Raw genomic sequence first — 144179 nt, 5'->3', positions numbered from 1 at the left:
AAATGAGGGCCAGTGAAACATGCCCAGGGCTAGGGAATATAAATGCCAACTCAGGAAAGGTAAGGACACCGTGAGGCGGAGTCTGATCCTGTGCAGGGAAGAGCCCTGCTCCAAGAACACAGCCTGTCTCGGGTGAGTAGAGCAGTGCCATCAGCCTGTCCCGCAGTCAGGCAGTGCCCAGCCTCCAGATATGAGCTACAGACAACTCAGAGTCCTGGCAGCAAAGCTGAGAGAGAGCATCTCTCTCAACCCCTGTCCTGCGCTGCTCTCCAGATCCCCTCAGACACTGACGTTCCTCCTCTCCCATCTCAGCCAAATCCCAGGGGAATCTGTGCTCGGGGCCAGAATCTGTCCTGCAGCTTTTGAGTCATGGGCACAAATCCACTTTCTGCTTAAAAAAGAATTCCAACTTTTCAGGGGCTGGGGCTGAGTCCCAAAGAGCTGAGCAGAAGGGCTGTGAGTTGCAGGCAGGTGGAGATGCTGAAGGGCTGCGAGCCCCAGACCCGGCGCAGACGCTGAAGGGCTGCGAGCCCTGGGCCCAGCCTAGAGGCTGAAGGGTTGCGAGCCCTAGGCCCAGCCTAGAGGGTGAAGGGCTGCGTGTCCCGGGCCCAGCCTAGAGGCTGAAGGGCTGCGAGCCCCGGACCTGGTGCAGCTGTTGAAGGGCTGTGATCCTCGGGCCTGTTGCAGCCAGACATCCTGGGCCCTTTCCAGTGTATCAGCTGGGGGAGAGAAGAGGGGGTGCCACCTCAGTTTGGAAGGGAATTTGTTATTCAAAAGTATCTGCTCAAGATGAAGCAGTCATTGGATTAGGGTTGTTGGCTTGAGCTGCACAGCCTCAATTCTCCCTTCCTTTCTCCATCATCCCCAGGGCTACTGGCTCCGGCTTTGTCTCAAAATTAGGCAAATCATAGATTCCAGTGACAGAAGGGATCATCTAGTCTGGTCTTCTGGATAGCACAGGCCAGAGAGCTTCCCAAAAATAATCCCTAGAGCAGATCTTGCCGGAAAACACCCAATCTGGATTTTAAAATGGTCAGTGATGGAGAATCCTTGGTAAATTTACAATCCTTGGTAAATTATTCCAATGGTTAATTACCCTCTCTGTCAATCATTTACACCTTTTTTCCAGTCTGAATTTGTTTAGCTTCAACTTCCATGTTATACCAATCGCCGGTAGATTGAAGAGCCCATTATTAAATATTTGTTCCCCATGTAGGTACTTGGAGACTGTAATCAAATCACCCCTTAACCTTCTCTTTGTTAAGATAAATAGATTGAGCTCCTTGCCTGTATCGCTATAAGTCATGTTTTCCAGTCCTTTAATCATGCTTGTGGCTCTTTTCTGAACCCTCCAATTTATAAACATCCTTTTTGAATTGTGGATACCACAACTGGACACAGTAGGGATCACACTGGTGCCACTACTGAGGTACAGTAACCTCTTTACTCCTACTCGAGATTCCCCTATTTAGGCATCCCAGGATCACTCTAGCTATTTTGGTCACTGTATCACACTGGGAGCTCATGTTCAGCTACTTATTCACTTCTACCCCCAAATCTTTTTCAGAGTCACTGCTTCCCAGGATAGAGTCCCCCATCCTCTAACTAAGGCCTACAGGTTTTGTTCCTGGATGTATATGTTTACAATAGCCATATTAAAATTAGGGCTGTCAAGCAATTAAAACAATTAATTGCGATTAACTGCGCGATTCAAAAAATTAACCGCGCGATTCAAAAAAGAATTACGCCATTAATTGTGCTGTTAAACAACAATAGAATACCATTTCTTTTAAATATTTTTGGATGTTTACTACATTTTCAAATCTATTAATTTCAATTACAACACAGAATAAAGAGTGTACAGTGCTCACTGTATATTTATTTTTGATTACAAATAATTGCACTGTAAAAAACAAAAAAAACCCTATTTTTCAATTCACCTCATACAAGTACTGTAGTGCGGTCTCTTTACCATGAAAGTTGAGCTTACAAATGTAGAATTATATATATATATAAAAAAAAACTGCGTTCAAAAATAAAACAATGTAAAACTTTAGCGTTTACAAGTCCACTCAGTCCTACTTCTTGATCAGCCAATCGCTCAGACAAACAAGGTTGGTTACAATTTGCAGAAAATAATGCTGCCTGCTTCTTGTTTACAATGACACCCGAAAGTGAGAACAGGTGTTCGCATGGCACTGTTGTCGCTGGCGTTGAAAGATATTTTCGTGCCAGATACGCTAAAGATTCATATGTCCCTTCATGTTGCAATCACCATTCCAGAGGACATGCTTCCATGCTGATGATGGGCTCTGCTTTTGATAACAATCCAAAGCAGCGTGGACTGATACATGTTCATTTTCATCATCTGAGTCAGATGCCACCAGGAGGTTGATTTTCTTTTTTGGTGGTTTGGGTTCTGTAGTTTCTGTATCAGAGTGTTGCTCTTTTAAGGCTTCTAAAAGCATACTCCATACCTTGTCCCTCTCAGATTTTGGAAGGCACTTCAGAATTTTAAACCTTGGGTCGAGTGCTGTAGCTATTTTAGAAATCTCACATCAGTACCTTCTTTGCGTTTTGTCAAATCTGCAGTGAAATCTTAAAACGAACATGTGCTGGGTCATCATCCGAGACTGCTATAACATGAAATATGTGCAGAATGTGGGTAAAACAGAGTAGGAAACATACAATTCTCTCCCCATGGAGTCCAGTCACAAATGTAATTGATGCATTATTTTTTTAATGAGCATCATCAGCATGGAAGCATGTCCTCTGGAATGGTGGCTGAAGCATGAAGGGGAATATGAATGTTTAGCATATATAGCATGTAAATACCTTGCAACGCTGGCTACAAAAGTTTCATGCGTTCTCACTTTCAGGTGACATTGTAAATAAGAAGCAGGCAGCAGTATCTCCCGTCAATGTAAACAAACTTGTGGGTATGAGTGGGGGGGCTGGGGGTGGGAGTCAGCACTCCTGGGTTCTATTCCTGGATCTGTGAGGGAGGGTTGTCTACTGTTTAGATCAGGAGATGGAGAGTCAGGACTCCTCCTGGCTTTTCAGCTGACTCCTTGTGTGACTGAGGGCAATTCCCCGCACCCCCCCGTGCCTCAGTCATACGGGGATAATGACACCGACCCAGCTCCTGGGGGTTGGGGCTGGATTCATTCCAGTCTATACAGCACTTCTGAGGGAGGTGCTAGGAAAGGGCAGGACATAAGTAACCAACAGACACTAATGGGATGCACCATGTGATTCTCTTTCTGTCCCTAGCGCATGTGACTGTGGACCCCAACACAGCCAATGGCTACCTGCTCTTGTCCCGGGATCAGCGGAGCGTGAGGGTGGGCAACAAGAGGCGGGACGTCCCCAGTAACCCCAAGCGGTTTGACACGTGCACCTGCATCCTGGGCCGGCAGCGGTTCACAGCCGGGATGCACTACTGGGAGGTGGAAGTGGGGGACAAGCCATGTTGGACACTGGGGGTCTGTGAAGAGTGTGTGAGCAGGCAGGGAATATTCACGCCCTCACCAGCGACTGGTTTCGGGACGGTGTGGCTGCACAATGGGGATGAGTATGCAGCGCTCACTTCCCCCCTGCCCGAGCTTATGCTGAGAGCGAAGCCTCGGCAGATTGGCATCCTCCTGGACTTTGAGGCCGGAGAGGTGTCCTTCTACAACGTGACTGGCAGCTGTCACATCTACACCTTCAGTGGCATCTTCTTGGAGCCCCTGCGGCCATATTCATACCTTGGGCTTTCAGGACTTACCAATGAAAGGCTTTCTTAACAACACATAATTCACCAGCGGAACTTACTGCCACAGGATATTGAGGGGGCCAAATGTCTAGTGGGATTCAAAAAAGGATGAGACATATATATGGATGATCCAAATATCACCAGCTAGAGAGGGCAGGAGACACCAGGACTATAAAACCATCTCCACAGGGCAGGAGCCAGCCACTGACTACAGGGGGGCACATTCCCCAAAGAGAAGGTTATTCCATAATTACACACTGCAGGGTCTCTGGTACCTTCCTCGAAGCCTCTGACTATGGAGACAGGATACTGGCTTTTGGGCGCTGCAGGGAGCTAGCACAGCAAATCCTGTGCTCTCTGGGTGCTGTGAGAGCAAGAAATTGGTCACTGAAGCTGATAATCAGGCACAGAGCAGGAGCACTGACCCACGATAAATGTCCCCACACTGCTAGACCTTCCTGCACAGCCCCCGTAGGGGAGTCTCCATCCAGCATTGCCATTCCCCAGCACTGGAATGCAGAGTCAGCAGCATCTGCAGGGAGGCCCAGGGAGCAGGAGGGGATGGGTGAGAAGACCTGAGGGCCTTGCTCAGTTTGCAAAGAATCCAGCTGCATCATCTTTCGTAGGTGGTGTGGCTGGTGGAGACCTTGGGTCTCTGGCATGTCATGCTCCTGGCCTAGCCGCTTGGTTCAAGGTAGAGCATTGCTGCCTGTGTCCTGTAACCTCCAGCAGCCAAGCTCCTTGGGGCAGCCATGGAAACATTGCCTTTGGCTACCCTTGTTTTAAAGGGCTCGGGGAGCATGGACACGAGGATGGAGTCGCGTGTCTGTAAAGGGCGGGGCTTGCCAACACGAGCGAGCCAGCTCCAATCGGCAATTCACCTCTGACCTATTCCCCCTTCTAGTGAAATACCGAAGCCTTCCTTCCGCTGGATGCTTCTTAGCCCAGTCCAGCCCATGGGCCAGAGCTGTCCACAGCCCTGTGCGTGTGCTGTCCCTGGTCTCACTGACGGTGTGCGTCAGCACGCAAACCCAGTGCAGACTGCAAAGCCTGTTGGCCCATCAACCTCAGCTCTCTAGGTCATTTTCTCCCACCAATAAACCATGCATTCCAATAGCCTTGTATAAGCTGGCAAAGCATCCCTTGTGATCTGAGAGCTGCGCACCCCCACCTTCTGGGGGAAGGGGGAGAGCTAGGAGATCCAGTCCAGCTGGAGCCGTGGTGCTCTCAGGACTCAGCACTCTCATGGGCCCTTCCTGTTGCATGTGTGATTCAGGGACTACTATGACTGTCTGAGGGAGCTGCCCATTCCCTAGCCCTGTGTGCACCTCTCTGTGATGGGACTTCACCCCAAGAAGCCAATGTGCTGCATGCAGCTAAATAGTCCAGCCCCCCTCCAGCCCCGGTAATGAAGGCAGAGTGAGAGGAATTTCACACACAGAGACCCCCCTAGACTGTTCCGAAGCTAGGCAGAGAGGGTGGGACAAGGGGGTCTCTGAGGCCCTCAGGCTGGGCCTAGCTCACTGCCATGCCCCTCTCAAGGAGTGGTTTTGTCTTCTTGACATATATTCACCCTAACCCAAATCATGACAGGTTTCAGAGTAGCAGCCGTGTTAGTCTGTATTCGCAAAAAAAAAAGGCGTACTTATGGCACCGTAGAGACTAACCAATTTATTTGAGCATAAGCATCCGATGAAGTGAGCTTTAGCTTATGCTCAAATAAATTGGTTAGTCTCTAAGGTGCCACAAGTCCTCCTTTTCTTTTTCCTAACCCAAATGTATCCCATTGGCTACAGGGAGTTCCAAGCTAGGACAAGTTCACCTTGATGTCTTTCTCCAGCGGGCGGATGGTTGCAGAATCTCTCCTGGGTTGCAGAATTGCTCCTAGCCAGGGCTGGCTTTGATGCAGCAGCCTGGGGATGGTGCCCCATCCTAGCTGGGCAGGGCTCACGCCCTCCTTGCCTGGCCAATCCCATCGGGCTCCCCTTGAATATGTCCAGGACGCGATGGCTGCAGCCCTGCAGCCGCTGTACAGCCATGGGCACAGTAGGCCTGTGTGTGGGTGTTCGTCTGGCTCCAGGGCTAGGGAGGGAGGAGGAGACCCGGGAAAGAGCAGCAGCAAGCTGTTCGCTGAGTAGACAGGACTGGGCTGGCAGCTCCAGGTGCATTCCCAGCTCCGCGGAGAGGGACGTCAAGGCTGGCTGGACTGATCCCTAGATCTAGATCCCTAGAGGGCAGGTGCGTGCAGGGGTCTGGACACAGAGAATGGCCGACACCCTGTTTCCTGGCAACTGAGGGCCTGGGCCCTTCCCCCCTGCAAGGTGAGACCTAAGGGTTGGAGAACAAGGGAATCAGGTGCCCTCCTGGCCGGGGAAAGGGACAAAGCCCAGAGGAGGAGGGGCTGGAGGGAATTTCAGTTTGGGGCTGGCTGGGACATGGAGTGAAGGGCAGATGTGGTTGTCTGGCTCACTGCCCCCCAAAATGGACCCAGCTGAAGGGTCCGGTTCTCGACACCTACAAGCTCTGTATTAGACCATGTTCCTGTCGTCTAATAAACCTTCTGTTTTACTGCGGGAAGCAGCGCGGGGTGAGGGATGTGCTGGCCACGGCTTCCTGCAGCCCCCGTTGGCCTGCAGTGGGGAACTGCGGCCAGTGGGATCCGCGATCGGCCAAAGCTGTGGACGCGACAGGTAAACAAACTGGCCTGGCCCGCCAGGGGGCTTACCCTGGGGGGCTGCATGCCAAACGTTGCCGACCCCGGTGCTACAGCAATCTCCCGCACAGCAATGGCTGTTACAAGACAGCATAATTTAGAACATCCCAGAGTCTAAACCTCAGGTGTATTTGAGGATCTGGGCCAGTACTTGGCTGTTTCTATAGTAATGACCCCTGAGCAAGCAGTGTAATGTACATGCTTATCACTGAGCTTGTCCAGAGGCTGCATGTCCATCAGAATGACTAGATGTCCTGATGTGTAATAAAAACACTTGGAGTCATAAAAAATCAACCCAGCCTACTTTACAGGGCCTGAGCCTTCTCTCCCTTACAGCATCTGAGCAGTAGGAGAATGGCTAATACGGGCCACTGTTCTGGTTGTTGTATTCTATTTATAAAAGCATAATACTGGCCAGCATTATAGTTGCTGTATTCTGTTATAAAACAAGAACAAAACATAGAAAAATAAAAAATACAATTTAATGTTTTGAATTAATTTGGGGAAAAGAATTTACAGCACAATACAAGAATTTAAAACATTTAAAACATTCCTTTCTTTCTCTCCAGTATTTTCGTGTCTTTTGTTCCAATTTTGGGTAGCGGGAGCGAGTAGTATAAGAGCCCTACCATCAATCAAACATTAACCCCACCCCTTGACTCCGTAAGCCCTGCACACAGGTCACTGGAAGTCCCACCTCTTGGGAGTATTACTTCCAGGGTAAAGGTGGACACATGTCCGGAAGCAAGGTGTGTCATGTGACCCCTGTAAGAACTCCTCCCACTGTCCTCTGCTGATCAGGATGGATTCTGCCCCCACAGGAACGCTTCGAGAGAAGATTTGACCAATCAGGGGGAGTTCCGGGGTTTGTGTGACCCCTCTAAGAACTCCTCCCACTGCCCTCTACCAATCAGCAGGGGTTTCAGCCGCTGGGGACCACCCCGAGAGGAGATTTGCCCAATTGGGGGGAATTCTGGGGCAGGGTGACCCGTCAGGAGGTGGCTCGTGTGACCCCTCTAAGAACTCCTCCCACCACCCTCTACCAATCGCGATTGGTTTTGGCCACAGAGGACAGCCCCAAAAGGAGATTCGACCAAAATAGGGTGGGTTCTGGGACGGGCTCAACCACCCAGAAGAGGGTCATGTGACCCCTCGAAGGACTCCTTCCAATGTCCTCTGCCAATCAGAGTGCAGAACCATCACCTCATAAGTCCCAGCGCTGGGAAGAGGAGGCCATCTCTTACCAAGAAGACGTGTTTTAGAAATTGTGGAAAGGCTGAGAGGAAACGTGGACTCCTTTACCACCCCTGTGAGAACTTCAGACTTTGTTTTAGCCCCGAGGACCTTTGGAGTTGTGTGGAGAAAGCGCTACAGCAGCGACAGTTCTGAAGAGGATGAGAGAGAAGCCAAGGGGATTCCTTTGGCCCAGCCATTGATGGAGATGCCAGAATCCGAACCTGAAGCCCAACTGCTCATGAGACACCCCCATGAGCATGGTGGCCTCTCGTCATCCGCCACCCTGGAGGAGGAAGGCGATCATGGCTTGGGGGAGGCACTGGCAGACAAGCTGAATGGAAAAGACATAGCTCAGGTACATGAATGATTAAGAAGCGACGGTCGATGATTGGGTGTAATGAGGTTAGGAACCAGGGGTTGTGAAAATCTAAAAACAAGGAGTGGGAACTTACGCTTGTTTCTTGTCTGAAAATCTCTCGACAGCTTGACGATGCCTTTCCAGAGGACCCGGAGGTCCTGGACGGCGTTGCATCAAGCAGCAAAGGTGAACCAGGCCCGCCTTGTTTTTGCTCAACGCCGCTAGAAATTGTTGAAGATGACTCCGAGGAGGACGGCTACGAGGAGTTTAGGAGGAGGCTTGGCATGGAACTCGCTGAGCCAGTGCCACATCACGAGCGTAAAAATGTTATGCGGACTATTGTACGCGTTGCTGTTTATGCTGTTCTTCATCACTGTCTTAGGGAAAAGCTTTTTGAAAATGGTGAGGGCTGTGTCATAGATGCCCCAGCCCAATGGCACCATGACTGTGTGACTTGGACTTCAATGGATAGAAACTGCAAGCTCTGGGACCTGTGTGCTGAGCTATGTTTGGAAAGCTTATTGAACACTATTATTGCCATAGGTTATGTTATGCAACGTCTGTGCCTAACCCAAGAACATTTAGCGCAAGGGGTGACCTTGAGAAATGCCGTGCAATTCAGTGGAGACCCTGACCGTGTTTTAAAGAAAATGTCCAAACTGGAAGATGCCTGCTTACAGCGTTACATTGACCGTCTGGTCCACACAAAAAGTGACAGAACCCTGCTTAAGAAAAAGTCTATTTGTAAGAAATCTAAAAGGATTAATTGAGAGAATGATGAAGGGACAAACATGCAATATAAAACTTGGTCGCTGTACATTTTAAAAAATCGAATGAAAAGGGCTTTGTGATTATCTGTGTTTCTGTTAGAAGGTCTCTGGCCCTTAAGTGAGCTAAAAGTTTGAATGGAGCATCTGGGTTTGTTTTCAAGAAGCTGTATGACTTTTAAATGAAAAAAAATGGTTTGTGAGAACCTAGGTCTTGTGTCTTTGTGTAAAAGAGACCCATTTACAGCAAAAAGCTGGGAAGTGGGAGGGGAACAAATCCTAAAAATGTGTTTACAGTGTAACCCTTCTGCCCATCAGAGTTGGCCACAACAGGGGCTGGATTCAGTATCTAGGAGTTCCCTCCCAGTAACACAATGCAAAACCGGGTCAAGCCCCCACCAGCGGGGCACTGAAGCTCCCCTATGACAAGTTGAAATCACTGAATACTGTGTTAAGTAGTAGGGGGGCCTCAGAGCTGGGGCACCATGAACCCAAAGTGACGTCAGCTCTGCAGTCTGTAACCAAACTCCTAATAGAATCAAAATTACCTCTGACATTACACCATGGAGAGAAAGTGCAATTGGTGTTTGGGGCCCTCAGAAGGGGGCTCACATCACTAGGCACAAACCTCCAAACTCTCTCAATTCACTGGGTTTTGGAATCCTTGTCCCTTGCCTAGCGAGTGCTACTTAGTTGATGGCGAGTCCCTCCGTCATAAAAGGCCAAGGACAGTTCCACTGTCCTTGATTCACATAATCAGGATAACAGCACTTTATTCTTCCTGCCCCAATAACAGAGAAACTGGGGATCCCACAGCCGCCAAAGTGACCATTTGGGCTCCTGTGGGCTCATGCTAGGTGGGGTGAGTGTCCTGTGCAAACGAGATCAGCTCCTGAAGTCCTTTTCCACAACTCACCACCAGATGTCAGGGTAGAGCTCATCCTGCCTCTGCTTACAACACGAAAACAAAACAGGGATGGTTCAGACATGTGTTTGAGTACAATAGAGTTGACTCATCCTGTTGAACTGAATGGTTTTAACCACACCCCCACTGACTAGCGAAGGTAACTGTGATTACTTACCCTTGTTGCTAGAGGGATAAATTTGATGGGTGTGCACCCATAGTAAGGGAGGTGGGTGGGTGAGTTCGGATTAATATGAAATGAAATAAAACCTCAGGAATTCGCAGATGCTATTGGGCAGTTTAAATATAATCCCTGGAGTTGGTAGAGCACTATTGGACAGTGAAAATGACCCAGGAACTGGCAGAACTCTACTGGACAGTTTAAATATGACCCAGGAGTTGTTTGAATGCTATGGGTTACTCTTTCTAGCAATTCAAAGCCATTAAAAGTTTAAAATACTCTATTTACCCAAAAAACCCAAAACAACCAACCAAAAAATCCCACCACACACACACGGGTCTAACCCAAAACTGAAATGTTTGAAGGGTTCACAAATCTTCACCATGCTTTAGAACAATCATTTGCTCGAAAGACAAATTTTTAAAAGCTGTGGGTGCTTATTATGGTTGTGATACAACCATTTTATTTCAACCCCCCACCCCAAACTTTAAGCATGAAAGAAACATGTTTAAAAAACAAGCCCCAAAGACATTTACTGAGATCTGCAAAGGGTCCCCACTTGGAAATGGGTACAGTTACATTACGGATTGGTGATTTACTGTTTAATACTTTAAGAAGGCCCTACAGAAAAAATGTATTTTAACTAAAAGGAAAAAAAATGTGGCCAAAAGCAGCTCGGTTGTGCAGACAGCTTAATTTGTTGGATCATACTAAAGAAGGTCTGTATTAAAATCACAAATGAGTTTGATTCCCCATAGTTTAAATTCCAGGGTCTTGCTAATTAAGAGGTCTCTTGGGTTTTGGTACTGTTTCTCTCCCTCTCCGTGTGAAAGTTGCAAGCTGCTAATTGTGTTAGTACATCCTAGACAGAGTCTGTTCTCAAAGCAACACTTTGTAACAACAGAAACAGCACACAGAGACTCCCCGCCCTTTTGTTGTATTTATCTGGCTTTGTTAACAATTGTGCTTTAAAATAGAGATAGAGGATGTATGTGGATGGATGCTTGGTGTGGATAATAACTGAATGATCAGGGAGGTGCCAGCCTAAGAATCCAGTGTCCGTCGGCCAAAGAAGGCGTCAACCAGAGGACCCCCGGAGGGCAGACTGGAATCCACCCAACAGCCTCAAGGATGGGAGAACCGAAGAACAAGACGGAGCCGTCAGGAATGTGCCATCTGCTGATTGATTCAGCAACAGCATGATGAAGCAATTCCCATAGGCTGGCATAGGAATAAATTCCTATAAAAATGGACTCTAGAAATGGAAAACTTTAGGGTCTGATTCTGCAAACCAACTTCCAGGCATGTCAGATGTGCATCTGACAAGGCTCTGCTCCCTCCTCGTGTCCAGGCCACCTGGCCAGTGGCTTGGCATGAGCAACTCTAAGGCTGGTAACTATGATAACAACCTTGCAGAACCTTTCTCTGTGTGTGTGTATGTGTGTGTGTATGAATAAATATGAAATTGAATGGAATGTTATAGCTATAACTAACTGCTTACTATGATTCTTTCTGTATGCACAATAAATGTGGCATTTTGCCTTTTCCCTTTTAATAAGATCCTGCTGGTTTTTATTTTATTGGTATAACAAATTCCCCCACCCCAGATCACAAAAGGGAATGTTAGGGAGGGGTGCCTAATAGATAAAAGATAAAACTGTGTATAGATCCATTCTGGTACATAACACTAGCATCTGCCTGCATGGCTATGTACAGGTTTATGTTTTTGGAGCCTAACACGGTAGCTCTTCTCCCTCCAGACAATGATCACAGGCAGAAAAAGATATTCGACCCCATCTATTCAGTGGCTGTTGTATACCTCTCACCAAGAAACTATACAAATAGGGCATGCTTTACAGGGTGGGGAACTACAGGTAGGCTCCTACTCTTTAGAGGGTTATGCCAGTGTTGACAGGGTATACACAGCCTTAGAGTTTAATGGGTGTTCTTTTCCACGGTTGTGCCACCTGTCATTGTGAAAAAGCACAAAACCCTATGACGGGGACAACTTTTGGGTTTCCTTATTACAAGACGCAGCTCAAGACCGACTATCTGAAATAACTTGGTTTTGTAGTGAGGACTCTTTGGGAGCAAGAGTGGGAAGTGATGAAAGAAACAGACAGGGAGCTTGCAGGTATTGAAAATGAGCCCAGTTGCCCTAGCCTCTCGTGCCTAGGGATGCTCTTTTTGGGGGGAGGACAAACGCGATCTGTCTATATTACAAACTTAACTCCGGGGAAGAAATCCACTATTATGATTTTACCAGCTTCTACCCTTTTGTAAAGAAAACCAAAGAATACCCTATCGGACACCCCGATATAGTTTATGACAAATTTGGACCCCTTGCAAATTATTTTGGAATTGCAAAACTTAAAGTGTACCCCACACAAGGCTTCTTTTTCCCATTCTTACCTGTCAGAGTGGGTGGCAAGCTTATGTTCCCGCTATGCCGAACCTGTGCGGAAACCGAGCAGCGGGAGATGTGCATCCATACTGACAAGGAGAGGGCAATCCTGGGGACTTGGTGCACGGTGGAATTGAACGCGGCCATAACGAAGGGGTACGCGGTGGCAAAAATATATGAAATCTGGCTTTTTAATGAAAAATCTGATGAACTCTTTTCAGAGTACATCAAATGACACCTCCGCCAGAAACAAGAGGCTTCAGGGTATCCCAGCTGGTGCACAGACGAAGAAAAACAAAATAAGTACATGAACGATTTCCACCAGAAAGAAGGCATGCGTTTGTGCCAACATGAGATCAGGTTTAACCCCGCTAAACGCCAAATCGCTAAACTCTTTCTAAATTCCCTCACGAGCGAGATCCCGCCAGATCAACACATCACCGAGTTTGTGTCGGCAGGCCCGAAAACATACGGGTATAAGCTGTCGGGAGGAAAGGCCTGTATGAAAGTCAAAGGTATTACCCTGAACTTGGCAAACTGTCAAAAGATCAACTTTGACAGTTTGAAAGATCTCGTCCTGGACTATTGCACGGGCCTGCGAGAAAACACCTCAAAAGAGAGAGAGGTGCAGCAGCCCTCTATCGTAAGGAGCAAAAATCAGTGGTAAATAGAGACCAAAACCCTTAAGAAAACACAGAAAGTCATTTACAACAAGAGGGTCCTAGGAGAAGGGTTTAAAACCCTGCCCCACGGATTTTAAAATGGATACGAGGTGGAAACACCCCTTTTCTGCAATTCTCGCGGGGCCTAGCAACTGTGGGAAAAGTTACTTTATAAAAAATGTGTTGGATAATGCCAAACAAAACATTGTCTGTTATGCCTGAGAATATTGGATAACATGGCTATAAAAAGCATTGCAAGATACACATGTCTGGGCTTGTTGAAACACATTTTGAGCAAGGCTAGGCAGGGAATAGTCATCGGTGCATTCCTGGTCGGGAGACAGGTCAAAGGCAAACAAGGTGTAACCCTGTGGAAACTCCTCACGGTCGATTAACAGAGAACGATCTGTCATGTGTTTACCAGTGTCTGTACCAGATTCATGTATTCTCTCACGCAGCATCCTGCCTCCAAGTCTGGTTGCAGAGGCTTGGTTGGTATCTGTTCACCATCCACATACAAGGCCACAAAATTAATATCATAATGTTTAAAATGAAAGGGATTTTTAGTGTAACTTCCACTCAAGTCATAAGACAAACCCTAGGACAAGCATTTTGGGTAACTGTCCCAAAAAACAGGTTCTCCTGGTTATTGACCCTGCTGCCCACGGGGATGCTAAACACTTTCATTCCCACACGGTCCACGGGATATTTACCATTTGTGGCAAGCAGGGACTCCGCGTGCCCCAGACGAACGCTCAGGGCCACTCTTTCTATGTACTTTCTTCATAAAATGGGATGCTGATACAATGCGCAATTTAAAGCCTTCGGCTGCACTGCCCATTAAACAGAAAGCATCTTATCTGCGCGTCAGTTTAAATTTTCACATCCACTCCGTTCAACAAATGAGATGTATCTGTTCTGATCTGTCTTTATTTCAATGGTAATGGTATCGATGTGGTGTTTTCTGACAGGAAGGTGATGAGGTTTATCGTAGGTGATGGTGACAAACTCATTGTTCCTTCCTCAGACAGGGACACAGTGTAACAGGGGAACAGAAAAGTCCCTCACAAACTACAATATCTGTGTGCAGATACAGGGAATTAACTCCCCCTGTGATGTCTGCCCAGAAGGGGAATTTTTGGACGCTGCGCTTGGGGCCCAACCTAGAATGTTAGCTAGCTCCCTGCTGGTAGAAAACATAAAAGTAAAATCAGCGGATTTAAGGCTAACTTTTCTACCCACAGGGTCATCGTTCATGACCACCTCAGGTGGTGGGGGATGACGAGCCACGGTACTGTTCATATGATCCAATCATTTGGGTATGGACGAGTAATAACCTCGTCGTAGGATAAAACTCTATGCCATATCTTCAAAGGTGATTTCAAAAGGGGTGTCCTCGTTGATAGCGTTCCAGCTGTGCGGGTGTTGTATTTCCACTAACCCCACCTCCCAGGCACCCGGGAGATCCAAGGGCTTAATTAGCTGTATTGTAAAGTTCGAGCTGGTGTTTTGAGGAAAAACTGCAGAGCTGGCATTGCTGGGCAAAGTCATGTAAAACCCGCTGTCGCTCATTTTTCGCTCCCTCAGTCTTTGCAGGAGGAATCTTTTTGTTTGTTTGTGTCTAAACGTCAGAATTGAGAAGCTTGCACCCAGCTGGTAAATTTCTCCCCCCCCCCGCAAACCATTTCACCAGTAGCTGCTTTTTTCTCCCTTTTCCTTTCTCTGCTAGAACTTTTTCGATCCTGCAAATCTTGTCTTGTTTGGGGTTTACTTTTTGTAAATCTTCAGGGTAAAAATATCCAGTAACTGTCTCACTCTCGTAATCTTTTAATCGGTATACAGGTCTCAGGCTCCTGGTTCAGGCTTCATCCACTATAAATATCTCATTGGTAAACGTCTGTTCACAACCTTTTTCAAAAGCTCCTTTGGTTTTAGATAGTCTCACGTGGTCGCCTTTTCTAAAAGGGGCAACAACCGGTTTTATTTTAAAACCGTCTCTATCAACCGGTTTCCATATCTTCAGAGAATTGGAAGGGTTAACATCGGCGGGTCTGGTACGTAGAGTTCTGTAAAAGCTCTGGTTGTAACTCTTCATAAAGTCAGGTAACAGGTCAATGTGGCGAAAGGCGTTATGGGCTGTAAAATATTGCCACATCCTCCACATCTTTTTCAAGTTCTGTTAAAATCGCTCCACAACCCCTGCTTTGACTTCATTATCAGTAACAAAAAGTGTTAACGCTGTGCCGTTTCAACAATCTGCTAAAAGGTTTGTTTCAAAATTCTTTCCACCGATTAGTTTGTCATTTTTGAGGCACGCGACCTTGGCTAAAAATAGCTTCCAAGGCCTTGGATTCCTCACCGCTCATCTTGTCTTTTAGGCCTAAGGCCCAGGCATATTTGGATAGAATGTCTATCACTGTTAAGATGTATTTAAAACCGCTGTTGTGTTTGGAGAAGCGGTGCATACGGACCAAATCTGCCTGCCATTGCACGTCCACATCTGAAACAACGGTCCTGGTTCTTTTAAAACGTATTTGAGCTGGTTTGTGTAAAGCGTAAGCATCCTGGTGTGAAAGCCAAGCTCTGACCTGTCTTCAATTTAAAGTTTTATGATGCTTTTTGGCCACTTGAAAAAGAAGATTGACCCCGTCAAAGCCCCCAACTTTCCTGGGGGTTTAACAGATTTTCTTTAACAGAGCCGTCTGTGGAGACATGGCTGTTCCTGGGACCGTCTTTTACGAACACAAGTATGGAGGAGGACACGTTCATTCTGGCACATTTAAATAAGTTTTATTAATCGCCTGGTTTAACACAATCTTTTACAGCCGCCTGAAACAAAGGACGTCATGATCCCTACCATGAGGGAGTCTGAGCTGGTTCATTCTTCCATTTTTGTCCTTTTCTGGATTTTCCTCTTGAGATCTGGGTCTCAGACAGGAGCAAAAACAGCTGATGCGCGATGGATTTACTCCCACAGGGCTACCAATGTGTAACTTCTCAAAGGCCTCTAGAAAGGCATCGTCGAGCTGTTGAGAGATTTTCAGACAAAAAACAGTGTAAGCACCCCACTGCCTGTTTTTAGATTTATGTAATGCCAGGTCGATTCCTAACCCCATTACACCCCCATGATCGACCGTCGCTTCTTAATCATTCATTTACCTGAGCGCCGTCTTTCCCGTTCACCTTGTGACTCCCCCAAGCCACAATCGCCTTCCAACTTTAGGGCCTGGACAATGAGAGGCTGTCACACTCATCGGGGTGCCTCACAAAGGTTTGGATTTTGGGGTCGGGTTCCGACGTATCCATCAACGGTTGAGTCAAAGGGCCCTCCTCGGAACTGTCACTGCCGTAGCGCTTTCTCCACACAACTCCAAAGGTCCTCGGAGCTAAAACAAAATCTGAAGGTCTCACGGGGGTGGTAAAGGAGTCCATGTTTCCTCTCAGCCTTTCCACAATTTCTAAAACATGTCTTCTTGGTGAGAGATGGCTTCCTCTGCCCAGCGCTGGGACTTATGGGGTGATGGTGCTGCACTCTGATTGGCAGAGGGCGTTGGGAGGAGTTCTTAGAGGGGTCACAGGACCCTCTTCTGGACGGTTCACCCAATCCGAGAACCTGCCCCATTTTGGTCAAATCTCTTCTCAGGGCGGTCCTCTGCAGCCGAAACCCATCGCGATTGGTAGAAGGTGGTGGGAGGAGTTCTTAGAGGGGTCACACGAAGCACTTCCGGACGGGTCACCCCACCCTGGAACTCCCCCCAGTTGGTCAAATCTCCTCTCGGGGTGGTCCCCAATGGCTGAAACCCCTCCTGATTGGTAGAGGGCGGTGGGAGGAATTCTTAGAGGGGTCACACAAACCACTTCCACACAGATCACCCCACCCCGGAACTCCCCATGATTGGTCAAACCTCCTCTCGGGGTGGTCCCCAGTGGCTCAAACCCCTACTGATTGGTAGATGGTGGTGGGAGGTATTCTTAGAGGGGTCACACAAACCACTTCCAGACAGGTCATCCTGCCCCGGAACTCCCCATGATTCGTCAAACCTCCTCTCGGGGTGGTCCCCAGTGGCTCAAACCCCTACTGATTGGTAGACGGTGGTGAGGGGTATTCTTAGAGGGGTCACACGAACCACTTCCAGACAGGTCATCCTGCCCCGGAACTCCCCCTGATTGGTCAAATCTTCTCTTGGGGCGTTCCTATCAGGGCGAAACCCATCCCGATTGGTAGAGGACAAAGGGAGGAGTTCTTAGAGGGGTCACATGACACACATTGCTTCCGGTCATTTGTCTGCCTTGACCCTGGAAGTAATACCTCATGGCTTGGGACTTCCAGTGACCGGTGGGCAAGGCTTACGAGGGCCAAGGGTGGGGTTAACGTTTGATTGATGGTACGGCCGTTATACTACTGGAGCGCCTTCTTCTGTTTCTCTCCCGCTTCATTCCCCAAGCACTCGGCCAGGACAGATGTCATTTAGGACCTCAGTTGCCACCAGCTGGACAGAGGGACTTGGGTCTTTCTTGAGGAACTGGAGAGCTGAAATGACAGAGGACAACATGCTAGTGTACAGACTGTCAAATCACAGCTAAGCGTGATCACAGAATCTTGAACTACCAGAGCTGAATGATCACATTGTAAAATGTGAAACTGGGCTCAGTCCTTCTATTGGGATGGAAAATACATGAGAGATGAATCTGCCTCACTTTTCATATTGTCACCTGTGCCTGAACTAGCTGGAGACTTACTATCTCTGAATAGCACGCTACAGAAGCTCTCCAATACAAAGAAAGCTTTAGGTTCCTCCATTGGCTCCCTTCCATGCTCCCAACAAGTGGGGAGGCCCTGACTCGACCAGAAAGTCATCCACTCTGCTGTAAATGGAAGAAGGTCCATTGTTTCAATAGCTTCCACTTTTAAGTTTATTTTCCATCTCTATTCAGGAGCCACGGTCTGAGCTCCAATAACCCTGGAATTGAACAGAGACCAGGTCCAAGCTGGTTTGTGCAGGATGCAGGGCACCTACTGGAAGAAAAATTGCTGGTGGGAAATTTGGGGGAGCAGAAAGTGGCTACAATTTCTCCTCACCTGGGCAGTCCACAGAGAGCCAATAACGCCCAAAGAGTGGATAGCACTGGCTGCGGAGGGGGCCTTGCCAGGACAACCAGGAGATGCACGGTCTCACATCACACCTCCTGCAGCTGCCTCCTTCAGGGGAAATTAAAGCTGACTTTCTACTGGGCAAGACTGAATTTGTCCTTGGATGTGTGGCTGATGCACTTTGCACCAGTGGTATCGGTTACTGCTGCTTGTCAGCTAAATTCCTTTAGAACTCACGGATGAGCAGAACTTCAGCTGTATTTATTACTTACACATCAGCAGATGGTCCAGGTTCGGCCATTTCATACGCTGCCTGTCTGTGTGTTCCAGGATGATGCCTAAATACACAATGGAAAACAAACAACAACAATAAAACCTTCCCTTGTTGAGTGCAAAGTGATATTAGCAGCCCCTAGACAGGTCTTTGGCCTCTCCTACTGTGGACCTAAGGGTGAGCTGTGGGCAAGAGGATGCTAGTGCAGTTTAGAGTCCACACTGAAGAGAATGAGAAAGACTTTTTTTTAAAGAATGTTTACACAAAACCCATTTGCTTTAAAGAGTCTGTGTTCCTCTTGCCACTGCTGTCAGTTATTGGAGACATACTATGCTAGTGTCTTGGTCTAGTGGTCTGAGCAAAGGCCTGGGGCCAGGAATAAGCGAGTTCTAAGCAGGGATCCCACAAGGTGACTGACAGGTGGGACTTAGGCCACAATGCCTGCCTGTCTCACCTGGGTATGCTTGGGAGAAGAGGGCACAGGGCCAAAGCGGAGGAACCTTTTGCCTCCTTGACAAGGTGGTGTAGCCAGGAACCTGAAAGAGCAGGTGCTGAGGGCAGGTGGGCTGCATGCCTCCCAATGATGAAGTCGTAGTGAAGAGCACTGAGCAACACTGTGGGTGGGTCTGCACTTTGAGCAAGGGGGATCACTCCCAGTTCAATGGGACAGGCCCACACTACCTCGGACAGCGCTCGCATGCTAAAATTAGAATGTAGCAAAAGCAGCACGAGCAGTGGGAGGAGCTAGCCACCTTGAGAATCGACTTTGGGGTTTGGATGGGATCATACTTGGGGTGGTTAAACTTCCTCCTGCTCCTGCCATCGCAGCTACTCTCTATTTTTAGCACTCAGGGCTAGTGCGGGTATGTTTCATCAAGCTGGGAATTAGCCCCCCAGCTCCAAGTGTAAACATGCCCTATGAGACAGTGTCCCAGCCTCTACTACTAAATGACTGCACCGTGCTTTCCCTGCAACAATCCCAAAGCACTTTATAGCGAGTCATGATTTCCTCCGACCACCACACTGGAGAGGTAGGGATATTAACATCCCCATTTATGTATGGGAAGCTGAGGCATAGAGAGATTAATGGCAGCTCAGTGCTGCACAGTGGGATTTTTTTCTCTCTCCCTCAATGGGAATACCAAAAGGGACACTGGGCATCATCTCTCACCAGCTAACTTGACTGCAACTGCCCGGATCTCTTCCCATCTGCTAAAGAAGTACATGATGGTGCTTTTGTACAAGTTCTCCAGCAGCTCGGCATTCTCTTTGGCCTAGAGGAAATCAAGGACACATGAGCTCTCTCTGGCTAGAAGTGCCCTTTGACTGCCAGCACATGCTTTTACGAGCCACAGATAAATCAGAGAAAGAACAGGTGACTGGGTGGACGTGGGAAAAATGGGGATCTGTGGCAGATTTACATTTCCCATCACCCTCAGTCATATATCCCACTCTGACCGCTATTTCCATTACCCATCACACATCCCCCCCACACCTCTACACCACCACATACCACTCCAGTCAAGAATCTCAGACACTTCAACAGCTCACTCACAAGGTGTCTGCAAATGTCCACCTGGAGCTCTTCAGGCTTCAGCTCGGCTGTGCCATCAAGGTGTTCATTCACGGCAGTTTGGAGCCTCTTCAGTCCCAAAAACGGGACACAGAGGTGAAACGTAGCTCTGCATTCCTGAAAAAAAGGAAGCGTGTCACACCATTTAATTGTTCCCTACTGAGTGCTTTGGTCATTCAAAGGGAACTCATCTGCTTGACTGCTCATCTATTCCGGGATAAAAAGGGATTCATCTGGATGTAATTGGCAGAAAACATGCAGGAATGACTAATAGAGGGGAGAGCTTCCACTGCAACCTGGAGGTAGCATCAATGTCTTTTTGGAACAGATCTACCTACGAAAGCTGCTTCACCAGGTCTCTCTTCTGTTCTGGGGAGGCAGGGGCCTGGGGTGCAGAGACAGACAGGAAGAGAGAGCTGTCGGGCTCAGACCCATGACCTATCCTGGATTCTGGTGAGGCAGCCATGGACCAACCTGGTGGGAACTGACTCAGCAGGAGGGCAATGAACTGAGGGGGGAATTTGGGCCTCCAGAGGAGGCAGGAATAGCAGAGCTCCCCTGTCATTGGGAGGAAGATTCCTTTGGCTTAGTAAATAAGTCACTCTCGGTCTTACCACTGAAACCCTGGGGTTCGGGTCTTGCAGGTGCAGCAGAAGTGTGACCCAGCTCTGTCGAACCTGCTCGGCGAAATAGCCCTTCCATTTTCTTTTGGTCAGGCGGGCCAGGATGCCAAATAGGACAAAGGACCATAAACGAAGAGCATCATCCTCCTACAGCCAAGAAAGCCCCACAAGTTAGTAACTAAGGGACAATCGCATCACGAACCTCGCACAGCCATCTCTTCTACGCTAAAGTCGAGGGATTCCAACTACAGCTAGTCGGGAACACTTTCATGAACTAATTTTTGTTTCGAATTTGCTGATTCATCAAACTATTTTAGCGACAGTTCCATTTTGATGAAATTCCTCCAGAAGCTAGGCAGGGGTCCTTAGAAACCTGCCTGCTGTCTTGCCAGTGCACCCATTCAGCTCCCTGGAAGCCGATCTAGCAGGCTGACTGGGATCGTGGGCTTCCAAACCCCCAGCGTCTGGGACCCTGGCTCTCAAATTTGCAACTCCCTGGCACTTCTAGCTCCCACAGTTTCCTGGGTTCCCAGCACCGGGATAGTCTGAGAACAGACTGCCCGGACCCAAGGCTTTCAATAGAGCTCAGCTGAGAATAGGAATTCTGTTTCACAAAGAGTTTTGAAGTTTGGGGAGAGGGATTGCCACAAATAGGAACAAAACCAAAATTTGACATCTCAAAATTCTCTGCAAAACGGAATCATTCCAACCCTCTCACGTAGAAATGGTATAGAGCAGGCCCAACGCTCTCTATTGTACCTTGGAACCCCCTTTTCATGGTTATCTAGCTACCTAATCTAGTATTCAGACTTTCTTTGAGCTTCTCAGTGGCAAGAAAGAAGAACAGAAGGGGGAGACTGTGGGAGCAGGGATGTCATCCCCATCCTCCTAATGTTCTCCTCCTCCGAAAAACACCTCTCTTCCCTGGGGCCGAAACATCTCTTCACTCTGACATGAGCAATGCCCAGGGAGTAAATGGAGTCTAATCAAGATCGCTTGAACTGGGGCTGGAGAGTTCTGGTCACATACGTTGTCAAAGTAGGTCCTGATCTCTTGGGTGAGGTCTCTGAAGGAAGAACCTATGTCCTTCTCTTTCAGCTCCTTCAGGACTTTGGCCACTGCTTTCATGCTCTCGCCAATGACTTCAGAACTGAAAGGGTCACTTAAGGCCCTGATCAGGATGACCATAAGAAACTTCTTGTGCTTTTTCAGCTGGACAAACATACGACATTAAAGAACACTGATCACTGATCACACTTCTAATACATTTTCTTTAGCAGTTATGAAGCTGTGGGAATTTCATCTCCCCCTCCCACCCCCCCATCCCTCTCCCTGGAGACCTATAGCTATATTTCAGACCAGGTTCGAGCTACAATGAGCCAAACTTGGTGCCATAATACACCTGTGTCATCCTATTATTAGATTCCTAGTTACTTAGATTCCAAGGCCAAAAGAAACCCTTGTGATTATCCAGTCTGACCTCCTGCATAACATTGAACTTCCCCGAAATAGTCTCTGTTGGAACTAGAGTGTATCTTTTAGAAAAACGTTCAATCTTGATTTTAAAATTGCTAGTGACAGAGAATCCACTACAACCCTTGGTAAATTGTTCCAATGGTTAATTAAAATTACCATTAAAAATCAATGCCTTATTACCAGTCTGAATTAGTCTAGCTTCATTTTCCCCCATTGAATCTTCTTATACCTTTGTTTGCTAATGGGAAGAACCCATTCTCAAAATGTGTTCCTCATGTGAGTAGTTCTAGACTGTCCTCAAGTCACTCCTTAACCTTCTCTTTGTACAGCTAAATAGATTGAGCTCCTTGAGTCTATCACTAGAGGTATCTTTGCCAATCCTTTGAGAATTCTTGGGACTCTTCTCTGAATCCTCTCTAATTTATCAGCATCCTTCTTGAATTGTGGACACCTGATCTGGACACAGCATTCCAGCAGTGCTCACATGAGTGTCATATTCAGAGGGAAAAGAACTTCTTTACTCTTAGTCAAGATTCCTCTCTTTATGCCTCTAAGGATCATTTCAGCCCTTTTGGCCACAACTTCGCATTGGGACACCTTATGTTCAACTGATTCTCTGCCATGACTCAAGTGGTTTTCAGCATCATTGCTTTTTGGGATAGAGTCTCTCATCCTGTAAGTATGGCCTGCATTTTTTTTTGTTCCTAGATGGAGACATTTACACATGGTCATATTAAAGTGCACAGATTGTTTGCTTATGCCCAGTTTAGCAAAGGATCTAGCTTGCTCTGTATTGACTGCAAAGAGGTTACTCGGGTATGTGAGAGAGCAGAATTTGGCCTAGTGCATTGTGTGCAGCCTCTGTAAACTCCGAACAACTATTTTCCTTGGTTTCTCTCGTTATGCTGCATTCTAGTCAGTATTCTCTCTTACCTTCTCAGGCGCCCCATAGACTAAATTTCCCAGGCCTCTTACAGCCATCTGCCGGACAATGCTGTTCCTATCATGTGACTTTTCTTCTAAGATGTGTAAGACTGGCTTAAGGAACTTCTTCTCCCTGAGCATGGGATCACTCATTAGCTGAAAGAAAATCAACCTGTCCATTAGCCCCAATATGATCATTAAGATTGGGAATAGAATCTGAGCAGACATGTCATACACTAAAAACAACAAGGAGTCCTCCTACAGCCCCAGTCTTGAGGATACAGACAAATATGGCTACCCCTCTGATACTTGGCACATAATACACTGTAACACAAATGAGAAATTCCACACAAATGAGAAAGGTCTACAAAACATGGAGCTTTCCTTTTGGGCACTAGAATAGGGATCCACTCACCTCTTGAGAGCCTCTTAGTGGCTGGGTATGGTATCACAGTCCTTTTCTCACCCCTGGTGCATCCTGCCAGCCGTCCTCAGTGAGTCTTCTGTGGCTCAGGCCTCTGGCTGAGTCCCAAAGTCCAAAGGAACCCCTTCTGGGGTAGTCAAGAACAGTCCCATTGTCCTCACTAGGGGCTCCAGCCCCAACTCTGGGTCCTTTACATTCTGCCCTTTGTTCAAGCTCTCCATTAGCATTGTCCCCTCCATGGGGCTTATGCCACTGTTGGTGGTAGGGGAACCTGGGCCTGCCCCTAACTCTGGGTTCCAAACCATGGATCCTATAAACAGGAGCTAGGCACTGCTTGATTTCAGGTCATTGTCGCTTCTTCCTACCGGCCACTTTTAGCTTCACCCTCACCTCAGAGTTAAAGTTCTTCGGGACTCTCTTCCTGAAAACCCAGCTTAAGTAAAGGCTGCCAGAATCAAACTCTGGCTGTCCCCTGAATTTCTGTGGCCAGAGAGCAGCGCCCTTTCTTGCCCCTCCAGTTCCTGCCAGGAACTGACCTGCTAAAGCCCTTCAGCTCCTTTTAGCCAAGCCTGATGGGCTCGGATTGGCTGCTTTCATGAGGCCTCTCTAGACAGACCCAGACTGGGGGCTCTTTTCCTGGGGCAGGGTGTAGTAGGACCATGGGGCCTCTTGTAAGGAGCCTTAAAGCCCAGGTACAGCCCATCACAGGCACAGAGAGGTTGTTTTTCTTAGAACCGGATAAGCCCCGAAGATAGTTGCTTAGCATAAGTGGGAAATGTGATGCAGATGTTGGAGGAAGACTGTGGAAAGGGAGGATGCTCCAGCAGGTATCCCCACACTAGCCTAGGACTTAGGAGACCCAGGTTTCATTTCCTGCTCCCTCAAAGACTTCCTGTGTGACCTTGGGCAAGTCACTTAGCCCTTCTGTGCATCAGTTCCCTGCCTGTAAAATAGGAAACATAGTGCTTCCCTACCTCGCAGGAGTGTGGTGGGGATACAGACATTAAAGAGTTTAGAGGTACTCCGATACTAGAGTAATGAGAACCTAAGATAGACATTAATGTAGTTGTAGGTTGCTTGGTTGGTAGTATTAGGACACTCAGTTCATTCAGAAGATGTGCTGAGCTAAAACAAATTCAGGAGCTGTTGGTTAGGATCAGCACTAGGACTTGGCAGAAGAGGTCCAGTCATCCAAACTCTGTCCGTATCTCTCTCAGCCAGCACCTGTGGTTGTGTAGCTAGTATAGGCAATGACGGCAATAAAAACCACAGAGAGAGAGAGAGAAGGACTCAGAAAGGTATCGTGAAGTTCCTGGTGAGGTTTCCATATAAAGGAGGACCTATTCTACTGTCTAAAATGACAATTACTCCTATGAACTGAACTGTACAACTCCCGAAAGAAAGGCAGACAAGAGTCTAATGGTGAAACTGCTCTTCAGAGCCCTGTGTCTTACCTGGGCAAGGAAAGCTGTGCTGGTGACTCGGTGGTTTTCTGAGGGGGAATTCACCCAGGGGAGGAGGCTCTGTATGATCTCAGGTGTTATAAGTCCAGATCTTAGCAGAAGCCTGGAAGACAAAAGAAACCGCTCATGGGCTAGATTGCACACTTCAAAAACTCAGCTGCTCTGAGCATACAGCTCTGATATCTAGGAGTGGGAGCTGTGTGTTTCCACCCAGGACACCCCCGCACTCCCCGCCCACAAAGCTATAAACGGGAGGTTCCCTCTCAGCCACTCTATTGGCTACTCATTCCCAAGGATAAAATGATGCCTCCTGGATCTCTTACCTCACCAGCAGACACACTCCCTCATGGTGTGTCTTGGGGTTTTCCACAAGAGTCCAAGTCCTCTGCTTCCTGAGCGCTCTCACCAGTCTCTCATTCCCACCCTTGAAAAGCACAGATTCTAATGCTTTGATAGAAAGCCTGGGGAAAGAGAGGCACAGAACTGCAGCAATCAGGAGGAAGGTGCAGCTTGAACAGAGAGTCAGGAAGCCCCGGTTACTTCTCAGGTCTGCTGTTCAATCGGCAGTTCACCCATTGGCAATGTCCTGGACACCAGTGTCCCTGGAAGGACTTGATGCTGGGAGGTAAGTTTCAGTCTCATACATCTCATAGGACTAGTTTTGCTAGGGACAAAATTTTGCAGTTCTTTTTCATAGAATCATAGAATCATAGAATATCAGGGTTGGAAGGGAGCTCAGAAGGTCATCTAGTCCAACCCCCTGCTCAAAATCAGGACCCATCCCCAATTAAATCATCCCAGCCAGGGCTTTTTCTCTTTCTGCAAGGAGTATGGGCACTAGCAGAGTACAGTGATATGGAAAAGATACATGATCAGGACCCAGAAACAGGGGGCATAGAGTGTGGTGATCACTAATGGACATTTTGGGGTCATATCTCCAGATATGAGGTGACAGAGTGCTGAGGGTTTGCACTTGAGTCAGCACTCTGGTCACTATTCGTACTAATTCGGTTCCTCACAGAAGGCCTAATTGGATAGAGGTGTACCTGATTAGGAGGTCAGATTGGGGCTAGTGAATCAAGGAACCAATCATTCCATTAACAGGGAAACTGTATAAAAGGACATGGGCAGGAGCCCTTTGAGGGGAACAGACAGAGAAAGAAACTTGGGTGACCAGATGTCCCAATATTTGGGGCTTTATCTTATACAGGTGCCTATCCCCCCACCCGCCCCTGTCCTGATTTTTCACACTTGCTGTCTGGTCACCCTAAGAGAAACAGAAAAACAAAAAGCTAGGAGAGCCTGACAAAGTGAGGTCTCTGAGTGGAAACACCTTACCCCCCACCTGACTTTTGGAGAAGAGCTTAGAAAGTTGAGATACAATATAAAGGTGCTATGTATTGGTAGGGGGATTAAATAGACTATACATTGGTGTTTACAAGCAAAAAAGTCTCAACGCGGTCTGTGTTTGTGGAAGATGTGGGGGTGCAACACCCCTCTCTGTCACAGCTGGGGGCTCATCAGGGATTTCCCTGTTATCTATGCAAATGGAGAGCCTCTTGGAGAAGCCGGTGTAGAGGTTTGGCAGTCCAGGTGATGGAGGGAACACTGAAATGGGTGATGAAGCAGCAAAGAGAAGTGTAGAACAGGGGTTCTCAACCTTTCTGTTTCTGAGCCTCCCCCCACCCTCAACATGCTAGAAATACTCCATGGCCCAGTTCCAGGCCTCTGCCCTGCCAGGCATCAGAGTTTGGGGCTCCTGGCTCCAGATTTTAACCCCACAGGGTGCAGGGGCTTGAGGCTTTAGTGCAGGTGCTGGGCTCAAGGCTTCAGCTTTCTGCCCTGAGCCCCAGCTAGTCTAAAGCCAACCCTGCTTGGCAGACCCCCTAAAACCGGCCCGGTTGAGAACTGCTGGTGTAGAACAGTGGCCTCCAAACGTTTTGGCTCACGCACCCCCAGGGTGACCTGCCGCAGACGCGCCACCGATGGGAGACCTGCCACAGGCGGGCCGCCAGAGGGGAGCACCAGCCGTGGACATGCAGAGCTGCCGCCGAAGGAAAAAAACGGCGGAGTGCCGTCCGGCGGCGCTACTGCTGCCACGCCCCCCCCGGGATCATCCCGCGCACCCCAGTTTGGAGACCGCTGGTGTAGAAGACCCGACAGACCTTCCAACAATCCCAGCAGGCAGAAAAACAGCCTTTCCTCGCCCGGTAGGTTTAACAGCAAAGGAGTCGGCAGGAATTTATATGGGAACAAGCCCAGGTCTAGCAACAACTCCCCCAAAGTTTGGTGAGTCCCGTGACAGGAAATGGAAACCAGGCACAGGAGATCAGACTGTAAAATGGGACCCGTGAACAACCCCGATGTGTTTTTGGTTACTCTTCAAGGAGCAGCAGTGAGACCTCCTAGGGACAGAACAATGTGGGCCCTTCAACTGACACCCTATTTAACCGGGGAAGCACATCTAGGGCTTTTAGTGATGAGCAGGCAAGAGATTATGACATGATTAAGGCAGCCATGCTGGACGAGGTGGGGCCTGTCTACAGAAAAGTACTGCCAGAAATGTAGAGTTGAAAGATGGATTGAGGGATTATGCCTCTGTGCATTTGGACAGAAATTAAAAGATTGGGCCACTCATTGGTAAGGCCAGATACTCAGACTGTGGGGGAGATCATGGACTGCATGGTTCTGGAAGTTTCTTCAGAGTCTCCCTGAGCATACCCGAGTATGGGTTCTGTGGCGCCAGCCAGTTCATCTGGACCCCACAGTTAAAGTGAGAGGAATTTGCAGAGGCGGACATTCCCAGAGTGAGTCAGTGGCTTAAGGGACTAGATTTGAGAAGGACCAGAATGCCTACAGCTGGGAAGGGCAGCAAGAAGAAGAGGGAGGAGCCTCAAGGAACTGTAGTGGGAGCTTGGCCTACGGCGTGCTTCCGACATGGACCTGAAGGACATCTAAAAAGAGACTGTCCGAAAATGGACTGTGGGTTTGCCCAGTTTTGTGGTTGGGACAAGACTCCCAGGCAGGGAAGAAAAAAGAAAGTACCTACCGTATCGGTCTGGGTAGGGAGGAGCCACCAAAGGGACTAATGGACACAGCTTCATCCTGTTTGCTAATCAGGCAGGAGTTAGGGAAACCCCACTGGATACTTCCCAGAGGTAGGATCAAAACTGAATACCAGGTCCATGGGGACAATAAATTCTGCCCAATGGCAGAGGTGACTCTGAAAATTAAGGGGAAGTTTAGGCAGAAACATGTAGGGGTAGTGGATGGATTGCCCCACTGCCTTCTACTGGGCATGGACTGGAATCCCTTTCTAACAGGGACACCAAGGCAGGTATGGAGGCCCAGGAGGGTGTAAATAAAACCTGAAGGGCCAGGTAAAGAGGAAATATATGTAAAGGGGCTGGAGGAACCTAGACACGAAAGTAGAGACAAGAGGGAGGAGAAAGAAAACAAAGGTCAAGTGTAAAGGTGACTTAAGATCATCCAGTGGGGTCAAACAGTCATCAGAGCCCTTACCACCAGGATCTCAGGAGCAGGCATCCCTAGAACACTTTGGAGGGACTCAGAGCAGTCTGTGTCCATGGAAGAGGCCGGGGCACAGCCTACCACCCTGTCACATAGGTACCTAAAATGGGCCTGCACATGGGCCAACAGCATGAGCAGAATATACACTCGTGTCTGCAGCGCCAGCAATCACATAACTAGGTACCCATCCATCTGAACAAATTCAAGTTTTGTGGACAAAACTGAGGCACCCATCTTGCAAACCTGACCCACTGTGGCCACTACATAAGATCAGCCTTACTGGGTCAGTCCAATGGTCCATCTAGTCCAGTACACTGTCTTCCAACAGTGGTCAATGCCAGCTTCTTCAGCAGGAATGAACAGAACAGGGCAATCATGAAATGATCCAATCCCTGTTGTCCAGTCTCAGTTTCTGGCGGTCAGAGGCCTAGGGACACCCAGAGCTTGGGGTTGCATCCCTGACCATCTTGCCTAATACCCATTGATGGACCTGTTCTCCATGAACTTATCTAATTCTTTTTTTTTTTAAACCCAGTTATACTTTTGGCCTTCACAACACCCCTTGGCAATGAGTTCCACAGGTTGACCGTGTGTTGTGTGAAGTAGTACTTCCTTATGTTTATTTGATACCTGCTGCCCATCCGTGAACAGAGCTGAGATCCTGGTTTCCTAGGAAAATTCAGAGACATTATAAAACCATGAAGTCTGTAATTTGAGCACCTTGTTGGCATGGAATAAAGAAACACAACAAGAAGAGAAACTAATAATGTTGCGAGATTGGTGGGAAATGTACATTAATGTGCTACCAGAGCTGAAGTCAACTGAGGACTCAGGAATCTTAGTGTTAACTGGCGAGGGGCACAGAGTGGGTGCCGAGGGGCCTGGTACATACATTCTAGCTCACTAAAAGATTGCCCCATGAGTCTCAAATAAAAGCCCATGTCACCAATATCATTGTGAAACGCATGTACAGATGCTGTGTCAAGAGTCATGGATATGCATTGAAAATTACATTCTTAGGATCTGTGTCTCGGAACTAGTCACCAGGAAAGGTGACAAAATGGTTTTCTTTCAGGCAAGAAATGTTTATCCATCTGTTTGTTTACATGTGAACCCTACATGCTTAATGTACATTCAGTTGAGAAGGACTGTGAGAACTTCAAAGAAAGAAAAGTAGCAGGAAGTAGACAGGGGGTGGGGACCCAATTTTGGGGTACACATCAAAGGTTTGCTCTAGTCTATTTGGGGGACATCTTTCACTTAGGAAGTAGATGGACCGCGAGTTTGCTTCATGAAAGAGGGGTCGCGATCAGGCTTGGTTGAGAACTTTGGGTGAGAAACATCTTGAGACAGGAGGTTAACCTGTTGGTTAAGTTTAGTTTCTAGGAGCAGGTTATGATTTCATTTGAAATGTAACCATTTTTTGCTTGCATTCTTACTCACGGTCACTGGAATCTCTGTTCTTTGATAATCTCGGTTCTTCTTTTCACTAGAAATATATCTAAGTGCTGTGTGTTTTGCAGTACAGAGTATAAGTATCGAGTACAGAGTCTAAAGAAGAAGTAATAAACTGGTGTGTACTGTTCCATTGGGAACAGCAGGCCTGACAATTCTGTGGGAGTTCAGTGGATAAAGGGCTGGACACTATACGGAATGGTCAGAAGACTCGGGGGTGGGTGGGTGCCTGTCATTAACCTGTACAAAGAGACTGAGGTCTGAGGAGGCCTGGGTGGCAGGGTTTGTTTTGCCAGAGCCTGGTAGTTTCAGGGAACTGACCCACAGCAGGCACAGACAAGACTTCCTCACTCGAAGGGCATGTGATGGTAAGGTGCCTCGTAACCCTGGGAACTCCTGGGGAGCGTCACACAACTCTCCTGGAATTCTCTTTGTTTCTCTCCCTTCCTTCTAATTACCGGCAAGGGTTGCCCTCAGGAAGTTGTAGCCCTTTTCGGATTTCGCTCGGGCTGCTTCTCGTTGGCAAAGGCAGCTTTTGTCCGAGGGTTTGGCTGACCTGCTGCAGGAGAAGAGGAAACAACTCTGGGAGCAGTTCCCGCACAGCTTTGCTCGACTGCAGGGCTGACACCACCTCAAAGATGGCACATGTTGCCTGAAAGGAGAGCATGGTAAAAAAGGAGATCTCTTCCCAACACCATCACTCCCTCTCTCCCCTTCTGATATCTGCTGTACTAAATTCTCCCTTCGGCCAGTAACTTGAATGACAGCGAGCAACTTGCTTAACTCGTGGCTCACTTTCCCACATCCGTATAAATGTGTATGACCTCCCAAGGCTTGCTGTGAGTCCAAAGGAAGATTTGCAAAGCACTGTGAGAAACCTGCTCCAAAGACTTTCTAATGGCCAGACAGTTTTAAGGAAATCAGTAACGTAGCTAAAACTGCCGTATTTGTTCCACAGACAGCAGAGCCGGACTCAGGGAAACAGTCCATCAGAGGAGAAGTGCCCACACAGCAATATTATACCACACTTCCTGCTTTCCATCAGCAGGATTGTCACAGGGCACAGGAAAGCCTGAAAGATGTGTCTGTCATCTAACTTACTGAGAGAGGTTCAGCAGCTGCCAAATGCCTGTCAATTTCTGTCTCTGAGGTGATGTTGCCTTCTGTTCTTGCTGGAGTCTTTATCTTCTCTATTAGGGCTCGTAGGACTTGAGTGGCAAGCAAGGGGTCTCCCCCCAGAGATCTCCACAGCTCAGCGGTGTCACTGCAGTTTAACAGAAGTTACAGGTGAGCCCTGGACACTTTTGTGGCTCACCCTGAATGCGTCATATTTTAGTAAAGACCAAATGTTCTCCTTGCCTATGATGAGAGAGTTAGGAGTCCTGTCCTCCTTTAACTCTCCTTGTGTTTAAATATGGAGTTTCCAGGTACAGAACTAAGTTAAGTGACCTAGTCTTCCTGCAGCCTAACCATTAATACTAGACTTCAGAAGGACAGGACACAGAGCGCCAACCTCACTTCCTGTTTTCTCCACTTCCCAGTCAATTTGGAATCATGAGCATGTGGCTCCCAAAGATCTAGGGTTTGGAAGGCAAGTGGATGAAAGAACAGCCAGATTCCTACTCGATGGACATACAACTATGAGAATGAATATTCATGGCCATCCTATGTCCCCTTCACAAATGGTGTCCCTACCCTCTGTTTGCCAAAAGCTGGGACTGGGCAACAGGGGATGGATCACTTGACAACGACCTGTTGTGTTCATTTCCTCTGGGGCATGTGGCACTGGTCATGGTCGCAAGACAGACTCCTGGGCTAGATGGCCTTTTGGTCTGACCCAGTATGGCTGTTCTTATGGTCTTAGATTCCAGCACTGATCACTGATAACTCAGTTAGGGATCTTTAAATGAAATGGTGGATCTGCTTCCAGTCCACTTTTAAGTACCAAGGATGGCAACACTGCTCTAGCAGCCCCACCCTCACTGATACCAAGCAGAGGTCTGATGATAATATTGGCCCTAGTCTTTGCAATCAGCCAGGGATTTGCACCTGAAGCTGTCATGCTACCAGGAAACCAACAGCCACTGCTCATTTCCAGAGTGAGCTCAATTCAGGCGTCTAGAGAGGTAGATGTTTCCAACAGTACACTCCAGTTATACCAGTAAAGATAGGTCTTTAGGATGTCAAAGCAGCTATTCATGAATGGAAACAGAATGACACTTAATTTCTCTCCGCACCCCACCTTAACGTGTTCTTGGACCTTCCTGCAGAAAGAGCCAGGCTCTTAACCCTTAGGAATGATCCCAAACTGTCTGCTGCTTAAATGAAGCCCTACATCTCCTAGTAAAGCTGTGGGATCCATGTTTTACCAAGATGAATGCAACAGGTAGCGGTATATACCTGTCCATCAGCAGACGTTTGCTGAGGAGGCTGGAGATCACTGCCTCTTGGTGATGGTGAGCTAGAATGGACACTGCCTCCACCAGGAACTGCCTCAAGCTGCCCTCCTGGATCGTAGGCATGTGGCGATATAGTATAGCCAGGATATCTGGCACCTGGAAGGAACAAAACCAGAAAGAAATGTCCCTTTTTCTTTCTCTCCATTCACTCTACAGAATCAAAACCTTTATTTAACCATCTGCTGCTTTTTTAGAAATGCCTCACTTCAAGAAGCAAATGTTCAAATACGTCTGCGTAACTTGAACCCACACAAATTGCCCACACACGGCTGTAAAAATTAACACTGACACACACACAGACACACCAGGTAATTTAATGTGGTGGTGCCCAGCTATGCATTACATAAACAGTTCACATGCACAAAAGGCGGCTTTGCTTGCCCAGATTTTGCAGGTGTGATTTAAGCAGCCAAATCTGACCATTTGCCTCGAAGAATGCAGAGCTCATCAACAACCACAAGCACAAAATATGCAAGTGCTTTAAAGACAGTGTGCAAATGCCTGGGACTATGAACAGGGGACTACCTCTCATATTCATTCCTAGCCCTTCACATCTTCAAAACACTGTGCAAACATGGCAGTTCTGCTGCGAGGGTTCCCTGTTCCCGAGGCCTTTCACCGGCCTTGTTAGAAGATTTGTGAAGTGCTCCTTTCATCTAGCCCTAATGCACTGGGCGCCAGAATAAGGCATATAAATAGTGGATCCCAAAGACACTAGTGTTTTCTCCCTCCCTCCTTCTCTTCTTAAAGGGTAGGTCTACACAGCAAAAAAATCCCACAGCACTGAGTTTCAGAGCTCAGGTCAACCTGGGCCTGTGGGGCTTGCACCATGGGGCTAAAAGTGGAGCTGTTCCTGCTCGGGCTGGAGCCCAGGCTCAGAAACCTGGCAAGAGGCTGGCAATAGTCCAGTGCTCTTTTTAATCCATGTAGCCCTTAACCATAGGCCTCCTAATACCTGGAGGCCTCCAAGTGCCAGTCATTCTGTCTTCTTGTCTTTTCCCCAGAGTCTGTTTTCTCAAGCCTTTCTTGGCTGAATACTTTGGCAACAAGCTAGACCAATAAACAACCAACCATCTTCCTTTTCCCTTGGATTATCTCGGTCTACTGCTATTGATTCTGCCATTGCCTATCTTAGGGTAGAAACAGAGATGGAATCGACTCTATGTCCGAGGGGGAGAAACAGCAAGATTTTTCTTCCTTACACATGAGGGCAAAGATCAAAAAGTCTAGAGTTCAGGCAGAAAAGCTCTCCAGTTCCCAGTTTTACCTCGTCCAGCATGGCACCTCCACACTCCTTCAGGATGATCTTCATCCACAGTCCAGCTGCCGTGGCACAGGTGGGGCTAGCAGACAGCAGACCACCCAATGTGGCCTCAATAAAGTCTGTGGCCTGTTCCGAAGGAAAGTACTCACTAACAACCTGGGAACAAATCAAAAACAGGAGAGACCGCCATGATGTTTGGCTCCAGCACTTTTCAAAATGGAAAAAAAGATACATGCATCAGCAAATGGTGAATTAGCCTCCTGTCTAGCTCGCCATTTGGGATTACAATTCTCTCTCTAGTCTCTAGACTACATTTTTGTCTTCTACACTAATGATATCAGGTTAGAGGCAAAGACTCTGTTGCACAGTTAGCACAACATTGTACTGGATACGCAGGAGGTAAGTTTCCCGTTTGTAGTCTCTGACATACACTGCATCTTTTTACAGCACACAGAAGTCAGTCAAGAGAGGCGTGCACACAAATATCGGCGAAGGCAAACCCACAAGGTGACAGAATGAATCCTGGGTGGTTTCTCAGCTTGATGTTCCACTAACATAGTTTTTCTCCTGGATGGCTGGATGGCAGGGCCGGCTCCAGGCACCCGCCGAGGAAGCTCATGCTTGGGGCGGCAGATTGCAAGGGGCGGTGTTCCAGCCAAGCTTGGGGCGGCATGGGGGTCTTTTATTTCATTATTTTTTGTGCTTCACCGCTCCGGATCAGTGAAAAAGCAAGAGCCGGCCCTGCTGGATAGGTACATGCGTGTGCATCCGCGTGCGCATTTTCATGGGCGTGCAACATTCTGTGGAATCTGGTTTTTACGTGGCATTCAGAGCACACATCTATGAAAAGCATCTTGCTGGTTACTAGCAACCAACGCCCCACTCCCACAGCTCCCTCCGAGTACGGAAAGGCATCATGAAAGAGCAAATGTCAAATGAACGGTGCCCGGTCACTCGCACATCCGCACAAGCTTTTTGAGTCAGTTACCCTGGCCATTTTGGAAGATGCCTGAAACAGAGCCTCGGGGTCTGGAGCTCTTAGTGCTTCACGGAGACATCTCAGCTCCTCCTCTGCTGAGCCCAGGTTTATGGACTGGCCTGGAGTGGAGAAAAGGAGAAAAAGTACTGTAACGATTAAGGAAACTGAACCCCTACTGCATGGATCTTCATATGGGAGGATCCATGTGCTATCATAGAATCATAGAATCTCAGGGTTGGAAGGGACCTCAAGAGGTCATCTAGTCCAACCCCCTGCTCAAAGCAGGACCAATCCCCAACTAAATCATCCCAGCCAGGGCTTTGTCAAGCCTGACCTTAAAAACTTCTACGGAAGGAGATTCTACCACCTCCCTTGGTAACGCATTCCAGTGTTTCACCACCCTCCTAGTGAAAAAGTTTTTCCTAATATCCAACCTAAACCTCCCCCACTGCAACTTGAGACCATTACTCCTTGTCCTGTCCTCTTCCACCACTGAGAATAGTCTAGAACCATCCTCTCTGGAACTACCTCTCAGGTAGTTGAAAGCAGCTATCAAATCCCCCCTCATTCTTCTCTTCTGCAGACTAAACAATCCCAGTTCCCTCAGCCTCTCCTCATAACTCATGTGTTCCAGACCCTTAATCATTTTTGTTGCCCTTCGCTGGACTCTCTCCAATTTATCCACATCTTTCTTGTAGTGTGGGGCCCAAAACTGGACACAGTATTCCAGATGAGGCCTCACCAATGTCGAATAGAGGGGGACGATCACGTCCCTCGATCTGCTCGCTATGCCCCTACTTATACATCCCAAAATGCCATTGGCCTTCTTGGCAACAAGGGCACACTGCTGGGTCATATCCAGCTTCTCGTCCACTGTCACCCCAAGGTCCTTTTCCGCAGAACTGCTGCCTAGCCATTCGGTCCCTAGTCTTTCTGTGTGTGTCTGGTTTCAGTAGTCTCTCTGCTCTCACTATTTACATCTAAGCTCCTATTCAAGTACAACTCATGCAGGTAGATCAGAGGTTCCAGTTTAGAGGTGAATCCGTCCACCAAACTCTCCTTGTAAAAGAGACGGGGATAGACAAAAAACTTCGGCAAGAAACCCAGGCTCATCAGTCACTTCTAAACAATGCTGGGATTACTATGTCGTACATTCAAAGGCTGGAGTCCCTTATTCTGTTTCTGAATCACCCACACTGTTTTTAGGACTGATTAATAATAATTGGAAATAGGGTGACCAGGGGTCCCAATTTTATAGGGACAGTCCCCATTTTGGGGTCTTTTTCTTATATAGACTCCTACTCCCCGCCACCCCCTGTCCCGAGGTTTCACATTTGCTGTCTGGTCACCCTCATTGGAAATGGCCTTAAACGATAACCAAGCTCTATCCCTTATCATCTAACCCTTAGGTGAAAAGAATATCCTACTCTTTCACAAAGGGGAAAAATGGCCTCTACTTACTCCACTAGCTCTGAAGGCTCATGCCAGAGGGCTGCTGGAAGAACTTTTTGTTTACAGAATTATTCCAGGAAACCCCTCCAGTACAGCCAGTGGCAGGGTAAAGAGAATGAAAATGTTGAGTACGAAGGGCTTGTCTCCATGGCGATATTCAAGAAAGCTAATCCCCATTCATTTTCAAAAAGCATGAGTTAAACTTCATTAAACACCTATGGGGACACACTTATTTAGAATTAAAGTGGCCTTCATTCAGGTTAGTTTCATCCACGGAATTCACTACAATTAATAAGGCCCATTTTAATTCAGAATCCGAGCATCCACACATGTGTTTAATGCCATTTACCTCATGCACTTTAAATGTACACCTTTAGTTCATTTGGATTAACTTTCCTTAGTGTCCCTGTGTAGAAAAGCCCTAAGGAATTTAGTGCTTATCTACCTGTATGCAGGTATCCATTTATTAGTTGTACAGTTCCCAAAAGTGTGCTAGGCTCTTTACACGTCAGAATCTTCTCTTCTAATGAGGTATTTACAAGATGCCCACCATTCTGTTATCTAAGCGACAACAGACAGGACAGAAAGAACTAGATAGGCAGACAAATGGACATTACAACAGTGAAAGAAGGTGAAGAATTCCTTATGCCTGCTAATGGTCTCCTCACCTTGTATACAGAGAAGGCAGCTGATACAGTCAACCACCCACTGACGGGACGTGGCCAGCGAATCACAGCTGTATGGTGCTATTCGTCCAATCAGAGATCCAAACCGATCAAAAGTTCCCTGAGTCCAATGAAAAAAGAAGAAAGAACAAAGAATGAATGGTTTCCAGTTGGACTAGACTTCACTTGCCATCCTTATTGTTGAGACCAGTCAGCTCTGTTTTTGGGGAACCAGGGCGCAGTATCTAGCCTGTCTGACTCATGAAAGACACCCCCCGCCCCCACCAGTCTCTGTTTGAACCAAAACCCATCAGAGAAAAGGCTTGCAGAGAACAATGAAGGGTGTTGGGAGTCACACCTAGACCCCTCCTGAGAAGGGTGACAAGATTAAGACATCTCCATTTGCATACAAAATGAAGAACAGAGACAACTCCCCTAGCGTCATCTGCATGAAAGATGGGATAGGAATTAGCATGAAGAATGAGGAACAGAGAACCGCACTGAACTCTGGGACCAGAAAAGCAGGCACACACTGCATCATGGGAATCCCTGCTCCAGATGCTAATGAACCTACACCTGCACACACCTAGCTCAGCAATTATCACACCAATTCTAGTAATAAATCTTTATTATCCTAAAATACTGAAGCAGCCTAGTTGCCTTGTGAGCTGCCTGGAAAAAACCACCACCCATAGCCAAGAGTGATCAGCTCCTATTGTCTAGCCTAAAGAAAACCCTTGAAAACCCATCAGTTTACCCATAAACAAATCTAGTGTTCTCCCTTGAACCATTGTATTTTCTCTACAAAACCCCCTACCTATGCCCAAGTAAGGGTTCTGATGTATAGACCCAACCTCTGCTTCAGTTCCACTGGGATTCCATCTCCTGACTGATCGTGCGGGGGGCTCTGCCTGTCTCCAGCACTCAGGACCCTGAGCTACCACCACCACCTGGGAACCCCAACCAGTTCAAGCCTCATGGAGTGGGTGAGATATCCCCCCCCCACCCCCGCCCCTCCATTTTCTTTTCTTCCTCAGGTATTAGCCTTTCAAATGTAACCATTATGTTTGTTTAGCCCTCCTTGTGTAGTTATCACTATTATTCAGCAAATAACTTTTATGGTTCAGCTGGCTGCTTCTCTCTCTCTCTCTCCCTCTCCCTCCAAATTATACTCTGTATTTTCCGCTTCCCCCATTTACTCTGCAGCAACCCTTCTTTTACCTAAGCTAAAGATCCCAGTAGTGCCCAAAAATACTGTGGGGTTTGCTCATGAAGTGGGTTACTACCAGTACAATTGTAACGTGAAAGTGGGACAGGGATGTGTTAAACTTGGGGCACGTCAGAGGGGAGCAGCTGAAAGTGCTGCTTAACCCAGCCCATTGAGTACAGGGCCATATGAGAGGATCAGCTGGAGAGGGCTGATGGACCTGGTCCGCTCAGACTCGCTCTGCTAGTGCGTGCGTGCGTGCGTGTTCATCTCGTTCTAGGCTGGAGGGACCCAGCCCTGGGGAACCGAGGTCCTGCAGGGTAGCTACACTGGGAGGGGACTTGCAGAAGGAAGGAGGAGAGCTCCACACAAGTGACATAAGCAGCACATTAATAGAATGACAGACCCTCCCCCCCTCCCCCAAGAAGAGTAACCCTAATCAATGAGCCTACCCCAAAGTAACAGACACATCTGGTAACATTGTGCCCCTGATTCCTGTACTGTACTGGGTAATGCACTTTGGAAAAGATAATCCCAATTGTACATACAAATGGATGGGGTCTAAATTAGCTGTTATCACTCAAGAAAGAGACCTCAGAGTCATTGTGTACAGTTCTCTGAAAGCATCCGCTCAACATGCAGTCAAAAAAGTTAACAACATGTTAGGAACCCTTAGGAAAAGGATCGATAAGAAGACAGCAACTATCATTATGCCACAATATGAATCTACAGGACCCCCACACCTTGAATACTGCATGCAGTTTTGGTCATCTCATCTCAAAAAAGATGTGTTAGAATGGGAAGAAATACGGAGAAGTGCAACACAAATTAGGCCTATGGGATAACTTCTCACCCAAGGGAGATTAAAAAAAGAGCGACGTTTCAGCTTGGAAAAGAGACGACGAAGAGGGAATATGCTAGAGGTCTATAAAATCATGACTGGTGTAGAGAAAGTCAATAAGGAAGTGTTATTTAGCCCTTCACCTAACACAAGACCAAGGGGTCCCCCAATGAAATTAATAGGCAGCAGGTTTAAAACAAACCAAAGGAAGCATTTCTTCACACAATGCAGTCAGAAGCCAGGATACTGGACCAGATGAACCATTCTTTTGCGGGAGGCAGGTTAGCCAGTCTTATGTTTTATGTTCTTAGCTGGTTAAATAGAAATTTTCCTTTACCACCCTGGGAGCATAAGAACCAAGAATGCATTTGTGACACTGGCAGACCAGGCAACCTGTGTATGACCCATAATAACTTAACGAGAGGCACTTCCACTGTATCAAGACAAAAAGAAAAGGAGTACTTGTGGCACCTTAGAGACTAACCAATTTATTTGAGCGTAAGCTTTCGTGAGCTACAGCTCACTTCATCAGATGCATACTGTGGAAACTGCAGAAGACATTATATACACAGAGACCATGAAACAATACCTCCTCCCATCCCACTCTCCTGCTGGTAATAGCTTATCTAAAGTGATCACTCTCCTTACAATGTGTATGGTAGTCAAGTTGGGCCATTATGCTTTTGATTTTGTCTCCTTGGATTAGAAACATGGATACATTTAACACCGGCAGGAGAATGACATGCCTTCTCTATTCTGCAGTCTCCCATCTGGATCTGAATGAAAGCTCCACCCAGATATCCATTCATCCCATAACACTGAAAAAATTGAAATAGTTCACTGTTGCACACACAATCTTACCGTAGCATTCTGATCACTGAGAGTGGATTTCACAATCAGAAGCTTTTTAACTCTTGTCTCAGGCACTGAAAGATAAGGAGAGGTGTACAGTACTTCTTTGTTCCACACACACTCACTTTCCACACTGGAATTAATCCTGGATTTCAAAGGGCCCTAGTTAAGAATAGTACCAAGCTTCTCTCCTCTACAGAATCAGTGGGGAAAACATAGGACCAGATTCTGGTCTCAGTTGCACCAGTGTAAATCTAAAGTAATTCCATTTCTCTAAATAGTGCCATCCTACTACCATGATGGAAATATTATAAAGGAGTTTGATAGACTGAGGTGACTGAAGTTAATCTGCAAAAAGAAAAGGAGTACTTGTGGCACCTTAGAGACTAACCAATTTATTTGAGCATGAGCTTTCGTGCTCCTTTTCTTTTTGCGAATACAGACTAACACGGCTGTTACTCTGAAACCTGAAGTTAATCTGTGTTTACACCGGCATAACAGGACTCAGAATCTAGTCTAGAGTGTATAATACTTAGGATTCTCGAGTCAGGAGTATTATTCTATTTTTATCTGATTATTGTTAACGTGCATTAGCCCCAAGTTAACTTCTGTATTTGAAGTTGAAAAAGACCTTGACAAATATCTTGGGCTACATTCAGCACTTAGTTGAACCTGTTGATTTCCATATGGGGCCATATGGGGGTAACTTAGGGCAGCATTTGGTCCCTTAGTGGATCTCCAAACCACTGGTGACTGTGTGTTCTAGAGCCTCTGTGCCCCAGTTGCAGAGGTGATGAGTCTGTTGCAGCCCTGCCGGGCCTACACAGCCTTGGTTCTTTAGCTCAATCTCTAGTAGCTCAAGCTTTTAGCTCTGGATGTCCTCAACTCAACCCTCAGCATGTCGGCCAAGAGGGCAGCTGGCACAGTTGCTCCTGTGTTACTTACAGTCAGCCCCAACAATAGCCCTCAGGAGCTCTAAAGACATCACACGAACGGCCTCATGCTCAATCTCCTGCTGCTTGTGTAGAAATGCTAGCATGTCATCAGGAGAAGAACGGGCTGCAAGGGAAGAAATCACATCCTCACTGCCTGCAGAACTCTTCTTCTTACCGTACCTCACAAAGGTAAGGAAGTTACAAAGAAACCACAGTGTCACTCAGAGTGTCTTCCCCTTACCTAGCAGAAGTACACAATGGAACAGCTCTTTGTGGTTTTCAATGCTGAGCTGCTTAGCTGGAGAACAGATCTGTGGGAAGAAGGGAAATGGTCAAAGAAAAGCTAATCAGAAGCAATGGAAAAGAAAAATGTTCAATGAATTTCTAAGCTTCTGCTTCCTGCTTGTCCAACTAGAGGTCTGAACCCTAGGGAGATGGTCCTGCATGCACAGCAAGACTCAAAGACAATGACCAATACATTAGATAAGAGAAGCTAAAGTGTTTTGAGCAGCAGAGCTGACCTAATCAAGACACAGCCACAGTTTTTACTTTACAACTCTGACTCCCCCTGGTAATCGGCTTATGGTGAAATTGCTTTACAAACTGAGCTGGATAGTAGCTAAGAAAATGAGAGCGCTCCCTGCTTACTCTTGAGCCTGCAGAAATCAGTAAGGCATGAGGAGGTCCCCAGGCTCTCCACGATCATTCCATCGATTTTTCAGTGTTAATATGCTTCAGATCTGCTGTGCCTAAGCTCAAGGGATCCAAGCAAAACCACCCCTCACCTGGTTGTGCAGAGCTCTGCAGATGGCTTGAAACTTCGCTTTAGGTAGAGGGATCTTATATTCACCAGAGACCTCCAAGAGCTGGCTCAGACTCTGCAACAGAGGGCGAAAGTCAGATGGTGGGCACACAAAGGAGCCATATGTAGTGACTGAAGCAGATTCAGGGGATTCCTAGATTCCAAGGCCGGACCGGATTCTTGCCATCATCTAGTCTGACCTCCGGTCGGTATGACACAGGCCATAGACCTTGCCCAGAATCATTCCCAGAGCAGAGCTTTTAGAAAAACATACCAATCCTGATTGAAAAATCGTCAGAATCCGCCTCGGCCCTTGATAAATGGCTCTAATGGTTAATTATCTCACCATTAAAAATGTATGCCGTATTTCCAGTCTGAAAGTGTCTAGCTTCAGTTTCTAGCCATTGGATCAAGTGACACCTTTCTCTGCTAGACAGAAGAGCCCATTAGATAATAGGAGTCCCTCATGTAAGATATTATAGACTGTAATTAAGTCACCCTGTCACAGGATAGGTCCACCCCATCAGGGTGGTATCAGGTTGAGGAGGAATTGAAGTAGATCTGGAGTGGCCCAACTGGCCTAGTCTCCCTAGCCACCACAGCAGTCCAGGCTCCTAGGGCAGCATCACCTAATGGTCGGGATCAGTGCAGCAGCCCTTGGGTGAGGGACCGCGGCCCAACAGCCTGAGTCACTTGGGCTGCCCTTCTAGGGATGGCAGTGCGGCCTAGTGGCCAAAGTCAGTAGACCCACCCTTGGCTGCAGGGCAATGTGGCCTAGTGGCCAGAGTCGATAGAACCACCTTTTGTGGCAGGGAAGTGTTACCTAGTGGTGAGCCCTTCTCCACTGGGTCCTACCTATTCCACAGGGTCCCAGCCCAGGGCGCAGGGGTATCTGCCAGCAACTCAGCGGGGATCCTTCCAAAGCATGCTGAGTCAAGCCCGCTACCTCAACTGGATCAATGCTTCGTCCACCTAGGCTGCTTCCCACCCGTTCTTCCGCAGCTGGGACTCTCAGGGATTCTGGGGTCTCTCCTCCATCTCTGGCATTGGGTGGCTGGGGGTCAGCTGCAGCCACAGTCCAGCTGGCCTCTGAATCCTGGAGCACTGGCAGTCTCTCTGCAGGAGCCTGCAATGCGCCTCTGCTCCCTTCGGCAGCCATCCCAGCCTGAGCTGAGCGGCTCTCTTTTGTATCCTGGGTCCAGCTGAAGCATGCCGAGCAGAGATGAGGGGGCATGGCCTCCTCGGCCCACAAAGCAGGATTAACCCCTGCTGAACCAATGCGGGGTAGGTAAACCCCATCACACAGCCTTTTACTTTCTGTGTATTAAACTAAAGAGATTGACTTCCTTGATTCTCCCTCTGTAAGGCACATTTTCTAATCCTTTCGTCACTGTGGCTCTTCTGTCAATTTATCAACACCCTTTTTGAATTGTGGGCACTAGAACTGGACACAGGATTCCAACAGTCGTCAGACAAGTGCCAGATTTAGAGGTAAAATAACCACTGTGCTCCTCCTTGAGATTCCCCTTTTGATGCACCCCAGCTTTAGCTTTTTTGGCCACAGCATGAGTTCATGTTCAGCTGATTATGCCCCATGACCCCCAAAATCTTTTTCAGAGTCACTGCTTCCCAGGACAGCATCCCCCATCAGGTATGTGTGGCCTAAATCCCTTGTGCCTAGACACATACATTTACATTCAGCCGTATTTAAAGGCATATTGTTTCTTTGCGCCCAGTTTGCTAAGTGATCTAGATCACTCTGAATCCATGAGCTCTCCTCTCCATTATTTACCACTCCCCCATTTTTATCTCATCTGCCAACTTTATCAGTGATGATTTTATGTCCTCTGCCAGGTTATTGATTTAAAAAAAGATGAAAATCGAATTCCTTCCTGCATCTAACACACTTTTCTCCTTTGCTGCTTGAAGCTTCCAGAATGTCTCGGATGCCATCTACATATTTTACTATGTTTACACAGTTGTGTAGTGCCCTGATGCTATCAAACAGGTCCATGATGCATTGGTTCCCTCCAAATCATGGGTATTTCAACCCCCAAAGTGACCACATACTTCGTACTAGAAAGCTTCAACCAACATAGACGGTGAGTAAATATCACTACCAAGAAGTTAGAGCTGTCTCATGACTTCATTTACAACTGTGTAGCCCCACTGAAGACAGAATATGGCCCCTTACTTCTTGCTCATGTGGTACTGAGGGGGGATGAAATAGAGAGACAAGGTGAGTGAGACAATATCTTCAATTAGATTATCACACCCACCTTGTCGCTCCAATATCTTGGACCAACATGGCTACAACAGCACTGCATAGAATGGTAGATGAAACAGACAGGCAATGATTTTATATCTATTGAGTTATGCAATGCAAAGCAATGACCCTCAAGCCTCCTTATTATTAATTTTCAACCGTTGACAGTTGGCTTGGTATCGACCAGAGACAACATATGGTAGCCCCTGCTCTGAGGAGCTTATGATCTAAAAGAGAGACACAGAGTTGACAGGATGTTTTGGGAAATCACAAGGAGGGAGTATCTTGTTGTGCAGGTGTTTTGTTTTTTATCTCCTTCTCCTCCTCCCCAGGAAACAGAGGATGCTTTTCAGAAGAGGCAGTTACCTACAAATCTTGTTGCCTGGGTCACCATGTGTATAAACCCAGAACTTGTGTGCATATTTATTATCTAACAAGTCACTATCTAGACCAGGAAACCCCACTGGCAGCAAATTCCTCCTGCAGGTCATACAGGCACACACAGAGACAGTTACCTTCATGAGTGGTACCTCACCTTGGTGACGTGAAAAACATCAATTTCCTCCTTATATTGCTCAAGGAGCCATGAGATCTCTTTAAATATTGGATTTTGCGGCTCCTTTTTGTGTAGCAGGATGCCCATCATGGGACCAAGGGCTTTGATGACGGCCTTCTTGAGCTGCATAGATGAGACACAGAATTTATGTTCCTATGAATTCATTCAATATCTTCCAATAGGCACACCTTTCCTACTTCTAATGAGTGCAGTTTCCCTTGTTCCACTGTCGGAACGGTCCTATCCCAATATTTCCTGGTAAAGAACCAGGACTCGTAGGGTTGGTGTCAGGATTATATTCTAATGCACCTCACAACTAGACCAGGTAAAATATTTCCCCAGATTAGTATGCATTCTAGGCCAACTCATCCCTGCTGTAACTCCACTGGGGCTGAATGGACTTAGACCAGGAATTAATTTAGCCCACTATCCCAGGTTCATCTGCACATTAGGTGCACAAAACTAGACTCCATGTACACTGGGTACAGACCGAATTTCCATGATGTGGTGACATTAGAAACGTATGGGTTTTCGATGTTTTACATGACAATCTGTTCCATCCAAAAGGACCTACCATTAAATGCCATCATCACAAAGAGTGCCAGACACACAGAATGTAACATCACAATTTCCGCTAAAGGTTTAGAAAGCCAGCAATTCTCACCTCCAGCTCCTCACAGCTCAGCCACTTGCTGGTCACATGACTATATAAGGGAAGAATGTTCTTGCAGAATTGTGATTCACCCATTCTGGGGAATGGGCACTTTTCCCAGTTCATAAAATATACATTCACTGCCCTTGAGCATTTTTCCAGAACTGCACAGAAGGAGAGAAGACAGGCCATGTGAAAAGGACATAGTAATAATGAGGAGAAGTTGCTTTCTCAGAGAAGACACCCAGGCCTATCGTTTACTCCAGTACCATGGCAGCTACTATCAGGACTAGATGCTGAAATCCCATCTCAATTGGGAGCTATTTCTCTTTTCCCCATTCCATTTCTTGTTTCTTAAAAGGCTTTTTTCTTTGTACATCTCTCCATCTTTTTTCAATTACCATCATTTGAAGACTCTCGTCCCCTGCAGTTATTGTTTATTGAACCCGAACACTGTATGATTTCATCCTGAGTTACAGTTTGTCTGAAAGATGTTCAGTGCTCCTCACTGCCATTGGCTTTAGTGGGATTTGAAGGTAGTGGGGAGCACTTTGCCCTAAAAGTAGGTGCATCTAGTGTCCTTGCTAAGACGAATTAGGGCCCAATCCTGTTCTCTATGAAGTGGATGGCAAAATTCCCATTTCCCTCAAGGGCGCAGGATTAACCCCTTACTGAGCATCACCTGAAAAGCAAAGGAAGAGAGAAGTGGAGTAGACAGAGAAAGAGGGTGAAAGGAGATGATGATGATGATGATGATGATGAAGAAACTGAGGAGAGAGAATGGGTGGAGGAGTGGGAAACAGGGGATTTTTAAATGTACAGTAATGAAATCTGCTCCCTTCACCTCCTCCCCCAGGAGCCTCCTGGCAGAGGGGCAGCTTCAGCCTTTGTGTCTGTTTATTTTAAACGATATGCATGAGTCATAAAGGGCCTGAACTTACAAATGCTCAGCACCTCCTGCAAAGGAAGGAGCACTCTCAACTTCACTGAGTGCTACGGGAGCCAAGGAATGCAGCACCTGGTGCAATCCAGGGAAGGGAGCACAGTTCAGGGCCTGTTTGCAAACTTGGTCAGTCACTTAAATCTGTACCAAGACCCCCTAAATATCCATTTGGGGCACTTACAGGAAGTGCTGGCACTTACCACCGCAAAATGCTTGTCTCATCCTGCTGTCCTTGACTAACGCCAACATGGAGATCATGTCCTTCAGGATCATTCCCACAAAAGGGATACACTTAAGTGCTGCAGAGAAAGGCCAGAAGAGAAGGAAGACAGACAATCAGCTGCTCTCTGCCTTCTTACAACACACGTAGAAACACTGTGGGGCAGGATGCTATGGGTTCCGAGGCCATTGGCGCTGCGTAAGCAGAGCAGAATGGCTTTAAAGCAGCCATTGAAAGCTAGTGGGGGATTCACCCTGAAGAGGGGAATCCTCCGCAGGTGTACAGCTGTGCCCAATGCCCAACTCACTCCCAGAGCAAGGGGAGAGAGCACTGGGGCGGGATGGCAAGTGGGGTGGAGAAGAGCTCCACTAGACCTGATCTTCCACTCATTCCCATCCTTAAGGTACTTCACTCAGGGGCATAGGTTAGAGCTTGCACCTCCAGCTGGATTGCTCATGATCTGGAGGCCAGAACTAGCAACAGCAGTTAATCTTGTGTTTCTACACACACACACTCAAACAGAGCTCTGTTTAGCGGTAACATTTTTAGGTAGAGAGATAATCCCCTGTCCTTAAATGAAAAACAATCACTTTGAAAGAAAAGAGGGAAGTGACCATACCATAGGCGGATGACAGGTTGCCCAATGTCATGAAAATAAACTCTTCAGGCAGCTCCAGATGATACACCAGCTCTAACATGACATCACTGAAATAGCAGCGTGCCAGAGTCACTAAGGTGTTGCTAGCTGCCACTTTTACTTCATTTCTTGCTTCCTAAAACCAAAAACCAAAAGAGAGAGACTGAGGTGACTGAAGCCGGTTGCACTAGCCAGAGTTGTTTACATGAGTCAAGTCCTTATTTCTGTGCACGAGTTGTGAATGAACCAACCCAACTTTCTGAGGGTAGAGTCATTCGTCATAAATATTCCTTGAGTCACTTGAGTCACTTGGCTAAACAGTTTTCAGCCTTTGAGTTGCTGGCAAGCTGCTTCGTCAGCACATGTGTAACTTTCAGCATGTGGGTTGTCCCATCTTATGCATGTGCACAAGTGCTGTCTAGGACCTGGGCTTTGGTCTGGAGGAAGGTGTGGACCTCTAACAGAAGAATACATTTTCATTTCAGTATATAGTTTATCCCCCCAAAAGAGAGTTTGAATGAGTTAAAGCTTTGGATCCTTTGATTGGTATCTCGGGAGAACTAACTTACCTGAGTCTCTGTCATGTGGTTTGAGGCTAGGGTTATTATTTTCTTCAGAAGCCGTCTCTCTAGGCCCTGGGTGTCCTGCTGTAAGAGTTTCTCCAGGACATAGTAAATGTCTATTCTGTTTTGCTGGGGACAAAACATAAAGGAGAAGAATTGGGAAAAGTTTTTCTTGCCGACCAGACAGTACTGTAGCTAATAAGCCCCTGCCCTAATTGGTGGCTTAATTGGCGTAAAACATGCCCTGCCCTCCACAAGCACCGCATTCAGCAGCGCTTCAGAAGCAGCCGAGCAACTGACATTGTTTAATCTTCCTGGAGAGAAAAGAGCCAGAGGAAGCGCCCTTCACTGCCCCCTTCTCTAGTTTCATTTATTCAGAACAAACAATAAAAATGAGCACCTTGCCCTTGCTCTAGCCACTCCAGGCAGAATTTGTAAATGTGGAATATAAAATACCCAACTCCTGCAGTGAGTCCTCAACCGCTCCCGGGGGCAATGAGCTCAGCCCTTAGATCTACACGGACAGTAGCACGCGTGAAGGTGTCTTTTATGTGGCCCATCAGTGTAGAACTTCACAGATGAGACTAACTATGGAGGAGTTGTAGGATCAGTTGGGACCGAGAAAAAATAAAGCGGGACACTGAGAAATTAAAAGCCTGAGGAGAGACCAAGATTCATTTCAGAAAACTGCAAACTAGCACCCCTGGAAAGGAGGTAGAAGTAACTGACAGAATGGGAGGGAGAAAAGTGGGAAGCAACAAGTGCCCTGGGGGTGACAGTGGAAAACAAAGTCAAGAGGTATATGCAAGGTGTGATGGCTACCACAAAGAGCCATGTGGGTCGGGTCTTTTACACACAGGGATCATGGCACAAAGCAGGAAGATAACAGTTCTTCTCTGTTCAGCTGAGCTGTGACTGCATCTGGAGGAGTGCCTTTTCTAGCACCACATTCCCAGAGAGATCAACAAATGGAAGTCATTCCTGGGAGAGCAAAAAAGAATGCAGGGGGCTGGCAGAAGTGACTTCTGGATAGAGCCCTGCAACCTGACCCAAATCCTAGGGGACCTGACCACAGGCGTCCGGGTCAGGTTGGGTGAGAAAACAACTGGACCCTCTTGGGGTGGGGTCAGGTCGGCTCTCCTCCTTTAGCCCCTGGGATCGGCACAACCGGGACTGCGTGTTCCTGCCAGCCACCACCTCCTTCCTGCGCTGCACGCGCTGTGGAGCAAGGAGGAGTCACAGCATCTCCCTCTCTCTGCAGCACAGACCCAGCGCAGCAGGGGCCGTGTCAGAGGATGGAGCCATTGCTGCACACAGTGGCCGCTGCACCAGCCCCATGAGCAGGATGCAGCGGCAGGATCCGGTTTGGGGGGAAAGGTTGGGACCAGGATGGAAAATGATTCAGCCCTCTCAGGGTGAGGTGAGTGGGCCGGGGGCCAGTTCAGGTCGGGCTTAAAAATTGGGCCCGAGCAGACCCCTGCTTCTGCAGACAGACGGAAAGAGCTGTCTGTGTCTGATGCGGCCAAGGGATGACTCTGAAGGAGAGAGGATAATACCATACAACTACCTGGAGGGTGTGAACACCAAGGAGGGAGAGGAATTTTTTAGGATAATACATTTTGGTAAAAGTAGGAGTAATGGGATTAAGCTAAAAAAGGACATTCAATTTAGACTTTGATAACAGGAAAAATGCCCCAACTGTAAGACAGGGCTATTAGGTTATGACATAGTCTTCCTAGGAAAGAGGCGGAAGTTCGGTCCTTAGGGGCTTTTCAAATTAGTTTGGCCAAAACAGTGGAAAATGGCTGCTGGGAATGCTCCTGCATTAGCAGGGAAATGGACTGGATGATCCAATAGGTCTTTTCCGTCTCGGTCTCCTGTGAGTCTAGACATCTGTGTGACCTGCATGCCAAGGTCATAACCCACTTTGGAAGGTTCAAAGCCAATCAGATCTCTGAATGGGAGAGCTTAGGGGTCAGACAGGGTCTGCATCAGATCTCTTGACTGGCTATACGTTCCAGTGGTTCTGCTTTAAAAGGCATGCTTCTGCAAACTGCAATCATAACAGACAGCTCCACTGGGGAGAAGCCCTTCCATTCATTTTTAAATGTAAGGAGGATTTTTTTAATTGAAAATTGTCACTGACAACTTATCAATACATAAGCACTACATAATTCAAGTAATTCAAGTAATTAATCACATGAATTAACATAATTAATCACTCTCCTTACAGTGAGTATGATAACACCCATTTTTTCATGTTCTGTGTGTATCTAAATCTCCTCACTGTATTTTCCACTGAATGAATCCGATGAAGTGAGCTGTAGCTCATGAAAGCTTACGCTCAAAGAAATTGGTTAGTGTCTAAGGTGCCACAAGTGGTTTGAGCATTGGCCTGCTAAACCCAGGGTTGTGAGTTCAATCCTTGAGGGGGCCATTTAGGGATCTGGGGCAAAAATTGGGGATTGGTCCTGCTTTGAGCAGGGGGTTGGACTAGATGACCTCTGAGGTCCCTTCCAACCCTGATATTCTATGAAAACAAGATCTTACAAGTACTCCTTTTCTTTTTATAATTAATCAAGTAATTCAAATAATTAAAGGAGTCGGAGGCCAAGACAAGCGGTTCAGTTGGCCTCCTAGTACTTTAATGGAAACTAAAATGCCTTCTGTGTTGGCCCTTAATAGGGAAATGGACTTTGTTGGATGCAAGTATTAATCAATGGAAAAAAAGGGGTCTGAATATTCCTCCTGGGGCAATTCTGCACTACTGCACACGTGCATAATTAATGAGCCCCACATAGTTTTATTTTTTTGCACAGTAAAAAGCTTCTGCTGAAATGCTGCTGCCGTTCCATCTCTTGCCCACCAAAGGGTGCTGTGGCAATAGAACAAAGCAGCAACTCCCTATCAGCGAAGGAAGAGAGAGAGCCTGTCTTCTTCACAGCAGGCCAGGTCAGGAGACAGGGGCTATGGGGAGACAGACAGTGTGGGATGCTGGGGTGGGGTCAATCAGGGGCTCATAAGGGCTAGTGGGGGAGGACAGACTGGGGCAGGGGCTGAATGGGAGTGGAGGCACAGAGTTAGAGGAGGAGGGAGGTTCAGGGCTCCATAGTGATGGGGGAGGAGGTGCAGAGCTACATAAGGACAGGGGCCGGTTGGCTGGGGGCACAGAGACACATGGGGACAGGGGGAGGGGGGACAGGGACACATTGTTAGGATATAGATGTTCAGGCCTGTCTGTAAAGGCCTATCAGCTAAGAATTTAGGTGTATTCTTATCACTTGGCTAGTTCTAGAGGTATAAAAGAAAGAATGAAAATCACTGTCTGCCAGTGTAAGGTCCTTCTCTTACTGTGACAGTCTGAGGCCCTGTTCTTAGGCTAAGGCCTCTGGCTAAGCAGCAGAGGCAGCCATAAGCTGGGAAGCGACCAGTCACCTCTTCACATTCCCAACTAGTCACATTGAAATAAGGTGCTATTGGGCTGTTCGGAACACAATCCTGTCCTGATAATGCCTATTGCCTCCAGAGAAAGGGAAGGGCCTAGAAGATGTAAAAGGAAACTTAGTTTGATAGCATCCTGTCTGGCAAGAACTCACTTATCACTAGCAGGGATGTGAAATCCTCATTTCTGGGTTTGTTCTATCACTGTAGTCCCCATTTCCCCATTGTTTGTCTGTATAATCTCTGTCTGGTTCTGTGATTGTTTCTCTCTGCTGTATCATTAATTTTGCTGGCTGTAAACTAATTAAGGTGGTGGGATATAATTGGTTACATAATCATGTTACAATATGTTAGGATTGGTTAGTTAAATTTCAGGAAAAGGATTGGTTAAGGTACAGCTAAGCAGAAGTCAAGTTTTACTATATAGTCTGCAGTCAATCAGGAAGTGAGGGGGTGGGTGTGCGGGTGGGGGAAATGGGAACAGGGAATGGGGCTGGGGAAATTGGAATCATGTTTGGCTAAGGGCAGGAATGGGAACAGGGACACAGCTATAAGGCTCTGTGGTGTCAGAGCTGGGAAGGGGGACACTAAGGAAGGAAACTGAAATCATGCTTGCTGGAAGTTCACCCAATAAACATGGAATTGTTTGCACCTTTGGACTTCGGGTATTGTTGCTCTCTGTTCATGCGAGAAGGACCAGGGAAGTGAGTGGGTGAAGGAATAAGCCCCCTAACACACATGGGGATGGGGGGAGTGGGTTTCTGAGTGGGGGTGGAGGGACACATGTGGACGGGGGTGCAAGGACCCATGGGTGTGCAGGAACACATGGAGACAGGGGCAGATGTGCCTTACTGAATGGGAGAGGTTAGGGGTCAGACAGGGTCTGCATGGGGGGAGCTGCCTAACAATTCCTCCCTGCCCCTCCCAAAAAAACTGTTCCATACTTTTCCCACCCATACCCAGCAACGCTCCAAGTTCACACCCAGGCTCCTTCCCAGCAATTTACTTCCCTCCATTACCCCTGACTCTACCAAGCCTTTGCACTGTGCCTAAGGGGTGCAAGAAATATGGTTCTGTATTGAGTTTAAATGAATTATTACTCAGAGTTCTGTATTAACATGCAGACTAAGGAATTGGTTTGTCAAAAAACATTTCCTGAATCCTTTTTGTTGACTGTATTCATACAGACATACTTGCTGACAGGTATTTTGAAATAAATAACCAAAAATCATTTTAACGGGTGTAATTATATTGTATTATTTTGACAAACAAAATATGCAGAATTTTGCAGAACTTCTAAAATATTGTATGCATCATTTTTATTTTTTTCTTGCAGAATTCCCCCAGTAGAAAATATATAGATAAGGGTCCCTTCAATGCTATAATCTCAATAATATGTCATCATAACAAAGGAGTGTTGGCTAGGATTTAGAGCAGGGAGTCAGTTCACTTGGGTTTTATTCACATTCTTTGACTAACTTGCTAAGTGGTGTTGAGCAAGTTACTTAATTCCCTGTGACACAAGTCATCCATAAATGGGGATAATGCTTCCCATTCTCACAAGGGTGCTGTGAGTCTTAATTCATTAGTATTAGGGAAGTGCTTTGAGATTTTTGGATGAAGATGTGAAAGAAGGGCAAAGTATTATTAGAAGAGATTACTGCTAGTCCGATCGTGTACTTTTACTGTCTACAGCCCATGTACTCCACTGTGTGTAAAAGGACAATGCTCTCTTTATAGAGCATTATATCATCCTGATCTGTAAGAACAGCATTTTGCATGATGAGTTTACGCCTGAGGACAGAAGGGCGAATACTGATTCTCCTGATGGTGCGCCAGGCCAAGTTCTACACTGAATTACCCCCGTGCAGTCCCTTGTACCCCCATGAAGTCAGGCAGAATTTGGTGTGGACACCTGGAAAGCGGATGTAATTTCATGAAACTGCCCTACCTCATCCTTTTGCAGTTTCTCGAGCAGAACTGTCAGAACGATAGCCAACTTGGTCTCGGCTATAAAGGCAATCCTGAGGGCAATTTTGCCCTTATCTTGGTCATCCATATGTGCCAGGAGGGAAACAACCTCATTATAAACACCTGAAATTAAATAAAAGGATTCAGCTGGTTACCACTGATAGCAGAAATTGGTGCTGGCCTCTTTAATTCACTATCCAGTCAAGATTCTGCAGGAGCCCAAACACTGTGAGAAGTAGACCTGGGAATCCTGGAAATCCTCTTCCTTCCTCCTCATGACCAGGTTTGTTTGCTGAACTGCCCAGTGTGCTTGGGGGGAAATCATAATGAAGCAAATTTGCTCCTTTCAAGTAGGTCCCCACGTAAAATAATCTTCCTTTCCCTCTTTACTGTCAATTGATGAGTTTTGATAGCATACAGAATAATAATTTAACTCTAAGCCAAGAAATAGAGCTAAAGTTAAGCACATGCTGAAGAGTTTTGCTTAGTCAGGGCCCCATTTTCAAAAATCCTGAGCACCCAGATGTACCTGTTAGCTATGCTGGGAACTTTTGGGGCTTGGTATCTCTTGAAAATCAGGCCACTGTTGGAGACCTCAGTATGAATTTAGAAGCTTAACTTTAGGCCCCTTGTTTTGAAGAAAGCCTTTAATCTTCTTTTATTGTCGTTTAAATACTTGCAGAGAAGACTCATGGAACGGAGTTCATCCAGTTCATAGAATATCAGGATTGGAAGGGACCTCAGGAGGTCATCTAGTCTGACCCCCTGCTCAAAGCAGGACCAATCCCCAACTTTTGCCCCAGATCCCTAAATGGCCCCCTCAAGGATTGAACTCACAACCCTGGGTTTAGCAGGCCAATGCTCAAACCACTGAGCTATCCCTCCCCCCTGTACAGTTGCCTGTAGAGGTCATAAAGGAATTCCCCCGCCCCCAAGCCCCACCCCCACCCCCATGCACAATTGGCGGGGTGTACGCTGTGAGTGGGGTGGGGTGGGTCCCTCCAACCTTCATCTGAAGCATCAGGGATTGACCATAGCAGGAGATGGGACACCTGGTAGGGTGGACCAGTGCTCTAAAATGGTTCAGAGAATCTGTTTCCTTAGCTGTCCTGCTCACATGCTCAGGGTCCAACTGATCTCCAGAGTTGTGGGTGGGAAGGAATTTCCCCCTGGTCGGATTGGCAGGGACCTTTGAGTGGCAGGATGGGGCACTGATCACCTGCTAGGATAATCTGAGTATATCTGACCCAATCAATTCTCGACCATTGCAAGGGCCTCAGGCGTTGGTGGAACCTCAGTCTCTCCTGTCCTCTGCCGACGGCACACAACAGTTTTGTCTCCTACAGACTGAAATGTTTTTGTCCAAGACAAGTTTTGGGGTTCAGTGTAGGGTTGCTAGGTGAAATTTAGTGGCCTGTGAAATACAGGAAGTCAGACTAGATGATCTAATGGTCCCTTCTGGCCTTAAACTCTAGGAAACAATGAAATAGCTGGTGTATGAAAAAAATCAGGATTTGATCTCCCATGTATCTCTTCGCTCTGGGCAGAAATTCTCCAGGAGACTTAATATTTCACAAGAAATCTGAAATGCCGTATTTATCTGTCTCCATTGTAACAGCATTCCAAGCATGAAGGAGGAACTAACAAGATTTCCCCTTCCCAGGAAAGACTACTTGAGGTTAGGTGATTGCCCATCCGTTATGCAAATTGCATCCTTCAGTTGTAACACCCAGATGCAAACGGAATCATAACTGTAACCTACTCTGCCCATCTGTGTGGGATGAGGAGCACTAGTGTTGCTAAGAAATGTGACCCCATGCTTTGTTCTCTTGCATTTAAGATATTAGCAGAGCTTCATTTAGACAGCTAGAGGAGAAGTCCTTCTGCCTTTTTTGTTCTAATTTCCCCTATCGCTGATGGAGTTGGCTCCATGGATGCAGAAAACACAAAATGAGGACCCATAACAAACATAAAACAACTGGGAGAAAAGAAGGAAGACCTCCCCCATAACATTCCCTAGAAACTCAGATTCTCAGGAAAGTTTCCAGGTCCAGAGGCTGTAGGCCAACTCCTCAACTGGTGTAAATCAACACAGCTACAAGGAAGTCAACAGAGGGACACTGGTTTACAGCAGCTGAGGTTCTGCTCATACAAATGGAGAACATTACAGCTCATCTGTATGCCTATGCTTTCTAAATGTGTGTGTGAATATAGAATGGATATACAGAATACAATGCTGACCCTTACCTCTGTCGGTTACCTCCTGATCACTCACAAATTTATTCATCTTTTAATCTTTCCTCAACACTTCCTCCAGTCCTTTCTCCAAAGAGCTCCAGTACTGATAGGCAGCTGGCCTCTCAGGCTGTCCTGTCCGGAATAGCCAGTTAAGATTATGCAAGCACTATTATGACATCACTGTGACTGTGACATAACACATAAACTGCTGCTGATCAGGTAGGTGCTGTGATGACATGGACAAGAGCCTCAAAGGTATTTAGGCTCCTAACTCGCACTGAAATCAATAGATGTGAGGAACCTAAATACATTTCAATATCTGGGCCCATCCATGTACGCAGTCCAATAGGTGGCTAAATTTGCTCCAGTGTAGAATTTCTCATTCGCTCTAAATCATTTTGAATTTTGGTTCCGTCCCTCTCTCAGTTTGCCACACTTTCCAATATTGGTTTTATTGGAAAATCTGCTCCTGGTTGAATGGATAGAAAATAAAAGCACCGAACAAAGAAAGAGAAGAAACTGCCTTGGAGAATGCACAGTGACACTTGAGTGTGGGTGGTTGGTTTCTTTTGCTTTTTAATTCGGTTGATTAAAAAGCTTGATGAAATCTTATTGGACTGTATTACAAATCTTGATTTTTATATTGTTTTACAATGAATTGAAATTTATTCTTCATTTCCATGTCCTGCCAAACAAATCAACTAAATTATTTTTTGTTGTGTTTAATACAGTGTGGTGTCATCTGTATGGCCATATGTAGAGCCCACACTTGATTTTGGAGATGATGTTGCCTTTAAAGCATTCAGAGTGATGACACTCTTTGCAGTAAACCATATGGAAAAAGAATTACAATGACATGTTTCCTTTGCTATGTATAACTGATTTGGTGCCTTACCCTTTCTGATTTTGCCCTTACACGGACAAACTATTCTTTTGTACTCCTCCTTAGTAATTCATCCATGTTTCCCCATTTTGTAGGATTTCTTTTTGATTTTCAGGTCATTACAAAACTTCTGATGGAGCCATTGGCCTCTTACTATTCTTCCTCTCTTTCCTTTGCATTGGCAGTTGTGCCTTTAATATCGTCTCCTGGAGAAACTGCCAGCTTTCCTGAACTCCTTTATGCCTTAGACGTTTTCTCCATGGGTCGCTACCTACCAATTCTCTGAGGATGTTAAAGTCTGCTTTTGGCAGTCCTTCTCCTGTCATTCTCATTCCTTCCTTTCCTTAGAATCATGAAATCTATCCTTCATGATCCCTTTCACCCAAATCACCTTCCACCTTCACATTCACAACCAGCTCCTCCCTACTGGTCAGAATCAAGTCTACAGTGGCTGTCCCCCCGGTTTCTTCCTCCATTTTCTGAAACAAAGCATTGTCCCCAGTACATTCCAGGAACTTATTGGGTAATTTGGGGTTTTACCATATTCCTTTTTCAGCTGATGTCTGGGTAGGTAAAGTCCCCCATTACAATCAGGATTTCTGTTTTGCATATTTCTGTTGTTTGTTCTAGAAATGCCTCCTCTCCCTCCTCTTCCTGATTTGGTGGTCTGTAATAGACCCCTACCAGGACCTCACCCCTGTTTATTCCCTCTTTTATCTTTACTCAGAGACTTTCAACTGGTCTGCTTCTCACCTCCTTCTGGACCTCAGAACAGGTTTACAATGCAATATGTCCTCTCTTTTTTTTTCTGCCTGTCCTTCCTCAACAAGCTATAGCCCTCTATACCAATAGTCCAGTCATGAGATTTATCCCATCAAGTATCTGTGATGCAGTTAAGCTCAGTTAAGATTTATGTTCTAAAACTCCCAGTTCTTACTGTTTATTCCCCATTAGTATTCCTCCTTGCTTGTGTGTACAGACATCTAAGATGTTAAGCAGATGCCCCCATGGATTTCCCTCTTGTTTCTCCTATAATTCTACTGCAATTTTCCACATCTACTTCTCCCCACACAGCTAGTCCTCTATTAAGGCCACCTTTTTTTACCTGGTGGCTTTTTTCACCTGCCCCCTCTGAACTTAGTTTTAAGCTCTTCTCCTAAGGTTGGTGAGTCAGTGCATGAAGATGTTCTTCTCCTTCTTGGTCAGACGGACCCCATCTCTTCCCAGCAAACCTCCTTCCTGCAATAGCATCCCATGGTAGAGGAAGTCAAAGCCTCCCAGAGACCCATCTTCATAACCCTATTTTGTGGGCATGCCTACCATTGAGTGTGTATTGAGCAGAAAGAACACTCAGTGCAGGAGACAAGGGGACTGAGTTAAACTGCAGATGTCAGGTTCACAAACTTCCATTTTCCGTGACTAATCTCTTAAGCTAGTGGGGATGGCCACGGTATAAAAATATTTCTGGAGATCAGCATGTAATTATTTGTATTGCAGTACTGCCTCACAGTCCCAGTCACAAACCAGGATCCCATTGCGCTCGGACCTGTACAAACAGAGAACAAGATGGTCCGTAACTGTCATTAATTAATTAACACATCTTAACAGCACAACAAACAGACAAGAGGATAATAAAGCAAGCAAAAAAGCCCCCTTTGACCAGGTACCAGCAGATAACTAATATAGTGCTACCTATTTCGGGAACTTTCTTCCTGATTCAGGGTCTGATGTGACTCAGCCCCTGTTCCATGCCATTGTGTAAACTGGGGACTCGTACATTTGCACAAGATGGAAAGTATCCAGTGGCACACCGTTGAGGCCTACTCCAGTTTTAGTACATAAACAGCAGGCCACTCTGCAAGAAGCTAAGGGCATGGTCAGCACAGAGAGTTTGCCTGTCTCTGTGCTGGTGTTCTGCACCCCTCACTGTCTACACCTGGCTCCATAAAGTCGGGCCTTTCAAAAATGCAGCATCAGGTAGGAGCACAGGTAATTGTAAGAATGCTTGCTCATTGCAGCTGTTACCATCCGGGCAAGGCATCCACATATAAGTCCACTACGGATGGACCAGTGATGGGAAGAGTGTTCATGCATGTGACAAGTAACACCATGAACAATGTAATGCCACAGAATAGATTAAGATCAAGAACAGAACAAGAGTATGTGTGGCAAAGCCATGACAAACACTGTGCAGGCATCAAGGAGCTCATAAATTAGCACCTCATCACCCCAACACTGCCTCAGCTTGACTTAGAGCTTGGGCAACAGTAGACCCTCAAAAGGAGGAGGCCACAGCTTTACACCCGTGGTCACTGTGATGTTAACTGGCTGCATTTGACAAGAGCTGGATCAGAGGTTGACTTTGAGTGTATTTACAGGGGGCAAGGTTTTCACAACACAAGCCTTGTGCACACACACAAATAGTGTTCTGCAGCAGTGCAAGTTGAGCTGCAGCAATGAGCAGCGGGATCCTGCTTGGGCTCGTAATTCATACACTTCTCTCACTAATGAGGATCAACAGATCAACCCATACTGAATGCAGCTTGACAATATACCATCACTTAAAACACGTTACAGTCAGAGAGGATGATAAATATTCCATTTATACACATTATGTACAAGGCCCAAAATGACTGAGGGTGCAAGAAAACAAAGCTGGTAAATACAGAAAATGCATTTGTCATAAATATAAAGGGAAGGGTAAACCCTTTAAAATCCCTCCTGGCCAGAGGAAACATCCTCTCACCCGCAAAGGGTTAAGAAGCTAAAGGTAACCTCGTTGGCACCTGACCAAAATGACCAATGAGGAGACAAGATCCTTTCAAAAGCTGGGAGGAGGGAGAAAAAACAAAGGGTCTGTGTCTCTGTCTCTGTCTGCTGCTTGTGCTGGGGACAGAACAGGACTGGAGTCTGAGAACTTTTAGTAAGTAATCTAGCTAGGTATGTGTTAGATTATGATTTCTTTAAATGGCTGAGAAGAGTTGTGCTGAATAGAATGACTATTCTTGTCTGTGTGTCTTTTTTGTAACTTAAGGTTTTGCCTAGAGGGATTCTCTATGTTTTGAATGGAATTACCCTGTAAGGTATCTACCATCCTGATTTTACAGAGCTATTCCTTTCCTTCTATTAAAAGTCTTCTTGTAAGAAAACTGAATGCTTTTTCATTGTTCTAAGATCCAAGGGTGTGGGTCTGTGGTCACCTATGCAAATTGGTGAGGATTTTTACCAAACCTTCCCCAGGAAGTGGGGTGCAAGAGTTGGGAGGATTTGGGGGGGAAAGACGTGTCCAAACTATGTTTCCTAGTAAACCCAGTTAAAGTTTGGTGGTGGCAGTGGAAATTCCAAGGGCAAAGGGTCAAATTAATTTGTACCTTGGGGAAGGTTTAACCTATGCTGGTAAAAGTAAGCTTAGGAGGTTTTCATGCAGGTCCCCACATCTGTACCCTAGAGTTCAGTGTGGGGAAGGAACCTTGACAGCATTACTGAAAAAACAGCTGCAGATTGACTCCTGCTAGCAAGAAGCTTCTGTACAATGTATAGTAAGATATTGGGCTTAACCCAGCGCAGGGCTAGGCTGAATTAAAGTCAGTCAAAGTTTTGTCTGAGTAGGGTATGAGGCCCAGCTCCTCAAAGGTCTTTAGACTCCTAACTTCCACTGAAATCAGTGGAAGCTAGGAGCCTAAATACCTACTGTAGAATTTGACCCAATAACAACAATAATAATAATAATAATTTGCATTTCTAGAGAGATTTTCTTCTTCAAAGCATTTTACACACATGTTTTCTCACTCTCTGCTTCAAATAAAAGCCATTATTGACAAACAATTATATTTTTCCGTCACAGCACAGACAAATAGGAGAGTGAAGAGAACACAGTTCATTAATGGGATTTTAAGCAGGTTCTCATATGGAAAAAAAATTAAAGCTCCAGCACTCAGAAGATGACTCTGCTTAGCTGTGTGCCTTGTGGCTTAAAGCAGAATTCCAAGAACATGACTTCGCTTTTTGAAATGGTTTCTCAGCTAATGACAACTCAACATATCTGCTGTCACCTAGTGGTGCGGGTTTGCATAACATGTGTTGTTTGTATTCCCTGTTTTCGATATCTTTGCCTAAAAGATAAAATACATCCGAATCTACTGAGACAATTCACACTTCTGCACAAAGCCACAACAGCACTAAGAATGTATATCTTTGTTAGCAAATAGGATCATTAGGGAGAAGGAAAAGGATAATCTCAGAAAGAGGCTCTCTCTTTCTCCTTCACTTTATTCTATCTAGGTTTTTCTACGGTTCTCATCAATGAAGTATCTGAGCAGCTTCCTCTAGTACATTAATAATATGACTCACATCTGTCATGGTAATATCTTTTATTGGACTAACTTCTGTTGGTGAAAGGACTGCACAGAGTTCTCCTTCAGGTCCTTGAAAGGTTATTTCTTTCACCAACAGAAGTTGGTCCAACAGAAGATATTACCTCAGCTAGGGTGACCAGATATCCTAAGTTTATAGGGACAGTCCAGATATTCGGGGTTTAGGCGCCTATCAATCCCACCCCACCCCCATCACGATTTTTCATACTTACTATCTGGTCACCCTCTCCCTCACCCACCTTGTCTCTCTAATAGCCTCAGAATGACATGGGAGTTTGTTCTCCTGTCAAAGACTGTCCCCTGAGAAAGCTCTATCTACTGCACAGACAAGCCTCATCCTTCGAGTAGAAAACTTCATGGTGCCTGAGAAATAGGCCCTGTCAGCCACAACCCTAATCCCAGGGATTTACCTGATATTTTAGATATACTGGGCCCTGGCCACTGAGCCCCTGGAAGAGAAGGACTGCGACCTGGAACCTGACTTGATGTGTTCACGTTGCAGAAGTATGTACACAGCATCTGAAGGCAAGCAACAAACAACACTTCAATGGTCACTGAATGAGGGGCCTGTGGAAAAAAATAGGACAATTGTGCAATTAAAAGCTGTGTCAAAATGCACGTGCACAGGACTCAGACTCCCTGAATCCTGGCATTTCCAAACTTTCCATTGCTCAGTTTTGCAAACTTACTAATTGTTATTTTAATGCAGATTTTTGTATATTTGTTGAGCGTCTAAAGATATAAAAATACAGACATGGATTCATATCATTGTTGTGCAAACATCCCCATTTCATTGTTTGTTTTTAAAGAAAAAAGTACAGGACTAGGTTCTGGCAATTTCTGTATTGAGCTGTAAAGAAAGGTATTTTTAAGGGTTTTGAACTGTTGAAACAGAGGCACAGAGATTGTCTCACACAGGGAGGAGTGGGTGATGCAGTGCACACTTTCCCAAGCCAGCAGAGTTGCTGGACCCCAAGAGATTCCCCCTCTATTCCTGAGCCAACCTTGGCCAGAAGCAAGCAGACAGAAGGACAAAAGTAGCTCTCCATTTTAATAAAGGCTCTTGTAACTTCCTGGGTCAACTGGTCCCTTCCATTCTTTAGCTGACTATTACTCAGGCTCTTTTCTTACTGGCGAACTTGAATTTTGATTTTTCTACGTCATGGCCAGTCTTTATCGTCTCTCTTGTAAACTTGAATATGCCAATCCCTGAGAGGACGTACTTTCTTGTTTTTTCCTGATTCGGCAATCATAGCTCTGGGGATTGAGCTCCCATTTAAGGTACTTTTAATGATGACCCCCAGTCCTTTATTTCATCTATCAGGATGTTCAAAGAGAGCAGCTACCCTTCACTGAATGCCACTGCTCTGACTTTGGATTCCCTTGTAGAATGTGTGGGGCTGGGGTAGTTGTCTCAGCTGGATTCTTAATCCAGAGGAAAGACGCTCTCCCCTGTTCAATCAAGATCAGGAATGGCACATAGATTTGGGAGAAAAAGTACATTTTACTTTTACTCTGTTTTCTTATTTCTCAAAAGGAACAGTACAACAAAGATAAAAACTCCATTGTGAATAATCAATATAGGTATTGATGTATCTTGTCTGAAATGGGACAGCTGCTCTTCTACTCTCGGGATGGATGCTATATCAATAGATAAGATAAAAAGACAGGCCTAACTGAGAGACTGAACCCATAGGAGGGCCAAATTCTGCTCCTCGGTTACATGAGTACGTCGCTCCCCGACTAGGGCCCAAATCTGTGTAAAGAAGAGTAAATCTGGTCCCGAGGGAGTATCGAACAACTTCCAAACTGTATAAGGAGGGTGGTTGAGTCTACACTATAAAGACAGTTCCAAATATGGACCGCAGTTCAGGAAAGCAGCCTTATTCATCCAAGCATATGAATGATGTAAGAAAATTCTGAAAATGTGGATCTTAGATCATGGTCATAATTTAAAAAGATTAATTGACACAGCGGACACCATTCACATTTGAAACATAAAGTAGCTTCAAACTGTCCTAGCTTGAAGTGGTTTGAAACTCCTTCATGAAATGTGGTCCTCTTACAAGTGTAGATGTGAGGTTGCATATATGGTAAAGCCATGTATAAAGAATACATGCTGATTTTAATCCTACAAATTTCCTAAACACTATACAGAATATCTAATTGCTTATTTTTGAATCCTAATCAGAGAAAAATTAAAATGATTTGTGCAAGTAATTGAATTCTAAGGATTGTGTAACAACAAACACTCTTATTTTCTAGATCTACTGAGAGCTAGCTCTGAGAGAACAAAACAGTATTTTCAGTGTTTATGGTTCTTTACTGAAGCACCTCTATTCTTTATCTAAGAACAGGAAAACAAAAGAATTCACAATATTGTTATCCCTTTTGACCTGAGCAATTAGTGAATATTTTGGGTCTTGTGAGTTGTTTCCATTAGGGGGAGAAATGGATGATGGAGTCAGGTATTTTTTTGACACAATCCTGCTTATTTACAAAGAATGTACATGAAGTTCTATTTCCCTAACGACAGCACGAATAGTCTCTTGGCTCACAATTCCAAGCCTCTTTCTATCCAGCAGTCTATCATAAAGCGCGCATGCTCTCTCTCTCTCTCTCTCTCTCAACTTTTTCTGAGATCACACTACAAATACTTCCCTGGGGCTCCTTTGTGCTTCTGCGGTGTCACACTCCCTCTCTTCCTCCCCCCTCCCGCCCTGAACCCCATCCCCCTGCATTTGCATTCAGACCCCAGTGAAAGCCCCTTCCACTGTATGGCTCAACTCCTATTCCAGCTTTACTTGATGGTGACTTCTATTAAGTCAGCCATCTATTCCACAAAAGAGCTTGATTGTTTTTACATTGATCCTGAATAAAGGACAACTGGTATGCCCAACAGCTTCAATAAGGCTTCCCCTTTCCCCAGCGTAACTACCTGTTTTCATCTTGTTTTTATAAACAGGATATTGAATGCATAATTTCAGTTACACCAATGTAAATCTGTGGTAATTCATTAGACTTATTCCATATTTATCCTGGTGACAAAATATGTTAGCACGTCACTAGAGAAAACATGACACTTTTTGATAACTGTTATTGTTGCCGGCACCCAGTGCCGAGAGGCTAAACAACAGCTGAGGTTGGTTCGCTACCCGGTGTGCTACACCCAATAATCACAACGGGGTGAAGAAGCAGAAAAGTTTATTTGCAGCTGCAAAAAGGTACAGGGAGAATAAAATCTCCAATCCTGCACCCAGAGCAGGAAGTTACACCGGCTTTTATACGTCCTTTTTCCCAGCATACCTATCCAATAGCAAGCTGCCCTAAGTATCCATATAGCCAGCCAATCCAGTTCCCAGCTAGTTCCCTTGTTCTCTGTATCATTTGTTAAACCATACATAAAGCTGCTTTATTCAGCATTGGTCTTCCATATCTGCCCTGTTTGGCCTTGTTTAGTTTCAGGCAGTCTGACTCTGCAACTTATTGTTGCAGATCCTCAGCATAACTGCTGCGAGTGCCTCCAGGCCGGGGCCCAAGGACACTTGGGCCTAGTACACAGAGCTGCTGCGAGTGCCTCCAGGCCGGAGTCGGGGGGGCAAGGACACCTGGGCCTAGTGCGAGGGGGCTTCATCGACACTCGTGGTCTTCCATCCCCTCGAGATACCTAGTGGCCATGCCCCAGTGTCCCCACTGACCTCCCACATCTGAACTCCCAGCCAGAGCCTGTACGTGCTCCACCACTAGAGGCCCTGATGCAGCAAGCCACCCCATACAGCAAAACAAAACCACTTCCCACATGGCATTAGGATGGCAAACGATAATAAAGATGAGAACTTGCTATAACAGGGGTTCTCAAACTTCATTGCACCACGACCCCCTTCTGACAACAAAAATTACTACGCGACCCCAGGAGGGAGAACCAAACCCTGAGCCCGCCCAAGTCCTAGCTCCCCCGGGCCAGAAGGGGCCAAAGTCAAAACCCAAGGGCTTCAGGCCCAGGCAGGGGGTGGGGGGAGCTGTAACCTGATCCCAGGGCTGAAGCCCAAGTCTCAGCCCTGCTGCCCAGGGCTCAGGCTTGGGCTTCAGCCCTGGGCCCAGGCAAGTCTAACTCCAGCCCTGGTGACCCTATTAAAAAGGATCCCGACCCACAGTTTGAGAATCGCTGTGCAGTAACATGCACTGATTATTGGTGATACTTGGTTTCCTCACAAAGACATGCACAAGGTTACATGGAACTCATCAGATGGTTAAACCACAAACCAGACTGAGCACATGTCAGGAGACCGGGTTGTAGGTGGTCAGGCATAGTGGTCAGACTGGGAGTCATGCCTCGTGGTGAGTGTCCAAATGCCAAAAGCAGGGATTGAGACAGGGCCAAAACCAAGAAGCAGGTCCAAAGATTAGAACTAGAGTCAGAATCCAAATGCCAGAGCCAAGAATCAAGTAGGGTGACCAGACAGCAAATGTGAACAATTGGGATGGGGGTGGGGTAATAGGAACCTATATAAGAAAAAGACCCCCAGATCAGGACTGTTCCTATCAAATGGGGATACCTGGTCATTCTAGAATCAAGAGAGAGTCGGAGTCAGGAATCAGAGCCAAGGGTCAGAACCGGATCACCGGGGGCAGGGAAGAAGGGAGCAGGGCTGGTTCTGAGGCAGGAGCAAGGCTAGGTGTAGGACAGGATCTGGGCTGAAGCTGTGGAGGAACAGAGCAGAAGCAGGGCTTGGCCAGAACTGAGCCCAGGGAGGCAGAGAATCACTGAGCACCCAGCGAGCGACTGCTGCTGCTGAGTTTAAGAACCAGACAGCTAACTTCTTCAGCCAATCTGGCAGGGTGGTCCAAGCAGGACAGTGTCGGAGGATGGTGTCGTGGGGAAGGCGAGCAGAGCTTCATCATCATGGGCTTGCTTCTGGACGACGCCGTGCCTTGTGGTGCCGGAGGTCTATCTTGCCTGGTGGGAAACTGCGGTGCCATCATGGCAATCAAGTCCCTGGCCACCTCAAACGTGTCCAGGATGGAAGGGAGCTCCTGCTCCTCCACCTGGCACTCTCTAGCAGGAGGGTCCAGTGGCACCAGACTTGACGGATCCCTCGGCAGGCCCAGAGTCGACAGTGCTGATCCCTGCGTAGGACGCATACCGCTTATGCTGTCAGACTCAGTGCTCTGACCATGGGTGAGTGCCCTCTAGTCGTCTTCTTGTGCTGCTTAGGTGGCATCGGTGAGTGCGAGCCGTAGTTTCTCTAACAGAGGCCAGAGCGCTGCGCACAGAGGTGCTTAATGCCAAGTCCTGCTCGCCCAGAGCCGGCAGGGGACGGAGGGCTGCCTCCATAAGGAGTTCTTTGAGCCTGAAGTCCCTTTCTTTCTTTGTTCTCGGGCGGAGAACTTTGCAGCTCTTGAAGCGAGCTGTTTGATGTGCCTCCCCCAGACACTTTAGGCAGGAGTCCTGGGGGTCACCCATTGACATGAGCTTGTAGCAGGTCCCGCATGGCTTAAACTCTTGGGATGGAGGCATGTGCCAAACCCCAAGAGGGGAGGGAATTGGGCTTGGGGGAACCCCCCACTTCTATCAAACTAATTACTGAAAACTAACCCTAACTAATTAACTATTTACAGGTTAACAGAAAGTCCAATCACTGGGGAAACTGCTTGCGGAGGCAAGAGAGACACACAGCTCCAACGACCGTCACAGGCAGTAAGAACGAATTGAAGAGGTGGCGGTAGAAGAGGTAGAAGCTGCCGTTACACAATAATGCTGAATTTACTCCAGTTGCTTTTCCATGACCATAGTGTGATGCCACAAACGCAGGATAATGACACCATAGCAGGCTCAAGTTCAAGGAGAGGAAGAACTGGGTTACAGTCTATGCAGATATTTTATTCTCATGCAGAGACCCAATAACAACAATTGTATCTAACTCACTGATCCCCACTCCTTCAGCATCTGACCTCTTCCTTGCCTGCCCACCCCCAGACACCCTCGTGCAGTGGAGGAAATAGACCGCAGGAGCTGGAGGAGGGCACCTGCATGGCGCAGCAGGTAAGAGCTCTGACTATGTACCACGAACAGACCTCTGGTATGGAACTCGAGATGGGGGTGCCCCTCCACCCTCCCTAAATGGCAGTCCTGGCCAAGGCTCCCACGGCTTCCCCACAGCTGCTTGTGTCATTCCCACATTTTTGCAGTGTGGGTGCAGCAACAGGGGCAAGAGTCGCGCACTGGCTGTATGGAGGTGGGAGATCACCCTGAAGCCCCCCGCCTCCCCTGAGACATGGACAAAGAGGTGAGGCTGCACCCGACCCTGACACAGTGCCAGGGCTGAGCCTCTCCAGAAACACGCAAGGACTCTGCCCATCTGCACTAAGCTGTAATGTATCTATAGCCTGAAAAAGAAAACTCAGAGAGAAGGGAAGAAGCAGCTGATAGGGATGGGAGAGAATGGGGATGGACGGATGGAGAGAATGGTATTGGTTCCCTCTAACTAGACAGCAGGGATGGGTTTGTGTCTTGGAGAGAAGACGGTTTCCATTCTTCTCAACAGACTGGGAAACCATCAAATTAAAGAGGCACTTTGTAGCCAAGTCTAACAGAAAAATGCATGAGTCTCAAATAACATTCAGGGACAATACCTGAGCAGGAAGCCCTTCTCCTCCATCAGTAGTGAAGTAAAGGGGGTGGGATTTGGCGTTCCCACCATAACACAGCCCTTGGACTCCACTGAGTAGGAAAGGAATTATTTGAAGCAAACTCTGGTTGGTAGGTTTAGTCCTCTGGTTATTAGATGTGTGGTTGTGACTATTGATAACACTTTATGATCATCTGGTGCCTTTTATCCAGAAGGATTTCAGTGCTTTACACATGGTATTATTTTATCCTTTGCTGAATTGCAGCCAGCCCTTGGATGGAACATGTCCGTCAACCTTCACTACATGTGGGATGAAGCGCAGAGTAATCTATCTATTTGAGACTGCTGTGTGGGCATGAGTGTATGCTTTCCTCGATTAGGCTTGTTTCACTCTTGTGAGCAAAACCCATAATTGGTGGTGTATTCTTGTATTGGGTTTTGTCACGTTTGCGATGGAGCACACTATGAGACTGAGTACAGCAGTGATAAACTTTCTGTTATTACTGGGGATGGGGGAGTGTTCCAAGGCTGCTCTAGGGGCATTGCAGGATTGACACCCTTACTTCTGTGCTGCCTTCAGCAGGGATGGAGACTCCCTGCATCCAGACCTACCCCCACAGAGCCCCCTCTGCGTCTGGATCTGTGCTGAGCTCCTCCTTCCTGCATCCAGACCCATGCCCTGACTAGCCCCCTGCACCTGGACTATCCCAAATGAGTCCTCCATCCCACTGAACCCCCCAGCACCTGGATCCCCATGCTGAGTCCTCAGCACCCAGCCTCCCCTGCTGACCCCCAACCACCTTCATCTGGACCCCCTGCACAGTCCCATTCCCCCTGCACCCGGAACCCTCACTTCTGAGTCCCGGCCTGCGACCAACACGCGCAAACGTCCTGTCCGGCCCGCCTGAGCTCCCAGCCAAGGAGGCGAGCCCCGGCCCCTCCCCCGACCGCCCTCCCCCCATTTCCGCCCCATCGAACTCCCCCGGCTCCCTGACTCTCTCTGCAAACCCCTGCCCCTCATCCAATCCTGCCCCCCGCTCGCCGGAGCCGGTCCCGGGCAGAGGGCGAGCGGCTGCGGGGGAGGGGCCGGGGTTCGCTCCCCGGCCGGGAGCTCAGGCGGCCGGACAGGACGTGGGCAAACGACGTCTGGCCCGCAGGACCGTCCTGTCCAATCCCCAGCCCCTCCCCCGCTGCCTCCCCTCCCCCGGGGTGTGGATACGGGACAGGGAGTGGGGGGGTTGGGGTCCTGGGGGCAGTTAGGGTGCGGAGGTCTCCAGAGGGGGCGGTCAGGGGACAGGGAGCAGGGGGTTGGATGGGTCGGGGATTCTGAGGGGGGCAGTTGGGGGGCGGGAAGTGGGAGGGGGTGGATGGGGTGGGAGCCATGCTATTTGGGGAGGCCCAGTCTTCCCTACCCGGCCCTCAATACCGTTTTACAACCCCATGTGGCCCTCGGGCCAAAAAGTTTGCCCACCCTGCCTTAGTGACACAGTGGGCCTGGCTCATGGCTCTGAGAGTGAAGGCGCAGCCTGGCCAGTTGGAAACTGGTCCATGAGATCGCTGTGCTTCTCTGAGCCATGTGGCTCCTGATCATCGTCAGCTCTCAGACACGCCAGCATGACCCCCGGTCTGAGTCCTGTAGGCCGAGGAGAGCGCTAAGCCCCTGCTGTGCCCCGTGATTCTGCTGCAGAGAACGGCAACCTCTGGCCTTCTCAGTGCGGCTCTCCCCTCTCCTGCCTGGGACCTGACCCATAAAGCACACTTCCCCGGATTTGTATTAGGCGTGTTTTGCAGACTGTGAAACTGAGGCACAGAGAGGCCAAATGACTCTCCCAAAGTCAGACTTGATGGTCCAATGTCCCATTAAACTCTGCGAAATTATGTAACTGGAAAATGGCCTTTCCTGAGACCCTGCACTAGCCTCACCCGGCATCTCGCCAAGCCCAGACCGGCTGTATGTTCGCAGGCACGTTTCTTCCAAACCAGAAGTGGGAAACGTGATAGGCTGTGAAGCCAAGGCCAAGGGAACCATCGAGAGCTCAGCAGGGCTGGACGATCCTCAGGGCTTCAGGAAGAGAGGAAGGAGCAAACCCCTCCCTTATTAGGGAAAATGAGGGCCAGTGAAACATGCCCAGGGCTAGGGAATATAAATGCCAACTCAGGAAAGGTAAGGACACCGTGAGGCGGAGTCTGATCCTGTGCAGGGAAGAGCCCTGCTCCAAGAACACAGCCTGTCTCGGGTGAGTAGAGCAGTGCCATCAGCCTGTCCCGCAGTCAGGCAGTGCCCAGCCTCCAGATATGAGCTACAGACAACTCAGAGTCCTGGCAGCAAAGCTGAGAGAGAGCATCTCTCTCAACCCCTGTCCTGCGCTGCTCTCCAGATCCCCTCAGACACTGACGTTCCTCCTCTCCCATCTCAGCCAAATCCCAGGGGAATCTGTGCTCGGGGCCAGAATCTGTCCTGCAGCTTTTGAGTCATGGGCACAAATCCACTTTCTGCTTAAAAAAGAATTCCAACTTTTCAGGGGCTGGGGCTGAGTCCCAAAGAGCTGAGCAGAAGGGCTGTGAGTTGCAGGCAGGTGGAGATGCTGAAGGGCTGCGAGCCCCAGACCCGGCGCAGACGCTGAAGGGCTGCGAGCCCTGGGCCCAGCCTAGAGGCTGAAGGGTTGCGAGCCCTAGGCCCAGCCTAGAGGGTGAAGGGCTGCGTGTCCCGGGCCCAGCCTAGAGGCTGAAGGGCTGCGAGCCCCGGACCTGGTGCAGCTGTTGAAGGGCTGTGATCCTCGGGCCTGTTGCAGCCAGACATCCTGGGCCCTTTCCAGTGTATCAGCTGGGGGAGAGAAGAGGGGGTGCCACCTCAGTTTGGAAGGGAATTTGTTATTCAAAAGTATCTGCTCAAGATGAAGCAGTCATTGGATTAGGGTTGTTGGCTTGAGCTGCACAGCCTCAATTCTCCCTTCCTTTCTCCATCATCCCCAGGGCTACTGGCTCCGGCTTTGTCTCAAAATTAGGCAAATCATAGATTCCAGTGACAGAAGGGATCATCTAGTCTGGTCTTCTGGATAGCACAGGCCAGAGAGCTTCCCAAAAATAATCCCTAGAGCAGATCTTGCCGGAAAACACCCAATCTGGATTTTAAAATGGTCAGTGATGGAGAATCCTTGGTAAATTTACAATCCTTGGTAAATTATTCCAATGGTTAATTACCCTCACTGTCAATCATTTACACCTTTTTTCCAGTCTGAATTTGTTTAGCTTCAACTTCCATGTTATACCAATCGCCGGTAGATTGAAGAGCCCATTATTAAATATTTGTTCCCCATGTAGGTACTTGGAGACTGTAATCAAATCACCCCTTAACCTTCTCTTTGTTAAGATAAATAGATTGAGCTCCTTGCCTGTATCGCTATAAGTCATGTTTTCCAGTCCTTTAATCATGCTTGTGGCTCTTTTCTGAACCCTCCAATTTATAAACATCCTTTTTGAATTGTGGATACCACAACTGGACACAGTAGGGATCACACTGGTGCCACTACTGAGGTACAGTAACCTCTTTACTCCTACTCGAGATTCCCCTATTTAGGCATCCCAGGATCACTCTAGCTATTTTGGTCACTGTATCACACTGGGAGCTCATGTTCAGCTACTTATTCACTTCTACCCCCAAATCTTTTTCAGAGTCACTGCTTCCCAGGATAGAGTCCCCCATCCTCTAACTAAGGCCTACAGGTTTTGTTCCTGGATGTATATGTTTACAATAGCCATATTAAAATTAGGGCTGTCAAGCAATTAAAACAATTAATTGCGATTAACTGCGCGATTCAAAAAATTAACCGCGCGATTCAAAAAAGAATTACGCCATTAATTGTGCTGTTAAACAACAATAGAATACCATTTCTTTTAAATATTTTTGGATGTTTACTACATTTTCAAATCTATTAATTTCAATTACAACACAGAATAAAGAGTGTACAGTGCTCACTGTATATTTATTTTTGATTACAAATAATTGCACTGTAAAAAACAAAAAAAACCCTATTTTTCAATTCACCTCATACAAGTACTGTAGTGTGGTCTCTTTACCATGAAAGTTGAGCTTACAAATGTAGAATTATATATATATATAAAAAAAAACTGCGTTCAAAAATAAAACAATGTAAAACTTTAGCGTTTACAAGTCCACTCAGTCCTACTTCTTGATCAGCCAATCGCTCAGACAAACAAGGTTGGTTACAATTTGCAGAAAATAATGCTGCCTGCTTCTTGTTTACAATGACACCCGAAAGTGAGAACAGGTGTTCGCATGGCACTGTTGTCGCTGGCGTTGAAAGATATTTTCGTGCCAGATACGCTAAAGATTCATATGTCCCTTCATGTTGCAATCACCATTCCAGAGGACATGCTTCCATGCTGATGATGGGCTCTGCTTTTGATAACAATCCAAAGCAGCGTGGACTGATACATGTTCATTTTCATCATCTGAGTCAGATGCCACCAGGAGGTTGATTTTCTTTTTTGGTGGTTTGGGTTCTGTAGTTTCTGTATCAGAGTGTTGCTCTTTTAAGGCTTCTAAAAGCATACTCCATACCTTGTCCCTCTCAGATTTTGGAAGGCACTTCAGAATTTTAAACCTTGGGTCGAGTGCTGTAGCTATTTTAGAAATCTCACATCAGTACCTTCTTTGCGTTTTGTCAAATCTGCAGTGAAATCTTAAAACGAACATGTGCTGGGTCATCATCCGAGACTGCTATAACATGAAATATGTGCAGAATGTGGGTAAAACAGAGTAGGAAACATACAATTCTCTCCCCATGGAGTCCAGTCACAAATGTAATTGATGCATTATTTTTTTAATGAGCATCATCAGCATGGAAGCATGTCCTCTGGAATGGTGGCTGAAGCATGAAGGGGAATATGAATGTTTAGCATATATAGCATGTAAATACCTTGCAACGCTGGCTACAAAAGTTTCATGCGTTCTCACTTTCAGGTGACATTGTAAATAAGAAGCAGGCAGCAGTATCTCCCGTCAATGTAAACAAACTTGTGGGTATGAGTGGGGGGGCTGGGGGTGGGAGTCAGCACTCCTGGGTTCTATTCCTGGATCTGTGAGGGAGGGTTGTCTACTGTTTAGATCAGGAGATGGAGAGTCAGGACTCCTCCTGGCTTTTCAGCTGACTCCTTGTGTGACTGAGGGCAATTCCCCGCACCCCCCGTGCCTCAGTCATACGGGGATAATGACACCGACCCAGCTCCTGGGGGTTGGGGCTGGATTCATTCCAGTCTATACAGCACTTCTGAGGGAGGTGCTAGGAAAGGGCAGGACATAAGTAACCAACAGACACTAATGGGATGCACCATGTGATTCTCTTTCTGTCCCTAGCGCATGTGACTGTGGACCCCAACACAGCCAATGGCTACCTGCTCTTGTCCCGGGATCAGCGGAGCGTGAGGGTGGGCAACAAGAGGCGGGACGTCCCCAGTAACCCCAAGCGGTTTGACACGTGCACCTGCATCCTGGGCCGGCAGCGGTTCACAGCCGGGATGCACTACTGGGAGGTGGAAGTGGGGGACAAGCCATGTTGGACACTGGGGGTCTGTGAAGAGTGTGTGAGCAGGCAGGGAATATTCACGCCCTCACCAGCGACTGGTTTCGGGACGGTGTGGCTGCACAATGGGGATGAGTATGCAGCGCTCACTTCCCCTCTGCCCGAGCTTATGCTGAGAGCGAAGCCTCGGCAGATTGGCATCCTCCTGGACTTTGAGGCCGGAGAGGTGTCCTTCTACAACGTGACTGGCAGCTGTCACATCTACACCTTCAGTGGCATCTTCTTGGAGCCCCTGCGGCCATATTCATACCTTGGGCTTTCAGGACTTACCAATGAAAGGCTTTCTTAACAACACATAATTCACCAGCGGAACTTACTGCCACAGGATATTGAGGGGGCCAAATGTCTAGTGGGATTCAAAAAAGGATGAGACATATATATGGATGATCCAAATATCACCAGCTAGAGAGGGCAGGAGACACCAGGACTATAAAACCATCTCCACAGGGCAGGAGCCAGCCACTGACTACAGGGGGGCACATTCCCCAAAGAGAAGGTTATTCCATAATTACACACTGCAGGGTCTCTGGTACCTTCCTCGAAGCCTCTGACTATGGAGACGGGATACTGGCTTTTGGGCGCTGCAGGGAGCTAGCACAGCAAATCCTGTGCTCTCTGGGTGCTGTGAGAGCAAGAAATTGGTCACTGAAGCTGATAATCAGGCACAGAGCAGGAGCACTGACCCACGATAAATGTCCCCACACTGCTAGACCTTCCTGCACAGCCCCCGTAGGGGAGTCTCCATCCAGCATTGCCATTCCCCAGCACTGGAATGCAGAGTCAGCAGCATCTGCAGGGAGGCCCAGGGAGCAGGAGGGGATGGGTGAGAAGACCTGAGGGCCTTGCTCAGTTTGCAAAGAATCCAGCTGCATCATCTTTCGTAGGTGGTGTGGCTGGTGGAGACCTTGGGTCTCTGGCATGTCATGCTCCTGGCCTAGCCGCTTGGTTCAAGGTAGAGCATTGCTGCCTGTGTCCTGTAACCTCCAGCAGCCAAGCTCCTTGGGGCAGCCATGGAAACATTGCCTTTGGCTACCCTTGTTTTAAAGGGCTCGGGGAGCATGGACACGAGGATGGAGTCGCGTGTCTGTAAAGGGCGGGGCTTGCCAACACGAGCGAGCCAGCTCCAATCGGCAATTCACCTCTGACCTATTCCCCCTTCTAGTGAAATACCGAAGCCTTCCTTCCGCTGGATGCTTCTTAGCCCAGTCCAGCCCATGGGCCAGAGCTGTCCACAGCCCTGTGCGTGTGCTGTCCCTGGTCTCACTGACGGTGTGCGTCAGCATGCAAACCCAGTGCAGACTGCAAAGCCTGTTGGCCCATCAACCTCAGCTCTCTAGGTCATTTTCTCCCACCAATAAACCATGCATTCCAATAGCCTTGTATAAGCTGGCAAAGCATCCCTTGTGATCTGAGAGCTGCGCACCCCCACCTTCTGGGGGAAGAGGGAGAGCTAGGAGATCCAGTCCAGCTGGAGCCGTGGTGCTCTCAGGACTCAGCACTCTCATGGGCCCTTCGTGTTGCATGTGTGATTCAGGGACTACTATGACTGTCTGAGGGAGCTGCCCATTCCCTAGCCCTGTGTGCACCTCTCTGTGATGGGACTTCACCCCAAGAAGCCAATGTGCTGCATTCAGCTAAATATTCCAGCCCCCCTCCAGCCCCGGTAATGAAGGCAGAGTGAGAGGAATTTCACACACAGAGACCCCCCTAGACTGTTCCGAAGCTAGGCAGAGAGGGTGGGACAAGGGGGTCTCTGAGGCCCTCAGGCTGGGCCTAGCTCACTGCCATGCCCCTCTCAAGGAGTGGTTTTGTCTTCTTGACATATATTCACCCTAACCCAAATCATGACAGGTTTCAGAGTAGCAGCCGTGTTAGTCTGTATTCGCAAAAAAAAAAGGCGTACTTATGGCACCGTAGAGACTAACCAATTTATTTGAGCATAAGCATCCGATGAAGTGAGCTTTAGCTTATGCTCAAATAAATTGGTTAGTCTCTAAGGTGCCACAAGTCCTCCTTTTCTTTTTCCTAACCCAAATGTATCCCATTGGCTACAGGGAGTTCCAAGCTAGGACAAGTTCACCTTGATGTCTTTCTCCAGCGGGCGGATGGTTGCAGAATCTCTCCTGGGTTGCAGAATTGCTCCTAGCCAGGGCTGGCTTTGATGCAGCAGCCTGGGGATGGTGCCCCATCCTAGCTGGGCAGGGCTCACGCCCTCCTTGCCTGGCCAATCCCATCGGGCTCCCCTTGAATATGTCCAGGACGCGATGGCTGCAGCCCTGCAGCCGCTGTACAGCCATGGGCACAGTAGGCCTGTGTGTGGGTGTTCGTCTGGCTCCAGGGCTAGGGAGGGAGGAGGAGACCCGGGAAAGAGCAGCAGCAAGCTGTTCGCTGAGTAGACAGGACTGGGCTGGCAGCTCCAGGTGCATTCCCAGCTCCGCGGAGAGGGACGTCAAGGCTGGCTGGACTGATCCCTAGATCTAGATCCCTAGAGGGCAGGTGCGTGCAGGGGTCTGGACACAGAGAATGGCCGACACCCTGTTTCCTGGCAACTGAGGGCCTGGGCCCTTCCCCCCTGCAAGGTGAGACCTAAGGGTTGGAGAACAAGGGAATCAGGTGCCCTCCTGGCCGGGGAAAGGGACAAAGCCCAGAGGAGGAGGGGCTGGAGGGAATTTCAGTTTGGGGCTGGCTGGGACATGGAGTGAAGGGCAGATGTGGTTGTCTGGCTCACTGCCCCCCAAAATGGACCCAGCTGAAGGGTCCGGTTCTCGACACCTACAAGCTCTGTATTAGACCATGTTCCTGTCGTCTAATAAACCTTCTGTTTTACTGCGGGAAGCAGCGCGGGGTGAGGGATGTGCTGGCCACGGCTTCCTGCAGCCCCCGTTGGCCTGCAGTGGGGAACTGCGGCCAGTGGGATCCGCGATCGGCCAAAGCTGTGGACGCGACAGGTAAACAAACTGGCCTGGCCCGCCAGGGGGCTTACCCTGGGGGGCTGCATGCCAAACGTTGCCGACCCCGGTGCTACAGCAATCTCCCGCACAGCAATGGCTGTTACAAGACAGCATAATTTAGAACATCCCAGAGTCTAAAGCTCAGGTGTATTTGAGGATCTGGGCCAGTACTTGGCTGTTTCTATAGTAATGACCCCTGAGCAAGCAGTGTAATGTACATGCTTATCACTGAGCTTGTCCAGAGGCTGCATGTCCATCAGAATGACTAGATGTCCTGATGTGTAATAAAAACACTTGGAGTCATAAAAAATCAACCCAGCCTACTTTACAGGGCCTGAGCCTTCTCTCCCTGGCAGCATCTGAGCAGTAGGAGAATGGCTAATACGGGCCACCGTTTTGGTTGTTGTATTCTATTTATAAAAGCATAATACTGGCCAGTATTATAGTTGCTGTATTCTGTTATAAAACAAGAACAAAACATAGAAAAATAAAAAATACAATTTAATGTTTTGAATTAATTTGGGGAAAAGAATTTACAGCACAATACAAGAATTTAAAACATTTAAAACATTCCTTTCTTTCTCTCCAGTATTTTCGTGTCTTTTGTTCCAATTTTGGGTAGCGGGAGCGAGTAGTATAAGAGCCCTACCATCAATCAAACATTAACCCCACCCCTTGACTCCGTAAGCCCTGCACACAGGTCACTGGAAGTCCCACCTCTTGGGAGTATTACTTCCAGGGTAAAGGTGGACACATGTCCGGAAGCAAGGTGTGTCATGTGACCCCTGTAAGAACTCCTCCCACTGTCCTCTGCTGATCAGGATGGATTCTGCCCCCACAGGAACGCTTCGAGAGAAGATTTGACCAATCAGGGGGAGTTCCGGGGTTTGTGTGACCCCTCTAAGAACTCCTCCCACTGCCCTCTACCAATCAGCAGGGGTTTCAGCCGCTGGGGACCACCCCGAGAGGAGATTTGCCCAATTGGGGGGAATTCTGGGGCAGGGTGACCCGTCAGGAGGTGGCTCGTGTGACCCCTCTAAGAACTCCTCCCACCACCCTCTACCAATCGCGATTGGTTTTGGCCACAGAGGACAGCCCCAAAAGGAGATTCGACCAAAATAGGGTGGGTTCTGGGACGGGCTCAACCACCCAGAAGAGGGTCATGTGACCCCTCGAAGGACTCCTTCCAATGTCCTCTGCCAATCAGAGTGCAGAACCATCACCTCATAAGTCCCAGCGCTGGGAAGAGGAGGCCATCTCTTACCAAGAAGACGTGTTTTAGAAATTGTGGAAAGGCTGAGAGGAAACGTGGACTCCTTTACCACCCCTGTGAGAACTTCAGACTTTGTTTTAGCCCCGAGGACCTTTGGAGTTGTGTGGAGAAAGCGCTACAGCAGCGACAGTTCTGAAGAGGATGAGAAAGAAGCCAAGGGGATTCCTTTGGCCCAGCCATTGATGGAGATGCCAGAATCCGAACCTGAAGCCCAACTGCTCATGAGACACCCCAATGAGCATGGTGGCCTCTCGTCATCCGCCACCCTGGAGGAGGAAGGCGATCATGGCTTGGGGGAGGCACTGGCAGACAAGCTGAATGGAAAAGACATAGCTCAGGTACATGAATGATTAAGAAGCGACGGTCGATGATTGGGTGTAATGAGGTTAGGAACCAGGGGTTGTGAAAATCTAAAAACAAGGAGTGGGAACTTACGCTTGTTTCTTGTCTGAAAATCTCTCGACAGCTTGACGATGCCTTTCCAGAGGACCCGGAGGTCCTGGACGGCGTTGCATCAAGCAGCAAAGGTGAACCAGGCCCGCCTTGTTTTTGCTCAACGCCGCTAGAAATTGTTGAAGATGACTCCGAGGAGGACGGCTACGAGGAGTTTAGGAGGAGGCTTGGCATGGAACTCGCTGAGCCAGTGCCACATCACGAGCGTAAAAATGTTATGCGGACTATTGTACGCGTTGCTGTTTATGCTGTTCTTCATCACTGTCTTAGGGAAAAGCTTTTTGAAAATGGTGAGGGCTGTGTCATAGATGCCCCAGCCCAATGGCACCATGACTGTGTGACTTGGACTTCAATGGATAGAAACTGCAAGCTCTGGGACCTGTGTGCTGAGCTATGTTTGGAAAGCTTATTGAACACTATTATTGCCATAGGTTATGTTATGCAACGTCTGTGCCTAACCCAAGAACATTTAGCGCAAGGGGTGACCTTGAGAAATGCCGTGCAATTCAGTGGAGACCCTGACCGTGTTTTAAAGAAAATGTCCAAACTGGAAGATGCCTGCTTACAGCGTTACATTGACCGTCTGGTCCACACAAAAAGTGACAGAACCCTGCTTAAGAAAAAGTCTATTTGTAAGAAATCTAAAAGGATTAATTGAGAGAATGATGAAGGGACAAACATGCAATATAAAACTTGGTCGCTGTACATTTTAAAAAATCGAATGAAAAGGGCTTTGTGATTATCTGTGTTTCTGTTAGAAGGTCTCTGGCCCTTAAGTGAGCTAAAAGTTTGAATGGAGCATCTGGGTTTGTTTTCAAGAAGCTGTATGACTTTTAAATGAAAAAAAATGGTTTGTGAGAACCTAGGTCTTGTGTCTTTGTGTAAAAGAGACCCATTTACAGCAAAAAGCTGGGAAGTGGGAGGGGAACAAATCCTAAAAATGTGTTTACAGTGTAACCCTTCTGCCCATCAGAGTTGGCCACAACAGGGGCTGGATTCAGTATCTAGGAGTTCCCTCCCAGTAACACAATGCAAAACCGGGTCAAGCCCCCACCAGCGGGGCACTGAAGCTCCCCTATGACAAGTTGAAATCACTGAATACTGTGTTAAGTAGTAGGGGGGCCTCAGAGCTGGGGCACCATGAACCCAAAGTGACGTCAGCTCTGCAGTCTGTAACCAAACTCCTAATAGAATCAAAATTACCTCTGACATTACACCATGGAGAGAAAGTGCAATTGGTGTTTGGGGCCCTCAGAAGGGGGCTCACATCACCAGGCACAAACCTCCAAACTCTCTCAATTCACTGGGTTTTGGAATCCTTGTCCCTTGCCTAGCGAGTGCTACTTAGTTGATGGCGAGTCCCTCCGTCATAAAAGGCCAAGGACAGTTCCACTGTCCTTGATTCACATAATCAGGATAACAACACTTTATTCTTCCTGCCCCAATAACAGAGAAACTGGGGATCCCACAGCCGCCAAAGTGACCATTTGGGCTCCTGTGGGCTCATGCTAGGTGGGGTGAGTGTCCTATGCAAACGAGATCAGCTCCTGAAGTCCTTTTCCACAACTCACCACCAGATGTCAGGGTAGAGCTCATCCTGCCTCTGCTTACAACACGAAAACAAAACAGGGATGGTTCAGACATGTGTTTGAGTACAATAGAGTTGACTCATCCTGTTGAACTGAATGGTTTTAACCACACCCCCACTGACTAGCGAAGGTAACTGTGATTCCTTACCCTTGTTGCTAGAGGGATAAATTTGATGGGTGTGCACCCATAGTAAGGGAGGTGGGTGGGTGAGTTCGGATTAATATGAAATGAAATAAAACCTCAGGAATTCGCAGATGCTATTGGGCAGTTTAAATATAATCCCTGGAGTTGGTAGAGCACTATTGGACAGTGAAAATGACCCAGGAACTGGCAGAATTCTACTGGACAGTTTAAATATGACCCAGGAGTTGTTTGAATGCTATGGGTCACTCTTTCTAGCAATTCAAAGCCATTAAAAGTTTAAAATACTCTATTTACCCAAAAAACCCAAAACAACCAACCAAAAAATCCCACCACACACACACGGGTCTAACCCAAAACTGAAATGTTTGAAGGGTTCACAAATCTTCACCATGCTTTAGAACAATCATTTGCTCGAAAGACAAATTTTTAAAAGCTGTGGGTGCTTATTATGGTTGTGATACAACCATTTTATTTCAACCCCCCACCCCAAACTTTAAGCATGAAAGAAACATGTTTAAAAAACAAGCCCCAAAGACATTTACTGAGATCTGCAAAGGGTCCCCACTTGGAAATGGGTACAGTTACATTACGGATTGGTGATTTACTGTTTAATACTTTAAGAAGGCCCTACAGAAAAATGTATTTTAACTAAAAGGAAAAAAAATGTGGCCAAAAGCAGCTCGGTTGTGCAGACAGCTTAATTTGTTGGATCATACTAAAGAAGGTCTGTATTAAAATCACAAATGAGTTTGATTCCCCATAGTTTAAATTCCAGGGTCTTGCTAATTAAGAGGTCTCTTGGGTTTTGGTACTGTTTCTCTCCCTCTCCGTGTGAAAGTTGCAAGCTGCTAATTGTGTTAGTACATCCTAGACAGAGTCTGTTCTCAAAGCAACACTTTGTAACAACAGAAACAGCACACAGAGACTCCCCGCCCTTTTCTTGTATTTATCTGGCTTTGTTAACAATTGTGCTTTAAAATAGAGATAGAGGATGTATGTGGATGGATGCTTGGTGTGGATAATAACTGAATGATCAGGGAGGTGCCAGCCTAAGAATCCAGTGTCCGTCGGCCAAAGAAGGCGTCAACCAGAGGACCCCCGGAGGGCAGACTGGAATCCACCCAACAGCCTCAAGGATGGGAGAACCGAAGAACAAGACGGAGCCGTCAGGAATGTGCCATCTGCTGATTGATTCAGCAACAGCATGATGAAGCAATTCCCATAGGCTGGCATAGGAATAAATTCCTATAAAAATGGACTCTAGAAATGGAAAACTTTAGGGTCTGATTCTGCAAACCAACTTCCAGGCATGTCAGATGTGCATCTGACAAGGCTCTGCTCCCTCCTCGTGTCCAGGCCACCTGGCCAGTGGCTTGGCATGAGCAACTCTAAGGCTGGTAACTATGATAACAACCTTGCAGAACCTTTCTCTGTGTGTGTGTATGAATGAATGTGTGAATAAATATGAAATTGAATGGAATGTTATAGCTATAACTAACTGCTTACTATGATTCTTTCTGTATTCACAATAAATGTGGCATTTTGCCTTTTCCCTTTTAATAAGATCCTTCTGGTTTTTATTTTATTGGTATAACAAATTCCCCCACCCCAGATCACAAAAGGGAATGTTAGGGAGGGGTGCCTAATAGATAAAAGATAAAACTGTGTATAGATCCATTCTGGTACATAACACTAGCATCTGCCTGCATGGCTATGTACAGGTTTATGTTTTTGGAGCCTAACACGGTAGCTCTTCTCCCTCCAGACAATGATCACAGGCAGAAAAAGATATTCGACCCCATCTATTCAGTGGCTGTTGTATACCTCTCACCAAGAAACTATACAAATAGGGCATGCTTTACAGGGTGGGGAACTACAGGTAGGCTCCTACTCTTTAGAGGGTTATGCCAGTGTTGACAGGGTATACACAGCCTTAGAGTTTAATGGGTGTTCTTTTCCACGGTTGTGCCACCTGTCATTGTGAAAAAGCACAAAACCCTATGACGGGGACAACTTTTGGGTTTCCTTATTACAAGACGCAGCTCAAGACCGACTATCTGAAATAACTTGGTTTTGTAGTGAGGACTCTTTGGGAGCAAGAGTGGGAAGTGATGAAAGAAACAGACAGGGAGCTTGCAGGTATTGAAAATGAGCCCAGTTGCCCTAGCCTCTCGTGCCTAGGGATGCTCTTTTTGGGGGGAGGACAAACGCGATCTGTCTATATTACAAACTTAACTCCGGGGAAGAAATCCACTATTATGATTTTACCAGCTTCTACCCTTTTGTAAAGAAAACCAAAGAATACCCTATCGGACACCCCGATATAGTTTATGACAAATTTGGACCCCTTGCAAATTATTTTGGAATTGCAAAACTTAAAGTGTACCCCACACAAGGCTTCTTTTTCCCATTCTTACCTGTCAGAGTGGGTGGCAAGCTTATGTTCCCGCTATGCCGAACATGTGCGGAAACCGAGCAGCGGGAGATGTGCATCCATACTGACAAGGAGAGGGCAATCCTGGGGACTTGGTGCACGGTGGAATTGAACGCGGCCATAACGAAGGGGTACGCGGTGGCAAAAATATATGAAATCTGTCTTTTTAATGAAAAATCTGATGAACTCTTTTCAGAGTACATCAAATGACACCTCCGCCAGAAACAAGAGGCTTCAGGGTATCCCAGCTGGTGCACAGACGAAGAAAAACAAAATAAGTACATGAACGATTTCCACCAGAAAGAAGGCATGCGTTTGTGCCAACATGAGATCAGGTTTAACCCCGCTAAACGCCAAATCGCTAAACTCTTTCTAAATTCCCTCACGAGCGAGATCCCGCCAGATCAACACATCACCGAGTTTGTGTCGGCAGGCCCGAAAACATACGGGTATAAGCTGTCGGGAGGAAAGGCCTGTATGAAAGTCAAAGGTATTACCCTGAACTTGGCAAACTGTCAAAAGATCAACTTTGACAGTTTGAAAGATCTCGTCCTGGACTATTGCACGGGCCTGCGAGAAAACACCTCAAAAGAGAGAGAGGTGCAGCAGCCCTCTATCGTAAGGAGCAAAAATCAGTGGTAAATAGAGACCAAAACCCTTAAGAAAACACAGAAAGTCATTTACAACAAGAGGGTCCTAGGAGAAGGGTTTAAAACCCTGCCCCACGGATTTTAAAATGGATACGAGGTGGAAACACCCCTTTTCTGCAATTCTCGCGGGGCCTAGCAACTGTGGGAAAAGTTACTTTATAAAAAATGTGTTGGATAATGCCAAACAAAACATTGTCTGTTATGCCTGAGAATATTGGATAACATGGCTATAAAAAGCATTGCAAGATACACATGTCTGGGCTTGTTGAAACACATAATGAGCAAGGCTAGGCAGGGAATAGTCATCGGTGCATTCCTGGTCGGGAGACAGGTCAAAGGCAAACAAGGTGTAACCCTGTGGAAACTCCTCACGGTCGATTAACAGAGAACGATCTGTCATGTGTTTACCAGTGTCTGTACCAGATTCATGTATTCTCTCACGCAGCATCCTGCCTCCAAGTCTGGTTGCAGAGGCTTGGTTGGTATCTGTTCACCATCCACATACAAGGCCACAAAATTAATATCATAATGTTTAAAATGAAAGGGATTTTTAGTGTAACTTCCACTCAAGTCATAAGACAAACCCTAGGACAAGCATTTTGGGTAACTGTCCCAAAAAACAGGTTCTCCTGGTTATTGACCCTGCTGCCCACGGGGATGCTAAACACTTTCATTCCCACACGGTCCACGGGATATTTACCATTTGTGGCAAGCAGGGACTCCGCGTGCCCCAGACGAACGCTCAGGGCCACTCTTTCTATGTACTTTCTTCATAAAATGGGATGCTGATACAATGCGCAATTTAAAGCCTTCGGCTGCACTGCCCATTAAACAGAAAGCATCTTATCTGCGCGTCAGTTTAAATTTTCACATCCACTCCGTTCAACAAATGAGATGTATCTGTTCTGATCTGTCTTTATTTCAATGGTAATGGTATCGATGTGGTGTTTTCTGACAGGAAGGTGATGAGGTTTATCGTAGGTGATGGTGACAAACTCATTGTTCCTTCCTCAGACAGGGACACAGTGTAAGAGGGGAACAGAAAAGTCCCTCACAAACTACAATATCTGTGTGCAGATACAGGGAATTAACTCCCCCTGTGATGTCTGCCCAGAAGGGGAATTTTTGGACGCTGCGCTTGGGGCCCAAACCTAGAATGTTAGCTAGCTCCCTGCTGGTAGAAAACATAAAAGTAAAATCAGCGGATTTAAGGCTAACTTTTCTACCCACAGGGTCATCGTTCATGACCACCTCAGGTGGTGGGGGATGACGAGCCACGGTACTGTTCATATGATCCAATCATTTGGGTATGGACGAGTAATAACCTCGTCGTAGGATAAAACTCTATGCCGTATCTTCAAAGGTGATTTCAAAAGGGGTGTCCTCGTTGATAGCGTTCCAGCTGTGCGGGTGTTGTATTTCCACTAACCCCACCTCCCAGGCACCCGGGAGATCCAAGGGCTTAATTAGCTGTATTGTAAAGTTCGAGCTGGTGTTTTGAGGAAAAACTGCAGAGCTGGCATTGCTGGGCAAAGTCATGTAAAACCCGCTGTCGCTCATTTTTCGCTCCCTCAGTCTTTGCAGGAGGAATCTTTTTGTTTGTTTGTGTCTAAACGTCAGAATTGAGAAGCTTGCACCCAGCTGGTAAATTTCTCCTCCCCCCCGCAAACCATTTCACCAGTAGCTGCTTTTTTCTCCCTTTTCCTTTCTCTGCTAGAACTTTTTCGATCCTGCAAATCTTGTCTTGTTTGGGGTTTACTTTTTGTAAATCTTCAGGGTAAAAATATCCAGTAACTGTCTCACTCTCGTAATCTTTTAATCGGTATACAGGTCTCAGGCTCCTGGTTCAGGCTTCATCCACTATAAATATCTCATTGGTAAACGTCTGTTCACAACCTTTTTCAAAAGCTCCTTTGGTTTTAGATAGTCTCACGTGGTCGCCTTTTCTAAAAGGGGCAACAACCGGTTTTATTTTAAAACCGTCTCTATCAACCGGTTTCCATATCTTCAGAGAATTGGAAGGGTTAACATCGGCGGGTCTGGTACGTAGAGTTCTGTAAAAGCTCTGGTTGTAACTCTTCATAAAGTCAGGTAACAGGTCAATGTGGCGAAAGGCGTTATGGGCTGTAAAATATCGCCACATCCTCCACATCTTTTTCAAGTTCTGTTAAAATCGCTCCACAACCCCTGCTTTGACTTCATTATCAGTAACAAAAAGCGTTAACGCTGTGCCGTTTCAACAATCTGCTAAAAGGTTTGTTTCAAAATTCTTTCCACCGATTAGTTTGTCATTTTTGAGGCACGCGACCTTGGCTAAAAATAGCTTCCAAGGCCTTGGATTCCTCACCGCTCATCTTGTCTTTTAGGCCTAAGGCCCAGGCATATTTGGATAGAATGTCTATCACTGTTAAGATGTATTTAAAACCGCTGTTGTGTTTGGAGAAGCGGTGCATACGGACCAAATCTGCCTGCCATTGCACGTCCACATCTGAAACAACGGTCCTGGTTCTTTTAAAACGTATTTGAGCTGGTTTGTGTAAAGCGTAAGCATCCTGGTGTGAAAGCCAAGCTCTGACCTGTCTTCAATTTAAAGTTTTATGATGCTTTTTGGCCACTTGAAAAAGAAGATTGACCCCGTCAAAGCCCCCAACTTTCCTGGGGGTTTAACAGATTTTCTTTAACAGAGCCGTCTGTGGAGACATGGCTGTTCCTGGGACCGTCTTTTACGAACACAAGTATGGAGGAGGACACGTTCATTCTGGCACATTTAAATAAGTTTTATTAATCGCCTGGTTTAACACAATCTTTTACAGCCGCCTGAAACAAAGGACGTCATGATCCCTACCATGAGGGAGTCTGAGCTGGTTCATTCTTCCATTTTTGTCCTTTTCTGGATTTTCCTCTTGAGATCTGGGTCTCAGACAGGAGCAAAAACAGCTGATGCGCGATGGATTTACTCCCACAGGGCTACCGATGTGTAACTTCTCAAAGGCCTCTAGAAAGGCATCGTCGAGCTGTTGAGAGATTTTCAGACAAAAAACAGTGTAAGCACCCCACTGCCTGTTTTTACATTTATGTAATGCCAGGTCGATTCCTAACCCCATTACACCCCCATGATCGACCGTCGCTTCTTAATCATTCATTTACCTGAGCGCCGTCTTTCCCGTTCACCTTGTGACTCCCCCAAGCCACAATCGCCTTCCAACTTTAGGGCCTGGACAATGAGAGGCTGTCACACTCATCGGGGTGCCTCACAAAGGTTTGGATTTTGGGGTCGGGTTCCGACGTATCCGTCAACGGTTGAGTCAAAGGGCCCTCCTCGGAACTGTCACTGCCGTAGCGCTTTCTCCACACAACTCCAAAGGTCCTCGGAGCTAAAACAAAATCTGAAGGTCTCACGGGGGTGGTAAAGGAGTCCATGTTTCCTCTCAGCCTTTCCACAATTTCTAAAACATGTCTTCTTGGTGAGAGATGGCTTCCTCTGCCCAGCGCTGGGACTTATGGGGTGATGGTGCTGCACTCTGATTGGCAGAGGGCATTGGGAGGAGTTCTTAGAGGGGTCACAGGACCCTCTTCTGGACGGTTCACCCAATCCGAGAACCTGCCCCATTTTGGTCAAATCTCTTCTCAGGGCGGTCCTCTGCAGCCGAAACCCATCGCGATTGGTAGAAGGTGGTGGGAGGAGTTCTTAGAGGGGTCACACGAAGCACTTCCGGACGGGTCACCCCACCCTGGAACTCCCCCCAGTTGGTCAAATCTCCTCTCGGGGTGGTCCCCAGTGGCTGAAACCCCTCCTGATTGGTAGAGGGCGGTGGGAGGAATTCTTAGAGGGGTCACACAAACCACTTCCACACAGATCACCCCACCCCGGAACTCCCCATGATTGGTCAAACCTCCTCTCGGGGTGGTCCCCAGTGGCTCAAACCCCTACTGATTGGTAGATGGTGGTGGGAGGTATTCTTAGAGGGGTCACACAAACCACTTCCAGACAGGTCATCCTGCCCCGGAACTCCCCATGATTCGTCAAACCTCCTCTCGGGGTGGTCCCCAGTGGCTCAAACCCCTACTGATTGGTAGACGGTGGTGAGGGGTATTCTTAGAGGGGTCACACGAACCACTTCCAGATAGGTCATCCTGCCCCGGAACTCCCGCTGATTGGTCAAATCTTCTCTTGGGGCGTTCCTATCAGGGCGAAACCCATCCCGATTGGTAGAGGACAAAGGGAGGAGTTCTTAGAGGGGTCACATGACACACGTTGCTTCCGGTCATTTGTCTGCCTTGACCCTGGAAGTAATACCTCATGGCTTGGGACTTCCAGTGATGGTGGGTAAGGCTTACGAGGGCCAAGGGTGGGGTTAACGTTTGATTGACGGTAGGGCCCTTATACTACTGGAGCGCCTTCTTCTGTTTGTCTCCCGCTTCATTCCCCAAGCACTCGGCCAGGACAGATGTCATTTAGGACCTCAGTTGCCACCAGCTGGACAGAGGGACTTGGGTCTTTCTTGAGGAACTGGAGAGCTGAAATGACAGAGGACAACATGCTAGTGTACAGACTGTCAAATCACAGCTAAGCGTGATCACAGAATCTTGAACTACCAGAGCTGAATGATCACATTGTAAAATGTGAAACTGGGCTCAGTCCTTCTATTGGGATGGAAAATACATGAGAGATGAATCTGCCTCACTTTTCATATTGTCACCTGTGCCTGAACTAGCTGGAGACTTACTATCTCTGAATAGCACGCAACAGAAGCTCTCCAATACAAAGAAAGCTTTAGGTTCCTCCATTGGCTCCCTTCCATGCTCCCAACAAGTGGGGAGGCCCTGACTCGACCAGAAAGTCATCCACTCTGCTGTAAATGGAAGAAGGTCCATTGTTTCAATAGCTTCCACTTTTAAGTTTATTTTCCATCTCTATTCAGGAGCCACGGTCTGAGCTCCAATAACCCTGGAATTGAACAGAGACCAGGTCCAAGCTGGTTTGTGCAGGATGCAGGGCACCTACTGGAAGAAAAATTGCTGGTGGGAAATTTGGGGGAGCAGAAAGTGGCTACAATTTCTCCTCACCTGGGCAGTCCACAGAGAGCCAATAACGCCCAAAGAGTGGATAGCACTGGCTGCGGAGGGGGCCTTGCCAGGACAACCAGGAGATGCACGGACTCACATCACACCTCCTGCAGCTGCCTCCTTCAGGGGAAATTAAAGCTGACTTTCTACTGGGCAAGACTGAATTTGTCCTTGGATGTGTGGCTGATGCACTTTGCACCAGTGGTATCGGTTACTGCTGCTTGTCAGCTAAATTCCTTTAGAACTCACGGATGAGCAGAACTTCAGCTGTATTTATTACTTACACATCAGCAGATGGTCCAGGTTCGGCCATTTCATACGCTGCCTGTCTGTGTGTTCCAGGATGATGCCTAAATACACAATGGAAAACAAACAACAACAATAAAACCTTCCCTTGTTGAGTGCAAAGTGATATTAGCAGCCCCTAGACAGGTCTTTGGCCTCTCCTACTGTGGACCTAAGGGTGAGCTGTGGGCAAGAGGATGCTAGTGCAGTTTAGAGTCCACACTGAAGAGAATGAGAAAGACTTTCTTTTTAAGAATGTTTACACAAAACCCATTTGCTTTAAAGAGTCTGTGTTCCTCTTGCCACTGCTGTCAGTTATTGGAGACATACTATGCTAGTGTCTTGGTCTAGTGGTCTGAGCAAAGGCCTGGGGCCAGGAATAAGCGAGTTCTAAGCAGGGATCCCACAAGGTGACTGACAGGTGGGACTTAGGCCACAATGCCTGCCTGTCTCACCTGGGTATGCTTGGGAGAAGAGGGCACAGGGCCAAAGCGGAGGAACCTTTTGCCTCCTTGACAAGGTGGTGTAGCCAGGAACCTGAAAGAGCAGGTGCTGAGGGCAGGTGGGCTGCATGCCTCCCAATGATGAAGTCGTAGTGAAGAGCACTGAGCAACACTGTGGGTGGGTCTGCACTTTGAGCAAGGGGGATCACTCCCAGTTCAATGGGACAGGCCCACACTACCTCGGACAGCGCTCGCATGCTAAAATTAGAATGTAGCAAAAGCAGCACGAGCAGTGGGAGGAGCTAGCCACCTTGAGAATCGACTTTGGGGTTTGGATGGGATCATACTTGGGGTGGTTAAACTTCCTCCTGCTCCTGCCATCGCAGCTACTCTCTATTTTTAGCACTCAGGGCTAGTGCGGGTATGTTTCATCAAGCTGGGAATTAGCCCCCCAGCTCCAAGTGTAAACATGCCCTATGAGACAGTGTCCCAGCCTCTACTACTAAATGACTGCACCGTGCTTTCCCTGCAACAATCCCAAAGCACTTTATAGCAAGTCATGATTTCCTCCGACCACCACACTGGAGAGGTAGGGATATTAACATCCCCATTTATGTATGGGAAGCTGAGGCATAGAGAGATTAATGGCAGCTCAGTGCTGCACAGTGGGATTTTTTTCTCTCTCCCTCAATGGGAATACCAAAAGGGACACTGGGCATCATCTCTCACCAGCTAACTTGACTGCAACTGCCCGGATCTCTTCCCATCTGCTAAAGAAGTACATGATGGTGCTTTTGTACAAGTTCTCCAGCAGCTCGGCATTCTCTTTGGCCTAGAGGAAATCAAGGACACATGAGCTCTCTCTGGCTAGAAGTGCCCTTTGACTGCCAGCACATGCTTTTACGAGCCACAGATAAATCAGAGAAAGAACAGGTGACTGGGTGGACGAGGGAAAAATGGGGATCTGTGGCAGATTTACATTTCCCATCACCCTCAGTCATATATCCCACTCTGACCGCTATTTCCATTACCCATCACACATCCCCCCCACACCTCTACACCACCACATACCACTCCAGTCAAGAATCTCAGACACTTCAACAGCTCACTCACAAGGTGTCTGCAAATGTCCACCTGGAGCTCTTCAGGCTTCAGCTCGGCTGTGCCATCAAGGTGTTCATTCACGGCAGTTTGGAGCCTCTTCAGTCCCAAAAATGGGACACAGAGGTGAAACGTAGCTCTGCATTCCTGAAAAAAAGGAAGCGTGTCACACCATTTAATTGTTCCCTACTGAGTGCTTTGGTCATTCAAAGGGAACTCATCTGCTTGACTGCTCATCTATTCCGGGATAAAAAGGGATTCATCTGGATGTAATTGGCAGAAAACATGCAGGAATGACTAATAGAGGGGAGAGCTTCCACTGCAACCTGGAGGTAGCATCAATGTCTTTTTGGAACAGATCTACCTATGAAAGCTGCTTCACCAGGTCTCTCTTCTGTTCTGGGGAGGCAGGGGCCTGGGGTGCAGAGACAGACAGGAAGAGAGAGCTGTCGGGCTCAGACCCATGACCTATCCTGGATTCTGGTGAGGCAGCCATGGACCAACCTGGCGGGAACTGACTCAGCAGGAGGGCAATGAACTGAGGGGGGAATTTGGGCCTCCAGAGCAGGCAGGAATAGCAGAGCTCCCCTGTCATTGGGAGGAAGATTCCTTTGGCTTAGTAAATAAGTCACTCTCGGTCTTACCACTGAAACCCTGGGGTTCGGGTCTTGCAGGTGCAGCAGAAGTGTGACCCAGCTCTGTCGAACCTGCTCGGCGAAATAGCCCTTCCATTTTCTTTTGGTCAGGCGGGCCAGGATGCCAAATAGGACAAAGGACCATAAACGAAGAGCATCATCCTCCTACAGCCAAGAAAGCCCCACAAGTTAGTAACTAAGGGACAATCGCATCACGAACCTCACACAGCCATCTCTTCTACGCTAAAGTCGAGGGATTCCAACTACAGCTAGTCGGGAACACTTTCATGAACTAATTTTTGATTCGAATTTGCTGATTCATCAAACTATTTTAGCGACAGTTCCATTTTGATGAAATTCCTCCAGAAGCTAGGCAGGGGTCCTTAGAAACCTGCCTGCTGTCTTGCCAGTGCACCCATTCAGCTCCCTGGAAGCCGATCTAGCAGGCTGACTGGGATCGTGGGCTTCCAAACCCCCAGCGTCTGGGACCCTGGCTCTCAAATTTGCAACTGCCTGGCACTTCTAGCTCCCACAGTTTCCTGGGTTCCCAGCACCGGGATAGTCTGAGAGCAGACTGCCCGGACCCAAGGCTTTCAATAGAGCTCGGCTAAGAAGAGGAATTCTGTTTCACAAAGAGTTTTGAAGTTTGGGGAGAGGGATTGCCACAAATAGGAACAAAACCAAAATTTGACATCTCAAAATTCTCTGCAAAACGGAATCATTCCAACCCTCTCACGTAGAAATGGTATAGAGCAGGCCCAAGGCTCTCTATTGTACCTTGGAACCCCCTTTTCATGGTTATCTAGCTACCTAATCTAGTATTCAGACTTTCTTTGAGCTTCTCAGTGGCAAGAAAGAAGAACAGAAGGGGGAGACTGTGGGAGCAGGGATGTCATCCCCATCCTCCTAATGTTCTCCTCCTCCGAAAAACACCTCTCTTCCCTGGGGCCGAAACATCTCTTCACTCTGACATGAGCAATGCCCAGGGAGTAAATGGAGTCTAATCAAGATCGCTTGAACTGGGGCTGGAGAGTTCTGGTCACATACGTTGTCAAAGTAGGTCCGGATCTCTTGGGTGAGGTCTCTGAAGGAAGAACCTATGTCCTTCTCTTTCAGCTCCTTCAGGACTTTGGCCACTGCTTTCATGCTCTCGCCAATGACTTCAGAACTGAAAGGGTCACTTAAGGCCCTGATCAGGATGACCATAAGAAACTTCTTGTGCTTTTTCAGCTGGACAAACATACGACATTAAAGAACACTGATCACTGATCACACTTCTAATACATTTTCTTTAGCAGTTATGAAGCTGTGGGAATTTCATCTCCCCCTCCCACCCCCCCATCCCTCTCCCCGGAGACCTATAGCTATATTTCAGACCAGGTTCGAGCTACAATGAGCCAAACTTGGTGCCATAATACACCTGTGTCATCCTATTATTAGATTCCTAGTTACTTAGATTCCAAGGCCAAAAGAAACCCTTGTGATTATCCAGTCTGACCTCCTGCATAACATTGAACTTCCCCGAAATAGTCTCTGTTGGAACTAGAGTGTATCTTTTAGAAAAACGTTCAATCTTGATTTTAAAATTGCTAGTGACAGAGAATCCACTACAACCCTTGGTAAATTGTTCCAATGGTTAATTAAAATTACCATTAAAAATCAATGCCTTATTACCAGTCTGAATTAGTCTAGCTTCATTTTCCCCCATTGAATCTTCTTATACCTTTGTTTGCTAATGGGAAGAACCCATTCTCAAAATGTGTTCCTCATGTGAGTAGTTCTAGACTGTCCTCAAGTCACTCCTTAACCTTCTCTTTGTACAGCTAAATAGATTGAGCTCCTTGAGTCTATCACTAGCGGTATCTTTGCCAATCCTTTGAGAATTCTTGGGACTCTTCTCTGAATCCTCTCTAATTTATCAGCATCCTTCTTGAATTGTGGACACCTGATCTGGACACAGCATTCCAGCAGTGCTCACATGAGTGTCATATTCAGAGGGAAAAGAACTTCTTTACTCTTAGTCAAGATTCCTCTCTTTATGCCTCTAAGGATCATTTCAGCCCTTTTGGCCACAACTTCACATTGGGACACCTTATGTTCAACTGATTCTCTGCCATGACACAAGTGGTTTTCAGCATCATTGCTTTTTGGGATAGAGTCTCTCATGCTGTAAGTATGGCCTGCATTTTTTTTTGTTCCTAGATGGAGACATTTACACATGGTCATATTAAAGTGCACAGATTGTTTGCTTATGCCCAGTTTAGCAAAGGATCTAGCTTGCTCTGTATTGACTGCAAAGAGGTTACTCGGGTATGTGAGAGAGCAGAATTTGGCCTAGTGCATTGTGTGCAGCCTCTGTAAACTCCGAACAACTATTTTCCTTGGTTTCTCTCGTTATGCTGCATTCTAGTCAGTATTCTCTCTTACCTTCTCAGGCGCCCCATAGACTAAATTTCCCAGGCCTCTTACAGCCATCTGCCGGACAATGCTGTTCCTATCATGTGACTTTTCTTCTAAGATGTGTAAGACTGGCTTAAGGAACTTCTTCTCCCTGAGCATGGGATCACTCATTAGCTGAAAGAAAATCAACCTGTCCATTAGCCCCAGTATGATCATTAAGACTGGGAATAGAATCTGAGCAGACATGTCATACACTAAAAACAACAAGGAGTCCTCCTACAGCCCCAGTCTTGAGGATACAGACAAATATGGCTACCCCTCTGATACTTGGCACATAATACACTGTAACACAAATGAGAAATTCCACACAAATGAGAAAGGTCTACAAAACATGGAGCTTTCCTTTTGGGCACTAGAATAGGGATCCACTCACCTCTTGAGAGCCTCTTAGTGGCTGGGTATGGTATCACAGTCCTTTTCTCACCCCTGGTGCATCCTGCCAGCCGTCCTCAGTGAGTCTTCTGTGGCTCAGGCCTCTGGCTGAGTCCCAAAGTCCAAAGGAACCCCTTCTGGGGTAGTCAAGAACAGTCCCATTGTCCTCACTAGGGGCTCCAGCCCCAACTCTGGGTCCTTTACATTCTGCCCTTTGTTCAAGCTCTCCATTAGCATTGTCCCCTCCATGGGGCTTATGCCACTGTTGGTGGTAGGGGAACCTGGGCCTGCCCCTAACTCTGGGTTCCAAACCATGGATCCTATAAACAGGAGCTAGGCACTGCTTGATTTCAGGTCATTGTCGCTTCTTCCTACCGGCCACTTTTAGCTTCACCCTCACCTCAGAGTTAAAGTTCTTCGGGACTCTCTTCCTGAAAACCCAGCTTAAGTAAAGGCTGCCAGAATCAAACTCTGGCTGTCCCCTGAATTTCTGTGGCCAGAGAGCAGCGCCCTTTCTTGCCCCTCCAGTTCCTGCCAGGAACTGACCTGCTAAAGCCCTTCAGCTCCTTTTAGCCAAGCCTGATGGGCTCGGATTGGCTGCTTTCATGAGGCCTCTCTAGACAGACCCAGACTGGGGGCTCTTTTCCTGGGGCAGGGTGTAGTAGGACCATGGGGCCTCTTGTAAGGAGCCTTAAAGCCCAGGTACAGCCCATCACAGGCACAGAGAGGTTGTTTTTCTTAGAACCGGATAAGCCCCGAAGATAGTTGCTTAGCATAAGTGGGAAATATGATGCAGATGTTGGAGGAAGACTGTGGAAAGGGAGGATGCTCCAGCAGGTATCCCCACACTAGCCTAGGACTTAGGAGACCCAGGTTTCATTTCCTGCTCCCTCAAAGACTTCCTGTGTGACCTTGGGCAAGTCACTTAGCCCTTCTGTGCATCAGTTCCCTGCCTGTAAAATAGGAAACATAGTGCTTCCCTACCTCGCAGGAGTGTGGTGGGGATACAGACATTAAAGAGTTTAGAGGTACTCCGATACTAGAGTAATGAGAACCTAAGATAGACATTAATGTAGTTGTAGGTTGCTTGGTTGGTAGTATTAGGACACTCAGTTCATTCAGAAGATGTGCTGAGCTAAAACAAATTCAGGAGGTGTTGGTTAGGATCAGCACTAGGACTTGGCAGAAGAGGTCCAGTCATCCAAACTCTGTCCGTATCTCTCTCAGCCAGCACCTGTGGTTGTGTAGCTAGTATAGGCAATGACGGCAATAAAAACCACAGAGAGAGAGAGAGAAGGACTCAGAAAGGTATCGTGAAGTTCCTGGTGAGGTTTCCATATAAAGGAGGACCTATTCTACTGTCTAAAATGACAATTACTCCTATGAACTGAACTGTACAACTCCCGAAAGAAAGGCAGACAAGAGTCTAATGGTGAAACTGCTCTTCAGAGCCCTGTGTCTTACCTGGGCAAGGAAAGCTGTGCTGGTGACTCGGTGGTTTTCTGAGGGGGAATTCACCCAGGGGAGGAGGCTCTGTATGATCTCAGGTGTTATGAGTCCAGATCTTAGCAGAAGCCTGGAAGACAAAAGAAACCGCTCATGGGCTAGATTGCACACTTCAAAAACTCAGCTGCTCTGAGCATACAGCTCTGATATCTAGGAGTGGGAGCTGTGTGTTTCCACCCAGGACACCCCCGCACCCCCCGCCCACAAAGCTATAAACGGGAGGTTCCCTCTCAGCCACTCTATTGGCTACTCATTCCCAAGGATAAAATGATGCCTCCTGGATCTCTTACCTCACCAGCAGACACACTCCCTCATGGTGTGTCTTGGGGTTTTCCACAAGAGTCCAAGTCCTCTGCTTCCTGAGCGCTCTCACCAGTCTCTCATTCCCACCCTTGAAAAGCACAGATTCTAATGCTTTGATAGAAAGCCTGGGGAAAGAGAGGCACAGAACTGCAGCAATCAGGAGGAAGGTGCAGCTTGAACAGAGAGTCAGGAAGCCCCGGTTACTTCTCAGGTCTGCTGTTCAGTCGGCAGTTCACCCATTGGCAATGTCCTGGACACCAGTGTCCCTGGAAGGACTTGATGCTGGGAGGTAAGTTTCAGTCTCATACATCTCATAGGACTAGTTTTGCTAGGGACAAAATTTTGCAGTTCTTTTTCATAGAATCATAGAATCATAGAATATCAGGGTTGGAAGGGAGCTCAGGAGGTCATCTAGTCCAACCCCCTGCTCAAAAGCAGGACCCATCCCCAATTAAATCATCCCAGCCAGGGCTTTTTCTCTTTCTGCAAGGAGTATGGGCACTAGCAGAGTACAGTGATATGGAAAAGATACATGATCAGGACCCAGAAACAGGGGGCATAGAGTGTGGTGATCACTAATGGACATTTTGGGGTCATATCTCCAGATATGAGGTGACAGAGTGCTGAGGGTTTGCACTTGAGTCAGCACTCTGGTCACTATTCGTACTAATTCGGTTCCTCACAGAAGGCCTAATTGGATAGAGGTGTACCTGATTAGGAGGTCAGATTGGGGCTAGTGAATCAAGGAACCAATCATTCCATTAACAGGGAAACTGTATAAAAGGACATGGGCAGGAGCCCTTTGAGGGGAACAGACAGAGAAAGAAACTTGGGTGACCAGATGTCCCAATATTTGGGGCTTTATCTTATACAGGTGCCTATCCCCCCACCCGCCCCTGTCCTGATTTTTCACACTTGCTGTCTGGTCACCCTAAGAGAAACAGAAAGACAAAAAGCTAGGAGAGCCTGACAAAGTGAGGTCTCTGAGTGGAAACACCTTACCCCCCACCTGACTTTTGGAGAAGAGCTTAGAAAGTTGAGATACAATATAAAGGTGCTATGTATTGGTAGGGGGATTAAATAGACTATACATTGGTGTTTACAAGCAAAAAAGTCTCAACGCGGTCTGTGTTTGTGGAAGATGTGGGGGTGCAACACCCCTCTCTGTCACAGCTGGGGGCTCATCAGGGATTTCCCTGTTATCTATGCAAATGGAGAGCCTCTTGGAGAAGCCGGTGTAGAGGTTTGGCAGTCCAGGCGATGGAGGGAACACTGAAATGGGTGATGAAGCAGCAAAGAGAAGTGTAGAACAGGGGTTCTCAACCTTTCTGTTTCTGAGCCTCCCCCCACCCTCAACATGCTAGAAATACTCCATGGCCCAGTTCCAGGCCTCTGCCCTGCCAGGCATCAGAGTTTGGGGCTCCTGGCTCCAGATTTTAACCCCACAGGGTGCAGGGGCTTGAGGCTTTAGTGCAGGTGCTGGGCTCAAGGCTTCAGCTTTCTGCCCTGAGCCCCAGCTAGTCTAAAGCCAACCCTGCTTGGCAGACCCCCTAAAACCGGCCCGGTTGAGAACTGCTGGTGTAGAACAGTGGCCTCCAAACGTTTTGGCTCACGCACCCCCAGGGTGACCTGCCGCAGACGCGCCACCGATGGGAGACCTGCCACAGGCGGGCCGCCAGAGGGGAGCACCAGCCGTGGACATGCAGAGCTGCCGCCGAAGGAAAAAAACGGCGGAGTGCCGTCCGGCGGCGCTACTGCTGCCACGCCCCCCCCCCCCCGGGATCATCCCGCGCACCCCAGTTTGGAGACCGCTGGTGTAGAAGACCCGACAGACCTTCCAACAATCCCAGCAGGCAGAAAAACAGCCTTTCCTTGCCCGGTAGGTTTAACAGCAAAAGAGTCGTCAGGAATTTATACGGGAGCAAGCCCAGGTCTGGCAACAACTCCCCCAAAATTTGGTGAGTCCCGTGACAGGAAATGGAAACCAGGCACAGGAGATCAGACTGTAAAATGGGAGCCGCGAACAACCCCGATGTGTTTTTGGTTACTCCTCAAGGAGGAGCAGTGAGACCTCCTAGGGACAGAACAATGTGGGCCCTTCAACTGACACTCTATTTAACCGGGGAAGCACATCTAGGGCTTTTAGTGATGAGCAGGCAAGAGATTATGACATGATTAAGGCAGCCATGCTGGACGAGGTGGGGCCTGTCTACAGAAAAGTACTGCCAGAAATGTAGAGTTGAAAGATGGATTGAGGGATTATGCCTCTGTGCATTTGGACAGAAATTAAAAGATTGGGCCACTCATTGGTAAGGCCAGATACTCAGACTGTGGGGGAGATCATGGACTGCATGGTTCTGGAAGTTTCTTCAGAGTCTCCCTGAGCATACCCGAGTATGGGTTCTGTGGCGCCAGCCAGTTCATCTGGACCCCACAGTTAAAGTGAGAGGAATTTGCAGAGGCGGACATTCCCAGAGTGAGTCAGTGGCTGAAGGGACTAGATTTGAGAAGGACCAGAATGCCTACAGCTGGGAAGGGCAGCAAGAAGAAGAGGGAGGAGCCTCAAGGAACTGTAGTGGGAGCTTGGCCTACGGCGTGCTTCCGACATGGACCTGAAGGACATCTAAAAAGAGACTGTCCGAAAATGGACTGTGGGTTTGCCCAGTTTTGTGGTTGGGACAAGACTCCCAGGCAGGGAAGAAAAAAGAAAGTACCTACCGTATCGGTCTGGGTAGGGAGGAGCCACCAAAGGGACTAATGGACACAGCTTCATCCTGTTTGCTAATCAGGCAGGAGTTAGTGAAACCCCACTGAATACTTCCCAGAGGTAGGATCAAAACTGAATACCAGGTCCATGGGGACAATAAATTCTGCCCAATGGCAGAGGTGACTCTGAAAATTAAGGGGAAGTTTAGGCAGAAACATGTAGGGGTAGTGGATGGATTGCCCCACTGCCTTCTACTGGGCATGGACTGGAATCCCTTTCTAACAGGGACACCAAGGCAGGTATGGAGGCCCAGGAGGGTGGAAATAAAACCTGAAGGGCCAGGTAAAGAGGAAATATATGTAAAGGGGCTGGAGGAACCTAGACACGAAAGTAGAGACAAGAGGGAGGAGAAAGAAAACAAAGGTCAAGCGTAAAGGTGACTTAAGATCATCCAGTGGGGTCAAACAGTCATCAGAGCCCTTACCACCAGGATCTCAGGAGCAGGCATCCCTAGAACACTTTGGAGGGACTCAGAGCAGTCTGTGTTCATGGAAGAGGCCGGGGCACAGCCTACCACCCCGTCACATATTGGTACCTAAGATGGGCCTGCACATGGGCCAACAGCATGAGCAGAATATATACTCGTGTCTGCAGCGCCAGCAATCACATAGCTAGGTACCCATCCATCTGAACAAATTCAAGTTTTGTGGACAAAACTGAGGCACCCATCTTGAAAACCTGACCCACTGTGGCCACTACATAAGATCAGCCTTACTGGCTCAGTCCAATGGTCCATCTAGTCCAGTACAGTGTCTTCCAACAGTGGTCAATGCCAGCTTCTTCAGCAGGAATGAACAGAACAGGGCAATCATGAAATGATCCAATCCCTGTTGTCCAGTCTCAGTTTCTGGCGGTCAGAGGCCTAGGGACACCCAGAGCTTGGGGTTGCATCCCTGACCATCTTGCCTAATAGCCATTGATGGACCTGTTCTCCATGAAGTTATCTAATTCTCTTTTTTTTTAAACCCAGTTATACTTTTGGCCTTCACAACACCCCTTGGCAATGAGTTCCACAGGCTGACCGTGTGTTGAGTGAAGTAGTACTTCCTTATGTTTATTTGATACCTGCTGCCCATCCGTGAACAGAGCTGAGATCCTGGTTTCCTAGGAAAATTCAGAGACACTATAAAACCATGAAGTCTGTAATTTGAGCACCTTGTTGGCATGGAATAAAGAAACACAAGAAGAAGAGAAACTAATAATGTTGCGAGATTGGTGGAAAATGTACATTAATGTGCTACCAGAGCTGAAGTCAACTGAGGACTCAGGAATCTTAGTGTTAACAGGCGAGGGGCACAGAGTGGGTGCCGAGGGGCCTGGTACATACATTCTAGCTCACTAAAAGATTGCCCCATGAGTCTCAAATAAAAGCCCATGTCGCCAATATCATTGTGAAACGCATGTCCAGATGCTGTGTCAAGAGTCATGGATATGCATTGAAAATTACATTCTTCGGATCTGTGACTCGGGACTAGTCACCAGGAAAGGTGACAAAATGGTTTTCTTTCAGGCAAGAAATGTTTATCCATCTGTTTGTTTACATGTACATTAAGCATGTAGGGTTCACATTCAGTTGAGAAGGACTGTGAGAACATCAAAGAAAGAAAAGTAGCAGGAAGTAGACAGGGGGTGGGGACCCAATTTTGGGGTACACATCAAAGGTTTGCTCTAGTCTATTTGGGGGACATCTTTCACTTAGGAAGTAGATGGACCGCGAGTTTGCTTCATGAAAGAGGGGTCGCGATCAGGCTTGGTTGAGAACTTTGGGTGAGAAACATCTTGAGACAGGAGGTTAACCTGTTGGTTAAGTTTAGTTTCTAGGAGCAGGTTATGATTTCATTTGAAATGTAACCATTTTTTCCTTGCATTCTTACTCATGGTCACTGGAATCTCTGTTCTTTGATAATCTCGGTTCTTCTTTTCACTAGAAATAGATCTAAGTGCTGTGTGTTTTGCAGTACAGAGTATAAGTATCGAGTACAGAGTCTAAAGAAGAAGTAATAAACTGGTGTGTACTGTTCCATTGGGAACAGCAGGCCTGACAATTCTGTGGGAGTTCAGTGGATAAAGGGCTGGACACTATACGGAATGGTCAGAAGACTCGGGGGTGGGTGGGTGCCTGTCATTAAGCTGTACAAAGAGACTGAGGTCTGAGGAGGCCTGGGTGGCAGGGTTTGTTTTGCCAGAGCCTGGTAGTTTCAGGGAACTGACCCACAGCAGGCACAGACAAGACTTCCTCACTCGAAGGGCACGTGATGGTAAGGTGCCTCGTAACCCTGGGAACTCCTGGGGAGCGTCACACAACTCTCCTGGAATTCTCTTTGTTTCTCTCCCTTCCTTCTAATTACCGGCAAGGGTTGCCCTCAGGAAGTTGTAGCCCTTTTCGGATTTCGCTCGGGCTGCTTCTCGTTGGCAAAGGCAGCTTTTGTCCGAGGGTTTGGCTGACCTGCTGCAGGAGAACAGGAAACAACTCTGGGAGCAGTTCCCGCACAGCTTTGCTCGACTGCAGGGCTGACACCACCTCAAAGATGGCACATGTTGCCTGAAAGGAGAGCATGGTAAAAAAGGAGATCTCTTCCCAACACCATCACTCCCTCTCTCCCCTTCTGATATCTGCTGTACTAAATTCTCCCTTCAGCCAGTAACTTGAATGACAGCGAGCAACTTGCTTAACTCGTGGCTCACTTTCCCACATCCGTATAAATGTGTATGACCTCCCAAGGCATGCTGCGAGTCCAAAGGAAGATTTGCAAAGCACTGTGAGAAACCTGCTCCAAAGACTTTCTAATGGCCAGACAGTATTAAGGAAATCAGTAACGTAGCTAAAACTGCCGTATTTGTTCCACAGACAGCAGAGCCAGACTCAGGGAAACAGTCCATCAGAGGAGAAGTGCCCACACAGCAATATTATACCACACTTCCCGCTTTCCATCAGCAGGATTGTCACAGGGCACAGGAAAGCCTGAAAGATGTGTCTGTCATCTAACTTACTGAGAGAGGTTCAGCAGCTGCCAAATGCCTGTCAATTTCTGTCTCTGAGGTGATGTTGCCTTCTGTTCTTGCTGGAGTCTTTATCTTCTCTATTAGGGCTTGTAGGACTTGAGTGGCCAGCAAGGGGTCTCCCCCCAGAGATCTCCACAGCTCAGCGGTGTCACTGCAGTTTAACAGAAGTTACAGGTGAGCCCTGGACACTTTTGTGGCTCACCCTGAATACGTCATATTTTAGTAAAGACCAAATGTTCTCCTTGCCTATGATGAGAGAGTTAGGAGTCCTGTCCTCCTTTAACTCTCCTTGTGTTTAAATATGGAGTTTCCAGGTACAGAACTAAGTTAAGTGACCTAGTCTTCCTGCAGCCTAACCATTAATACTAGACTTCAGAAGGACAGGACACAGAGCGCCAACCTCACTTCCTGTTTTCGCCACTTCCCAGTCAATTTGGAATCATGAGCATGTGGCTCCCAAAGATCTAGGGTTTGGAAGGCAAGTGGATGAAAGAACAGCCAGATTCCTACTCGATGGACATACAACTATGAGAATGAATATTCATGGCCATCCTATGTCCCCTTCACAAATGGTGTCCCTACCCTCTGTTTGCCAAAAGCTGGGACTGGGCAACAGGGGATGGATCACTTGACAACGACCTGTTGTGTTCATTTCCTCTGGGGCATGTGGCACTGGTCACGGTCGCAAGACAGACTACTGGGCTAGATGGCCTTTTGGTCTGACCCAGTATGGCTGTTCTTATGGTCTTAGATTCCAGCACTGATCACTGATAACTCAGTTAGGGATCTTTAAACGAAATGATGGATCTGCTTCCAGTCCACTTTTAAGTACCAAGGATGGCAACACTGCTCTAGCAGCCCCACCCTCACTGATACCAAGCAGAGGTCTGATGATAATATTGGCCCTAGTCTTTGCAATCAGCCAGGGATTTGCACCTGAAGCTGTCATGCTACCAGGAAACCAACAGCCACTGCTCATTTCCAGAGTGAGCTCAATTCAGGCGTCTAGAGAGGTAGATGTTTCCAACAGTACACTCCAGTTATACCAGTAAAGATAGGTCTTTAGGATGTCAAAGCAGCTATTCATGAATGGAAACAGAATGACACTTAATTTCTCTCCGCACCCCACCTTAACGTGTTCTTGGACCTTCCTGCAGAAAGAGCCAGGCTCTTAACCCTTAGGAATGATCCCAAACTGTCTGTGGCTTAAATGAAGCCCTACATCTCCTAGTAAAGCTGTGGGATCCATGTTTTACCAAGATGAATGCAAGAGGTAGCGGTATATACCTGTCCATCGGCAGACGTTTGCTGAGGAGGCTGGAGATCACTGCCTCTTGGTGATGGTGAGCTAGAATGGACACTGCCTCCACCAGGAACTGCCTCAAGCTGCCCTCCTGGATCGTAGGCATGTGGCGATATAGTATAGCCAGGATATCTGGCACCTGGAAGGAACAAAACCAGAAAGAAATGTCCCTTTTTCTTTCTCTCCATTCACTCTACAGAATCAAAACCTTTATTTAACCATCTGCTGCTTTTTTAGAAATGCCTCACTTCAAGAAGCAAATGTTCAAATACGTCTGCGTAACTTGAACCCACACAAATTGCCCACACACGGCTGTAAAAATTAACACTGACACACACATAGACACACCAGGTAATTTAATGTGGTGGTGCCCAGCTATGCATTACATAAACAGTTCACATGCACAAAAGGCGGCTTTGCTTGCCCAGATTTTGCAGGTGTGATTTAAGCAGCCAAATCTGACCATTTGCCTCGAAGAATGCAGAGCTCATCAACAACCACAAGCACAAAATATGCAAGTGCTTTAAAGACAGTGTGCAAATGCCTGGGACTATGAACAGGGGACTACCTCTCATATTCATTCCCAGCCCTTCACATCTTCAAAACCACTGTGCAAACATGGCAGTTCTGCTGCGAGGGTTCCCTGTTCCCGAGGCCTTTCACCAGCCTTGTTAGAAGATTTGTGGAGTGCTCCTTTCATCTAGCCCTAATGCACTGGGCGCCAGAATAAGGCATATAAATAGTGGATCCCAAAGACACTAGTGTTTTCTCCCTCCCTCCTTCTCTTCTTAAAGGGTAGGTCTACACAGCAAAAAAATCCCACAGCACTGAGTTTCAGAGCTCAGGTCAACCTGGGCCTGTGGGGCTTGCACCATGGGGCTAAAAGTAGAGCTGTTCCTGCTCGGGCTGGAGCCCAGGCTCAGAAACCTGGCAAGAGGCTGGCAATAGCCCAGTGCTCTTTTTAATCCATGTAGCCCTTAACCATAGGCCTCCTAATACCTGGAGGCCTCCAAGTGCCAGTCATTCTGTCTTCTTGTCTTTTCCCCAGAGTCTGTTTTCTCAAGCCTTTCTTGGCTGAATACTTTGGCAACAAGCTAGACCAATAAACAACCAACCATCTTCCTTTTCCCTTGGATTATCTCGGTCTACTGCTATTGATTCTGCCATTGCCTATCTTAGGGTAGAAACAGAGATGGAATCGACTCTATGTCCGAGGGGGAGAAACAGCAAGATTTTTCTTCCTTACACATGAGGGCAAAGATCAAAAAGTCTAGAGTTCAGGCAGAAAAGCTCTCCAGTTCCCAGTTTTACCTCGTCCAGCATGGCACCTCCACACTCCTTCAGGATGATCTTCATCCACAGTCCAGCTGCCGTGGCACAGGTGGGGCTAGCAGACAGCAGACCACCCAATGTGGCCTCAATAAAGTCTGTGGCCTGTTCCGAAGGAAAGTACTCACTAACAACCTGGGAACAAATCAAAAACAGGAGAGACCGCCATGATGTTTGGCTCCAGCACTTTTCAAAATGGAAAAAAAGATACATGCATCAGCAAATGGTGAATTAGCCTCCTGTCTAGCTCGCCATTTGGGATTACAATTCTCTCTCTAGTCTCTAGACTACATTTTTGTCTTCTACACTAATGATATCAGGTGAGAGGCAAAGACTCTGTTGCACAGTTAGCACAACATTGTACTGGATATGCAGGAGGTAAGTTTCCCGTTTGTAGTCTCTGACATACACTGCATCTTTTTACAGCACATAGAAGTCAGTCAAGAGAGGCGTGCACACAAATATCGGCGAAGGCAAACCCACAAGGTGACAGAATGAATCCTGGGTGGTTTCTCAGCTTGATGTTCCACTAACATAGTTTTTCTCCTGGATGGCTGGATGGCAGGGCCGGCTCCAGGCACCCGCCGAGGAAGCTCATGCTTGGGGCGGCAGATTTCAAGGGGCGGTGTTCCAGCCAAGCTTAGGGCGGCATGGGGGTCTTTTATTTCATTATTTTTTGTGCTTCACCGCTCTGGATCAGTGAAAAAGCAAGAGCTAGCCCTGCTGGATAGGTACATGTGTGTGCATCCGTGTGCGCATTTTCATGGGCGTGCAACATTCTGTGGAATCTGGTTTTTACGTGGCATTCAGAGCACACATCTATGAAAAGCATCTTGCTGGTTACTAGCAACCAACGCCCCGCTCCCACAGCTCCCTCCGAGTACGGAAAGGCATAATGAAAGAGCAAATGTCAAATGAACGGTGCCCGGTCACTCGCACATCCGCACAAGCTTTTTGAGTCAGTTACCCTGGCCATTTTGGAAGATGCCTGAAACAGAGCCTCGGGGTCTGGAGCTCTTAGTGCTTCACGGAGACATCTCAGCTCCTCCTCTGCTGAGCCCAGGTTTATGGACTGGCCTGGAGTGGAGAAAAGGAGAAAAAGTACTGTAACGATTAAGGAAACTGAACCCCTACTGCATGGATCTTCATATGGGAGGATCCATGTGCTATCATAGAATCATAGAATCTCAGGGTTGGAAGGGACCTCAGGAGGTCATCTAGTCCAACCCCCTGCTCAAAGCAGGACCAATCCCCAACTAAATCATCCCAGCCAGGGCTTTGTCAAGCCTGACCTTAAAAACTTCTACAGAAGGAGATTCTACCACCTCCCTAGGTAACGCATTCCAGTGTTTCACCACCCTCCTAGTGAAAAAGTTTTTCCTAATATCCAACCTAAACCTCCCCCACTGCAACTTGAGACCATTACTCCTTGTCCTGTCCTCTTCCACCACTGAGAATAGTCTAGAACCATCCTCTCTGGAACTACCTCTCAGGTAGTTGAAAGCAGCTATCAAATCCCCCCTCATTCTTCTCTTCTGCAGACTAAACAATCCCAGTTCCCTGAGCCTCTCCTCATAACTCATGTGTTCCAGACCCTTAATCATTTTTGTTGCCCTTCGCTGGACTCTCTCCAATTTATCCACATCTTTCTTGTAGTGTGGGGCCCAAAACTGGACACAGTATTCCAGATGAGGCCTCACCAATGTCGAATAGAGGGGGACGATCACGTCCCTCGATCTGCTCGCTATGCCCCTACTTATACATCCCAAAATGCCATTGGCCTTCTTGGCAACAAGGGCACACTGCTGGGTCATATCCAGCTTCTCGTCCACTGTCACCCCTAGGTCCTTTTCCGCAGAACTGCTGCCTAGCCATTCGGTCCCTAGTCTTTCTCTGTGTGTCCAGTTTCAGTAGTCTCTCTGCTCTCACTATTTACATCTAAGCTCCTATTCAAGTACAACTCATGCAGGTAGATCAGAGGTTCCAGTTTAGAGGTGAATCCCTCCACCAAACTCTCCTTGTAAAAGAGACGGGGATAGACAAAAAACTTCGGCAAGAAACCCAGGCTCATCAGTCACTTCTAAACAATGCTAGGATTACTATGTCGTACATTCAAAGGCTGGAGTCCCTTATTCTGTTTCTGAATCACCCACACTGTTTTTAGGACTGATTAATAATAATTGGAAATAGGGTGACCAGGGGTCCCAATTTTATAGGGAGAGTCCCCATTTTGGGGTCTTTTTCTTATATAGACTCCTACTCCGCCCCACCCCCTGTCCCGAGGTTTCACATTTGCTGTCTGGTCACCCTCATTGGAAATGGCTTTAAACGATAACCAAGCTCTATCCCTTATCATCTAACCCTTAGGTGAAAAGAATATCCTACTCTTTCACAAAGGGGAAAAATGGCCTCTACTTACTCCAATAGCTCTGAAGGCTCATGCCAGAGGGCTGCTGGAAGAACTTTTTGTTTACAGAATTATTCCAGGAAACCCCTCCAGTACAGCCAGTGGCGGGGTAAAGAGAATGAAAATGTTTAGTACCAAGGGCTTGTCTCCATGGAGATATTCAAGAAAGCTAATTCCCATTCATTTTCAAAAAGCATGAGTTAAACTTCATTAAACACCTATGGGGACACACTTATTTAGAATTAAAGTGGCCTTCATTCAGGTTAGTTTCATCCACGGAATTCACTACAATTAATAAGGCCCATTTTAATTCAGAATCCGAGCATCCACACATGTGTTTAATGCCATTTACCTCATGCACTTTAAATGTACACCTTTAGTTCATTTGGATTAACTTTCCTTAGTGTCCCTGTGTAGAAAAGCCCTAAGGAATTTAGTGCTTATCTACCTGTATGCAGACCATTTATTAGTTGTACAGTTCCCAAAAGTGTGCTAGGCTCTTTACACGTCAGAATCTTCTCTTCTAATGAGGTATTTACAAGATGCCCACCATTCTGTTATCTAAGCGACAACAGACAGGACAGAAAGAACTAGATAGGCAGACAAATGGACATTACAACAGTGAAAGAAGGTGAAGAATTCCTTATGCCTGCTAATGGTCTCCTCACCTTGTATACAGAGAAGGCAGCTGATACAGTCAACCACCCACTGACGGGACGTGGCCAGCGAATCACAGCTGTATGGTGCTATTCGTCCAATCAGAGATCCAAACCGATCAAAAGTTCCCTGAGTCCAATGAAAAAAGAAGAAAGAACAAAGAATGAATGGTTTCCAGTTGGACTAGACTTCACTTGCCATCCTTATTGTTGAGACCAGTCAGCTCTGTTTTTGGGGAACCAGGGCGCAGTATCTAGCCTGTCTGACTCATGAAAGACACCCCCCGCCCCCACCAGTCTCTGTTTGAACCAAAACCCATCAGAGAAAAGGCTTGCAGAGAACAATGAAGGGTGTTGGGAGTCACACCTAGACCCCTCCTGAGAAGGGTGACAAGATTAAGACATCTCCATTTGCATACAAAATGAAGAACAGAGACAACTCCCCTAGCGTCATCTGCATGAAAGATGGGATAGGAATTAGCATGAAGAATGAGGAACAGAGAACCGCACTGAACTCTGGGACCAGAAAAGCAGGCACGCACTGCATCATGGGAATCCCTGCTCCAGATGCTAATGAACCTACGCCTGCACACACCTAGCTCAGCAATTATCACACCAATTCTAGTAATAAATCTTTATTATCCTAAAATACTGAAGCAGCCTAGTTGCCTTGTGAGCTGCCTGGAAAAAACCACCACCCATAGCCAAGAGTGATCAGCTCCTATTGTCTAGCCTAAAGAAAACCCTTGAAAACCCATCAGTTTACCCATAAACAAATCTAGTGTTCTCCCTTGAACCATTGTATTTTCTCTACAAAACCCCCTACCTGTGCCCAAGTAAGGGTTCTGATGTATAGACCCAACCTCTGCTTCAGTTCCACTGGGATTCCATCTCCTGACTGATCGTGCGGGGGGCTCTGCCTGTCTCCAGCACTCAGGACCCTGAGCTACCACCACCACCTGGGAACCCCAACCAGTTCAAGCCTCATGGAGTGGGTGAGATTCCCCCCACACACCCCCGCCCCTCCATTTTCTTTTCTTCCTCAGGTATTAGCCTTTCAAATGTAACCATTATGTTTGTTTAGCCCTCCTTGTGTAGTTATCACTATTATTCAGCAAATAACTTTTATGGTTCAGCTGGCTGCTTCTCTCTCTCTCTCTCTCTCCCTCTCCCTCCAAATTATACTCTGTATTTTCCGCTTCCCCCATTTACTCTGCAGCAACCCTTCTTTTACCTAAGCTAAAGATCCCGGTAGTGCCCAAAAATACTGTGGGGTTTGCTCATGAAGTGGGTTACTACCAGTACAATTGTAACGTGAAAGTGGGACAGGGATGTGTTAAACTTGGGGCACGTCAGAGGGGAGCAGCTGAAAGTGCTGCTTAACCCAGCCCATTGAGTACAGGGCCATATGAGAGGATCAGCTGGAGAGGGCTGATGGACCTGGTCCGCTCAGACTCGCTCTGCTAGTGCGTGCGTGCGTGCGTGTTCATCTCGTTCTAGGCTGGAGGGACCCAGCCCTGGGGAACCGAGGTCCTGCAGGGTAGCTCCACTGGGAGGGGACTTGCAGAAGGAAGGAGGAGAGCTCCACACAAGTGACATAAGCAGCACATTAATAGAATGACAGACCCTCCCCCCCTCCCCCAAGAAGAGTAACCCTAATCAATGAGCCTACCCCAAAGTAACAGGCACATCTGGTAACATTGTGCCCCTGATTCCTGTACTGTACTGGGTAATGCACTTTGGAAAAGATAATCCCAATTGTACATACAAATGGATGGGGTCTAAATTAGCTGTTATCACTCAAGAAAGAGACCTCAGAGTCATTGTGTACAGTTCTCTGAAAGCATCCGCTCAACATGCAGTCAAAAAAGTTAACAACATGTTAGGAACCCTTAGGAAAAGGATCGATAAGAAGACAGCAACTATCATTATGCCACGATATGAATCTACAGGACCCCCACACCTTGAATACTGCATGCAGTTTTGGTCATCTCATCTCAAAAAAGATGTGTTAGAATGGGAAGAAATACGGAGAAGAGCAACACAAATTAGGCCTATGGGATAACTTCTCACCCAAGGGAGATTAAAAAAAGAGCGACGTTTCAGCTTGGAAAAGAGACAACGAAGAGGGAATATGCTAGAGGTCTATAAAATCATGACTGGTGTAGAGAAAGTCAATAAGGAAGTGTTATTTAGCCCTTCACCTAACACAAGACCAAGGGGTCCCCCAATGAAATTAATAGGCAGCAGGTTTAAAACAAACCAAAGGAAGCATTTCTTCACACAATGCAGTCAGAAGCCAGGATACTGGACCAGATGAACCATTCTTTTGCGGGAGGCAGGTTAGCCATTCTTATGTTTTATGTTCTTAGCTGGTTAAATAGAAATTTTCCTTTACCACCCTGGGAGCATAAGAACCAAGAATGCATCTGTGACACTGGCAGACCAGGCAACCTGTGTATGACCCATAATAACTTAACGAGAGGCACTTCCACTGTATCAAGACAAAAAGAAAAGGAGTACTTGTGGCACCTTAGAGACTAACCAATTTATTTGAGCATAAGCTTTCGTGAGCTACAGCTCACTTCATCAGATGCATACTGTGGAAACTGCAGAAGACATTATATACACAGAGACCATGAAACAATACCTCCTCCCATCCCACTCTCCTGCTGGTAATAGCTTATCTAAAGGGATCACTCTCCTTACAATGTGTATGATAGTCAAGTTGGGCCATTATGCTTTTGATTTTGTCTCCTTGGATTAGAAACATGGATACATTTAACACCGGCAGGAGAATGACATGCCTTCTCTATTCTGCAGTCTCCCATCTGGATCTGAATGAAAGCTCCACCCAGATATCCATTCATCCCATAACACTGAAAAAATTGAAATAGTTCACTGTTCCACACACAATCTTACCGTAGCATTCTGATCACTGAGAGTGGATTTCACAATCAGAAGCTTTTTAACTCTTGTCTCAGGCACTGAAAGATAAGGAGAGGTGTACAGTACTTCTTTGTTCCACACACACTCACTTTCCACACTGGAATTAATCCTGGATTTCAAAGGGCCCTAGTTAAGAATAGTACCAAGCTTCTCTCCTCTACAGAATCAGTGGGGAAAACATAGGACCAGATTCTGGTCTCAGTTGCACCAGTGTAAATCTAAAGTAATTCCATTTCTCTAAATAGTGCCATCCTACTACCATGATGGAAATATTATAAAGGAGTTTGATAGACTGAGGTGACTGAAGTTAATCTGCAAAAAGAAAAGGAGTACTTGTGGCACCTTAGAGACTAACCAATTTATTTGAGCATGAGCTTTCGTGCTCCTTTTCTTTTTGCAAATACAGACTAACACGGCTGTTACTCTGAAACCTGAAGTTAATCTGGGTTTACACCAGCATAACAGGACTCAGAATCTAGTCTAGAGTGTATAATACTTAGGATTCTCGAGTCAGGAGTATTATTCTATTTTTATCTGATTATTGTTAACGTGCATTAGCCCCAAGTTAACTTCTGTATTTGAAGTTGAAAAAGACCTTGACAAATATCTTGGGCTACATTCAGCACTTAGTTGAACCTGTTGATTTCCATATGGGGCCGTATGGGGGTAACTTAGGGCAGCATTTGGTCCCTTAGTGGATCTCCAAACCACTGGTGACTGTGTGTTCTAGAGCCTCTGTGCCCCAGTTGCAGAGGTGATGAGTCTGTTGCAGCCCTGCCAGGCCTACACAGCCTTGGTTCTTTAGCTCAATCTCTAGTAGCTCAAGCTTTTAGCTCTGGATGTCCTCAACTCAACCCTCAGCATGTCGGCCAAGAGGGCAGCTGGCACAGTTGCTCCTGTGTTACTTACAGTCAGCCCCAACAATAGCCCTCAGGAGCTCTAAAGACATCACACGAACGGCCTCATGCTCAATCTCCTGCTGCTTGTGTAGAAATGCTAGCATGTCATCAGGAGAAGAACGGGCTGCAAGGGAAGAAATCACATCCTCACTGCCTGCAGAACTCTTCTTCTTACCGTACCTCACAAAGGTAAGGAAGTTACAAAGAAACCACAGTGTCACTCAGAGTGTCTTCCCCTTACCTAGCAGAAGTACACAATGGAACAGCTCTTTGTGGTTTTCAATGCTGAGCTGCTTAGCTGGAGAACAGATCTGTGGGAAGAAGGGAAATGGTCAAAGAAAAGCTAATCAGAAGCAATGGAAAAGAAAAATGTTCAATGAATTTCTAAGCTTCCGCTTCCTGCTTGTCCAACTAGAGGTCTGAACCCCAGGGAGATGGTCCTGCATGCACAGCAAGACTCAAAGACAATGACCAATACATTAGATAAGAGAAGCTAAAGTGTTTTGAGCAGCAGAGCTGACCTAATCAAGACACAGCCACAGTTTTTACTTTACAACTCTGACTCCCCCTGGTAATCGGCTTATGGTGAAATTGCTTTACAAACTGAGCTGGATAGTAGCTAAGAAAATGAGAGCGCTCCCTGCTTACTCTTGAGCCTGCAGAAATCAGTAAGGCATGAGGAGGTCCCCAGGCTCTCCACGATCATTCCATCGATTTTTCAGTGTTAATATGCTTCAGATCTGCTGTGCCTAAGCTCAAGGGATCCAAGCAAAACCACCCCTCACCTGGTTGTGCAGAGCTCTGCAGATGGCTTGAAACTTCGCTTTAGGTAGAGGGATCTTATATTCACCAGAGACCTCCAAGAGCTGGCTCAGACTCTGCAACAGAGGGCGAAAGTCAGATGGTGGGCACACAAAGGAGCCATATGTAGTGACTGAAGCAGATTCAGGGGATTCCTAGATTCCAAGGCCGGACCGGATTCTTGCCATCATCTAGTCTGACCTCCGGTCGGTATGACACAGGCCATAGACCTTGCCCAGAATCATTCCCAGAGCAGAGCTTTTAGAAAAACATACCAATCCTGATTGAAAAATCGTCAGAATCCGCCTCGGCCCTTGATAAATGGCTCTAATGGTTAATTATCTCACCATTAAAAATGTACGCCGTATTTCCAGTCTGAAAGTGTCTAGCTTCAGTTTCTAGCCATTGGATCAAGTGACACCTTTCTCTGCTAGACAGAAGAGCCCATTAGATAATAGGAGTCCCTCATGTAAGATATTATAGACTGTAATTAAGTCACCCTGTCACAGGATAGGTCCACCCCATCAGGGTGGTATCAGGTTGAGGAGGAATTGAAGTAGATCTGGAGTGGCCCAACTGGCCTAGTCTCCCTAGCCACCACAGCAGTCCAGGCTCCTAGGGCAGCATCGCCTAATGGTCGGGATCAGTGCAGCAGCCCTTGGGTGAGGGACCGCAGCCCAACAGCCTGAGTCACTTGGGCTGCCCTTCTAGGGATGGCAGTGCGGCCTAGTGGCCAAAGTCAGTAGACCCACCCTTGGCTGCAGGGCAATGCGGCCTAGTGGCCAGAGTTGATAGAACCACCTTTTGTGGCAGGGAAGTGTTACCTAGTGGTGAGCCCTTCTCCACTGGGTCCTACCTATTCCACAGGGTCCCAGCCCAGGGCGCAGGGGTATCTGCCAGCAACTCAGCGGGGATCCTTCCAAAGCATGCTGAGTCAAGCCCGCTACCTCAACTGGATCAATGCTTCGTCCACCTAGGCTGCTTCCCACCCGTTCTTCCGCAGCTGGGACTCTCAGGGATTCTGGGGTCTCTCCTCCATCTCTGGCATTGGGTGGCTGGGGGTCAGCTGCAGCCACAGTCCAGCTGGCCTCTGAATCCTGGAGCACTGGCAGTCTCTCTGCAGGAGCCTGCAATGCGCCTCTGCTCCCTTCGGCAGCCATCCCAGCCTGAGCTGAGCGGCTCTCTTTTGTATCCTGGGTCCAGCTGAAGCATTCCGAGCAGAGATGAGGGGGCATGGCCTCCTCGGCCCACAAAGCAGGATTAACCCCTGCTGAACCAATGCGGGGTAGGTAAACCCCATCACACAGCCTTTTACTTTCTGTGTATTAAACTAAAGAGATTGACTTCCTTGATTCTCCCTCTGTAAGGCACATTTTCTAATCCTTTCGTCACTGTGGCTCTTCTGTCAATTTATCAACACCCTTTTTGAATTGTGGGCACTAGAACTGGACACAGGATTCCAACAGTCGTCAGACAAGTGCCAGATTTAGAGGTAAAATAACCACTGTGCTCCTCCTTGAGATTCCCCTTTTGATGCACCCCAGCTTTAGCTTTTTTGGCCACAGCATGAGTTCATGTTCAGCTGATTATGCCCCATGACCCCCAAAATCTTTTTCAGAGTCACTGCTTCCCAGGACAGCATCCCCCATCAGGTATGTGTGGCCTAAATCCCTTGTGCCTAGACACATACATTTACATTCAGCCGTATTTAAAGGCATATTGTTTCTTTGCGCCCAGTTTGCTAAGTGATCTAGATCACTCTGAATCCATGAGCTGTCCTCTCCATTATTTACCACTCCCCCATTTTTATCTCATCTGCCAACTTTATCAGTGATGATTTTATGTCCTCTGCCAGGTTATTGATTAAAAAAAAGATGAAAATCGAATTCCTTCCTGCATCTAACACACTTTTCTCCTTTGCTGCTTGAAGCTTCCAGAATGTCTCGGATGCCATCTACATATTTTACTATGTTTACACAGTTGTGTAGTGCCCTGATGCTATCAAAGAAGTCCATGATGCATTGGTTCCCTCCAAATCATGGGTATTTCAACCCCCAAAGTGACCACATACTCCGTACTAGAAAGCTTCAACCAACATAGACGGTGAGTAAATATCACTACCAAGAAGTTAGAGCTGTCTCATGACTTCATTTACAACTGTGTAGCCCCACTGAAGACAGAATATGGCCCCTTACTTCTTGCTCATGTGGTACTGAGGGGGGATGAAATAGAGAGACAAGGTGAGTGAGACAATATCTTCAATTAGATTATCACACCCACCTTGTCGCTCCAATATCTTGGACCAACATGGCTACAACAGCACTGCATAGAATGGTAGATGAAACAGACAGGCAATGATTTTATATCTATTGAGTTATGCAATGCAAAGCAATGACCCTCAAGCCTCCTTATTATTAATTTTCAACCGTTGACAGTTGGCTTGGTATCGACCAGAGACAACATATGGTAGCCCCTGCTCTGAGGAGCTTATGATCTAAAAGAGAGACACAGAGTTGACAGGATGTTTTGGGAAATCACAAGGAGGGAGTATCTTGTTGTGCAGGTGTTTTGTTTTTTATCTCCTTCTCCTCCTCCCCAGGAAACAGAGGATGCTTTTCAGAAGAGGCAGTTACCTACAAATCTTGTTGCCTGGGTCACCATGTGTATAAACCCAGAACTTGTGTGCATATTTATTATCTAACAAGTCACTATCTAGACCAGGAAACCCCACTGGCAGCAAATTCCTCCTGCAGGTCATACAGGCACACACAGAGACAGTTACCTTCATGAGTGGTACCTCACCTTGGTGACGTGAAAAACATCAATTTCCTCCTTATATTGCTCAAGGAGCCATGAGATCTCTTTAAATATTGGATTTTGCGGCTCCTTTTTGTGTAGCAGGATGCCCATCATGGGACCAAGGGCTTTGATGACGGCCTTCTTGAGCTGCATAGATGAGACACAGAATTTATGTTCCTATGAATTCATTCAATATCTTCCAATAGGCACACCTTTCCTACTTCTAATGAGTGCAGTTTCCCTTGTTCCACTGTCGGAACGGTCCTATCCCAATATTTCCTGGTAAAGAACCAGGACTCGTAGGGTTGGTGTCAGGATTATATTCTAATGCACCTCACAACTAGACCAGGTAAAATATTTCCCCAGATTAGTATGCATTCTAGGCCAACTCATCCCTGCTGTAACTCCACTGGGGCTGAATGGACTTAGACCAGGAATTAATTTAGCCCACTATCCCGGGTTCATCTGCACATTAGGTGCACAAAACTAGACTCCATGTACACTGGGTACAGACCGAATTTCCATGATGTGGTGACATTAGAAACGTATGGGTTTTCGATGTTTTACATGACAATCTGTTCCATCCAAAAGGACCTACCATTAAATGCCATCATCACAAAGAGTGCCAGACACACAGAATGTAACATCACAATTTCCGCTAAAGGTTTAGAAAGCCAGCAATTCTCACCTCCAGCTCCTCACAGCTCAGCCACTTGCTGGTCACATGACTATATAAGGGAAGAATGTTCTTGCAGAATTGTGATTCACCCATTCTGGGGAATGGGCACTTTTCCCAGTTCATAAAATATACATTCACTGCCCTTGAGCATTTTTCCAGAACTGCACAGAAGGAGAGAAGACAGGCCATGTGAAAAGGACATAGTAATAATGAGGAGAAGTTGCTTTCTCAGAGAAGACACCCAGGCCTATCGTTTACTCCAGTACCATGGCAGCTACTATCAGGACTAGATGCTGAAATCCCATCTCAATTGGGAGCTATTTCTCTTTTCCCCATTCCATTTCTTGTTTCTTAAAAGGCTTTTTTCTTTGTACATCTCTCCATCTTTTTTCAATTACCATCATTTGAAGACTCTCGTCCCCTGCAGTTATTGTTTATTGAACCCGAACACTGTATGATTTCATCCTGAGTTACAGTTTGTCTGAAAGATGTTCAGTGCTCCTCACTGCCATTGGCTTTAGTGGGATTTGAAGGTAGTGGGGAGCACTTTGCCCTAAAAGTAGGTGCATCTAGTGTCCTTGCTAAGACGAATTAGGGCCCAATCCTGTTCTCTATGAAGTGGATGGCAAAATTCCCATTTCCCTCAAGGGCGCAGGATTAACCCCTTACTGAGCATCACCTGAAAAGCAAAGGAAGAGAGAAGTGGAGTAGACAGAGAAAGAGGGTGAAAGGAGATGATGATGATGATGATGATGAAGAAACTGAGGAGAGAGAATGGGTGGAGGAGTGGGAAACAGGGGATTTTTAAATGTACAGTAATGAAATCTGCTCCCTTCACCTCCTCCCCCAGGAGCCTCCTGGCAGAGGGGCAGCTTCAGCCTTTGTGTCTGTTTATTTTAAACGATATGCGTGAGTCATAAAGGTCCTGAACTTACAAATGCTCAGCACCTCCTGCAAAAGAAGGAGCACTCTCAACTTCACTGAGTGCTACGGGAGCCAAGGAACGCAGCACCTGGTGCAATCCAGGGAAGGGAGCACAGTTCAGGGCCTGTTTGCAAACTTGGTCAGTCACTTAAATCTGTACCAAGACCCCCTAAATATCCATTTGGGGCACCTACAGGAAGTGCTGGCACTTACCACCGCAAAATGCTTGTCTCATCCTGCTGTCCTTGACTAACGCCAACATGGAGATCATGACCTTCAGGATCATTCCCACAAAAGGGATACACTTAAGTGCTGCAGAGAAAGGCCAGAAGAGAAGGAAGACAGACAATCAGCTGCTCTCTGCCTTCTTACAACACACGTAGAAACACTGTGGGGCAGGATGCTATGGGTTCCGAGGCCATTGGCGCTGCGTAAGCAGAGCAGAATGGCTTTAAAGCAGCCATTGAAAGCCAGTGGGGGATTCACCCTGAAGAGGGGAATCCTCCACAGGTGTACAGCTGTGTCCAATGCCCAACTCACTCCCAGAGCAAGGGGAGAGAGCACTGGGGCGGGATGGCAAGTGGGGTGGAGAAGAGCTCCACTAGACCTGATCTTCCACTCATTCCCATCCTTAAGGTACTTCACTCAGGGGCATAGGTTAGAGCTTGCACCTCCAGCTGGATTGCTCATGATCTGGAGGCCAGAACTAGCAACAGCAGTTAATCTTGTGTTTCTACACACACACACTCAAACAGAGCTCTGTTTAGCGGTAACATTTTTAGGTAGAGAGATAATCCCCTGTCCTTAAATGAAAAACAATCACTTTGAAAGAAAAGAGGGAAGTGACCATACCATAGGCGGATGACAGGTTGCCCAATGTCATGAAAATAAACTCTTCAGGCAGCTCCAGATGATACACCAGCTCTAACATGACATCACTGAAATAGCAGCGTGCCAGAGTCACTAAGGTGTTGCTAGCTGCCACTTTTACTTCATTTCTTGCTTCCTAAAACCAAAAACCAAAAGAGAGAGACTGAGGTGACTGAAGCCGGTTGCACTAGCCAGAGTTGTTTACATGAGTCAAGTCCTTATTTCTGTGCACGAGTTGTGAATGAACCAACCCAACTTTCTGAGGTAGAGTCATTCGTCATAAATATTCCTTGAGTCACTTGAGTCACTTGGCTAAACAGTTTTCAGCCTTTGAGTTGCTTGCAAGCTGCTTCGTCAGCACATGTGTAACTTTCAGCATGTGGGTTGTCCCATCTTATGCATGTGCACAAGTGCTGTCTAGGACCTGGGCTTTGGTCTGGAGGAAGGTGTGGACCTCTAACAGAAGAATACATTTTCATTTCAGTATATAGTTTATCCCCCCAAAAGAGAGTTTGAATGAGTTAAAGCTTTGGATCCTTTGATTGGTATCTCGGGAGAACTAACTTACCTGAGTCTCTGTCATGTGGTTTGAGGCTAGGGTTATTATTTTCTTCAGAAGCCGTCTCTCTAGGCCCTGGGTGTCCTGCTGTAAGAGTTTCTCCAGGACATAGTAAATGTCTATTCTGTTTTGCTGGGGACAAAACATAAAGGAGAAGAATTGGGAAAAGTTTTTCTTGCCGACCAGACAGTACTGTAGCTAATAAGCCCCTGCCCTAATTGGTGGCTTAATTGGCGTAAAACATGCCCTGCCCTCCACAAGCACCGCATTCAGCAGCGCTTCAGAAGCAGCCGAGCAACTGACATTGTTTAATCTTCCTGGAGAGAAAAGAGCCAGAGGAAGCGCCCTTCACTGCCCCCTTCTCTAGTTTCATTTATTCAGAACAAACAATAAAAATGAGCACCTTGCCCTTGCTCTAGCCACTCCAGGCAGAATTTGTAAATGTGGAATGTAAAATACCCAACTCCTGCAGTGAGTCCTCAACCGCTCCCGGGGGCAATGAGCTCAGCCCTTAGATCTACACGGACAGTAGCACGCGTGAAGGTGTCTTTTATGTGGCCCATCAGTGTAGAACTTCACAGATGAGACTAACTATGGAGGAGTTGTAGGATCAGTTGGGACCGAGAAAAAATAAAGCGGGACACTGAGAAATTAAAAGCCTGAGGAGAGACCAAGATTCATTTCAGAAAACTGCAAACTAGCACCCCTGGAAAGGAGGTAGAAGTAACTGACAGAATGGGAGGGAGAAAAGTGGGAAGCAACAAGTGCCCTGGGGGTGACAGTGGAAAACAAAGTCAAGAGGTATATGCAAGGTGTGATGGCTACCACAAAGAGCCATGTGGGTCGGGTCTTTTACACACAGGGATCATGGCACAAAGCAGGAAGATAACAGTTCCTCTCTGTTCAGCTGAGCTGTGACTGCATCTGGATGAGTGCCTTTTCTAGCACCACATTCCCAGAGAGATCAACAAATGGAAGTCATTCCTGGGAGAGCAAAAAAGAATGCAGGGGGCTGGCAGAAGTGACTTCTGGATAGAGCCCTGCAACCTGACCCAAATCCTAGGGGACCTGACCACAGGCGTCCGGGTCAGGTTGGGTGAGAAAACAACTGGACCCTCTTGGGGTGGGGTCAGGTCGGCTCTCCTCCTTTAGCCCCTGGGATCGGCACAACCGGGACTGCGTGTTCCTGCCAGCCACCACCTCCTTCCTGCGCTGCACGCGCTGTGGAGCAAGGATGCCGAGGAGTCACAGCATCTCCCTCTCTCTGCAGCACAGACCCAGCGCAGCAGGGGCCGTGTCAGAGAATGGAGCCATTGCTGCACACAGTGGCCGCTGCACCAGCCCCATGAGCAGGATGCAGCGGCAGGATCCGGTTTGGGGGGAAAGGTTGGGACCAGGATGGAAAATGATTCAGCCCTCTCAGGGTGAGGTGAGTGGGCCGGGGGCCAGTTCAGGTCGGGCTTAAAAATTGGGCCCGAGCAGACCCCTGCTTCTGCAGACAGACGGAAAGAGCTGTCTGTGTCTGATGCGGCCAAGGGATGACTCTGAAGGAGAGAGGATAATACCATACAACTACCTGGAGGGTGTGAACACCAAGGAGGGAGAGGAATTTTTTAGGATAATACATTTTGGTAAAAGTAGGAGTAATGGGATTAAGCTAAAAAAGGACATTCAATTTAGACTTTGATAACAGGAAAAATGCCCCAACTGTAAGACAGGGCTATTAGGTTATGACATAGTCTTCCTAGGAAAGAGGCGGAAGTTCGGTCCTTTGGGGCTTTTCAAATTAGTTTGGCCAAAACAGTGGAAAATGGCTGCTGGGAATGCTCCTGCATTAGCAGGGAAATGGACTGGATGATCCAATAGGTCTTTTCCGTCTCGGTCTCCTGTGAGTCTAGACATCTGTGTGACCTGCATGCCAAGGTCATAACCCACTTTGGAAGGTTCAAAGCCAATCAGATCTCTGAATGGGAGAGCTTAGGGGTCAGACAGGGTCTGCATCAGATCTCTTGATTGGCTATACGTTCCAGTGGTTCTGCTTTAAAAGGCATGCTTCTGCAAACTGCAATCATAACAGACAGCTCCACTGGGGAGAAGCCCCTTCCATTCATTTTTAAATGTAAGGAGGATTTTTTTAATTGAAAATTGTCACTGACAACTTATCAATACATAAGCACTACATAATTCAAGTAATTCAAGTAATTAATCACATGAATTAACATAATTAATCACTCTCCTTACAGTGAGTGTGATAACACCCATTTTTTCATGTTCTGTGTGTATCTAAATCTCCTCACTGTATTTTCCACTGAATGAATCCGATGAAGTGAGCTGTAGCTCATGAAAGCTTACGCTCAAATAAATCGGTTAGTCTCTAAGGTGCCACAAGTCCTCCTTTTCTTTTTATAATTAATCAAGTAATTCAAATAATTAAAGGAGTCGGAGGCCAAGACAAGCGGTTCAGTTGGCCTCCTAGTACTTTAATGGAAACTAAAATGCCTTCTGTGTTGGCCCTTAATAGGGAAATGGACTTTGTTGGATGCAAGTATTAATCAATGGAAAAAAAGGGGTCTGAATATTCCTCCTGGGGCAATTCTGCACTACTGCAGACACGTGCATAATTAATGAGCCCCGCATAGTTTTATTTTTTTGCACAGTAAAAAGCTTCTGCTGAAATGCTGCTGCCGTTCCATCTCTTGCCCACCAAAGGGTGCTGTGGCAATAGAACAAAGCAGCAACTCCCTATCAGCGAAGGAAGAGAGAGAGCCTGTCTTCTTCACAGCAGGCCAGGTCAGGAGACAGGGGCTATGGGGAGACAGACAGTGTGGGATGCTGGGGTGGGGTCAATCAGGGGCTCATAAGGGCTAGTGGGGGAGGACAGACTGGGGCAGGGGCTGAATGGGAGTGGAGGCACAGAGTTAGAGGAGGAGGGAGGTTCAGGGCTCCATAGTGATGGGGGAGGAGGTGCAGAGCTACATAAGGACAGGGGCCGGTTGGCTGGGGGCACAGAGACACATGGGGACAGGGGGAGGGGGGACAGGGACACATTGTTAGGATATAGATGTTCAGGCCTGTCTGTAAAGGCCTATCAGCTAAGAATTTAGGTGTATTCTTATCACTTGGCTAGTTCTAGAGGTATAAAAGAAAGAATGAAAATCACTGTCTGCCAGTGTAAGGTCCTTCTCTTACTGTGACAGTCTGAGGCCCTGTTCTTAGGCTAAGGCCTCTGGCTAAGCAGCAGAGGCAGCCATAAGCTGGGAAGCGACCAGTCACCTCTTCACATTCCCAACTAGTCACATTGAAATAAGGTGCTATTGGGCTGTTAGGAACACAATCCTGTCCTGATAATGCCTATTGCCTCCAGAGAAAGGGAAGGGCCTAGAAGATGTAAAAGGAAACTTAGTTTGAAAGCATCCTGTCTGGCAAGAACTCACTTATCACTAGCAGGGATGTGAAATCCTCATTTCTGGGTTTGTTCTATCACTGTAGTCCCCATTTCCCCATTGTTTGTCTGTATAATCTCTGTCTGGTTCTGTGATTGTTTCTCTCTGCTGTATCATTAATTTTGCTGGCTGTAAACTAATTAAGGTGGTGGGATATAATTGGTTACATAATCATGTTACAATATGTTAGGATTGGTTAGTTAAATTTCAGGAAAAGGATTGGTTAAGGTACAGCTAAGCAGAAGTCAAGTTTTACTATATAGTCTGCAGTCAATCAGGAAGTGAGGGGGTGGGTGTGTGGGTGGGGGAAATGGGAACAGGGAATGGGGGTGGGGAAATTGGAATCATGTTTTGCTAAAGGGGGAAATGGGAACAGGGAATGGGGCTGCGGAAATTGGAATCATGTTTGGCTAAGGGCAGGAATGGGAACAGGGACACAGCTGTAAGGCTCTGTGGTGTCAGAGCTGGGAAGGGGGACACTAAGGAAGGAAACTGAAATCATGCTTGCTGGAAGTTCACCCAATAAACATGGAATTGTTTGCACCTTTGGACTTCGGGTATTGTTGCTCTCTGTTCATCTGAGAAGGACCAGGGAAGTGAGTGGGTGAATGAATAAGCCCCCTAACACACATGGGGATGGGGGGAGTGGGTTTCTGAGTGGGGGTGGAGGGACACATGTGGACGGGGGTGCAAGGACCCATGGGTGTGCAGGAACACATGGAGACAGGGGCAGATGTGCCTTACTGAATGGGAGAGGTTAGGGGTCAGACAGGGTCTGCATGGGGGGAGCTGCCTAACAATTCCTCCCTGCCCCTCCCAAAAAAACTGTTCCATACTTTTCCCACCCATACCCAGCAACGCTCCAAGTTCACACCCAGGCTCCTTCCCAGCAATTTACTTCCCTCCATTACCCTTGACTCTACCAAGCCTTTGCACTGCGCCTAAGGGGTGCAAGAAATATGGTTCTGTATTGAGTTTAAATGAATTATTACTCAGAGTTCTGTATTAACATGCAGAGTAAGGAATTGGTTTGTCAAAAAACATTTCCTGAATCCTTTTTGTTGTCTGTATTCATACAGACATACTTGCTGACAGGTATTTTGAAATAAATAACCAAAAATCATTTTAACGGGTGTAATTATATTGCATTATTTTGACAAACAAAATATGCAGAATTTTGCAGAACCTCTAAAATATTGTACGCATCATTTTTATTTTTTTCTTGCAGAATTCCCCCAGTAGAAAATATATAGATAAGGGTCCCTTCAATGCTATAATCTCAATAATATGTCATCATAACAAAGGAGTGTTGGCTAGGCTTTAGAGCAGGGAGTCAGTTCACTTGGGTTTTATTCACATTCTTTGACTAACTTGCTAAGTGGTGTTGAGCAAGTTACTTAATTCCCTGTGACACAAGTCATCCGTAAATGGGGATAATGCTTCCCATTCTCACAAGGGTGCTGTGAGTCTTAATTCATTAGTATTAGGGAAGTGCTTTGAGATTTTTGGACGAAGATGCTAAAGAAGGGCAAAGTATTATTAGAAGAGATTACTGCTAGTCCGATGGTGTACTTTTACTGTCTACAGCCCATGTACTCCACTGTGTGTAAAAGGGCAATGCTCTCTTTATAGAGCATTGTATCATCCTGATCTGTAAGAACAGCATTTTGCATGATGAGTTTACGCCTGAGGACAGAAGGGCGAATACTGATTCTCCTGATGGTGCGCCAGGCCAAGTTCTACACTGAATTACCCCCGTGCAGTCCCTTGTACCCCCATGAAGTCAGGCAGAATTTGGTGTGGACACCTGGAAAGCGGATGTAATTTCATGAAACTGCCCTACCTCATCCTTTTGCAGTTTCTCGAGCAGAACTGTCAGAACGCTAGCCAGCTTGGTCTCGGCTATAAAGGCAATCCTGAGGGCAATTTTGCCCTTATCTTGGTCATCCATATGTGCCAGGAGGGAAACAACCTCATTATAAACACCTGAAATTAAATAAAAGGATTCGGCTGGTTACCACTGACAGCAGAAATTGGTGCTGGCCTCTTTAATTCACTATCCAGTCAAGATTCTGCAGGAGCCCAAACACTGTGAGATGTAGACCTGGGAATCCTGGAAATCCTCTTCCTTCCTCCTCATGACCAGGTTTGTTTGCTGAACTCCCCAGTGTGCTTGGGGGGAAATCATAATGAAGCAAATTTGCTCCTTTCAAGTAGGTCCCCACGTAAAATAATCTTCCTTTCCCTCTTTCCTGTCAATTGATGAGTTTTGATAGCATACAGAATAATAATTTAACTCTAAGCCAAGAAATAGAGCTAAAGTTAAGCACATGCTGAGGAGTTTTGCTTAGTCAGGGCCTCATTTTCAAAAATCTTGAGCACCCAGATGTACCTATTAGCTATGCTGGGAACTTTTGGGGCTCGGTATCTCTTGAAAATCAGGCCACTGTTGGAGACCTCAGTATGAATTTAGAAGCTTAACTTTAGGCCCCTTGTTTTGAAGAAAGCCTTTAATCTTCTTTTATGGTCGTTTAAATACTTGCAGAGAAGACTCATGGAACGGAGTTCATCCAGTTCATAGAATATCAGGGTTGGAAGGGACCTCAGGAGGTCATCTAGTCCGACCCCCTGCTGAAAGCAGGACCAATCCCCAACTTTTGCCCCAGATCCCTAAATGGCCCCCTCAAGGATTGAACTCACAGCTCAAACCACTGAGCTATCCCTCCCCCCTGTACAGTTGCCTGTAGAGGTCATAAAGGAATTCCCCCGCCCCCCACCCCCACCCCCATGCACAATTGGCGAGGTGTACACTGTGAGTGGGGTGGGGTGGGGTGGGTCCCTCCAACCTTCATCTGAAGCATCAGGGATTGACCATAGCAGGAGATGGGACACCTGGTAGGGTGGACTAGTGCTCTAAAATGGTTCAGAGAATCTGTTTCCTTAGCTGTCCTGCTCACATGCTCAGGGTCCAACTGATCTCCAGAGTTGTGGGTGGGAAGGAATTTCCCCCTGGTCGGATTGGCAGGGACCTTTGAGTGGCAGGATGGGGCACTGATCACCTGCTAGGATAATCTGAGTATATCTGACCCAATCAATTCTCGGCCATTGCAAGGGCCTCAGGCATTGGTGGAACCTCAGTCTCTCCTGTCCTCTGCCGACGGCACACAACAGTTTTGTCTCCTACAGACTGAAATGTTTCTGTCCAAGACAAGTTTTGGGGTTCAGTGTAGGGTTGCTAGGTGAAATTTAGTGGCCTGTGAAATACAGGAAGTCAGACTAGATGATCTAATGGTCCCTTCTGGCCTTAAACTCTAGGAAACAATGAAATAGCTGGTGTATGAAAAAAACCAGGATTTGATCTCCCATGTATCTCTTCCCTCAGGGCAGAAATTCTCCAGGAGACTTAATATTTCACAAGAAATCTGAAATGCCGTATTTATCTGTCTCCATTGTAACAGCATTCCAAGCATGAAGGAGGAACTAACAAGATTTCCCCTTCCCAGGAAAGACTACTTGAGGTTAGGTGATTGCCCATCCGTTATGCAAATTGCATCCTTCAGTTGTAACACCCAGATGCAAACGGAATCATGACTGTAACCTACTCTGCCCATCTGTGTGGGATGAGGAGCACTAGTGTTGCTAAGAAATGTGACCCCATGCTTTGTTCTCTTGCATTTAAGATAGTAGCAGAGCTTCATTTAGACAGCTAGAGGAGAAGTCCTTCTGCCTTTTTTGTTCTAATTTCCCCTATCGCTGATGGAGTTGGCTCTATGGATGCAGAAGACACAAAATGAGGACCCATAACAAACATAAAACAACTGGGAGAAAAGAAGGAAGACCTCCCCCATAACATTCCCTAGAAACTCAGATTCTCAGGAAAGTTTCCAGGTCCAGAGGCTGTAGGCCAACTCCTCAACTGGTGTAAATCAACACAGCTACAAGGAAGTCAAAGGAGGGACACTGGTTTACAGCAGCTGAGGTTCTGCTCACACAAATGGAGAACATTACAGCTCATCTGTATGCCTATGCTTTCTAAATGTGTGTGTGAATATAGAATGGATATAGAGAATACAATGCTGACCCTTACCTCTGTCGGTTACCTCCTGATCACTCACAAATTTATTCATCTTTTAATCTTTCCTCAACACTTCCTCCAGTCCTTTCTCCAAAGAGCTCCAGTACTGATAGGCAGCTGGCCTCTCAGGCTGTCCTGTCCGGAATAGCCAGTTAAGATTATGCAAGCACTATTATGACATCGCTGTGACTGTGACATAGCACATAAACTGCTGCTGACCAGGTAGGTGCTGTGATGACATGGACAAGAGTCTCAAAGGTATTTAGGCTCCTAACTCGCACTGAAATCAATAGATGTGAGGAACCTAAATACATTTCAATATCTGGGCCCATCCATGTACGCAGTCCAATAGGTGGCTAAATTTGCTCCAGTGTAGAATTTCTCATTCGCTCGAAATCGTTTTGAATTTTGGTTCCGTCCCTCTCTCAGTTTGCCACACTTTCCAATATTGGTTTTACTGGAAAATCTGCTCCTGGTTGAATGGATAGAAAATAAAAGCACCGAACAAAGAAAGAGAAGAAACTGCCTTGGAGAATGCACAGTGACACTTGAGTGTGGGTGGTTGGTTTCTTTTGCTTTTTAATTTGGTTGATTAAAAAGCTTGATGAAATCTTATTGGACTGTATTACAAATCTTGATTTTTATATTGTTTTAAAATGAATTGAAATTTATTCTTCATTTCCATGTCCTGCCAAACAAATCAACTAAATTATTTTTTGTTGTGTTTAATACAGTGTGGTGTCATCTGTATGGCCATATGTAGAGCCCACACTTGATTTTGGAGATGATGTTGCCTTTAAAGCATTCAGAGTGATGACACTCTTTGCAGTAAACCATATGGAAAAAGAATTACAATGACATGTGTCCTTTGCTATGTATAACTGATTTGGTGCCTTACCCTTTCTGATTTTGCCCTTACACGGACACACTATTCTTTTGTACTCCTCCTTAGTAATTCGTCCATGTTTCCCCATTTTGTAGGATTTCTTTTTGATTTTCAGGTCATTACAAAACTTCTGATGGAGCCATTGGCCTCTTACTATTCTTCCTCTCTTTCCTTTGCATTGGCAGTTGTGCCTTTAATATTGTCTCCTGGAGAAACTGCCAGCTTTCCTGAACTCCTTTATGCCTTAGACGTTTTCCCCATGGGTCGCTACCTACCAATTCTCTGAGGATGTTAAAGTCTGCTTTTGGCAGTCCTTCTCCTGTCATTCTCATTCCTTCCTTTCCTTAGAATCATGAAATCTATCCTTCATGATCCCTTTCACCCAAATCACCTTCCACCTTCACATTCACAACCAGCTCCTCCCTGCTGGTCAGAATCAAGTCTACAGTGGCTGTCCCCCCGGTTTCTTCCTCCATTTTCTGAAACAAAGCATTGTCCCCAGTACATTCCAGAAACTTATTGGGTAATTTGGGGTTTTACCATATTCCTTTTTCAGCAGATGTCTGGGTAGGTAAAGTCCCCCAATACAATCAGGATTTGTGTTTTGCATATTTCTGATGTTTGTTCTAGAAATGCCTCCTCTCCCTCCTCTTCCTGATTTGGTGGTCTGTAATAGACCCCTACCAGGACCTCACCCCTGTTTATTCCCTCTTTTATCTTTACTCAGAGACTTTCAACTGGTCTGCTTCTCACCTCCTTCTGGACCTCAGAACAGGTTTACAATGCAATATGTCCTCTCTTTTTTTTTCTGCCTGTCCTTCCTCAACAAGCTATAGCCCTCTATACCAATAGTCCAGTCATGAGATTTATCCCATCAAGTATCCGTGATGCAGTTAAGCTCAGTTAAGATTTATGTTCTAAAACTCCCAGTTCTTACTGTTTATTCCCCATTAGTATTCCTCCTTGCTTGTGTGTACAGACATCTAAGATGTTAAGCAGATGCCCCCATGGATTTCCCTCTTGTTTCTCCTATAATTCTACTGCAATTTTCCACATCTACTTCTCCCCACACAGCTAGTCCTCTATTAAGGCCACCTTTTTTTACCTGGTGGCTTTTTTCACCTGCCCCCTCTGAACTTAGTTTTAAGCTCTTCTCCTAAGGTTGGTGAGTCAGTGCATGAAGATGTTCTTCTCCTTCTTGGTCAGACGGACCCCATCTCTTCCCAGCAAACCTCCTTCCTGCAATAGCATCCCATGGTAGAGGAAGTCAAAGCCTCCCAGAGACCCATCTTCATAACCCTATTCTGTGGGCATGCCTACCATTGAGTGTGTATTGAGCAGAAAGAACACTCAGTGCAGGAGACAAGGGGACTGAGTTAAACTGCAGATGTCAGGTTCACAAACTTCCATTTTCCGTGACTAATCTCTTAAGCTAGTGAGGATGGCCACGGTATAAAAATATTTCTGGAGATCAGCATGTGATTATTTGTATTGCAGTACTGCCTCACAGTCCCAGTCACAGAGTAGGATCCCATTGCGCTCGGACCTGTAGAAACAGAGAACAAGATGGTCCTTAACTGTCATTAATTAATTAACACATCTTAACAGCACAACAAACAGACAAGAGGATAATAAAGCAAGCAAAAAAGCCCCCTTTGACCAGGTACCAGCAAATAACTAATATAGAGCTACCTATTTCGGGAACTTTCTTCCTGATTCAGGGTTTGATGTGACTCAGCCCCTGTTCCATGCCATTGTGTAAACTGGGGACTCGTACATTTGCACAAGATGGAAAGTATCCAGTGGCACACCGTTGAGGCCTACTCCAGTTTTAGTACATAAACAGCAGGCCACTCTGCAAGAAGCTAAGGGCATGGTCAGCACAGAGAGTTTGCCTGTCTCTGTGCTGGTGTTCTGCACCCCTCACTGTCTACACCTGGCTCCATAAAGTCGGGCCTTTCAAAAATGCAGCATCAGGTAGAAGCACAGGTAATTGTAAGAATGCTTGCTCATTGCAGCTGTTACCACCTGGGCAAGGCATCCACATATAAGTCCACTACGGATGGACCAGTGATGGGAAGAGTGTTCATGCATGTGACAAGTAACACCATGAACTATGTAATGCCACAGAATAGATTAAGATCAAGAACAGAACAAGAGTATGTGTGGCAAAGCCATGACAAACACTGTGCAGGCATCAAGGAGCTCATAAATTAGCACCTCATCACCCTAACACTGCCTCAGCTTGACTTAGAGCTTGGGCAACAGTAGACCCTCAAAAGGAGGAGGCCACAGCTTTACACCCGTGGTCACTGTGATGTTAACTGGCTGCATTTGACAAGAGCTGGATCAGAGGTTGACTTTGAGTGTATTTACAGGGGGCAAGGTTTTCACAACACAAGCCTTGTGCACACACACAAATAGTGTTCTGAAGCAGTGCAAGTTGAGCTGCAGCAATGAGCAGCGGGATCCTGCTTGGGCTCGTAATTCATACACTTCTCTCACTAATGAGGATCAACAGATCAACCCATACTGAATGCAGCTTGACAATATACCATCACTTAAAACACATTACAGTCAGAGAGGATGATAAATATTCCATTTATACACATTATGTACAAGGCCCAAAATGACTGAGGGTGCAAGAAAACAAAGCTGGTAAATACAGAAAATGCATTTGTCATAAATATAAAGGGAAGGGTAAACCCCTTTAAAATCCCTCCTGGCCAGAGGAAACATCCTCTCACCCGCAAAGGGTTAAGAAGCTAAAGGTAACCTCGTTGGCACCTGACCAAAATGACCAATGAGGAGACAAGATCCTTTCAAAAGCTGGGAGGAGGGAGAAAAAACAAAGGGTCTCTCTGTCTGCCTGCCTGTGTGCTGCTGGGGACAGAACAGGACTGCAGTCTGAGAACTTTTAGTAAGTAATCTAGCTAGGTATGTGTTAGATAATGATTTCTTTAAATGGCTGAGAAGAGTTGTACTGAATAGAATGACTATTCTTGTCTGTGTGTCTTTTTTGTAACTTAAGGTTTTGCCTAGAGGGATTCTCTATGTTTTGAATGGAATTACCCTGTAAGGTATCTACCATCCTGATTTTACAGAGCTATTCCTTTCCTTCTATTAAAAGTCTTCTTGTAAGAAAACTGAATGCTTTTTCATTGTTCTAAGATCCAAGGGTGTGGGTCTGTGGTCACCTATGCAAATTGGTGAGGATTTTTACCAAACCTTCCCCAGGAAGTGGGGTGCAAGAGTTGGGAGGATTTGGGGGGGAAAGACGTGTCCAAACTATGTTTCCTAGTAAACCCAGTTAAAGTTTGGTGGTGGCAGTGGAAATTCCAAGGGCAAAGGGTCAAATTAATTTGTACCTTGGGGAAGGTTTAACCTATGCTGGTAAAAGTAAGCTTAGGAGGTTTTCATGCAGGTCCCCACATCTGTACCCTAGAGTTCAGAGTGGGGAAGGAACCTTGACAGCATTACTGAAAAAACAGCTGCAGATTGACTCCTGCTAGCAAGAAGCTTCTGTACAATGTACAGTAAGGTATTGGGCTTAACCCAGCGCAGGGCTAGGCTGAATTAAAGTCAGTCAAAGTTTTGTCTGAGTAGGGTATGAGGCCCAGCTCCTCAAAGGTCTTTAGACTCCTAACTTCCACTGAAATCAGTGGAAGCTAGGAGCCTAAATACCTACTGTAGAATTTGACCCAATAACAATAATAATAATAATAATAATAATTTGCATTTCTAGAGAGATTTTCTTCTTCAAAGCATTTTACACACATGTTTTCTCACTCTCTGCTTCAAATAAAAGCCATTATTGACAAACAATTATATTTTTCCGTCACAGCACAGACAAATAGGAGAGTGAAGAGAACACAGTTCATTAATGGGATTTTAAGCAGGTTCTCGTATGGAAAAAAAATTAAAGCTCCAGCACTCAGAAGATGACTCTGCTTAGCTGTGTGCCTTGTGGCTTAAAGCAGAATTCCAAGAACATTACTTCGCTTTTTGAAATGGTTTCTCAGCTAATGACAACTCAACATATCTGCTTCCACCTAGTGGTGCGGGTTTGCATAACATGAATTGTTTGTATTCCCTGTTTTCGATATCTTTGCCTAAAAGATAAAATACATCCGAATCTACTGAGACAATTCACACTTCTGCACAAAGCCACAACAGCACTAAGAATGTATATCTTTGTTAGCAAATAGGATCATTAGGGAGAAGGAAAAGGATAATCTCAGAAAGAGGCTCTCTCTTTCTCCTTCACTTTATTCTATCTAGGTTTTTCTACGGTTCTCATCAATGAAGTATCTGAGCAGCTTCCTCTAGTACATTAATAATATGACTCACATCTGTCATGGTAATATCTTTTATTGGACTAACTTCTGTTGGTGAAAGGACTGCACAGAGTTCTCCTTCAGGTCCTTGAAAGGTTATTTCTTTCACCAACAGAAGTTGGTCCAACAGAAGATATTACCTCAGCTAGGGTGACCAGATGTCCTAAGTTTATAGGGACAATCCAGATATTCGGGGTTTAGGCGCCTATCAATCCCACCCCACCCCCATCACGATTTTTCATACTTACTATCTGGTCACCCTCTCCCTCACCCACCTTGTCTCTCTAATAGCCTCAGAATGACATGGGAGTTTGTTCTCCTGTCACAGACTGTCCCCTGAGAAAGCTCTATCTACTGCACAGACAAGCCTCATCCTTCGAGTAGAAAACTTCATGGTGCCTGAGAAATAGGCCCTGTCAGCCACAACCCTAATCCCAGGGATTTACCTGATATTTTAGATATACTGGGCCCTGGCCACTGAGCCCCTGGAAGAGAAGGACTGCGACCTGGAACCTGATTTGATGTGTTCACGTTGCAGAAGTATGTACACAGCATCTGAAGGCAAGCAACAAACAACACTTCAATGGTCACTGAATGAGGGGCCTGTGGAAAAAAATAGGACAATTGTGCAATTAAAGGCTGTGTCAAAATGCACGTGCACAGGACTCAGACTCCCTGAATCCTGGCATTTCCAAACTTTCCATTGCTCAGTTTTGCAAACTTACTAATTGTTATTTTAATGCAGATTTTTGTATATTTGTTGAGCGTCTAAAGATATAAAAATACAGACATGGATTCATATCATTGTTGTGCAAACATCCCCATTTCATTGTTTGTTTTTAAAGAAAAAAGTACAGGACTAGGTTCTGGCAATTTCTGTATTGAGCTGTAAAGAAAGGTATTTTTAAGGGTTTTGAACTGTCGAAACAGAGGCATACAGATTGTCTCACACAGGGAGGAGTGGGTGATGCAGTGCACACTTTCCCAAGCCAGCAGAGTTGCTGGACCCCAAGAGATTCCCCCTCTATTCCTGAGCCAACCTTGGCCAGAAGCAAGCAGACAGAAGGACAAAAGTAGCTCTCCATTTTAATAAAGGCTCTTGTAACTTCCTAGGTCAACTGGTCCCTTCCATTCTTTAGCTGACTATTACTCAGGCTCTTTTCTTACTGGCGAACTTGAATTTTGATTTTTCTACGTCATGGCCAGTCTTTATCGTCTCTCTTGTAAACTTGAATATGCCAATCCCTGAGAGGACGTACTTTCTTGTTTTTTCCTGATTCGGCAATCCTAGCTCTGGGGATTGAGCTCCCATTTAAGGTACTTTTAATGATGACCCCCAGTCCTTTATTTCATCTATCAGGATGTTCAAAGAGAGCAGCTACCCTTCACTGAATGCCACTGCTCTGACTTTGGATTCCCTTGTAGAATGTGTGGGGCTGGGGTAGTTGTCTCAGCTGGATTCTTAATCCAGAGGAAAGACGCTCTCCCCTGTTCAATCAAGATCAGGAATGGCACATAGATTTGGGAGAAAAAGTACATTTTACTTTTACTCTGTTTTCTTATTTCTCAAAAGGAACAGTACAACAAAGATAAAAACTCCATTGTGAATAATCAATATAGGTATTGATGTATCTTGTCTGAAATGGGACAGCTGCTCTTCTACTCTCGGGATGGATGCTATATCAATAGATAAGATAAAAAGACAGGCCTAACTGAGAGACTGAACCCATAGGAGGGCCAAATTCTGCTCCTCGGTTACATGAGTACGTCGCTCCCCGACTAGGGCCCAAATCTGTGTAAAGAAGAATAAATCTGGTCCCGAGGGAGTATCGAACAACTTCCAAACTGTATAAGGAGGGTGGTTGAGTCTACACTATAAAGACAGTTCCAAATATGGACCGCAGTTCAGGAAAGCAGCCTTATTCATCCAAGCATATGAATGATGTAAGAAAATTCTGAAAATGTGGATCTTAGATCATGGTCATAATTTAAAAAGATTAATTGACACAGCGGACACCATTCACATTTGAAACATAAAGTAGCTTCAAACTGTCCTAGCTTGAAGTGGTTTGAAACTCCTTCATGAAATGTGGTCCTCTTACAAGTGTAGATGTGAGGTTGCATATATGGTAAGGCCATGTATACAGAATACATGCTGATTTTAATCCTACAAATTTCCTAAACACTGTACAGAATATCTAATTGCTTATTTTTGAATCCTAATCAGAGAAAAATTAAAATGATTTGTGCAAGTAATTGAATTCTAAGGATTGTGTAACAACAAACACTCTTATTTTCTAGATCTACTGAGAGCTAGCTCTGAGAGAACAAAACAGTATTTTCAGTGTTTATGGTTCTTTACTGAAGCAGCTCTATTCTTTATCTAAGAACAGGAAAACAAAAGAATTCACAATATTGTTATCCCTTTTGACCTGAGCAATTAGTGAATATTTTGGGTCTTGTGAGTTGTTTCCATTAGGGGGAGAAATGGATGATGGAGTCAGGTATTTTTTTGACACAATCCTGCTTATTTACAAAGAATGTACACGAAGTTCTATTTCCCTAACGACAGCACGAATAGTTTCTTGGCTCACAATTCCAAGCCTCTTTCTATCTAGCAGTCTACCATAAAGCGCGCACACTCTCTCTCTCTCTCTCTCAACTTTTTCTGAGATCACATTACAAATACTTCCCTGGGGCTCCTTTGTGCTTCTGCGGTGTCACACTCCCTCTCTTCCTCCCCACACCCCGCCCCGAACCCCATCCCCCTGCATTTGCATTCAGACCCCAGTGAAAGCCCCTTCCACTGTACGGCTCAACCCCTATTCCAGCTTTACTTGATGGTGACTTCTATTAAGTCAGCCATCTATTCCACAAAAGAGCTTGATTGTTTTTACATTGATCCTGAATAAAGGACAACTGGTATGCCCAACAGCTTCAATAAGGCTTCCCCTTTCCCCAGCGTAACTACCTGTTTTCATCTTGTTTTTATAAATCTGTATCTTGTACATGTCCACAAACCCCACAGCATTCTTTTATTTTTACTAACCTGAAACAGGATATTGAATGCATAATTTCAGTTACACCAATGTAAATCTGTGGTAATTCATTAGACTTATTCCATATTTATCCTGGTGACAAAATATGTTAGCACGTCACTAGAGAAAACATGACACTTTTTGATAATTGTTATTGTTGCCGGCACCCAGTGCCGAGAGGCTAAACAACAGCTGAGGTTGGTTCGCTACCCGGTGTGCTACACCCAATAATCACAACGGGGTGAAGAAGCAGAAAAGTTTATTTGCAGCTGCAAAAAGGTACAGGGAGAATAAAATCTCCAATGCTGCACCCAGAGCAGGAAGTTACACCGGCTTTTATACGTCCTTTTTCCCAGCATACCTATCCAATAGCAAGTTGCCCTAAGTATCCATATAGCCAGCCAATCCAGTTCCCAGCTAGTTCCCTTGTTATCTGTATCATTTGTTAAACCATACATAAAGCTGCTTTATTCAGCATTGGTCTTCCATATCTGCCCTGTTTGGCCTTGTTTAGTTTCAGGCAGTCTGACTCTGCAACATATTGTTGCAGATCCTCAGCATAACTGCTGCGAGTGCCTCCAGGCCGGGGCCCAAGGACACTTGGGCCTAGTACACAGAGCTGCTGCGAGTGCCTCCAGGCCGGAGTCGGGGGGGCAAGGACACCTGGGCCTAGTGCGAGGGGGCTTCATCGACACTCGTGGTCTTCCATCCCCTCGAGATACCTAGTGGCTATGCCCCAGTGTCCCCACTGACCTCCCACATCTGAACTCCCAGCCAGAGCCCGTACGTGCTCCACCACTAGAGGCCCTGATGCAGCAAGCCACCCCATACAGCAAAACAAAACCACTTCCCACATGGCATTAGGATGGCAAACGATAATAGAGAAAGATGAGAACTTGCTATAACAGGGGTTCTCAAACTTCATTGCACCACGACCCCCTTCTGACAACAAAAATTACTACGCGACCCCAGGAGGGAGAACCAAACCCTGAGCCCGCCCAAGCCCTAGCTCCCCCGGGCCAGAAGGGGCCAAAGTCAAAACCCAAGGGCTTCAGGCCCAGGCAGGGGGTGGGGGGAGCTGTAACCTGATCCCAGGGCTGAAGCCCAAGTCTCAGCCCTGCTGCCCAGGGCTCAGGCTTGGGCTTCAGCCCTGGGCCCAGGCAAGTCTAACTCCAGCCCTGGTGACCCTATTAAAAAGGGATCCCGACCCACAGTTTGAGAATCGCTGTGCAGTAACATGCACTGATTATTGGTGATACTTGGTTTCCTCACAAAGACATGCACAAGGTTACATGGAACTCATCAGATGGTTAAACCACAAACCAGACTGAGCACATGTCAGGAGACCGGGTTGTAGGTGGTCAGGCATAGTGGTCAGACTGGGAGTCATGCCTCGTGGTGAGTGTCCAAATGCCAAAAGCAGGGATTGAGACAGGGCCAAAACCAAGAAGCAGGTCCAAAGATTAGAACTAGAGTCAGAATCCAAATGCCAGAGCCAAGAATCAAGTAGGGTGACCAGACAGCAAATGTGAACAATTGGGATGGGGGTGGGGTAATAGGAACCTATATAAGAAAAAGACCCCCAGATCAGGACTGTTCCTATCAAATGGGGATACCTGGTCATTCTAGAATCAAGAGAGAGTCGGAGTCAGGAATCAGAGCCAAGGGTCAGAACCGGATCACCGGGGGCAGGGAAGAAGGGAGCAGGGCTGGTTCTGAGGCAGGAGCAAGGCTAGGTGTAGGACAGGATCTGGGCTGAAGCTGTGGAGGAACAGAGCAGAAGCAGGGCTTGGCCAGAACTGAGCCCAGGGAGGCAGAGAATCACTGAGCACCCAGCGAGCGACTGCTGCTGCTGAGTTTAAGAACCAGACAGCTAACTTCTTCAGACAATCTGGCAGGGTGGTCCAAGCAGGACAGTGTCGGAGGATGGTGTCGTGGGGAAGGCGAGCAGAGCTTCATCATCATGGGCTTGCTTCTGGACGGCGCCGTGCCTTGTGGTGCCGGAGGTCTATCTTGCCTGGTGGGAAACTGCGGTGCCATCATGGCAATCAAGTCCCTGGCCACCTCAAACGTGTCCAGGATGGAAGGGAGCTCCTGCTCCTCCACCTGGCACTCTCTAGCAGGAGGGTCCAGTGGCACCAGACTTGACGGATCCCTCTGCAGGCCCAGAGTCGACAGTGCTGATCCCTGCGTAGGACGCATACCGCTTATGCTGTCAGACTCAGTGCTCTGACCATGGGTGAGTGCCCTCTAGTCGTCTTCTTGTGCTGCTTAGGTGGCATCGGTGAGTGCGAGCCGTAGTTTCTCTAACAGAGGCCAGAGCGCTGCGCACAGAGGTGCTTAATGCCAAGTCCTGCTCGCCCAGAGCCGGCAGGGGACGGAGGGCTGCCTCCATAAGGAGTTCTTTGAGCCTGAAGTCCCTTTCTTTCTTTGTTCTCGGGCGGAGAACTTCGCAGCTCTTGAAGCGAGCTGTTTGATGTGCCTCCCCCAGACACTTTAGGCAGGAGTCCTGGGGGTCACCCATTGACATGAGCTTGTAGAAGGTCCCGCATGGCTTAAACTCTTGGGATGGAGGCATGTGCCAAACCCCAAGAGGGGAGGGAATTGGGCTTGGGGGAACCCCCCACTTCTATCAAACTAATTACTGAAAACTAACCCTAACTAATTAACTATTTACAGGTTAACAGAAAGTCCAATCTCTGGGGAAACTGCTTGCGGAGGCAAGAGAGACACACAGCTCCAACGACCGTCACAGGCAGTAAGAACGAATTGAAGAGGTGGCGGTAGAAGAGGTAGAAGCTGCCGTTACACAATAATGCTGAATTTACTCCAGTTGCTTTTCCATGACCATAGTGTGATGCCACAAACGCAGGATAATGACACCATAGCAGGCTCAAGTTCAAGGAGAGGAAGAACTGGGTTACAGTCTATGCATATATTTTATTCTCATGCAGAGACCCAATAACAACAATTGTATCTAACTCACTGATCCCCACTCCTTCAGCATCTGACCTCTTCCTTGCCTGCCCACCCCCAGACACCCTCGTGCAGTGGAGGAAATAGACCGCAGGAGCTGGAGGAGGGCACCTGCATGGCGCAGCAGGTAAGAGCTCTGACTATGTACCACGAACAGACCTCTGGTATGGAACTCGAGATGGGGGTGCCCCTCCACCCTCCCTAAATGGCAGTCCTGGCCAAGGCTCCCACGGCTTCCCCACAGCTGCTTGTGTCATTCCCACATTTTTGCAGTGTGGGTGCAGCAACAGGGGCAAGAGTCGCGCACTGGCTGTATGGAGGTGGGAGATCACCCTGAAGCCCCCCGCCTCCCCTGAGACATGGACTCAGAGGTGAGGCTGCACCCGACCCTGACACAGTGCCAGGGCTGAGCCTCTCCAGAAACACGCAAGGACTCTGCCCATCTGCACTAAGCTGTAATGTATCTATAGCCTGAAAAAGAAAACTCAGAGAGAAGGGAAGAAGCAGCTGATAGGGATGGGAGAGAATGGGGATGGACGGATGGAGAGAATGGTATTGGTTCCCTCTAACTAGACAGCAGGGATGGGTTTGTGTCTTGGAGAGAAGACGGTTTCCATTCTTCTCAGCAGACTGGGAAACCATCAAATTAAAGAGGCACTTTGTAGCCAAGTCTAACAGAAAAATGCATGAGTCTCAAATAACATTCAGGGACAATACCTGAGCAGGAAGCCCTTCTCCTCCATCAGTAGTGAAGTAAAGGGGGTGGGATTTGGCGTTCCCACCATAACACAGCCCTTGGACTCCACTGAGTAGGAAAGGAATTATTTGAAGCAAACTCTGGTTGGTAGGTTTAGTCCTCTGGTTATTAGATGTGTGGTTGTGACTATTGATAACACTTTATGATCATCTGGTGCCTTTTATCCAGAAGGATTTCAGTGCTTTACACATGGTATTATTTTATCCTTTGCTGAATTGCAGCCAGCCCTTGGATGGAACATGTCCGTCAACCTTCACTACATGTGGGATGAAGCGCAGAGTAATCTATCTATTTGAGACTGCTGTGTGGGCATGAGTGTATGCTTTCCTCGATTAGGCTTGTTTCACTCTTGTGAGCAAAACCCATAATTGGTGGTGTATTCTTGTATTGGGTTTTGTCACGTTTGCGATGGAGCACACTATGAGACTGAGTACAGCAGTGATAAACTTTCTGTTATTACTAGGGGATGGGGGAGTGTTCCAAGGCTGCTCTAGGGGCATTGCAGGATTGACACCCTCACTTCTGTGCTGCCTTCAGCAGGGATGGAGACTCCCTGCATCCAGACCTACCCCCACAGAGCCCCCCCTGCGTCTGGATCTGTGCTGAGCTCCTCCTTCCTGCATCCAGACCCATGCCCTGACTAGCCCCCTGCACCTGGACTATCCCAAATGAGTCCTCCATCCCACTGAACCCCCCAGCACCTGGATCCCCATGCTGAGTCCTCAGCACCCAGCCTCCCCTGCTGACCCCCAACCACCTTCATCTGGACCCCCTGCACAGTCCCATTCCCCCTGCACCCGGAACCCTCACTTCTGAGTCCCGGCCTGCGACCAACACGCGCAAACGTCCTGTCCGGCCCGCCTGAGCTCCCAGCCAAGGAGGCGAGCCCCGGCCCCTCCCCCGACCGCCCTCCCCCCATTTCCGCCCCATCGAACTCCCCCGGCTCCCTGACTCTCTCTGCAAACCCCTGCCCCTCATCCAATCCTGCCCCCCGCTCGCCGGAACCGGTCCCGGGCAGAGGGCGAGCGGCTGCGGGGGAGGGGCCGGGGTTTGCTCCCCGGCCGGGAGCTCAGGCGGCCGGACAGGACGTGGGCAAACGACGTCTGGCCCGCAGGACCGTCCTGTCCAATCCCCAGCCCCTCCCCCGCTGCCTCCCCTCCCCCGGGGTGTGGATACGGGACAGGGAGTGGGGGGGGTTGGGGTCCTGGGGGCAGTTAGGGTGCGGAGGTCTCCAGAGGGGGCGGTCAGGGGACAGGGAGCAGGGGGTTGGATGGGTCGGGGATTCTGAGGGGGGCAGTTGGGGGGCGGGAAGTGGGAGGGGGTGGATGGGGTGGGAGCCATGCTATTTGGGGAGGCCCAGTCTTCCCTACCCGGCACTCCATACCGTTTTACCACCCCATGTGGCCCTCGGGCCAAAAAGTTTGCCCACCCTGCCTTAGTGACACAGTGGGCCTGGCTCATGGCTCTGAGAGTGAAGGCGCAGCCTGGCCAGTTGGAAACTGGTCCATGAGATCGCTGTGCTTCTCTGAGCCATGTGGCTCCTGATCATCGTCAGCTCTCAGACACGCCAGCATGACCCCCGGTCTGAGTCCTGTAGGCCTAGAGAGCGCTAAGCCCCTGCTGTGCCCCGTGATTCTGCTGCAGAGAACGGCAACCTCTGGCCTTCTCAGTGCGGCTCTCCCCTCTCCTGCCTGGGACCTGACCCATAAAGCACACTTCCCCGGATTTGTATTAGGCGTGTTTTGCAGACTGTGAAACTGAGGCACAGAGAGGCCAAATGACTCTCCCAAAGTCAGACTTGATGGTCCAATGTCCCATTAAACTCTGCGAAATTATGTAACTGGAAAATGGCCTTTCCTGAGACCCTGCACTGGCCTCACCCGGCATCTCGCCAAGCCCAGACCGGCTGTATGTTCGCAGGCACGTTTCTTCCAAACCAGAAGTGGGAAACGTGATAGGCTGTGAGGCCAAGGCCAAGGGAACCATCGAGAGCTCAGCAGGGCTGGACGATCCTCAGGGCTTCAGGAAGAGAGGAAGGAGCAACCCCCTCCCTTATTAGGGAAAATGAGGGCCAGTGAAACATGCCCAGGGCTAGGGAATATAAATGCCAACTCAGGAAAGGTAAGGACACCGTGAGGCGGAGTCTGATCCTGTGCAGGGAAGAGCCCTGCTCCAAGAACACAGCCTGTCTCGGGTGAGTAGAGCAGTGCCATCAGCCTGTCCCGCAGTCAGGCAGTGCCCAGCCTCCAGATATGAGCTACAGACAACTCAGAGTCCTGGCAGCAAAGCTGAGAGAGAGCATCTCTCTCAACCCCTGTCCTGCGCTGCTCTCCAGATCCCCTCAGACACTGACGTTCCTCCTCTCCCATCTCAGCCAAATCCCAGGGGAATCTGTGCTCGGGGCCAGAATCTGTCCTGCAGCTTTTGAGTCATGGGCACAAATCCACTTTCTGCTTAAAAAAGAATTCCAACTTTTCAGGGGCTGGGGCTGAGTCCCAAAGAGCTGAGCAGAAGGGCTGTGAGTTGCAGGCAGGTGGAGATGCTGAAGGGCTGCGAGCCCCAGACCCGGCGCAGACGCTGAAGGGCTGCGAGCCCTGGGCCCAGCCTAGAGGCTGAAGGGTTGCGAGCCCTAGGCCCAGCCTAGAGGGTGAAGGGCTGCGTGTCCCGGGCCCAGCCTAGAGGCTGAAGGGCTGCGAGCCCCGGACCTGGTGCAGCTGTTGAAGGGCTGTGATCCTCGGGCCTGTTGCAGCCAGACATCCTGGGCCCTTTCCAGTGTATCAGCTGGGGGAGAGAAGAGGGGGTGCCACCTCAGTTTGGAAGGGAATTTGTTATTCAAAAGTATCTGCTCAAGATGAAGCAGTCATTGGATTAGGGTTGTTGGCTTGAGCTGCACAGCCTCAATTCTCCCTTCCTTTCTCCATCATCCCCAGGGCTACTGGCTCCGGCGTTGTCTCAAAATTAGGCAAATCATAGATTCATAGATTCCAGTGACAGAAGGGATCATCTAGTCTGGTCTTCTGGATAGCACAGGCCAGAGAGCTTCCCAAAAATAGTCCCTAGAGCAGATCTTGTCGGAAAACACCCAATCTGGATTTTAAAATGGTCAGTGATGGAGAATCCTTGGTAAATTTACAATCCTTGGTAAATTATTCCAATGGTTAATTACCCTCACTGTCAATCATTTACACCTTTTTTCCAGTCTGAATTTGTTTAGCTTCAACTTCCATGTTATACCAATCGCCGGTAGATTGAAGAGCCCATTATTAAATATTTGTTCCCCATGTAGGTACTTGGAGACTGTAATCAAATCACCCCTTAACCTTCTCTTTGTTAAGATAAATAGATTGAGCTCCTTGCCTGTATCGCTATAAGTCATGTTTTCCAGTCCTTTAATCATGCTTGTGGCTCTTTTCTGAACCCTCCAATTTATAAACATCCTTTTTGAATTGTGGATACCACAACTGGACACAGTAGGGATCACACTGGTGCCACTACTGAGGTACAGTAACCTCTTTACTCCTACTCGAGATTCCCCTATTTAGGCATCCCAGGATCACTCTAGCTATTTTGGTCACTGTATCACACTGGGAGCTCATGTTCAGCTACTGATTCACTTCTACCCCCAAATCTTTTTCAGAGTCACTGCTTCCCAGGATAGAGTCCCCCATCCTCTAACTAAGGCCTACAGGTTTTGTTCCTGGATGTATATGTTTACATTAGCCATATTAAAATTAGGGCTGTCAAGCAATTAAAACAATTAATTGCGATTAACTGCGCGATTCAAAAAATTAACCGCGCGATTCAAAAAAGAATTATGCGATTAATTGTGCTGTTAAACAACAATAGAATACCATTTCTTTTAAATATTTTTGGATGTTTACTACATTTTCAAATCTATTAATTTCAATTACAACACAGAATAAAGAGTGTACAGTGCTCACTGTATATTTATTTTTGATTACAAATAATTGCATTTTAAAAAACAAAAAAAACCCTATTTTTCAATTCACCTCATACAAGTACTGTAGTGCAGTCTCTTTACCATGAAAGTTGAGCTTACAAATGTAGAATTATATATATATAAAAAAAACCTGCGTTCAAAAATAAAACAATGTAAAACTTTAGAGCTTACAAGCCCACTCAGTCCTACTTCTTGGTCAGCCAATCGCTCAGACAAACAAGGTTGGTTACAATTTGCAGAAAATAATGCTGCCTGCTTCTTGTTTACAATGACACCCGAAAGTGAGAACAGGTGTTCGCATGGCACTGTTGTCGCTGGTGTTGAAAGATATTTTCGTGCCAGATACGCTAAAGATTCATATGTCCCTTCATGTTGCAATCACCATTCCAGAGGACATGCTTCCATGCTGATGATGGGCTCTGCTTTTGATAACAATCCAAAGCAGTGTGGACTGACACATGTTCATTTTCATCATCTGAGTCAGATGCCACCAGGAGGTTGATTTTCTTTTTTGGTGGTTTGGGTTCTGTAGTTTCTGTATCAGAGTGTTGCTCTTTTAAGACTTCTAAAAGCATGCTCCATACCTTGTCCCTCTCAGATTTTGGAAGGCACTTCAGAATTTTAAACCTTGGGTCGAGTGCTGTAGCTATTTTTAGAAATCTCACATCGGTACCTTCTTTGCGTTTTGTCAAATCTGCAGTGAAATCTTAAAACGAACATGTGCTGGGTCATCATCCGAGACTGCTATAACATGAAATATGTGCAGAATGTGGGTAAAACAGAGTAGGAAACATACAATCCTCCCCCCAAGGAGTCCAGTCACAAATGTAATTGATGCATTATTTTTTTAATGAGCATCATCGGCATGGAAGCATGTCCTCTGGAATGGTGGCTGAAGCATGAAGGGGAATATGAATGTTTAGGATATATAGCATGTAAATACCTTGCAACACTGGCTACAAAAGTTCCATGCCTTCTCACTTTCAGGTGACATTGTAAATAAGAAGCAGGCAGCAGTATCTCCCCTCAATGTAAACAAACTTGTGGGTATGAGTAAACAAACTTGTGGGTATGAGTGGGGGGCCTGGGGGTGGGAGTCAGCACTCCTGGGTTCTATTCCTGGATCTGTGAGGGAGGGTTGTCTACTGTTTAGATCAGGAGATGGAGAGTCAGGACTCCTCCTGGCTTTTCAGCTGACTCCTTGTGTGACTGAGGGCAATTCCCCGCACCCCCCCCCCCGTGCCTCAGTCATACGGGGATAATGACACCGACCCAGCTCCTGGGGGTTGGGGCTGGATTCATTCCAGTCTATACAGCACCTCTGAGGGAGGTGCTAGGAAAGGGCAGGACATAAGTAACCAACAGACACTAATGGGATGCACCATGTGATTCTCTTTCTGTCCCTAGCGCGTGTGACTGTGGACCCCAACACAGCCAATGCCTACCTGCTCTTGTCCCAGGATCAGCGGAGCGTGAGGGTGGGCAACAAGAGGCGGGACGTCCCCAGTAACCCCAAGCGGTTTGACACGTGCACCTGCATCCTGGGCCGGCAGCGGTTCACAGCCGGGATGCACTACTGGGAGGTGGAAGTGGGGGACAAACCATGTTGGACACTGGGGGTCTGTGATGAGTGTGTGAGCAGGCAGGGAATATTCACGCCCTCACCAGCGACTGGTTTCGGGACGGTGTGGCTGCACAATGGGGATGAGTATGCAGCGCTCACTTCCCCCCTGCCCAAGCTTATGCTGAGAGCGAAGCCTCGGCAGATTGGCATCCTCCTGGACTTTGAGGCCGGAGAGGTGTCCTTCTACAACGTGACTGGCAGCTGTCACATCTACACCTTCAGTGGCATCTTCTTGGAGCCCCTGCGGCCATACTTCTACCCGAGGGTGCGGGCAGGCAGCCTGAATGATGCCCCTCTGACCCTCCCACAGGGAACACAGCAGCCATGAGCCAGTCACAGCCGCCTTGGCACCTTGGGCTTTCAGGACTTACCAATGAAAGGCTTTCTTAACAACACATAATTCACCAGCGGAACTTACTGCCACAGGATATTGAGGGGGCCAAATGTCTAGTGGGATTCAAAAAAGGATGAGACATATATATGGATGATCCAAATATCACCAGCTAGAGAGGGCAGGAGACACCAGGACTATAAAACCATCTCCACAGGGCAGGAGCCAGCCACTGACTACAGGGGGGCACATTCCCCAAAGAGAAGGTTATTCCATAATTACACACTGCAGGGTCTCTGGTACCTTTCTCGAAGCCTCTGACTATGGAGACAGGATACCTGGCTTTCGGGCGCTGCAGGGAGCTAGCACAGCAAATCCTGTGCTCTCTGGGTGCTGTTAGAGCAAGAAATTGGTCACTGAAGCTGATAATCAGGCACAGAGCAGGAGCACTGACCCACGATAAATGCCCCCACACTGCTAGACCTTCCTGCACAGCCCCAGTAGGGGAGTCTCCATCCAGCATTGCCATTCCCCAGCACTGGAATGCAGAGTCAGCAGCATCTGCAGGGAGGCCCAGGGAGCAGGAGGGGATGGGTGAGAAGACCTGAGGGCCTTGCTCAGTTTGCAAAGAATCCAGCTGCATCATCTTTCCTAGGTGGTGTGGCTGGTGGAGACCTTGGGTCTCCGGCATGTCATGCTCCTGGCCTAGCCGCTTGGTTCAAGGTAGAGCATTGCTGCCTGTGTCCTGTAACCTCCAGCAGCCAAGCTCCTTGGGGCAGCCATGGAAACATTGCCTTTGGCTACCCTTGTTTTAAAGGGCTCGGGGAGCATGGACACGAGGATGGAGTCGTGTGTCTGTAAAGGGCGGGGCCTGCCAACACGAGCAAGCCAGCTCCAATCGGCAATTCGCCTCTGACCTATTCCCCCTTCTAGTGAAATACCGAAGCCTTCCTTCCGCTGGATGCTTCTTAGCCCAGTCCAGCCCATGGGCCAGAGCTGTCCACAGCCCTGTGCGTGTGCTGTCCCTGGTCTCACTGACGGTGTGCGTCAGCATGCAAACCCAGTGCAGACTGCAAAGCCTGTTGACCCATAAACCTCAGCTCTCTAGGTCATTTTCTCCCACCAATAAACCATGCATTCCAATAGCCTTGTATAAGCTGGCAAAGCATCCATTGTGATCTGAGAGCTGCGCACCCCCACCTTCTGGGGGAAGGGGGAGAGCTAGGAGATCCAGTCCAGCTGGAGCCGTGGTGCTCTCAGGACTCAGCACTCTCATGGGCCCTTCGTGTTGCATGTGTGATTCAGGGACTACTATGACTGTCTGAGGGAGCTGCCCATTCCCTAGCCCTGTGTGCACCTCTCTGTGATGGGACTTCACCCCAAGAAGCCAATGTGCTGCATGCAGCTAAATAGTCCAGCCCCCCTCCAGCCCCGGTAATGAAGGCAGAGTGAGAGGAATTTCACACACAGAGAACCCCCTAGACTGTTCCGAAGCTAGGCAGAGAGGGTGGGACAAGGGGGTCTCTGAGGCCCTCAGGCTGGGCCTAGCTCACTGCCATGCCCCTCTCAAGGAGTGGTTTTGTCTTCTTGACATATATTCACCCTAACCCAAATCATGACAGGTTTCAGAGTAGCAGCCGTGTTAGTCTGTATTCACAAAAAGAAAAGGCGTACTTATGGCACCGTAGAGACTAACCAATTTATTTGAGCATAAGCATCCGATGAAGTGAGCTTTAGCTTATGCTCAAATAAATTGGTTAGTCTCTAAGGTGCCACAAGTCCTCCTTTTCTTTTTCCAAACCCAAATGTATCCCATTGGCTACAGAGAGTTCCAAGCTAGGACAAGTTCACCTTGATGTCTTTCTCCAGCGGGCGGATGGTTGCAGAATCTCTCCTGGGTTGCAGAATTGCTCCTAGCCAGGGCTGGCTTTGATGCAGCAGCCTGGGGATGGTGCCCCATCCTAGCTGGGCAGGGCTCACGCCCTCCTTGCCTGGCCAATCCCATCGGGCTCCCCTTGAATATGTCCAGGACGCGATGGCTGCAGCCCTGCAGCCGCTGTACAGCCATGGGCACAGTAGGCCTGTGTGTGGGTGTTCGTCTGGCTCCAGGGCTGGGGAGGGAAGAGGAGACCCGGGAAAGAGCAGCAGCAAGCCGTTCACTGAGTAGACAGGACTGGGCTGGCAGCTCCAGGTGCATTCCCAGCTCCGCGGAGAGGGACGTCAAGGCTGGCTGGACTGATCCCTAGATCTAGATCCCTAGAGGGCAGGTGCGTGCAGGGGTCTGGACACAGAGAATGGCCGACACCCTGTTTCCTGGCAACTGATGGCCTGGGCCCTTCCCCCCTGCAAGGTGAGACCTAAGGGTTGGAGAACAAGGGAATCAGGTGCCCTCCTGGCCGGGGAAAGGGACAAAGCCCAGAGGAGGAGGGGCTGGAGGGAGTTTCAGTTTGGGGCTGGCTGGGACATGGAGTGAAGGGCAGACGTGGTTGTCTGGCTCACTGCCCCCCAAAATGGACCCAGCTGAAGGGTCCAGTTCTCGACACCTACAAGCTCTGTATTAGACCATGTTCCTGTCGTCTAATAAACCTTCTGTTTTACTGCGGGAAGCAGCGCGGGGTGAGGGATGTGCTGGCCACGGCTTCCTGCAGCCCCCGTTGGCCTGCAGTGGGGAACTGCGGCCAGTGGGATCTGCGATCGGCCAAAGCTGTGGACGCGACAGGTAAACAAACTGGCCTGGCCCGCCAGGGGGCTTACCCTGGGGCGCTGCATGCCAAACGTTGCCGACCCCGGTGCTACAGCAATCTCCCATACAGCAATGGCTGTTACAAGACAGCATAATTTAGAACATCCCAGAGTCTAAAGCTCAGGTGTATTTGAGGATCTGGGCCAGT

Source organism: Lepidochelys kempii, chromosome 20 (assembly GCF_965140285.1).
Source record: "Lepidochelys kempii isolate rLepKem1 chromosome 20, rLepKem1.hap1, whole genome shotgun sequence".
In the NCBI taxonomy this organism is placed as follows: domain Eukaryota; kingdom Metazoa; phylum Chordata; order Testudines; family Cheloniidae; genus Lepidochelys; species Lepidochelys kempii.
This window is presented reverse-complemented; position numbering follows the sequence as displayed.